Source organism: Rhineura floridana, chromosome 5 (genome assembly GCF_030035675.1).
Source record: "Rhineura floridana isolate rRhiFlo1 chromosome 5, rRhiFlo1.hap2, whole genome shotgun sequence".
NCBI lineage: Eukaryota > Metazoa > Chordata > Lepidosauria > Squamata > Rhineuridae > Rhineura > Rhineura floridana.
In genome coordinates this window covers 70,515,432-70,637,327 of record NC_084484.1, presented here as the reverse complement: position 1 = coordinate 70,637,327, position 121,896 = coordinate 70,515,432, and the positions used below count along the sequence as shown (strand labels likewise).

Sequence of the window (121,896 nt, the reverse complement as noted above, 5' to 3'; positions counted from 1 at the left end):
CAATTAAATGAAAATGTCAAAGGATGACTGTGTTTTGGCTCTCATATTATTTTGGAAAGTGCTAATTTGATAAATTTGGCTTTAAAATAAGAACTGAATCAAATTCTCATCCATCCCTAGTAAAAGCTGGCATGCTAACACATGCTAAGGTCAGCTATCCAAATATTCTCATGGATAAAAATGTTAAAGGCTGTCTATAACATTAGGCAGAGTCTCTAACATTAGGCAGATGCTGGGGTGGTGAGACAGCAGCAATTGCACCTAGATGTTCCTTCTAAGCACCTCATCTATTCCCCTCTGTTGCTACACAGATTGTCCTGGGCCCCCAAATCTGGCTTCTTGCCTCAGGTGTGGTTAAGGCTATCCTGTCACCAGTGTTGAAATAATATGCAGTTGCCAGTCAAGTCAGCTTATGTACATGGAATGGGAAAGGGACACTATCTTGTCCTTCACCCCAGGCAGCAAAATGTTTTGGACCAGTTCCGTCAATTACATGACAACATGAAAGTAATTTTTCACTCTGAATGATAGTACAAGAAACGTCTGCTACAGAATTAAATTAGCTTTGTCCCTGAATCACACACTCCCCAAATATTTGGCTATAACTAAGGATTTGTGAGAATGAGTGGTTTGGGAGGAAAATGAATATTTTTGACTTATTTTATCCAAATTTACCACCTAATCCAACAATCCCACAAATAAAAGGAAAGAATGTTTTAGTGCTGGACCAACATGTATGAATAAAAGACATGCCTAATTAAAAAAAAATTACTTGAAATATATTTCTTTTTGTTCTTTTTCTAGTGACCTGGACAGGTATTGCTCTGTTATATAAGAAGACAGAAAGTCTTAAATATCTGTGAAATTCCTATAGGTTAAAATGGGATTTTCCAAATTTTGACCTTGCTTATGCTAGGGCTTTTAAAAAATATATAATTCTTAGAATTTTTTAAAAGGACTTTTCTGTGCAAATTCTTTCAGGCATCATTTTGTACCTTATTGTTCACTTTGACATCACTTTAACATAGGAACATACAGTATTTCATGGTTCTGATGAATAGGGTTGATTTGCTGAACAAAGGTTTCCTGTAAACCTTGGCAGGTTTCTGCATTCTGCGGATGGTACTTTCCAGACCAATATTCTTTGTAGGTGGAAGGTGGGAGGCAAAAATCAAAACCACAGTCTTTCAAGATGGAGGGAAAAACCACATCCTGTTAATGCTATGAAGATGAATGGTAACCTAATGATCAGTAGAAATGCTTTAATCTTTTTGCATATAAGAATAGTAGCATAAACCACTTCCTGTACTAATAAAATGGTCTCTGTGTTGCTAGAGCCAATAGAAAGGAAAATTATTATGGAGCCAAAATATCTAAGGAAGCAGACTTAAAGGAGACAGCTAAAATCTAAGCTAGATTTAGTAAAATATAACACTATACTACAAGTTGAAATAATTATTTAGTTTATTCCATATGACTATCTGAAAGACTTTCTTAATTACCTGTGGCATTACAGGCTGATTGATATTCTAGAATCAAAAGTCTAAGAAGAGTAAAGTAAATTTCAGATTCATTCATACTCCAAAAAGTGTGATCATTATTAGTTCCCTGGCTTAATTTTTAAACCATATAAATAGTAAAGAGGTTGAACAGGCTCACATATTGCTCTTACAGCTTGGCTCCTATGCACCCATACTTTGTCTCAATCTTCCTTTGCTAGTTGGGGAACACTGAAGAAGAAGATAGCACTGAGTGCCCATTGAGTCCATGTTTTTCTTCCTTATATGCTTATATGGGTTGGAGAGAATGGTACACACAATTCATCGATACTAAATGTAGAGAAGGAAACTAGAGTAGGAGCCACGAGGCTTTGTGACAAGTGATAGATAGTTTCCGGTTTCTCTATGCCCGAATCCCATGCTAGATCATTCCAGAGAAGAGAACTAAAGAGTAGGGAATTTCCAAAGCATCTTCTCTGAACCTATGTGGACCAGCCCTGTAGTCAGCCTCCTTGTTAGGTGGGGCAGCCACCTTTCTAGTTTGGGCATTAGGGGGGAGAGATGCATAGTGCCAGCCAATCCCCCTCTCACTGGTGGAGATGACATCAGGTCCACGCCAGGAAAAGGGAAAGACTGTGACCCCCCACACACACTCACTGTTCCTCTATCCAGAGAGGGTGTTAACTTACATGAATAAGTTTCATCTGTTGAATTGTCTCATTCCTGAGATACCCAGGAATATCAAACTCAAATATTGACTTTGCCTATACATATAGTCCTCTTTCACATGTGGTCTGTCCCTGTGTTCTGATTTTTCATAAACTGAACTACTTTGATAATGACAGTGAGCTCCAGAACTCAGCTTTGATGCTACATTAGGTATACATTAGTTTTAGATTCCACCTGAAAAACTTGTCCATACTACAAGTTTAAGGAATGGCAGAGAGAAAAGAAATATGGTAGGGTATGTTTGTTAATGCCTCCTTCATAATCCCCCCTTCTAGTCTTGTTCCTGACCTTTAGCTTTTCCTTCCTGTTGGAAAATCAGAGGGAAGCTTTTTAACTGGCTGCTATATAAACAACTAACAAAGCAATTGGAGGATTTTTTTTAATTGGTTGGTGGGTTGATTGTTCTGTCCAGAAACTCTGAAAAGTCCTCATACTGAGCTGAACATATTGGGAAAATCAGAAATTAGGCCTGAGTTGTAGCCTAGGTGGCCAGCCAGCCAGCCAGCTAACTGTAGTGTACACTACAATATTTCTATTCCTCCAGGGCTGTTTTTATCCTATTCCATCAAGTACAGAAAAAGAAGAAAAATAGCCACTATGATTGTGTATATAGTGAGTGCTTGAAAACAGTAAAGGTTAACTTAGGGTAGCCATTTTTTCCCAGGTCACTTTAACTTATCTGTTTATTTCACCCTTTAACAATAAGCACCCAATTCTTCCCTTAATCATCTTCATAACTGCAGAATAAGCAAACTGTTACTCCTTACTGCAGGCAAACAAACATGCTTCTTCATTGATGCCTGGGTAGAGAACACAACTGAAATTAAAACTGAAAAGCAGAGCAAAGGAAAGGCAAAGGAGTGGAGTCTATCTCAAGCCTATAATACAAAGTTCTAATATTTAACTCTTGAAGGTTTATTTGTACTATACAGGCTGTTTTTTTCAGGGTCACTCAAGTAATTATAGGGTCATTGTGATCATGAAATATCCACCCTCAGTCAGGGAAAGTCTTGAGTGAGCAGACTTTTGGGGGCCCTTCCAGATGAGGTTTTTGTTGTGCATTTGCCCTGCCTTATTTCCTGAGTATGTCAGAAGGTCCTATTCTTAAATTCTTCCTGTACTTAAAACAAGCTAACATTTTTAAAAAAGATTATCATTGTCTGTCATGTCACAAAAAGAAGACAATTTCCCCAAAAATCCTGACAAGGGGTAAACCATAGCTCTGGGGGGGGTGCTTTTATTCCCCCCCCCCGCTACAGGGCTGTCCAGACCCTGCATTTTTCATCTGAGGTTCTTTTTCATATGCCCCCTCTGAGGGAGGTGCAGAGGCGGCAACATGAGATTGGGCCTTCTCAGTGGTGGCTCCTAACTGTGGAATGGTCTCTCCAGACAGATGCACCTAGTACCATTGCTATCAATTTTCAGTTGCCAAGTGACATCATTTTTATTCACCAGGGATTTTGCTCTTATTATTATTATTATTATCTTTATTTATACCCCGCCCTTTTTTCCAAACTGGAACTCAAGGCGGCTTCTAGATAAAAATAGCACATATCATTAAGAACCTATAAAAATATAAAACATATAAACATATAAAATCAGCATTAAAACAGGATTAAACTATTAAGATGTTAAAACCAGTTACTCTTAAAAAACTGCAGCCCAGTTTAGGAGCATACAAGTAAAACAATAACATACAGCATCCTCTTCAGTCACTACCCTTAAAACCTTCAGTTCCAAAGGCCTGCCGGAAGAAAAAAGTCTTTAGCTGTCGGCGGAAAGACTGCACAGAGGAGGCCATTCTTTCCTCCCTAGGGAGGGAGTTCCAGAGCCTAGGGGCAGCCACCAAAAAGGCCCTATCTCGTGTCCCCACCAGTCGCACTTGTGAAGGTGTTGGGATCATGAGAAGGGTCTCTGCTGAATATCTCAGGGCCCGGGCAGGTTCATATAGGGAGATACGGTCTGACAAATAGCCTGGACCTAAGCCGTATAGGGCTTTATAGGTCATAGCCAGCACTTTGAATTGTGTCTGGAAACAGACTGGCAGCCAGTGGAGCTGTTGCAGCAGGAGAGTTGTATGGTCCCTGTAACCAGCCCCAGTTAACATTCTGGCTGCAGCTCGTTGCACCAACTGAAGTTTCTGAACAGTCTTCAAAGGCAGCCCCACGTAGAGCGTGTTACAGTAGTCTGAGCGGGATGTAACTAAGGCATGTGTCACCATAGCCAAATCAACCGACTCCAGGAACGGGCACAGTTGGCGCAATAGTCTTAACTGTGCAAAAACATTCCTGGCCACCGCAGAAACCTGGGCCTCCAGGTTTAAGGCTGAGTCCAGGAGCACACCCAAACTGCGAACTTGCGTCTTCAGGGGGAGTGTAACCCCATCCAGCACAGGCTGAACCCCTATTCCCTGATCCGCCTTTTGACTGACTAGGAGCACTTCTGTCTTGTCTGGATTAAGCTTCAGCTTGTTCACCCTCATCCAGTCCACCACTGCTATCAGACACTGGTTTAGAACCGAGACAGTTTCCTTGGAATTAGGTGGAAAGGAGAAGTAGAGTTGGGTGTCATCTGCATACTGATGGCACCGAACCCCAAACCTCCGGACAACCTCTCCCAGCGGTTTCATGTAGATATTAAATAGCATGGGGGACAAAACTGAACCCTGAGGGACCCCACAGGCCAACGGCCAAGGAGTCGAACAGGAATCCCCCAGCACCACCTTCTGGGTTCGACCCTCCAGGAAGGAACGGAGCCATCTTAAAACGGTGCCCCCAAGTCCCATCCCGGTAAGGCAACCCAGAAGGATACCATGGTCGATGGTATCGAAAGCCGCTGAGAGGTCCAACAGAACCAACAGGGACACACTCCCCCTGTCCAGTTCTCTGCGTAGGTCATCTACCAAGGTGACCAAAGCTGTCTCCGTCCCATAGCCAGGCCCGAAACCAGACTGAAATGGATCCAGATAATCTGTTTCATCCAGGAATCCCTGTAGATGGGAGGCCACCACACACTCTATTACCTTGCCCAGGAATGGGATATTAGACACTGGCCGATATTTATCCATAATAGAGGGGTCAAGGGAGGGCTTTTTCAACAAAGGCCTTACAACTGCCTCCTTGGAACTCTGCCTTGTTGTAGGGAGGCATTGACCACTTCCTTCACCCATTCGGCTAGGCCCCCTCCGGCACTTTTAATAAGCCAGGAAGGGCAAGGGTCTAACAGACATGTGGTGGGCCTCACCTCTCCAAGGATCCTGTCCACATCCTCTGGTTTTACAAGTTGAAAAGAATCCATTATTATTGGACAAGCAGGAGCCAAAGTTACATCCACTGAGCCTGTATCAACCATAGCATCCAAGTCAGAACGAATCTGAACGATTTTGTCTGCGAAGTGTCGTGCAAATTCTTGACAGCGGGCTGATGAGTGGTCTAAATTACCCTCTCGGGGGCCAGAATGTAGGAGACCCCTGACCACTCGAAACAACTCTGCAGGTTGGCTTCCCGCAGACACAATGGTGGCTGAAAAGAATAATTTCTTTGCTGCCCGCACTGCTATGGAGTAGGCCTTCAGATAGGCTCTAGCCCCTGTTCGGTCAGACTCACTCCGAGTCTTCCGCCAACGTCGCTGTAGTCTCCGTCTCATTTGTTTCATCACCATCAGCTCCCTGGTAAACCAGGGGGCTGGTTTGGCTCCATTCCGTGAGAGGGGACGCTCAGGAGCGATCATGTCCACCTCCCTGGCCATTTCCCCATTCCAGAGGTCAGCCACAGCTTCGACAGAATCACCTGCCGACGTGACAGGAAAAACCCCAAGAGCTCTCAGGAAACCATCCGGATCCATCAGCCTCCTGGGGCGGACCATCCTAATCGGTCCCCCACCCCTGCAGAGGTTTTGAGTCCCGGTGAGTCTGAACCCAACCAGGTAGTGATCTGTTCATGACAACGGAACTACAGAGAGTTCCTCCACACCAAGATCACCATCATCTCATCCAGCACAGAACACAAGGTCCAGAGTGTGGCCAGCAGCATGAGTAGAACCAGATATTACTTGGGACTGACCCATGGTTGTCATGGAGGCCATGAAATCCTGAGCCACTCCCGCCAGAGCGGTCTCGGCATGGATGTTGAAGTCACCCAGTACAACAAACCTAGGTGATTCCAACACCAACCTCGAGACCACCCCGGCTAGCTCAGGAAGGGAGTTCATCTTTTAGTTGGGTGGGCATGTCCTTTTTGTGTTATTGCACAATGAACACTTTTAGTTAATAATGTTCTTTTATCTTTTGTTGTATTTTAAATTTGGTATTATTTGCTTTTTTTAAAAAAAAAATTGCTTTGAGACAAAAAATGTTGTAGTAAATGACAAATTAACAACAATAACAATGCAGGGGAAGGGATCTGTGGTTCTCCAGATATCGTTGGACTCCAATTCCCATCAGCTCCAGCCAGCATGACCAGAAGTCAGGGATGAGAGGAGTTGTAGTCCAGCAATATCTGGAGGACAATATGTTTACTACCCATGATATACTTCTGGAGTGGTTAACTTGTGACCCTCCAGAGGCTGCTAAATAACATTTTCCCTGACTAATGACCACGCTGGCTTGGGCTGATGGGTGATGGAGTCCAGCAACATCTGGAGGGTCAGAGGTAAGCTACCCTGATCTACTGAGTCCCTAGTACTTATCAGGCTAGCTCTTGAACGCTGGAAAGGAGCCATGGGCTCCTTCTGGGAGGAAAGGTGGGTTATAAATTTAAGAAAGAAAGAAAGAAAGAAAGAAAGAAAGAAAGAAAGAAAGCTAGGTAAAGGATATGGTTGTCACATGCTTCTGTCCCCATTGAAATGTTTTCTTAAAAGTCCACACTATGGGTGTTGTCATGTTTGATGACACTGGTATGAATGCACCCAGTGAGATGCACAGGCATTGGAAAAACTTAAAAGCATTGATATTTGAGTACTATTCATCAAACTGTTCTGCATCATTACACACATATATATTAAGGTGAAAAAACTGTGAATATGTCAGTCTTAATTTAATTTGAATATGTACTTGGTTTTGTACACATTATTTGCAGCTTTTATTAAAATTTGATTTTTTAATTTATTATTAATTCTAGAAATCCAACTAACTGTGCAATCCTAACCAAGTCCACTCAGAAGTAATTCCTATTATAGTCAATGGTGCTTAATCCCAGGTAGGGATATAAGGAGGCAGCACTTTCCATCCAGTCCTGTGTTCATTGCTATCAGTGCTGTTTCCATTCCACTACAGTTTGGTTTCCACTAAAATCTACATTGCTCATATTGCTATCCACTATGGCTGAAACTAATGTAATTAATTACATAATTAATTTCAAAGCATTTCAATGGAAGGGAAATGTAAAAAATATGCAAAAATGCAGAAAATAATGTAATGATTTACATAATGTTTGTGGACAAAAACCCCCAATAGTGAATATCATGTCTATTCAGTTGCATGATTTCCGTTCCTGACCTCCAATGAACATGAGAACCGTAGCAATTTCCGCTCTTGTTACCAATGCAATTCTCCAACATCCTTACTCCCAGATAAGTGGGGATAAGATTGCAAAGTAATCTAAACACCACCATATCAAAATTTGAGGTGTACCTATATATACCAACAAGATTGGGTCACTAAACCTACAGTCCTTATACAGGAATAAGCACCACTAATTCAATAGCTCTTCCTTCTGAGTAAATGTGTAGGATTGCACTGTCGCATTTCTTGCAGCGGCTGATCTACCACATTCAAGGCTAATACAAGTATTAATGATACGGCTGTATACTAGAGCCAGTATGGATTTTTTGTGTTCCACTATGTTAAATTGAAAATACCCTCCCACACCATTCTGCTCAAAGGCACATGTCACCAAATTCTTCTAAGCCACACGGTAAGTGTGACAGACCAAGCCAAATTGTGTTTGCATTTTTACAAATTTGTAGGGCAGTTCAATATCTCAGAGAGGAGGTCAGGTCTCCTGCTTCCCTGGTGCATTCACTATAGCTGCCCAATTTCCCTGCTTTTTAAATATATGCAGCTATAGGTACATTCTTAAACCTCAAGGTGTTTTGCCTATTAGTGAATATAATTAGGGACATAATCCTATATGAAGACCTGCCAGCTAGGGAATGGGATTCAGCAGAATCCTTGCCACTTTGATGAAACTCCAGATGCACTGCCGCCATGATAGAGACAATGGAACACCTTAGATACACTGGCAGAAGGGTCAGCCGGCAGATAAGTACAAAGCTGAGTCATGTGGGGGACATATGCAGCACAGGAGAGGAGCACACTTACATCATATCCTACACTGCTTCAATCCATACTCATGTTTCCAATGAAGGTGTAAATTTGCACCAACATCAGATTTCAATGGGAGAGAGAAATTTTTAAAAATGGTAACCCTTAACTCAAGGAAAAGCACCACATAGTAAGATTCAAATTAGATGACTACTGCATGGCTGAAGAATCTCAGGATGGCTGCAGGTAATCTGGATGAGGTAAACAGGATTCAAGCAGGAATATGAATACTGATTTTGTAATATGATTTCATCTGTCTGACATTTTTCCCCAAGCAGAAAAATGCCAAACAGTCTTGTTTTGAGGTGTGATTAATTATTTCATGGTGCTCCTTGGTAATACAAGAAATATTTTTGGGGTTCTCTTTAAGTTTATTCAAAACAGCTTTTCAACAAGAACATCAAGATTTGGCAAGCATGTGTCATGCAACACTTCACAATGAAAATTATTATAACAGCTCTAATTTAATTGAAATTTACTGACAAGCATGGGTTCATATCAGTGCAGTGCTTTGAGGAGCATAGAAAATGCTTTTTTGAAAAAGAGATGTCACACAATGTAAAAATGTGTTCATTATGTTCAGTTTCAGAGAACACGTGTCATAATGGAAAGCACATGTCCTGTTCATTTTGCTTATCAAAATGTCATAGTCAAGTCCACACTAGATAAACCATTAAGAAGTCCACCCACTGGGGATAAATTATGAGAAACATATCTGGGCCTCCTGCAACAGTGAAGTAGATTTATTTATGCTGTGATCCTAAAGTGCACTTGGAAGTAAGTACCATTGAAGCCATCCAAACAATTGTGAGGTTTGATGAAACAGTGGTAATTTGACAACATTAGCACTAGCAACAAATGATGTTCTCTGCTGAAAAATCATTTATGTCATATGCTGTGCTCAGGACCTAAGTACATGTGACTTCAATGACATTAACAATAAAATAATGTATTTTAAAAGACTAAATACTACTCTGTGAGCAAGTGAGATCAAGATCAAAACTCCAGCTGTAGCTTTTCCCCTAATGCTAGCTGTTGCTACAACAAGGGGATGGGAGGATTGTAGCTGGGGAAGGAAGGCTTAACCCTCCCCTAAACTGTGATCTTGATAACAATCCTCCCAATACTGAATTTTGAAACTTTATTTTTACCCCGCCCTTTTTCCAAACTGGAACTCATATCCCTGCTATTCACTTTAAAATGCATGATGTGTATGCTAATTACATTGTTAATGTAATATATAGTGAGACCCTCAGAAACAATGGATTCTTGGATAAGCTGAGGTTCCATAAACAATCTTTACATTCTTAAAGAGGTCCCTTTTGACTCTAATGTTTATTGTTCCAACTGTTGCTTCTGCAGGGATTGAAAGTTTAGGAAATATTTAAATGTGAGCTACTGTCAGTTGCCATTAGGAGTGGAAAGATCTGTCTGTTCTGCTCTCTGTTTCTCATTTTTCCAATGTTACATTCAGTTCTCTACATTTCTGCAGCAATCTGCAATTTTTTAAAAAATCCTCATGAAAATTCTCCACCATTTCAGTGTGAATTTCTCCAAATAAACACATTTTTGTAGGCAGTTTTGACAAAGGTACAGATTTTTGCAAGCCATTTCTCATCATTTCATGCCTTTTTGCATGTTATTTTCACTCATGCAATCATTTTTCTGCACACTTTCCCCTAACATATGCATTTTTGTAAATGTTGTTTAGTTGGCGAACTGCATCCCAAAATTCTAATAAATGTGAATTTCAAAGGATGGCTCTGTTTTGGTTCTCATATTGTTTTAGAAATTGCAAATTTGGTAAATTCAAAATTTGAAATTGAAATCTGAAATGCAAACTGAATCAAAATTCTCACCCATCCCTAATTGTCATAGGGCTTAAATGAAGAACATGCAGTGTGTGCACTGGTTCTTTTAACCACCAGGGCTGTTGGTTGGAGGACAAAAACATGCTGGGACACTATAACACAGGGTGGGGATGGGGAAACTGTGGCCCTCTAGCTGTTTTGTACTCTAGCTCCCATCAGCTCCAGCCAGCAGGGTCAATGGTCAGGCATTATGGAAGTTGTAGTCCAACAACAGTTGGAGAGCCACCGGCTCCCCACCTTTGTTCTAACAAGTTTGAATCCTAAGTTAGATCAGATGACACCAGAGGACAATCTGCTGCAACTGTCTGACGAAAAGATCCCAGAACTGCTACTTTCACTCACCAAGGCAGACCAGTAGGATCTCTCTCTCCCCCTGCCAGACAGCTGAGCTTTGGCTTGACCAAGCTATTTGCCCATCTTTACATCTAAATGCCTAAGTCCTTTGGAGTAAAAAAGCACTTGAGGCTTAGGCAGTTTTACAAATTAACAACAACAGCAATAATAATGATGATGATGTCACAAGTGTATAGCCTCCGGGGCTTTAATAATGCAGGAGTAGTACCTAGAACATGGGAATCTGTGGCCCTTCAGATGTCGTTGGACTACAACTTCCATCGTCCCTGACCTCTGGCCATGCTGTCTGAGAAGGATCAGAGCTGGAGAGCCAGAGATTTCCCACTTCTGATCTAGAGAGTACTATTAGTCAAGAAAGCAACATAGTTTAAAATACAACCAGCTGTGTTGTAAGTAGGGTGGTCAGGTAAAAAAGAAGATAGGGCTCCTGAGCTTTTAACAGTTGTGCTAAAGAGAGGATTTCAGGAGGTGTAGCTTGAAGCCAAAGCAAGTTCTTAATTTCCAGGTCCCCCTCCCCCGACACTAAGGTCAGGTTTGTGTACATTTGACATGGGCAATCTATCTATGTGACGTCACTTGCTATGTGGACTGACTGATTATAACCATACCAAGTCACACTCTCATTTTTGGAGGGGTATGTTTGTGATTGAAATCAGCCAAAATGTAAGGAGAACTAATGGATACAAATAGTTCCCACACATGGTGCATGAAATCCATGAAGGTGGCTGCTTGCTTGAACTGGGCTTCTCCAGATACTGCCAAAATCCTTCCCTTTTCTGGTTCCTATTCATTTGCCACCAAGAAAGAAAGCAACTCCTCCAACCTTTGCATGCCAGAAAATGACTATAGTTACACAACAAATAGGACATTTTCAAAGCAGAGTATTGAATTTCTGCATAGCTAATACACAACATGAAACAATAACCCTTTAATCAGACATTTGCCCATTCAGTGGAAGTATTGGATCATTGTTCTGTTTCAATGAGCAATCTGTACCTAAGGGTGTGGTGTGTTTGCACCAGCTGTTGTGCATCAGATTTCCCAGAACATACCTCAGGCAGCTGGATAAATCTGCAGCACCTCATTCTTTGTGCTGTTCCAGATGGGTGGCTCCTTTCTGGATTTTATTTCAAGTAAGTTAATACCACAATAAAGTGGTACTAATTTCCTGAAATGTTCTGCATATATTTGGAGACTAATCATATTTTGCTAGTTGGAACTGCATGCTGATGTGCTTACCCACAAGTAATTTTACTTGCAAATAGGCTTTCTAGCAGGTAATTTACTTATGAATGGACACTCTGACTTACATGAAGTTCCAGACCTGTTCATTTCAATGGAGTTTTATTCCCAAGTAAGTGTGTGTAGGATTGTAACTGGCTGTTCAAAGAGGCCCATTTGATACGTCTTTGACCAGTATCTTATGGTTTCCTTTCTGAATTTAGGACTTCCAAAGAGCAGTCCAGTGTATACAATGCAGTTGAAGAACAAGTGAAGGGTAAATCAAACCAGAACTTTTGTTTTGTTTAAATCATGAAAGAAAAATTAGATACCATAACATACATCATAGAGGAACTAGTCATCTGATTTCTTCTTGAGAATCAGTTGATTCTGAGATAAAAACATACACAAATTCCACTGGGGACAAAAAAAAGAATATGTTCTCTCCTGGTTTGGACAAGGAGCCAATGGAGCATGATGCAGCAATGCAGGTAAGTAGTTACAGCACCTAGAAGAGGTCCAAGTGGGCAGCTTGCTCCAATAACATCTTCCTCTGGAATTTAATGGCAAATCAGGGCCACAATAAAGTCTTAAAGTAGACTGAAGGCTCTTATGCTCCCAGGGTCAGATTTCTTATCTGGCTCCATCCCTTCCTACAGGAATGGAAGGCCTTAAAGGGACAGGCCTCAGGATTGAAGCCCAGTATTTCTCCTCCTTCCTGACAAGTCTTTCCAGATGTATTGCCTGTGATGACTGGGCAACCTGGGGATGTGGCTCTCTAGTATAGATAGGGTTGATTCCTCAAGGAGAGTAAAGATTCTGGAAGTTCTGACTTGGGAGTTTCAGGCTCCAGAGCCCCTGCTGCTGAGCTTGGGTTGTGACTCAAGCCTGGCCACGGCAATGGGGCCTGGGTGATCATCTGATGCTTTCAGCCTGATGGATTGAACAGACCTCTTGGAACTAGGGCCCAGCCGCTGTTCTGGATGGAGACTGCCAGCTGCCAGCAGTACCACTGGGCTGGTGGATCTAACCAGTTCCTTCTTCTCCGTGTCAGGGCCCAGGCTGTTGCTCTGGGCAGGGGTACTGACACAAAGTAATGGGCACCTGTCTTTGAGCTTCTGTTGATATTTACTCATATTGAAAACAAGGCTGCTAACTGAGAAGAACAAAAGGTCTGACCTTTCCTGTGACTGTCAACTGCATCTTAATGTGCAGAAATCAGCTGGTGATTGACATGATCTCGTGTCACCCTCTGCATGCGAAACTGCCATTAAAGACACAGAGACAATGGCTGATTGAAAATCCTAAGGTGAATCTAAACGTATGCTCAATTAAGTGAATAGGAGGAAAATCTCATTACATATAGAGAAAACTCTATGCATCCCAAGTTAAGCTGACTGGAATTACAGGAAGAAACAGGCCCTGTTAAGATTTGTGTGATTTTGAACTTCTATTTAGGCATAATCTTCCAGGACAGCAAAGGCTCCTGCTTAATATTATACTACTGGCATACTTTTTAAAAAATGTGTTGCTGCTGTCAAGGTATTATGGTAAACCTTTTTGCTTGTCCTAGTCAGGCAGGAAGGTTTAACACTCTGCAGTGACAGCATTTTTAAGTGTATTGAACTCTTCCCAACATTGTGGTCTTCAGATGCTTTTGGTAGAATTTACCCAGCTGCAGTATTTAATAAGGTAATTATAACCACTAATGATTACTCCTCTTTAACCACCCAAGAAGGGGGAAAGAACCTTTGATATGACCAGTATTGTCCACAGAGTGTAACCATTCCTTCACAGAAGAAGGAAACTGCCTAACAGCCATGCAAATCATTGCAGTGCTCTCTGTCACAAGCTATATCTATTTGATTGCTGTCTGTTCTTGTAAGGATGGAAACAGCTGTTTGGTAAATGAGGTGGTGGTGAAAAGAGGGCTAATTAATTGAGTGTATTTATTTACCAGGACTTTTTCACAGTTGTCATTGGATAACTTCAGGGCAACTTTGTAGCAGTTGTAATTTGCATAGATTCCTGTGAAGTTCACTCCAAAATTGACTCATCCCTCTGTATGTGTGTGTGCACGCATTATAGCAAAATCAACTATTTGATCTGATTGCCTGTCAATTGATCCTGGAAAATCTATTATTATTATTATTATTTATTTATTTATTTATTAAATTTAGTAGTCGCCCATCTGGCTGGTTTACCAGCCACTCTGGGCAATGTACAACATAAAAACATATAATTCACATTAAAACCTTAAAATTCCAACAAGTTACCATTGAGAGCCCACAGCAAGAACTTTCCATTACCTTTCAGTTGAGAATGTTTAGGAGGGTGTTACTATTTAAATAGGAAAGAGCAGTCTGCTGAATAAGAGGGTAGGATTTCTGCATCTTTAATAGCTGTGTGGAAGAGAGAAAGTCAGCAGGTGTAGCATGTATGACAAGCTACACCAGCTATTAAAGAAACAGAACGGTAAAACTGCATAAATTTTAGGGAAGGTGATTGAGAGGGTTGTGGTGCAGCAATTGCAAGTACTCTTGGATGAAACAGATTATCGTGACCCATTCCAGTCTGGGTTCAGGCTTGGTTATGGGGCTGAATTGGCCTTGGTTGCCCTGATGGATGACCTTTATCAGGAGAAGGACAGGGGGAGTACTGTTATTCTTACTTGATCTCTCAGCGGCTTTTGATGCCATTGACCATGGTATCCTTCTGGGCCGACTTGGTGAGCTGGGTATTGGAGGAACTGTTTTACAGTGGTTCCGATCCTATCTTCATGGTTGTTTTCAGATAATAGCTTTCGGTCCCCTGGCAGGTGTGCTGTGGGGTGCCGCAGGGTACCATATTGTCCCCCATGCTGTTTAATATCTATATAAAGCCCTTGGGAGCAGTCATCAGGAGATTTGGGGCAAGGTGTCAGCAGTATGCTGACGACACCCAGCTCTATTTCTCTGTAACATCTGAATCGGGAGAGGCCGTGCAAGCCCTGGACCGGTGCTTGGACTCGGTGGTGGGCTGGATGAGGGCCAATAAACTGAGTCTGAATGCTAGCAAGACGGAGGCACTGTGGGTTGGTGGTTCCCAAGTTCAGATAATTGGTCAGTTGCCTACTTTCGATGGGGTTGTACTCCCTCTGAAAGAGCAGGTCCATAGTCTGGGGGTGCTCCTGGATCTTCTTTGTCGCGAGAGGCCCAGGGGACCTATGTGGCTAGGAGTGCCTTTTACCAGCTTTGGCTGATAATAATAATATAATAATATAATAAAACTTTATTTATTAGTCGCCCATCTGTCTGACTTAACGGACACTCTGGGCGACGTACACAATATAAAATACAATATCAACATATTCATAAATCACAGTATTAATATCATATCATCTAAAAAACCATCCTACACTGATACAATATAAAGCCTAACCCACCCCAGAGATCCCATAGGCCTGCCTGAAAAGCCAGGTTTTTAAGGCGCAGTGAAAGGTCATCAGGGAGGGGGCATGCTGAAGGTCAAAGGGAAGCAAGTTCCAGAGGCTGCAGCCGTTTCTGGACTGGGATAGCCTGACCACTGTCGTCGATGCACTGGTAACCTCTAGGCTGGATTACTGTAATGCGCTTTATGTGGGGCTGCCCTTGAGGTTGGTCTGGAAGCTGCAGCTAGTGCAAAATGCAGTGGTGAGACTGCTCACTGGGGCAGGGTATCGCCAACATGTCACCCTGCTGCTGAAAGAATTGCACTGGCTGCCCATTTGCTACCAGGCCAAGTTCAAGGTTCTAGTTTTGGTGTACAAAGTCCTATACAGCTTGGGACCAGGATACCTGAAAGACCGTCTTACCCCTTACATACCCAGTCGATCACTGCGCTCTGCAAGTGAGGGCCTCCTGCAGATACCATCTTATCAGGAGGGTCGTTCTGTACAATATAGGAAATGGACCTTTAGTGTGGTGGCACCTACCCAGTGGAATTCCCTCCCCTTAAATATTAGGCAGGCACCATCTCTGCTATCTTTTCAGCGCCTTTTGAAGACTTTCCTCTTCCAGCAAAACTTTTAAGTTGAGACCTATCCCAGTCTGCGTCTGTCTTAGAATTGCTTTTAATATGTCTTTTAATATCTTTAACCCTTTTTTAAAAAAGATGTTTTTAAAGGTTTTTTTTAATGTTTTTAACATTGTTTTGTTTTAATGTATTTTAAGGTCTTTTTACCATGTTTTAAAGTGTTTTTAGTGTTTCTGTTTGCTGCCCTGGGCTCCTGCTGGAAGGAAGGGCGGGTTATAAATAAATAAATAAATAAATAAAATTGCTTACTCTCTCTAGACTTCTGTTGGGTACTCTGTATGTTGTCCTGGGCAGTGTAGTTCCTAGACTATAAACAAACAAATAAAAAAGATGTAGGGTCTGCTTGAAAAATAAAGATTTATTCAGGAATACTCAGAAATAAGTAGACCTTCCCTTGGGGAGGTGGGTATGGGATTGTAGCCTGAGAATTTAACTGGAAATAGATGAAGACTAGACATGCAATAAATCCACCACGTTGTTATGATTAATTGCTCTGTGGCATTTCCAACAGAAGACATAGTGTTTCTGATGTTATAGTATTTCAGACCCTTGAGGAAAAAAATGGTTCACAAGCATGCAAAATGCTGAAAGGTGATATATACATGCAATAAATATTATATGTGTGTGTGTGTGTGTGTGTGTGTGTGTGTATATATATATATATATATATATATATATATATATATATATATAATATTTATTGCATGTATATCTCACCTTTCTTCCAAGAAGCTTAAGGTGTCGTACATGCTTCTCCCTCTCCATTTTATCCTCACAACAAACCTGTGAGGTACGTTAAGCTGAAAGACTGTGACTGGCCTGAGGTCACTCAGACGTTTCATGGCTGAGTGGGAATTTGAACCCTGGTCTCCCAGGTCCAACACTTTAACTGCTATATCTACTGGCTGTCTATTCAGGTAGTAATGTACCCCTCCTATGAGCAGTGTTTCTCTCAGTTGGCAGGAAATGGTTCTATATTTCATCCTAACTTCTCTCTAGCAATCAACATTGTACTTGGGATGGGGTTTGGATTTATTTATTCATTAAATTTATATCCCACCCTTTCTCCCAAAAGGAGCCTAGGGTGGCAAACAAAAACACCAAAAGCACTTTAAAACATCCTAAAAATGAGAGTTTAAAACATATTAAAAAGAAGACATCTTTAAACGTATATTAAAATAAAACATCTTAAAAAAATCATTTAAAAAATAACAACTTAAAAAATATCTTTAAAAGCAATTCCTATACAGATGCAGACTGGGATAAGGTCTCTATTTAACAGATATGTTGAAAGGGGAAGGACTTCAGTAGGCATCGAACAGATAACAGGGATGGTGCCTGGTATCTGCAGGAGGCTCTCAACTGCAGAGCGTAGGGATCAACTGGGTATATAAGGGGTAAGACGGTCTTTCAGGTATCCTGGTCCCAAGCTGTATAGGGCTTTGTACACCAAAACTAGAACCTTGAACTTAGCATTGCCATGGCAATTGCAGAACCATCAGTTGATGTGGGGTAAACTCTTGGCCTCCTCAGGTCATTTGACCCTGCAGACACTTTGGGTATGGGCCAGCCCTGGCAAAATCTAGAGAGTATCCAGCTGTGGTAACAAAACAGGATACAAGCTTTAAATGCATACAAAAGAGAACTACATGCTGCTCCCTGTGATCTCCATTTGCCATTTAGATGGGGAAGGGATTAGTTAAAGGGATTTTGCCTATCTAGGAATGGAGGTATTCATACATTACATCCAGTTGCTCCAGAGCTCAAGCGAGACATATCTTTAGAATTGCTTTTAAATATTGGTGTAGGAGATGCATGTATATGGCTATGAAAATATGTAAACATATATAATATATTATATATCATATATAATATATATAAATATATGAGATTGCATAGGCTGCTGATGTGGGGATGATTTGTTTGTCTGATCATGGAGGGCCTTGATCTTCCTATTCCCTTTTCATTATTTAAAAACAACTACTCTTAGCTGACTAATAATTTGAAAATAAATAATTTAAAACCTTTAAACATCTTATGAAAGCGCAAATAATGTAAAGGAATCAAGTCTTAGCTGCTGTCAAACCACACCTTCTTAAGGGATTTTAAAAAACCTGAACAGCAAGTGACTATTTCCATACCAAATCTGTAGGAGCGATGGTTTTTTTTTAAAGAAATAATAAAGCTGGAACAGGTTCAAAAAGGGCCAGCTAACAGCACAATCCTTTATTTATCTGCTCAGATACCAGTCCCATTGTGTTCAGTGGGCTTCATCCCAAGTAAGTGCATATAGGGCTGCAACCTAAAATGATCAAACAGTTTGAATAAAAAGGTTCTTCTGTACCAGGAAAGGTTTGGAGAGGGGGCTTTTCAGCTAAGGCAGGGGTAGGCAACATAGTGCCCTCCAGATGTTGTTGGAATTCAGCTCCCATCATCCCTGACCATTGGCCTTATGGCTTGGTCTGATGAGAAGTTGGCACCACATTGGCTACTCATATACTAAGGCAATGGAGAATGAAATGTCTAAAGATAAAGATCAAGTATGGGGAAGTTGTTTGGCAGTAGGCTTAGGACAGACCAAAGAAAATAACTGGCAAATAAATTCTAGAATATACTGTATTATACTGATACATATTCCAGGAAACACAGCAAGCATTGCTTGCCTAACTCCGGTTAAAATATTCTAAAACTAGGGAATTTGATCCCCTGATAAAGTGCATATTGAAGTTTTGGAATAAGGGCATATTTATGGCTGTTTAATTTCTCCCCAAAGACTGAAAGGCTTCTCATCTAGCATTCTTGTTAATAGCCTTGGAAAAATCACAAAGCTAGAATAAATCTCCAAATGTTCTCGTACAGCCCTGTTTACCCATGCCAAAGCATTGTCAGAAATCAGAAATTCCACACAATGTTCATATCTAAATATCATGTGTTTGACAAATCCACCCCACAGTTGTAGAAATTTTAAAATTGCAGACTTCTTACTGCTTGTAGGATAATGTCCTAGCTAGCTACAAATGAAAACTGAATTTAAAATATGTTATGGGGGACTCTCTGGCATTCCCTTAGAAGACATCAACACATCAGTTAAGATGCACAGAGACAAAAGCAATGCTGTAGGATGGAACTGGGTGCTCTTCCTTTAACTTTCCACACCATTATTAAGAATTCCCTGTAAAAGAAGTCTCAGTAGAAGGTATTATAACCATTTTCATGTATAATGTAATAAACCTAAGTGTGTAAAAGTGATAAATGGTGATATCATGCAATACCTGTTATATATAGCTGGTGTCATGTTCTCAAGAGGCATACACATGCATTCCCTCCCTGCTACAATTTGCAACAAATCATTCAGAAGCACCTCAAAGTTATGAAACTGAAGCCATTTCAGGTGTTACACCTGCACTCATCCACATATTCAGTGAACTCAGATCCCAATTTGTGAGTGCTCATTGGATGCATGAACAGACCTTCTCCTTCCCCCAACTTTCTCCATGTAGTCAGGGACCCTGCCTTTTGAAGGTTGCCAGTTATGTGGACAGAACACATGTAGATCAGGAGTAGAGCATTCCATCACAGTTCTGCTCCCCCATGCATGTTAATTGAACACATGGATGAGTGGCTCTTAAATGGGCTTCTGTGACCAGTGGAGGCTCATTTCCATCAATAAAGGACATTGTCTCCTTGAACAGTTTCATCAGAATTCAGCTTCAGTTATGCTACTTAGCATGCAGCTATAGACAGGGAGAACTGCTAACTTCAATCAGCCAAAACTAATTTATCTTTTGTTATAAGTGCCAGTGAGTCTACAACAAAATGTAGTAGCAAAATGCTACTATTCATGATTCCAAACTCTCAATTTCACCCCCCCCCAATTCTCCATTCTCCCCAAGTCAGTCAGCATTCCATTTCCACTAAGCAAGCTCAGTCACCAAGGGGTGTGTGTGTGTGTGTGTTTTCTCTTTAGGGTTTTAGATATGTTTTACTTCTGCAAACCTTGGGATTCCCTCAAGCTTGCTGATATCTCTCTCTTGTGTGTGGATGATGCTATGTTGGCACTGGTGTTCGGAGTATTAAGATCTTTATTATTAGTATATATGATGCCAATCTTACAATGTGATTTCATGGAAAACACGAAAAAGCTGCCTCCATATATCCAATTTGCTGGATACATGTTACAAACAAGCAGTCACAGGGAAAGTGAGATTGACTTGCTGTGTAACGTATGAAACAGGAAGTCAACTTTCTCTTCAAAAAGAAATCATGTTCAAATGGGGGAGGAGGGAAAATCAACATGGTGGCAACTAGAAACACAGTAATTAATTAATTTGCAGGTTTGGAACTATTTTTTCCAATGTGGCTTACATAAAACAAACCATAAATAATAAACATGTATATATTTTTAAAAAACAAGTAAAGCACTAACAATACACAGCAGCTTAAATGGCAGAGGTAATAATAACATACCTTCCAGAATGGATGGATAGATAAAATGACATTTAAAAAATGGAAGGAACAGAGCTTGTCAAACCTCTTAAGGGAAAAAAATTCCACAAGTGTGGTTCCACTGGTAGAAATGTGAAGGTCCTGGAAAAAAAATGAAACAAATTTGAACCCCCCCCCCAAGGTTTTAACATTTTCCACCAATTTTCTGGAAAAAATGGACTCTGCCCATTTTTTCTAGTTTTTTTTCACATTTCTACTCCCTGGTACCTATTAATTGCATCTTTTCTAACAAATTGTGCAGAAAGCAAGCCCTCTTATCTCAAAGCCTGGACAAATTCATCTTGACAAATGCATTAAGGTTATACTTAAGATAATATGGTCTCAGGCAATGTTGCTTTTAAAGACTATGATCCAATTGGCACTTTATGTAGGATAAGTGTAAAATGATCCTCCTTCTAAGATCCAGGTGGATGCATTTTCCATCAATTGTAGTTTACTAAGACTAAACAGTTTATTAAAACTGTTCAATAAAGGCAGGTTTACATGAAAAGCATTGCACTAGTTTATTTATTTATTTATTAAATTTATTAGTCGCCCATCTGGCTGGCTGTCCAGCCACTCTGGGCGACGTACAAAATAAAAACATACATATAGTTGCATCCAGACTGGACTGGACCTTATAACCAACAGCCCCTCCATCATGTCTGGATTAAGTTTCAGCTTTGTTGCTTTCACCTTAACCAAAACAGACTCCAAACACTGGCTCAGAAATTCCACTACCTCCCTAAGACAAGATAGATAACTTTGGCACCCCAGGACCCAAAGGACATGGGATGGAACTAGAGTTTTCTTGGCATCACCTTCTGAGAATGCTCCTTCAGTAAAGATAAGATGGTGGAGAGTGTGGGCAATCATTTCAAATGTACTTGCCCATATCCATCTACTATTATACAGCCACAAGAGTGGCTGTATACTATAGCCAGCATGGATTTTTCACATTCCACAATGTTAAATTGAAAATACCCCCCATGCCATTCTGATGCTTCCTATAAGCTCATTTCAAAATAAAACCTTACCAAACTTATAGTCCTGAACTCAGAAACACTTGCTTAACAACCCTCTCAATTGTCATGGCGATACACAAAAGAGTTAGAGAGAAGAGTTCAAAGTCTAAAAAGAGAGAAAAAAACCGCAGAGCCCTTTTGGACCTTTTTCTCTGAGAGTTCTCATAATCTGTTGAAATTCATTAAAAATCAGCAATGGTCACAGAGTACCTGTAATCCTCATACCGACCTTGCCCCATATTCTGAGCTTCATCTTCTGCAGTTTAAAAGTTTAAAAAATGCCTGGCTGATTTTTAATTAATTTAAGAAATTTTGGCTTGAAGCCAACGATAACGCGGGGCATGCTCAGTAAGAACCAACTGTCAGAGTTATAAAAGCCTCACAGCTGCTGGGCTTGGCCACACCCACATCAGACTTGATTTCATATGAGACAGTCATGGCTTCCCTCAGAGAATCCTGTGAAGTGTAGTTTGTGAAGGGTGCTGAGAGGAGACTCCTATTCCCCTGAGGGAATGGTTTAACAGTCATCCGCTCTGATTAAAGGTCTGTGAGAGGAACAGGGCATCTCCTAGCAACTCTCAGCACCCTTCACAAACTACACTTCCCAGGATTCTTTGCGAGAAGCCATGATTGGCTTTGAGCCATGGCTTTGAGAGAAGCCACGATAAATGGTTTTAAATTGTTTTTAAAAGATGTGTTTTTAAATCTGTATATTTGTTCTAAATGTTTTTAGTTATTGTAAACCGCCCAGAGAGCTTTGATTATGAGGCGGTATGTATAGGTATGTATGTATGTATTTATGTATGAATGTATGTATAAATAAATAAATAAAGATTGTCCAAAGTGTAATAGAGGCATGGTGTGGATGTGGCCAGGGACAGCTTTGTTTTAAATTTGGGTGGGAGGTAGGGTTGCCAGGTTCATGGCCTGAGACTGATCCTGTATTTTTAGGAGAAGAGAAAGTCAGCCAAGTGCAGGTGTTCTTGCAACATTGTAATGGGAAAAAACACAAGATGGATTTCTCCCTTCCCCCTGCACAACTTTTAAAGATACAGAAGACCTCTTGGTTGCCAGGCCCAGCCTCCAAGAATAAAAAGGTGGGGGAAAGGCTGAAAAGCAATGATACTGTTCACAATTGTTGGACTACAACCTGGGATCCCAGGTTTCGAATCTCCACACATCCATGAAGCTCACTGGGTGACCTTGGGCCAGTCACTGCCTCTCAGCCTCAGAGGAAGGCAATGGTAAAATCACCTCTGAATACTGTTTACCATGAAAACCCTGTTCATAGGGTCGCCATAAGTCGGGATCGACTTGAAGGCAGTCCATTTCTATTTTCAAACATGATTGCACAGAAATAAATCCCATTGAACTCAAAAAGTATGCAAATAATCAAACCCACTCTCCCTTCTCCTCCCTCCTATCCTCTCCCTCTTGCCCTTTCCCTCCCCCTTCCTTTGCCCCTTCCCCCTCCCTCTCCTTCCCCCTCCCCTTCCAATCCCCTCCCTCCCCTTCCTCCTCCCCATGGTCAGTTTTACCTAAAATTCTTCTAAGCTACACAGGAAGTGGATTGGACTGTGAAAGACCAACCCAAATTGTGTTTGCATTTTGACCAATTTGTAAGGCAGTCCAATATCTCAGAGGGGAGGTCAGGTCTACTGCTCCCCTGGTGCATTCACTATAGCTGCCCAATTTCCCTGCTTTTTAAAGTTTGATAGAAATATCTGTTGGCTATAGGTACGTTCTTAAACTGCAAGGTTTTTTGCCTATTAGTGAATATGGATCACAGAGGAGAGGGCACCGGGTTCTGGTTTTCTCTATAGCAGGGGTGGGTACAGCTGCAAATGTTGTGGGCAATCATCAGGGATGATGAGAGGTATAGTGTAATATCTGGACCTCGACAAGTTTCCTATTTCTGCCCTCTGTTTATAAGGATTGTATGTGAATAGGGATGTTATTATTAACTTGTGACAGCTTGTCATAAATTAAAAGTTAGATCTTGAGTGCCTAGTGTAATGTGAATTGATTTTTGAAAGCTTTAAACAATAATTTCTACTTAGTAGTCCTTCATTAGTTGAGTGAAAAGCATTTAAATTTAATTCAGCAAAAGGTGTTATTTTAAATTTATTTATTTATTTATTATTAAATATCCCACCCTTCCTCCCAGTAGGAGCCCAGGGTGGCAAACAAAAACACTAGTTATCTAAAATGGTTATCTAAAAATAATAAGTGTTTGGTAATGAACTCAATTGGCATCACTCCTGAGTGGCAGGTCACAGAGGTTTCCAGCACTTGGAAGAAAAAATAGTAGTTCCAATTTGGCAGTTATTCAATACCTCCTGCTTTGCCTCAGGACTAAAAATGTATGAAGCACAAAATGTTCCACGGATGCCAGAAAGAGCTTAGCTTACACAAAGCTCACCACTGTGGGTGTGGACATTTCAAAATTGAGAAGAGATAATAATGTACAGATGCGCAGGCACAATGTTACCAAATGTGGAAGAGTCTGTTAGCTCATTGGGATTCAATCTATTTCAGGCTTGTGTCACGGAACAAATATAATAATACTTAACATTTGTATTAGTGCTTTCAAAGCACTTCACATGTATTATTTACTTGTAATCCTTTTAACAATCATGTAAGGCAGAGGTGGGGAACCTCCAGCCCATGAGCTAATCTTGGGCCATGAGGCTATTTTCCCCAAAACACACCCACCTGCTCCTCAGCTGATGTCACTGATGACATCAGCTGTTCGGCAGGAGGACAGAGTTAAACCCTGCATTGGCTTTGTGCACCTGTTCATAGCAGGAAATAGTCTTGTGCAGTCAAGGCAGCAGGATTTAATCCCTGTTTATCAGATGATGAGTGGGGTTTAATTCCTGCTAAATTCAAGCAGCTCAGTATTCTTGTCTGAGTCTCTGGTTTTCAGAGGTTCCAACAGGAGCAGAGGGCATCCTGAAAGCCTTCTGCAGAAGCACTTTCAAGCAGGCCACATTTCCCGTTTGAGCCTCTGGTTTTCAGAGGCTGAAACAGGAGTGGTATGTATGTGTGCTTTCAATAGGCCTGCTAAAAGGGACATTTTCCCCATCATTTTAGCAGGGGTTTCCAGGCAGACACCGTAAGATAAGTCAGTATTAGTATCCCCCATATTGTAGATGTGGGGACTGAGACTGAAATAGAATGGCTTGCCTCCAGCCATCTAGTGGGTTCATGGCAAAGGCAAGATTCAGCGCAAGAAGTTCCTGATTTGATGAGGACATATTAAGTCTAAAGACATCAAGTTGAAAGTTATTTCTGTCAAAATAATGTTCTCCAATGAAAACACTTAAAGCTAGTCTGTTGCTTGTTTGTTTTAACAAAAGGATGTTCTATCATGAACTCAGTCAAGCAAATGGATGGCAAGACAATTAAGCTGAGAAGAGAAGCAATTAGTTGACTGCTCATTTCTAAAAGGCTGTGCTGACTCAGATGTCTCAGCTGCTTTTATACCTGCAAGGCTCAGGCTGTGAAACTAAACTATCTCCTGCTTGGAAAACAAAAACATTATTATTAGATTGTTGAACTAGCAATGTCCTTCATTCAAGTGGCTTGCAAGAATTTGAGGTTGCTAGTGAGTTTATAGCCAGGAGGCAATCTTGTGGCTATATTTTGTTTGTCAAAACCCAGTTCCTTCATGTGGTGGCTGTGCCCTTGTCAATTTTTATTTATTTATTATTAAATTTATTAGTCGCCCATCTGGCTGGTTGTCCAGCCACTCTGGGCGACGTACAAGGTAAAAACAGTACATAAACAATTAAAAAATTTAAAAGACAGTAAAAACCTAACCCGCCCCAAAAGCCTGCCTGAAAAGCCAGGTCTTCAAGGTCCGGCAGAAGCTCATCATAGACGGGGCATGGCGTAGATCCTTTGGGAGAGAATTCCACAGGGTGGGGGCCACTATTGAGAAGGCCCTCTCTCTAGTCCTCACCAGTCTAGCTGTTTTAACTGATGGGATCAAGGGAAGGTCTTCTGAGGCTGATCTTGTTGAGCGGCATCCCTGCCGATGCTGGAGGCGCTCCTTCAGATAAACTGGGCCACAACCGTATAGGGTTTTAAAGGTTAAGACCAACACCTTGAATTGGGCTCAGTAAACAACAGGTAACCAGTGCAACTCCTTCAACACAGGAGTGATGTGATCTTGCCGGCGGCTGCCTTTAATCAGACAAGCCGCCGCATTCTGTACCAGTTGTAATTTCCGAACCGTTTTCAAGGGTAACCCCACGTAGAGCGCATTACAGTAGTCTAGGCGAGTGGTGACCAGGGCATGTACCACCGGTGGGAGCAGATGGTTGAGAAGGTAGGGGCATAGCCTCCATATCAGGTGAAGTTGATACAGAGCTGCCCGGCTCACCGCTGAAACTTGAGCCTCCATGGACAGCTGGGAGTCAAGAACGACCCCCAGGCTACGGACCTGGTCTTTCAGGGGCAAACGTACCCCGTTAAGCACCAGGTCTATATCCCCCAACCTTCCCTTGTCTCCCACAAACAGCACTTCGGTTTTGTCAGAATTCAGCTTCAGTTTATTCCTTCCCATCCAGCCACTCACCGACTCCAGACACTTGGACAGGCTTTCCACAGCCAACCTCGGTGAAGATTTAAATGAGAGATAGAGCTGCGTGTCATCCGCATACTGATGACATTGCAGCCCAAATCTCCTGATGATTGCCCCCAGTGGCTTTATATAGATGTTAAAGAGCATTGGAGAGAGGATAGAACCCTGTGGCACCCCACAAATGAGAGGCCAAGGATCTGAAACCTCCTCCTCCAGTGCTACTCTTTGGTATCTCCCAGACAGGAAGGAATGGAACCACTGCAATACAGTGCCCCCTATGCCTAACCTCTGCAGGCGGTCCAAGAGGATAGCGTGGTCAACGGTATCAAAAGCCGCTGAGAGATCAAGGAGGACAAGGAAGGTGCATTCGCCTCTATCCTACGCCCTCCTCATATCATCTACCAAGGCGACCAAGGCTGTTTCAGTCCCATGCCCCGGTCTGAAGCCCGACTGAAATGGATCCAGATAATCAATAAGTCAAGCGCTAGACAGGATCCTAAGTAGTTAGAGCACTGCCTGGTGGCACCACCAATGTGGGCAAAGGCACAAGTGGTATCCAAGCCTGGTCCGGGGTCAGGGTCCAGGTGAACAGGATTCTAAACAAGGGTCAGGTGAGAAGCAAGGTCAAGGCAGTCCAAGGTCATGATCACAGTGTTCAGCAGATCCAGTTAAAGTCAAGGCACAGAGCTGTACACTGTACATCTGTACACTCCAGCGTGGCACTGGGTTATTTGAGCTGGAACTGTTGGCACCACACGCTGACCTCAGCTGACTCCTATCATTTTGTCCAGAGGCCTCCTCAAGAGGAAGATCTTACTACTGAAGAGACCTTGACTCATTAGGAGTCCTTGCCTGCAGTCGGACACTTCTCCAGAAGGGATGGGTTTCTGTCTGATGTTTGAAGTGCTGTATCTCAGGTCTTGTTTGGCCTTGCTGTCTGAAGCTGAACTCCCCTATATTGCAGCTACTGGCTCCTCATCCCCAGATTGAGCATGATTCAAGGCTTGGTGTAATATTGGAGCCTACATGTCATCCTCTGATGAGGAATCCTCAGGCTCCTCATGATAGTCCTCTGGATTTGTGTGATCATCACAGCAGCTCAAAACAAGTGTTGCTCTGAGAGCACAAATCATGGTGGCCAAATGTACAGTTCCCTTTTGGTGATGCTGGTTCATATAAATGACACTGTTATGTGAGTGCTTCTTGGTCATGAGCTTCCAATTATTTTATGAGCATCCCAAGGTGCACTTCCTTGGCCAACAGCTCTGCCCATTGCTGCCAAGGTTTATCACTCACTGCCTTTGGAATTCCAGTGTGTTATATGTGCTCAAATCTATGGATGCTATTTACAAATGTTATCTGTATGTTGATTCTCCAGCTACTTATCATTTCATTTGAATAACTGCTTTTGGTTACTGAGAATGTACTCACTATACAGCTTCAGTCACACCAAGATGTTGTCTCTTCTTAACTCCCTTCACTCATTTTTATTTATTATTTATTTATTATTTAATTTGTATCCCGCTGTTCCTCCCAGCAGGAGCCCAGGGTGGCAAACAAAGCACTAAAACATTTTAAAACATCATAAAAACAGATCTTAAAATACATTAAAACAAAACAGTGTTACAAACATTAAAAAAACAACTTTAAAAAGGGTTAAAAACATTATTAAAAAACATATTAAGCAATTCTAACACAGACGCAGACTGTGTAGCCATTCTATGAGTGGATCTATAGAAAAAGAAAGTAGGGCAGCGCCACCAAACCAACCCCTGACATTGTACAGCTCCCAGATCTTAACATCCATTCATTGAGCATGGACATCTGAACAATGAAGTCTAGTGTAAAAACTGAAACCCCCCAATTATGCAGGGTTCCAGATTGTTCCAGATGGAGGCAGTATGCTTCCAAACACCAGTTGCTTGATACCGTAGGAGGGGAGAGTGCTCTTGCACTCAGGTCCTGTTTGTGGGCTTCCCATGGGTAATTGGTTGGCTACTGTGAGATACTGGATGGGTCATTATGTTTTTATATATGTGAACCAACTGGGTATAAGCTTGCCCTTTTCAGATGTTCATGTGCAATGTGTGCATATTGAAAGCAAGACAACACTGGGTTGGGCCCAGTGATGAAGCTTCTCTGCCTCTTCTATGCATGGACCCACTTCATATGAAGAGGACTCTTGAGTCCCAGCTAGTCTGCCTTTTGACTTTGTACATGGTATTGAGGCTATGCTTATAACTTAATCTTCACCAGATCAGTACAGCCCACTATTCGGTCATCACTCTTATTAGGTCTTTGGGTGCACCTCTGAAAACATTTATAATGAATATGCTAATTACATCTTTGCAGGTTTCCAACACCATGCAGAGAACTGTGTGCAGTGCATTTGAGCATTTATTGGTGTTCCTAGAGCGAAGAGCTGAAATGTGGTTGCTTGTCATTACTCGGAGATCTTTCACAGGCCTTTAATTTCCATCCTGTCCTTCCTCCTGTTCAATATGGGTGAGATTATATGGAGATTTGGCTCTGAGAACATAAGTGACACCTAGTTCAATTCCTATCTTTCCTTCTGTTACATAGCATACAACTCTGTGTACAAATGACATACAACACATATGTGCATTGTCATGTATGCAAATAGCACATGCTGGGTTTTTTACACATGCGTGCAGTGAAATAGGCCAAGTAATATAATCAGGTCTGGGTTCTTAGTTCTCATCTTAGTTCTTTTCTTTGGCCGTGTAGTCTTATGAAAGTAAAATAATTTAAATTGTTGGAGTGTTATTCGAGCTGGTATGGAGTGGAAGGGAGCTCAAGAGTATAACAGTTATTGCATACAACAGGATCCTTTTATTGTTCTAACAATTTTAGCCAGCTTAAACTCGTCATGATTCAAGCACCCCAAGTAAAACATGAAAGCTATATCAAAGCCAGGGGTAGATTCATTGAATTTCTCAGCCCTTATGCTTCTTCCATAGCACATGGACAAGAACATAATAGATAAAATGTTGTTTTTGGAACGCATTCTCATAGTTACAGCCCTTGTTTCCTGTAATAAGAAACTGGGGGGGGAATCAACAAAAGGCAATCCTTCATGAATGACTTGAATGGATTCTTTCTCCAGAAGCTTTTATTTAATGTTTCCTGAAATAACCAATATCATTTTCTTCATTATTTTTTTAAAGTCCATTGTGTATTTTGTATGTAAGAATTCTGAAGAATGGATATCTCTGTGACTGTAATGTAAAACAAACTGTGATGTTTGACATTTTCCAGACATTAATGGCAAAAGGGAGAATTTAGGTCTCAGCCAAATAATATATTGTTAAAAAAATACTACCACCAGGAACTATGGATTTGAAAGGGCTCTAGATCTGGTATTCTTTTAATAGTCCCTCATTTATAATGTTTTACATTACCAAAGCAATAACTCTTCAAGCTGATGAGCTATAGAGATGAACTAAATCTTACATGGGCCTTTTATTCATTTGGATTAACCTCACCATATGGCAATCACCTGAAATAAATGACAGATTGACAGGAATATGAAATTGTTCTTTAATGAACTCTTGAAACTTAGTTCAACTGAGACCTTTAGGCTACTGACATATACATCCCTTTTATGCTGTCTGAGCAATTACAGTGGATTTGTGACTGATAACTGACTGCTGTGGATTAAATTCCCAGCTAGTAATGTGGTCAGACTTCAAATTTACTCTTGCTGAATGCATTCCACATCACTTTCCTCTGCTGTTGTTTTTTTTCATTCCTTGAGTAGGGAGTTAAAGGCTAGATTTCTGAAAGAATCAGACATGCTTTAGATACCATTAATGCTGCAAAATGCATCAGCGTGACAATATCACTACCGCTCAGCTTACATTTGTTTCATTGACTCCTTTACGTTTGCCTAGTAAGGGTTGTTTGTGTCTACATGTTCTTGTTTGTTAGTGTGTGCAGGGAAGCCACTAAGCTTGTCTGCTATTGTGACTCTGTAATGTTGAAACAGATAGGTGCAGCTACAAGTTGTATGAACTGAGAAGAAAGTGTGGGAAGATTTGGGTATCATACTGATAGACTCTTTGAACCTTATAGCTTAAGTTTGTGGTCATTTTCTGTTAGCCTTACAATGCCTATTCACATGAGTAGGACAATACATTGACCAAAAGCTTAAGAAGAAATGGGAACTTGGTCAACGACCATATTTTCCTGGGTTATGTTTTGTAATATAAACATTATTTTAGATGTCTGATGAAAACTGTTTTGTTTTGGCAAGCCTATCCAGACATATACCTTTTTTATTAGCTTGTGTATTTTAGCTGTATTTTATTTGCAATTTTATATGTACACTGCTTGGACAAGTCTGTAATCAAGAGATTTATAAACCATCTTCATAAGTAAATAAATAAATAAATAACCAGCATTGGGGCTGAAAAGCCACAGAGCACAAGTTTCTGGCAATCTCTATCCACAATCCCCTGGACTCCACCCCAACTCCAGTCCTGATCAATCAGATCCTGTCCTGATTCTGCCCTGCCAGATACTGACAGGCTCCGTCTCTCCCTCACCAGGTTTTGCCCTTGGTTTACTTGTCCTGGTTCTGCTCCCTGTCCCAAACCAGCAGCCATAAATTAAAAAGAAAAAGAGCTGCACACGTCTACTGTATAGATGTCACTTGAAGAGTAGGTCCTCTGAGTTATGAGACATGGCTTCATGTATTATTTATTTTATTTATTGAAAAGATTTATGCCTGCCTTTTGCCCCTCCATCATCCACAATGTCGCTTGCAACACATTATAAAGAAAATTAAAATAAGAACATCATCACAAGTGAACAAGAAAGCACAGACCCAATAATCTGCAACCCACTCCCAGTTAAGTAATAGCCCACAAATCCCAGGGGATTCAGTACCATTAATCACTTTACTCTAAAGCCTTCAGAATGGGAATAGGACAGCTTTAACTTGCTATATTTTAAAATTGATTTATTACAAATACTTGTTATCTCACTCATAATGCTTAGGTGCCTATTGATGACATTTTATTCAAGAAGGCTTTCCCTGATGGGTGACCCGTTCACTTATAGACCATTGATAGGATATTTGTAGATACGATTTTATTGTACAATCTGTAAAATTCATTACAGTTGTTAAAGCAGCATATAGCCAGAATGCGGATCACCGTGGCCAGGCTATACAAAAACAAAGTAGGATGGGCTTCTCTGAAGGGAGTTTCTACAGCCTTAGTGCTGTTACTGGAAGTCTCTTTCCCATATAAAGAGCCACAGTTAGGGATCATAGAATAGAATCATAGAATAGTAGAGTTGGAAGGGGCCTATAAGGCCATCAAGTCCAACCTCTGCTCAATGCAAGAATCTATAGCAAAGCATTCCTGACAGATGGCTGTCCAGCTGCCTCTTGAATGGCTCCCATGTCGGAGAGCCCACTACGTCTCTAGGTAATTGGTTCCATTGTCATATGGCTCTAACAGTTAGGAAGTTTTTCCTGATGTTCAGTTGAAATCTGGCATCTTGTAACTTGAGCCCATTATTCCGTGTCCTGCACTCTGGGATGATCTAGAAGAGATCCCGGCCCTCCTCTGTGTGACAACCTTTCATGTACTTGAAGAGTGCTATCATATCTCCCCTCAGTCTTGTCTTTGCCAGGCTAAACATGCCCAGTTCTTTTTGTCTCTCCTCATAGGGCTTTGTTTCCAGTCCCCTGATCATCCTTGTTGCCCTCTTCTGAAACTGTGCCAGTTTGTCTGCATCCTTCTTGAAGTGTGGAGACCAGAACTGGACACAGTGCTCAAGATGAGGCCTAACCAGTGCTGAATACAGGAGAACTAATACTTCACATGATTTGGAAACTATATTTCTGTTAATGCAGCCTAAAATAGCATTTGCCTTTTTTGCAGCCACATCACACTGTTGGCTCATATTCATCTTGTGATCAATGACAATTCCAAGATCCTTCTCACATGTCGTATTGCTGAGTCTTACAACTGTGCATTTGGTTTCTTTTTCCTAAGTGTAGAACTTTGCATTTATCCCTGTTGAATTTCATTCTGTTCTTTTCAGCCCAATGCTCCAGCCTATCAAGGTCCCTTTAAATTTTGTTTCTGTCTCCCATGGTATTAGCTGTGACCCCCAATTTTGTATCATCTGCAAATTTGATAAGCATGCTCTGTACCTCCTCATCCAAGTCGTTAATAAAAATGTTGAAGAGCACTGGGCCCAGGACGGAGCCCTTTGGTACCCCACTCATTACTTTTACCCAGTTTGAGAAGGAACTATTGATAAGCACTCTTTGAGTACGATTCTGGAGCCAACTGTGGATCCACCTGATAGTTGTTGCCAGGTCTCATTTATTTGCCAGGAGACTCCAGATTTTGGGTCCTCTCTGGGACTCCAGGTGTGTCACCCCAATCTCTGGACTCTCAGCTTTCATTTTTTTTTTAAAAAAATAAGTTCCTAAGTGGTCTGGTTCAAAAGATATTCACCAAAACGTGAGCCCCCCAATTTCTGTTAAATGAGCTCACAGCTTGCTGCTCTAATCCCACCCTTTCAGGTTTGTAGCCAATAAGTGAAGTCAGGTTTGTGTTTGACAAGGGATTTGTTGACCTCCAAGCAGTAGATAGAATCCATTGCAAGCCCGGAAAACTGTTGCCTTTTTCTACTTGTCTGAAAATCTCATAAATTAAGTAAATTTGTAGCTTTCAGGAGTAGCAAAAGTCCCTTTCTCTCTGTGTGCAGGAGATCTAGAACAAAATATTATAGCAGAATCTTGGTATGCATGCTCAGTAAACAATTTCAGTTATGATTATGATAAAAGTGTACATGCAGGGTTTTTAAATTGCTTGCAGAAATAGCATATTATACATTTTATTTTTCAAATAATTCTTGAAGATAATTTTTTTTAAAGTGTACATGCAGCTTATGATGCCACTACAATGTATTGAACTTTTCTAATTATGAGGAGTCAAACAAGTTTAAATTTTCCTGGGCTGTTGAAGAGGGCAGTTTATGTATCATTCTAATTCATAGCCTGTTTTGAAAACCTTCCCAGTATGAAGCTTTAATCCTATACTCTCTTTTCTGGGAGTAAAGCTGCAATGTTAATCCCACATACTGGGAGTAAACCCCACTGAATTCAATAAGAATTACTTTTGAGTAGACATGGTTAGGGATTGTGCTGTAAATTAATGGGACTTTTGAGTGAACATAGGAAAGGATTGTATTTGTGTTGTAAATCTTTCTCTTCCCTTCCAATCCTATTTTGTAAAGCAATTGGGCAAGGCTTACTTATGTGTCACTGCTTTTATCTTATAGGAAATTAATACTGATTTTTTAAAAAAAATGTTCTGCAATGACCAGCCGGTTTTGATATAAACTATTATATGGGGTGTATGTCTTTCCAACAACCGTGTGAGGTTAGGTTGCAGATTAGAAACCAAGGCAGCTCACAACAAGAACTAAATTCATTTAAAATCCAATAACCATAAAACAAGTATAAAACAGTTGCAAAACAATTTAAAGTGGCATGATTCTGAATTTTGGGTTGGGTGAGTGAAGTTTAACACTTAAGGTTGCAATTGAATATATTGGGACTTGTTTCTGAGCAAACATGTATAGGATTGCATTCTACACATCTTTACAGGTTGTGTAAATAATAAACATATTTGACAGCCATGCTTATATACTGTAAATATTTCTTCATACTATGTCCTGATAAGTATCTGATTTCACACGATGGTTGTACATTATTATTTCCTCTACATTTTAAGTGTACCATTCTTTCTTGGGTTGGTCATGGTCCCCCTCTGTTGTTTTCACCCTGAGGGGCAGATTAGGCTAAAAGATGTTAGTAGCCCTTGATCACCCAGTAAACTTTGTAGCTGATATCCATTTTAAAAAATTAATTCAAATGATTTACATGCAGGCAAAGTTTATGAAGTAGATCAACATAATACATTTGAAGCACATCCAACTCACATTTAAAGCATGTGACTTCCCTTAAAGAATCCTGGGAAGTGTCATTTCCCCCTCACAGGTATAGTTCCCACCATCAACAAACTACAGTTCCCATGATTCTGTGGTCAGTTTCATGTGCTTCAAATGTGTGTTGAATATGATTTAAGTGAATGGTGTGGATCTGCCCTAGGTATACTGTGCATTCATTACTGAATTGAAAAGAACAATTTAAAAAGATACTTCTTAAACAGAGGAAGGGTTGTAGCTTAGTGGTAAAGCATATACTTTGCATGCAAAGGTCCAAAATTCAATCTCTGGAACAGACTATTGCCTGGAAGAATCCTGGAGTGTGAACTCTAGTCCATGTCATCAGTACTGACCTAGATGGTACCAACACTGACCTAGATAGTACCAAATGGCCTGAGCCTGTATAAGGCATATTCCTTTGTTCCTAAAAGAGGAAAGAGACCCAACAGCCATAGTAATTCCAAAATTTATTTATGTATTTTATTTACAACATTTATATACCACTTTATTATAAAAAACCTCAAAGCGGTTTATAGAAGGAATTAAAACAATAAAATTATTGGCAAAACCAGTTTAAGTCAGGTATTTAAAAACATTCAAAATAATAAAACCAACAATAAGTTAAAAAGATAAAAGATATAATAGCTTCTACATGCCTAGGTAGGCTAGCCTAAACAAAAATGATTTTAGTAGGTGCTGAAAAGAATACAGCAAAGGTGTCGGCCTAATGTCAATAGGCAAGGAATTCCAACCCGTAGGTGCTGCCACACTAAAGGATCAATTTCTTACAAGAGCAGTACGAGTACTATGTGGCACCTGTAAAAAAAGACACGCCTTGAACTTAGGCTGGTAGCAAATCAGCAACCAATACAGATTTCAGAGCAGAGGTATTATGTGCTGATAGAGGCTCACTCATGTCAGTAATTTTGCCATAGCATTCTGCATAGGGATATCTGTGACCTGAACTGACTGGCTGCCAGAATTTTTTCAGTTTTGATTTTTGGTTAGGAATCCCAACTGGTTGTGGGATACTGAGTTTTCTGCCTTACAGATAGGAATCTTGTTATGCTTGGTATGGTACTGCATTTAGGAAATCATCACTGTCTTTTCTTTTTCTTTTTCTATTTGAACTTCATTTGCCTCTAGCCTCACTCCCTTACATCCATAGAAGCAACAAGAGTGGTTCCATGGCCTCAGCTCAGCCCCCTTAAACCCACTGATGATGCACCTTGTTGGTAGCATGATGGTTTGTTTCTTGCCCAATAGTGGTAGAAGAGTATTCACATACTAGGAATGTGGCTGCAATTGCTGTTGCTCCCAAGCTGCTACCTGTGAAGGTAGACCAAACCATGTGTTTTTTCCCCCCACTCTGTCAGTGATTACTCACTGGAATTGGGTTGGCTGTGAAAGTGAGTTTATAGCAGCCCACAGGGTAGGCAGAAAAGGGTAGAGAATCTTCTTACTCTTACTCATTTCACAAACCTCTTTCTGAGGTGAAGGGGAAGTCTTTAAAGACATTTGGAGCGTATATGCTAAAAGGCAGGGGCAGGGCACTCCAGGCAGGGTTTTGCCAACCCTGCTTGGATATGGATATCTTTGCAGAGGATCCCTAGTCAAGCCTTACCAACAGCACAATCCTAACCATATCTGCTCAAGAAGTAAGTCCTATTGAGTTCTATGGGGTTTAATCCCTTAGTAAGTGTGTTTACTCCTGAGTGCTCCTATCTAGCATCTCCACAACACTAGGCTCTCTTCTTCGTACAATGGCCTTCTGGTGACTGGCCTGGCCTGAGGGCACTTAAACCCTTCTTTCCAGAAGCCAGTGGGCTAGATTAAATGTTCCCTACCCTGGCTCCTTAAGCAGGTGAGAAGGAATGATTCTGTTATTTCAACTGGACCTGGGAACACTATCTTTTAGCAAAGATTTCTATCTTAATTTCCAATCAAATATTTTTGTTTGAATGGTATGCTCCAAGCAACTGTGGTTGATTCTTAATGTATCATGCTTAATGACATCACTAGAGTCTGCCCCGTGATATCACTAGGGCCTTCCCTTTAACTCTCAGGGTTTGGGATGCTTCTGACCTGGCAATCCTAGCCACGGCACTTCAGACTCTGGTGACACTCATCCTGTAGTAGGTTCAAATAGAAGGTAGTCCTTGACATATCCTGGTCCAGATGGCTTAGAGAGTTAGAGATTAAAACAAAGAGACACACACACATGCACACACACAGACACTTACTTTGAATTCCTGACAGAAAGCTCATGGAATTGCCTTAACATTCTATACTGGAATTATGCTGCCCTTGTTAAATCCTGGGAGCCACATTCTGGATCAGCTGTAGTTCCCAAGCACTTCTTAAAGGTATCCCCATGTAGAGTATGTTAGCATTTACAATTATAAAGGGAAAACAATGAGATGGCTGGCTGCAGCTGTTTTACCTTAATGTAGAGCTCAAGGAACCACCTCCCAGACTTGGTTATTAAACCATCCAGTTAACCTCCATATCATCAAACACAACCCATCTACATTGTAAAATTCCTTATGGAAGAGACCTCATCCTGTAACCTAAATCCTCGGAAGATAATAAGATCTTCCTTTCTTTTCTCCCAGCCTCATATCATGACACCTAATCCTACTTCCTTTTGCAAAGCTTTGACATCCCGTCTCATCCCCTCTCCCCGCCCGTAAAAGATGTGGCACATGGAAAATATTTGTAATCTGCATAAACCCTAATGACCAAATGTTTTGCCAAATGTTCCACCGGAAAATGGCAGGGTAAACTTGATGCACCAATTGGCTTAAAGTTACTGTAAAACAATAAACTATTCTTAATATAGTTTGGAAAGCAGAAAACCTTGTGTATGGTCCCGCTTAAGTTTAACTCAAAGGGAAAATGCCATCTAGCAAATTCCCTTACAAAATAACAAATTATATGTTATTTTGCAAAAGTGTTATTTTGGCAAACTGGGATCTGTGGTTCAGTTGATAGTAACATAGCTAATGCTGGTGGAAAGCTATAATCTAGTTCAGCAATCACAACTGCACTCACCCTTCTCTAAATGCAGGTGCAGTTATGGGTTGTATGTGCAACAAAAGTGATGCTTATATGTTAATGAGGTGGGTTTGGGACAAATAGCCCTGTCACATCTAATTTAGTCCACATTTTAGAGGGTATTACCTTGGGGTAAATGTTTTTGTAAGGGATATGTCCTTTTACTTGTCTATGAGACCATTCTTTGCTAAGTTTAGAAGGATGTGGCGTTTCAAAGCTAGAAAATTATGTTTTTGGTGATTTGGCCAACACACTCCCTAACAGCTGCAACCTCTCAGCAGTATGGTGTAGACAGGGAAAAACCCTCCCCCTCCCCCTTTCAGACTTGATCATACAGATGAGTGCACTGTTCAGCTACACAGCAATAAATTCAACCTTATTAGTGTCAGTTTGGTCGTAGATATCCCAGGCCTCAGGGATTTATTTTATTGAGCAAATCTTTGACTGCATAAATCCTTAGTCAGAGTTTTAAACTAAAGTTCTCCCTTAAAGTTGTAATCATACAGATAGATTATTGATTGGCAAAAATGTTAAGTCTATAGAAAATACATTTGGGCCTTAGATTAGGGAAGGGTAGATGTTTGTAAATTAATGACCTCTTCCGCTTGTGGAAATCTATTTTTTTTAGTTTATCACCTGTGCCATAGCTTTTCATCAGGGAGCATCTCTCTATGTACCTTTGACGTAGTATGTTTTTGCATATTGTTTCAGATAATGAAAATAAAAACACAAATTAAGCAGGGGTTGGTTTACATGGCATATTTCCCCCCTCTGTGCAAGCAGTGCCACCTTATTTAGCCATGTATTGAAGTAGATAAATACCATAACTTATGAACTCTTCGGTCATAAATATGGAGTACCACCCACCCACCCAAACAGCCAGTTGTCATACTAACCACATTATGGCTTGTCTTGAGTCATTTATTCTATTTGACCATGCAGACTATCAGGGACTATTTCATGTGAAGAAAAAAATATATTATTTGAACCACCACCACCAAGGAATAGTTTTTATTAGTCTAGCTTTCCTTGATAACAAATTGCTATGGGTTTCAGGTATCATAGATTTCATTAGCTAGAATTGGAAGCAAAGTTTACTATCTATGTTTATCCAAAAGGTTTCTGAAGCCATCTTCTCTTTCTGAGATCATCAGCTGTGTTTCATGCACTTAAACAGCACAGTCTTATGTATCTTTATTCAGACAATCCAAGTCCAATAGTGGACAATGTAGTAGGATGGCAGCACTTACCTGACCTCCTGACAGCTAAGTTGCTGCCATTTACTGGGGGGGGGGTGAGATGGCAGGGAGGTCGGAGTGGTGTAAATGCACCAGTTAGAGCACCAGGTTGGCTCCACTGGTGTGTTTGTGCCGCACTGACCTCCCCACCACCTTGCTCCTCCCACTCTTCCTCTTGGTATGCAGCAGTGACTCAGCAGGTAGGAGATCAGTTAAATGCCACCAACCCACCACGCTGTACACTACAGTTCAAATCCCTGGTCACCAGTGGCGAGGCTAATGAAGCAGTGTAGCCACCACCACATTCACAGCTCCACTGCTCACAGGGTTGAAGGTGGGACCCTGGGAGGGGAAAAACATTTTCACTGCACCAGCTCTCAGGCTGGCACAACAAAGAGGTCCAGATCTGGCCTGTTGCTGTCACATGAGAGCTGCAGAGCCACCCAGCCTCTCCCCAAATGCCCTTTTCTGAGAGTTTTCACCAGTGATACAATTGTGGTTGCTTCCACCCATCTGCTATTTGGGTGGGTACGATGGGGCACTCCTTGTTAGGGAGATCTCCCATTGGTCCCCCACCAGCAGAGGCCAGTGGATCCAAACAGGGCTTATCGCCTACTCCACCACAACAGATTCAGGGGATTGAATAGCTTTGCCCACCTCATTGAGCTCAATAGAGCTTACTCCCTGGTAAGTGCATTTAGGACTGTAGCCTTAATTGAGACAAGGGAGCTTAACCTCCAAAAGGTATTTATTATAACTGTTTTGGCAATATGTTTTTATCCTAACTTGTGGGTGGCTATTTGTGCTTTAAAATGGATGTCTCATATATTTTATTCGAAAACACCAACACACCAAAAACACCTTTTAATTTTTTTTAAAGAATATCTTTAGAATGGATTGTGTTTTTAATTTCTCATGTCCCATAGAGATTTATTGCATTGTATATAGTTTCTTCAGACTTTCAGTAGAAAATATGCTTTTCAACAATCAAAACATGCTGCAAATTTGTTTGCATTTTGCTAAGTCACAAATAAAAACCTCCAAAGATGCACTCCAGGGATCTCAAATACCAAAGAATTACCATGGTTCCAATTATGTTAGACGGTCTTCTCTGTGTATAATATCCAGTGTATGCCACATTGATCCTCATCAGAAGTGCATTTTAGTGATCTGTGTTATTCTCTAAAATGAATGTTTTATATCATAGGGAATCCAAGAATTCTGACGGAGGAATTAGTGCTGCATGGATTAAGCAAAAATATGAAAGGTTCTCATACATAATTATAAGGCGGCATATTGCCGAGACACAGTTAAACACTGGAGAACTTTCACACAAGATCAGACAAGTTTGTTAAATCACAGTTTATTTTTCTGTGAACATAAATCATCCCTTGGGCTGTTCTGGCAGTAGTTAGTTTATTTTCACCCTTGAAGATTAAACCTTTCTATTTCTATGACATGTGAAAGTGGCTAAGGAAACTGAATAGATCATATTGCCAGAAAGAGAGTACTGAACTTCTTATAACAATTCAATCAAATAATAATAAAAAGCAGTGGTCCATCATGTGTCACTGTCTGTGTAAACAATAGACATGACTTTATGCTTGGCTGTTATTTGAAACTGGAAACTGGTCCCAGGCTATGATCTGAAGGCACATGAGGCCACCACCTTGCTAAAGCGGAGCAGGTCTGGGTCTGATCAGTGCCTGGATGGGAGAGCGCCTGGGAACCATGTATGCCGCTTTGGATTTCTATGATGAAAGACACTCAGGGTATAAATGTAATAAAAATAAATAAATAAATGTAATAATAAACAAATGAGGTAATGACATCTTGTGATGTAATCATTTTTTCCAGACACAAGCCTCCATTGTGGTGCTAGTCTTATGAACAATTTTCCTCATAAGTATCAGTCGGTAGGATTTTTTTTTAAAAAGAAAGTCTTTTTCATATAATTTCATAAAACAATGCTTGATTTGCTTTCCCAGTTACTTTGAACCATTTCCTGACATTGTTTGTTATAATTTGGTATGAGACAGATGGAAAGATGGAAAAACAACCACTTTATTCTAGGAAGACAGTTCCCAGACTTTTTCTGAAAACTATTCCGGTGACTTTGCTGAGGAAAACAGTCTGGGAATGGATATATTCAGCAACTTCTTTAGCGCTGCATCTTTACCGACAAGTACCTGACCAGACAGAAGACCAGGTTTAGACCTCTGAGATATTCTGTAAGAGCTTCCAGGGAGGAGGTAGGGTAATGGAAATTGGCAACTGGTTTTGATTAGGGAAATAAACTAATTTAAGTGAAAAGTAGCAATCCTAAGGGGGAGGGAGATGTAAACTTGGTGGTAACGACCGATGAAGGCTTGTGCACAGTAATGGGAACAGAGAGATCAGCTCTGATAGGGCCCGGTAACAGTCCTCAGAAAAATGTAGTAAGGAAACCAAGCCATAAATCACATGGTCTCTGATGTCTGTATACTAATGCGCAGAGCATGGGAAACAAGCAGCACAAACTTGAACTTTTAATACAGGAGGGCAATTACAACTTGGTAGATATAACTGAAACTTGGTGGGATGACTCCCATGACTGGAATACAGCAACTGAAGGATATAACTTGTTCAAAAAGAACAGAAGGAATAAAAAGGGAGGTGGAGTTGCATGATATGTTAAAAATATATATTCCTGCATAGAAATACAGGAAGATGAGCTTGGTAGCTCCATCAAGAGTATCTGGATTAAAATTAATGTGGCAAGTAACAAAAGGAATGTGGTGCTTTGAAAAGCAAATTGCCAATGTTTTGAGGAGGCATGATGTAGTAGTAATGGGGGAATTCAATTATCCCAATATCTGTTGGAGACAGATTCTGCCAAACACAGCCCCTCCAAGAAATTTCTCTTCAAATCTATCTTCAAAAAGGGCAAAAAGGAGGAACCAGGGAACTACAGACCAGTCAGCCGAACATCAATCCCTGGAAAAACTCTGAAGCAGTTTATAAAGCAGTCCATCTGTAAGCACCTTGAAAACAATGCAGTGATTACTAGGAGCCAACATGGATTTATGAAGAAGAAATCCTGCCAAACTAATCTTATATTGTTTTTTGATTGGGTAACCTCCCTTGTAGACAGTGGGAATGCTGCGGACATAATATATCTGAACTTCAGCAAAGCTTTTGACAAAGTGTCCCATGATATTCTGCTTAGCAAGCTAGCTAAATGTGGGCTGGATGGAACACCTATCAGGTGGATCCACGGCTCCAGAATCGTACTCAAAGAGTGCTTATCAATAGTTCCTTCTCAAACTAGGCAGAACTAATGAGTGGGGTACCAAAGGGCTCGGTCCCCTGGGCCCAGTGCTCTTCAACATCTTTATTAATGACTTAGATGAGAAGGTACAGAGCTTGCTTATCAAATTTGCATATGATACAAAGTTGGGGGGCACAGCTAATACCATGGAAGACAGAAACAAAATTCAAAGGGACCTTGATAGGCTGCAGCATTGGGCTGAAAACAACAGAATGAAATTCAACAGGAATCAATGCAAAGTTCTACACATAGGAAAAAGAAACCAAATGCACAGTTATAAGATGGGGGATACTTGGCTCAGCAATATGATGTGAGAAGGATCTTAGAATTGTCATTGATCACAAGCTGAATATGAGCCAACAGTGTGATGTGGCTGCAAAAAAGGCAAATGCTATTTTAGGCTGCATTAACAGAAGTATAGTTTCCAAATCATGTGAAGTATTAGTTCTCCTGTATTCAGCACTGGTTAGGCCTCCTCATGAGTACTGTGTCCAGTTCTGATCTCCGCACTTCAAGAAGGATGCAGACAAACTGGAACAGGTTCAGAGGAGGGCAACAAGGATGATCAGGGGACTGGAAACCGAACCCTATGAGGAGAGACTGAAAGAACTGGGCATGTTTAACCTGGACCCTCAGTCTTCTTTTCTCCAGGTTAGGATAGGATTGCACTCTTCAAGTACATGAAAGGTTGCCACACAGAGGATTGCTGGGATTTCTTCTCGATAATGGAATAATGGGCTCAAGTTGCAAGATGCCAGATTTCGACTGAACTTCAGGAAAAACTTCCTAACTGTTGGAGCCATACGACAATGGAACCAATTACCTAGAGAGGCATTCAAGAGGCAGCTGACAGCCATCTGTCAGGAATGCTTTGATTTGGATTCCTGCCTTGAGCAGGGGGTTGGACTCGATGGCCTTATAGGCCCCTTCCAACTCTACTATTCTATGATTCTATGATAAGTAACTACAATTTTATGCAAGAAACAAAAAACACATTTTAACCTTTAACCAGTTAAATAATATCTTATTATGGAACTATGTTTTAAACAAGTAATAGTTTTATCTTCAGAGTAAATCTTCTGGTTCTATACTTATAGCCTAAACTGGGGTAGAGAATCTTTTTCAGCCCAAAGGCCGAATTCAGAACTGGTCCACCCAGTTTTGGGGCACTCTGAAATGTATTAGCTTATATATAAAAAAAATCAAATATTTATTTGCAGTCAGCTGACCACAAATACAGAACATAATATTAGATGTTATGAAATAAAAGAGTACATAATAACACAAACTACAACCAACAGCATACTAGATTGTAAAAACAACTCAATTAGTTTAATTACCATTAACAATCATACAAGGTCTGGTCAAAATGGCCAAGTTCAAGAATTTTGCCACTTGCTCACTAATTTCCTTATTATTTCCTTAGCTTATTAATTGTAATTGAACGTCAAGTGCTATCTAATTTAACATCAACAATTTTTGAGAAAAATATTTTTTTGGGGGGGAATGATAAGAGAAAGGGTCATTTCCACACTACAAACAGTTATGAGTGTTGCATAGCTTTAGCTCAGCTGTGGTATTAGTAAAATTTGTTGAATGACAAAAGTATGTATCACTCACAAAACATTCAAATATAAAATATTCAACCAATATGTTGGTTCAATCTGTAGATGTGTTTACTGTGAAGTAAGTCCTTTCTGTGGGACTTACCCCCAGTTGTACATTGGATTGCAACTCTGGCTGAAAAAGAGGGAAACATATTTTACCTGGGCAAAGCATTTTTTTTCTGGATGATGGTGGTAGAATCAGTAGGAGAAGAATGAATGACTCTTCATTCATCTGTGGACCTTGTTCTTTTACTATATCACATGCCAGTGTAAGAATGTCACGTCAGCATATTCACAAGGCTGTGGTTCTCAGGGTATTAGTAAGAAAAGAGACAGAATTTATATGAGATTAATTTCTAGTTTCATCTTTTGGATCAATTATCAGTTATAAAGGATTTGCATATTGCTCATATGAGATTAGGGTTGTCATCCTTAAATTTTGTAGCACAAGAGAAGTCATGCTGGAAGACCCAACTCTGGAACTATGTTGTGTGAGTAGTAGTACACAAGCTTTGTTACCATATGTTTTTCAAGACTTGAACAGGCAGCTAAGCTCATGTTGTTTGTCACCCTGGTTGGAAATTGGCTTTGGTTTTAGCACATCAGCATGTATTCTTTATGACTTTAGTACATTCAGCACATTTTTAAACAAACAAAAATGTTAATAAAATGAGGGCACAGCTGGTTGTACTAATTCAATCAAATCTATTCCCAAAAGCTATAATGAATAATATTATTTAAAATTGCTTGCATCTTAAGAAAAAGATATTTGGAAATCATGTACGTGTGATTTACATGTGATTTGCAGCCCAGTGTTCTCTGAAGAAAACTCCACAAAATTCAATGCCCCTCACTTCCAAGTATCTTTAGGATGGCTGCCCTAATGTCCTTTGGATTTTTACTGAAATAGTTATGCTTGTACTGCTTACAACAGGACTTCAAAGTACAGCGGTGACCTAATTGGCCACAGAGATACAAAGTAGGCTGCCATGCTTCAGGCTGTGCCCTTCAATACATGGAAGGTGACAGGCATAGTGATGTGTGTGTGTGTGTGTGTGGGCAGAGTTTAGCATGTTTGTCCCCATTCACCCTGCTCGTGTCTAGACTTTACACATTTAGATTTAGAACAATGCAAAATTTGGAATTCTAAATCATGTCCGGAACTCCACAAGCAGAAGAGGCTCACTACAGGCTTCTACACCCACACAGGGCTATGGCCACAGAAGATTTGACTAGAGCTTTGTAGAATATCGGATACCTGTCTTATAGCATCTAGCTATAAGACTATCTAGCCCAGTATTGCCTAGCAGTTCTCCAGGGTCAAAAGGCAGACATATTTCCCATCACTTGCTACCTGATGCTTTAATTGAAGATGAAACTGAGACCTTCTGCATTTGTTTGCTAAACTGAGTATGCAGGTCCTCATTAAGCTCTGGGTTAGGGTCAGGGATGGAAAGATCTGTTTATTTTGGTTCTCGTGATTTCTCATTTGCCAGTCTTAAATTTGGTTCTCCACATTTCTGCAGCAATTTGTGTGTGTGTGTGTTTTAAATCTTAATGAGAATTCTCCAGCATTTTACTGCAAATTTTATTTATTTATTTAGACCATTTATATACCACTTATATTTAAATAAAACTGTAAGCGGTGTACAACAAGTCAAAGCATCAACTGCAAAAAAATCAATAAAATACAATTAACTGAACAAAACATCCTGTTTAGTATCAACATAATATAAACATTGTATATAAAATTAAGTACAAGAAAGACAAGAAAAAACCATGTTTTACATAATAAACTAAACAAAATATTCCCTAGGTTTCAAGGAAAAAAACCCAGTTAAAACAAGCTTATTTTTAAACATACTAGATTAAACAAATCAACTCATTTCTTAATCACAGTATAATAAAAAGCACAACAATTAAAACAGCCAGCCCCCTTTATAATAGAATTTTGTCTGATTACAGTTGAAAAAAAGATATTGTTTAGTTTACTGAAACATACCCATACAAGATGAGCACATTCATATTTAAACATATCAACATTCTAAACCAACACACTCAAGCTTACTCACATCGCACTCTACAAGCAGCTGCATAATTCAGCCTCACATCCTAAAAACAACATACTCACATGTACATACCATGAAAATCACCATGACAACTACTCAAATCTACATACAGCCAAATAATGCACACACATAATCTAAGTACAACGTTCATACCAAACACTCTCACTTGTTTCTCACTCAAGGGGGCAGAAACTTTGCCCACCAGGATCTTACCTTGGCGGTATAGAAAGCACTTTTCCCAACATGGCAATGACACTTCCCTCGCCTCTAAACTGAGGAACAAAAATCATTCAAGTCCCCAATATTCACTCTAAAGAAGGGGAGGCTTTCAATCACAACAGCTCGTTGGTTTGCCTTCTCTCTCCAGCACTTGCAGCAATGATTTTTCTTGGGAGGCCGTGGATTCCAGACTCCAAGATGACTCCAAGTGCAATGCTAAGTGCACACTTAGCATTGCACTTTGTGCATTGCCGAGGTGTGTACTGAGGTGCTACCTCAGGCAACCCCTCCCCTTTATGTACCTGGAGCAGGAGAAGAGAATATGACAAAGTTGTGGGCAAATGGCAACAGCTGCAGCAGCACACAGAGTCCTTCCAAAAAAGTTTACTGAACATTTGTGTAGGCAGTTTTGACTAATGTAGACATTTTTGCAAGCCATTTGTCATCATATGATGCATTTTTGCATGTTATTTTAATGGATACATTCATTTTTGTGCACACTTTCCCCTAATATATGCATTTTTGTAAACATTGGTTGCTAAACTACATTGAAAAATTCAAATAAGTGCGAATTTTGAAGGAAGGCTGTGTTTCAGTTCTTATATTGTTTTGGAAATTGTGAATTTGATCAATTCGGCTTGAAATGTGAACTGAATTGAAATTCTTGCCCCTCTCTAGTGCAGTTGGGAAGCCTTTAGGGAGCTTTCTCCAGTTGAGGAGCTTCTCACATGATTTAGCATGCCAGGTTTGCAGGGTTCTAAATCACCCAGGAAGGCTCCATGAGTGGAAGGGGCTTCCTGCTTCAGACTCCACCCTCCAACTCTTGGAGGGTGACGAGAACAGCAAGACAGGATTGGAGATTAGTGTTTCCATTAGCTATGCTTGCATGTAGCCTTTGTATGTGAACAACATGCCTTAATAAACCCATGCCAACAATCTTTTATGCATTGTCAATATGGCTGGAATAAAGAGCAAGTTGAGAAATGAAATTAACTCACTCTTCTTCACTCCCACAAGATGTGGTGATGGCCTCCAAGTTGGAAGGCTTTAAAAGAGAATCACACCACTTCATGGAGGATAAGGATGTCAATGGCTACCAGCCACAGATCTATGTTCTATCCACAGTTGGAGGCAGTGTGCTTCTGAATACCCATTGCCCACAGTAATTTGTAGCAACAGAATGTGATATGACATCACTGAAGTCTGAGCTTCCTCGTCCTTGGGTGGAGCACATGTCTTGTTAGGAAAGTTAACTTCCTTGTTCTTCTTTTGTCTGTACCTTTCTCAATATGCCCATGTCATTTTTGCCAAAGTATTAACTAGGAAACAGCCCTCAGATCAAAGTACTTCAGGCAGTGCTGGAGCTTGGACTTTTGCGGAAAGAATTTATATTAACAAAAGGCCCTAGGTACTATCTTGGCCAGATCCACTTTCTGTTTGCTTGTGCAAGAAGTTACCTTAGCTTTCATGTCAATGGCTGTTCATTTCTGGGATTACAGTTTTCACAGATAATACTTCCCATTTACTTCTGCCTGGATTCGTGCTGGTTTCAACAGCTTGACACCTGAGTTCTTGCTGATATCACCTTGGTGAGAGCCTCAGCTCCTTCAGAGTAGTTTTAAGTAAAACTGGGTTATCTGCCTTCCCCGAGCAAATATTGTTTTCTCTCTAAAAGAGAGGTGAATTGTTCAAATTCTGATTGTTCAGACTGTTCAAATGTGCACACACAATACTTTTCATAATAATGACTAATATGTAATATATTGTATAATATTCTTTAAACAACTAATAAAATAAATCTCAGGTTAACTTTAAGAAAGTAACAAAACGAAACCTTAATTATTTGAGTGAAGTTACAAGTAACCACAAGTCCAGATGTTATGATGTTTAATGCTTATGAAAAGACTTGGTTTTTGATGCAACTTTTCCAATGCCAGTTAGTTACTTTACACTCATTGCTTTTCTTAGTGTCAGTTAGTTCAGACTTTCTTATACGTACTCATACCTGGAAAAATCATAATAGTAGGAAGTAAAGTACTATACTTTAGAACAGGAGTCACCAATGTGGTGCCTATGGGTACAATGGTGACCTTGAGGGTTCCCCTGGTGCCTGCAACCCCATTCACTCTGAGCAACCCCATTCAGTCTCCCTTGGTCATGTGGTGGTGAGAGTGGTTTCATTTTTCTCTCTTGAGAAGGACATCAAGGTGAAGAAGGAAATGGAAAGAGTGATACTTTTTCCTACTTTCAGCTCTATATGCATTTCCAGGGTCAGATTAATTCTACTGGATCTGAAGTTTGCCCAGTTCCCTTGGAGAAGTGCAGTGTGTATGCACACACTCTTATTTTTGTCTCTTTGGGAATGGGTTTGTACTGATCTGAGGGGAGAAGGGACCACAGGGGATGGTGCTCACAGCACTTACCCAAACATCCCAAAGTGCCTGTGAGCCTACACAATGGATGACCCCCTCTATATATACCAACAGTTTTCCCAAACCATGCCCCTCCATTCATCTCTGCCACATCTCAGTCTGTTCCAGTGTGTTCAATTCCTTTCTTGTCTTACCCCACTCTCTTGCATAATTAATGCAAGTTAATTCCTTAAATCCAGAATTACCTGCTTGAACTGGAAACTTCCTTGTTTGTTTCTGTACTTAGAAAAGGTGAGGCACCTCATCCCAGTTTTGGGAACCACCAGCACTGAGAACATGTAAAAGAGGATATCTTGCTATTACCTCCTGTCCCCTATTTTGGGGCTTTGGAAGTGCTCACATGTTACCTGAGTGCTGTCATTCTGCCACCTCCCTAGTTACACCTATGCTACTACAGTCATGTATAAAGCTTCCATGCACATGATTATAATGAATTACATAGTTATGTACCATGCCCCTCATGCCCCTGAATGCATAGAACTAACTACACAGAGGGTGATAATCATGCTGCTCAGGTGATATCTCAACGAGGCCTAAATTCCATTTGTCAATGAGTCAATAAGGGACAGCCTAATTCTCGGAAGAAGCCATAAGTACAGTTTTCTTAATAATTTTTTTCTAGAATGTACAGCAATTCCAGATGGTTTCTTAGACCAGTCAATGCATGGCTTATTACACAAAGCCCTGATGACATTTTTTTGAGGCATCGTTTCTGTTACACAAAGGGCTATATTCCATGCAGTTTTCTACTGTACATTTGCAGCTGGTTAAAAAAAAAGTTATTTCTCTCTCGTAGTTAGCATATCCAGCAGTTGAGGTTAGAGAATCTCCAGGAATATTTGGTGGTGTCTTGAGAAAACAAGATTTGAAGTGCCTGATTTCCTCTGTTGCCCTCTAACACATTCCTGTGTAGTGTAGACACTGTGATGCTGCTAGTATCGCTACCTTTAAAAAAGAAACAAATCATGTTGGGTGCTGGGCACACTTCTGCTATGTTACTAAGTGGTTCTCTAAGTGGTTCTCTGGTTACTAATACTCCTCTGGTTCTAGATTAGGAGTGGGGAACCTTTTTCTGCCAAGGGCTGCATCCCCTTGTGTGGAACCTTCTAGGTTCATATGCCATATGCCAGTAGTGGGCGTGGGCAGAGGCATAAGTGGGCAGAACAGTGACTTTTAACTTTTGTACAGTAGGCTACATTCCAGCCATTCCAAAGTCAGAGGTTTCTATACACATGTGCCAATATCTCCCATCTGGGCTAGCAAGAGGCACTTTCACAGTTCAGTGTTACATTCTACCCATGGAAGCAGGGCACAGAGCAGGGCTGGTATAAACGCTTTGGCCTCAGAAGGAGCATAGCGTAGGAAGAATTCTGAGGATAGGATAGGTAGGCCAGGAGGGCCATATTTGTCTCAAGACCTGTGATTCTTCACCCCTGTTATAAGTTGTTGATGAGTACTGAGGGGAAAAACAGCAAAATTTCCTAATCCCACCCTCCCATCTTTAGCCTGATATTTCAGCTTTATGTAATATATACCATATGGAGTATTTTGCTTCTTGTCGTCATAAAATGCCAGAAATCACCAGAGGCAAACCTCCGGTATTCATGGTAGAAAAGACGGCCAGGCAGCAAGGCCACTTCGCCAGCAGCGCATCTCTCTCTCCCTCCCCCACAACATGGGTGTTCTACTAATCAAAACCTATTTGATTCATCTGATTCATCGTCCAAGGCTTTGACGAATTAGCCCTTTTCTGGCTTGAGGAAATTTGTTCAAGAAGTCATCAGTCAATTTGTTACTAGTGGAATTTTCCAAGAAGCTGTCTTCATATACGGAAATGAGGTGAAAGCTCACAAAAATATAGCCTCAGTGCATGATAAAACAATTCTTCTTTGGTTTAAAGTAGTCATATGATGATACATCTGTTAAATATCATGAAGATGGAGAGTATGGTTATTTCCAAGCTAATTTTCCATAAAAGCTGATTCATTTGTTTTTAGAGATGGCCTTCCTGTAAATAAAAGACGCTTTATAGATTTTGTTGTTGTTGCCTAAAACTACAAGGATTGAAAACTGTTTCTACGTATCTGCTGCTAGATATCAGACAAGAGGCTCTCTTTCTTAGGCTAATCCTAAGAAAGTTGGGGGAAAGAGTCAGTGGCAGAGGAACCACCAATCCATAAGCCCTACTGAGCTTGTTCCAGTCAGGACAGAATACGTTTTGGTGGGATTTTTTTCCTCTCCCCACCATCAACCTTTTTAAATTTTCTCCTCTTCCATTGGTTTAAATGGGAGGGAAAATATGCCAACTCCAGGGCTGTGTTGGAGGTATTTAAAGGAGGATTAGATCAATTCATGGAGGATAAGGCTATCAATGGCTACTAGCCACATTGGCCATGTTCTTTCTCCATGGTTAGAGGCAGTATAATTCCGAATACCAGTTGCTGGAAACAGCAGGAGAGCAGAGTGCTCTTGCACTCAGGTCCTGCTTGCACGCGTCCCACGGGCATCTAGTTGGCCACCATGAGAACAGGATGTTGGTTTATATGGGCCACTGGCCTGATCCAACAGACTCGTCTTATGTTTGTCTCTCTTGTTGGTGGAGGAATTAGGGAATAGGAGGGCTTTGGATTCAAAGCCTCCCCCGTGATCTGCCACTGAAACAGCCCTTTTCAGATTCTATTGCTGCCAGACACTGGCAGAGTGATGGTAGCAAAGCTTCTTGCTGCCACAAGAAGAAGGTCTCAGGTGGTGGACCTCCTCCTCTGACTGCAGTCCTAACCCTCTCTCCATGGAGAGGGAGATCCACATGATCCAGCAGCTCCTCAACCATTCCTGGGAGCACAGGAGAGTTTCCTAAGGGTTGATGATATGGACATCATAGTGTCTGTTCCAAAATATGGAATCTCTGGGGGCTCCTCCAGATCATCTATGTATTGAGCATTCAGCTTGATTTGCTTGCAGAAAGCTTATGTGGAGGTGAAATTTCTTCCAGTTTGTTTGTGCGGATTATACCACAATGAGTATTCATCCTGATTGGCTTGCAGGATGTTTATTCCACACTTTTCAATGCATTCCCTGTCACTTTCTTAACCACAACCACTTTCTTTTTCAAAGTGGATTTGTTATGTTAGGGCAACAGAACACTTTAATTGCACAAACCTAAATTTCCCAGTATGTGCTTGAATCCCTCCTATAAAATACTGACAGTCTGGAGGCACCCTAGCCTAATTTTAAAAAACTTCATTAAAATAATTTATCAGTCGCCTTTGCAGCACGTAAGCAGTCATGCACTGTGTTAAAACAGGTAAAATAAAACAAACTCTTTCTAGAAAACAAAAAAGTACCGATAAGAACAAGCAAAACCAGCTAGCTGAACTAGCAGCCATCGGGAAGGAAGGAATCTTGAATCTCCTTCAGAAGACCTGTAGAGAGGAGACTTGCAGAATTCAGAGGTGGGGAACGTTCATTAAATAGCTTAGGGACAATTGATGTAAAGGCCTGCTTCTCACTGTGAGACTCCTCCTTTCACATAGAGTTGGAACTTGGATGAGGGCACCGATAAAAGATCAGTACTGGTGTGGACAATAAGATAACAAAGGCACCTGCTCAGATAGAGGCAAATTTGATCCCAAATAAATAAAATCAAAAAGCTAATTTGAAGGTTTTGATTATACTTTCATAAAGGCTGGGCCAACATCTGGCCCAGCTGAATTTAAGAGGTTTTAAGAGAGTAGGAGTAGGAATTCCACCCAATTCGGATTTGGTACTGAATTTTCTGTTAATTCAATTATTTTGCTATAGTTGCGGATCAGATTTTATGTAGTGATTTTCCACAGCTATTTTCAGAAATTGATTTTTTTTTAATTTGCATCTAAAATATTGATATTATTGATATGCCTTCAATTTGTCCATATTTCCTTTAATTTCCTTTTTTTTCTGAGAGGAAAAAAGCCGGATAGGTAAAAACAGTGGCTAGTGGACAAAGAACTCACATCGATACCAGCCTGTTAGATCAACAGATTGCTTTCGAACTGACACTGGCCAACAGATCCCATCCCTATTGCTTACTTTTTATGAGATGGTGAGCATTCATCTTTCTTTTCTTTTCCTTTATTTAACAAACTTTATAAAATGCTTGATTGTAAATAAAATTTCTAAGTGGTTCACACAAAATAAAGCAAACATTAAAATGGTCAATAAAAGAAAAAGTTAAAAGCAGGTATTTTTAAAAGTTCAAAGTATAATTAAAATAAAGCTTTTCTTTTTAATGTAAAAGATTAAAGTGGGCAGCTGCAGAACAGTGCACCAAGCTGGCTAACTGGAGTGGTAGGCTTTCATTTGCTTTTACTTTTTACATATTTTAAAAAAGCATAAACAAAGGAGAACCCTCAACACTTTGTCAAATGCAAGTAACTCTCCCTGCCCCTCGGCAAGTCAAATGGCTTTGGTCTTCCAGAAATCCCTACCATCACTCCCCTTTGCTAGGGAAAGTATGGTCACACAAAGGTGAAGGAGAGCACTAATATTAGTTTCTTCATAAAAATAAAACAAGTGAAATCCAAAGGAAGACAGTCACAACAGGCTGGTAGTTATAGGCCACAGCTTTCTGTTTGGGTTTATTCTTTATTGATAAGTGAATAGGCATGCAGTGGACTGCCAAGTATACAGCAAATGTAATTGTTAATAGTAGAAATTTGTCCTGCTTCTCAGGCCAGCAGCTCAGGCTGAGACTGTTGTCCCCAGCCCCACCATGCAAAAATTGGTGTGTGTGCATGTAAAGAGATCTCAAAGCAGAATTATCCTCAAGGAAATGCAATGGCTACCACCCCCACGCTGTACCATTTAGGCTGCAATCTGTTGTGTTCAGAGGCCTGGGACTCTGAGAAATAAACCTGGAGACTCAGGCTATGCTTATTAGATGAACAGGTTTATTTTAGAGTTCCCTCTTTGTTACACACATACACACAGACTGGTGTTCTTTCTTCCAGAATACTCTTTTCTCTTTCTGCCTACTCTAAATCCGTGGATATAGTCTATGCCAGTGGTTCTCAACCTTTTTTGCTCCATTCCCCCCTTTCACCATTATTCAGAATATAATTCCCCCCTTCCCAAGATAGTCTCTCATAGCGTGTTGACGTTTCGCAAGTGACGGTGGGATTTCGAGTCCAACAACATTTGAGGGCACCTGGTTGGAGAAGGCTGCACCATAACATACACTGCCATCATATTTAACAAAGTTGAAGAGTTGAGGAAAGGCAAATTGAAGGACACAGAGCAACATGACACAACGTACATATGCAAGTTATGTCACCCCAGGACAAATTTGTTCCCAGCCCTGAAGCAAAATTACTGTGGCAAGCCAAGGCTCATGAGGCCACTTTTAAATGTGGGAGTGGTAGGAGCCTAGAAACTGATGCAGAGGAGGTGGAGAGGGAAGGCATAGAAGGCAGGGAAAAAAATTACATGTCCACTAAGCAACTGGTGGACAAAGAGAAGATTTCCCAGCTGGCCATTTGCGTGTCAGTGTGAGACTCAAATCTTGTGCCAAAACCTGATTAGTTTCCCTCCCAGCCCTCCTGAAGGGCTTGAATCTTTCAAAACCAGCCCTCCCACTTCACAGGCTAATGCAGTGGCAGTGGGGAGCACCTTTGGGGCCAAAAAGGCATTTGAATTTCCTTTAATGACTCTTCCTCCTTATGGGTCCAGTCATTAGTCTCCTACTTTTTAGCATACCACACTATACCATTGTCCTTTTCAATAATATTTTTTAACGCTCCTGGTTTCCACCTGGCTTTTGAAAATGGATGTGAATCACATAAGCTGGTCAAACTTGATTTGTACATTTGTATGGTATGAAGCCATACTTTCAGAGGCTGCCTTAAAACGGGTGTTAGGTTTAGCATTTTGGCTATATGTGAGGCACTAGATGCCATAAAGCATTACAGAAATCTTGCATCTAATAAAGAATGAACTTCTGGTTCACAAGCTAAGTGCACACACCTCACAAAAAGACTTGAGTTCTTGGCTGCTGTCTCTTGGGGAAGATCACTTTAAACCAGATGAGTGGATCTTTACCAGAATCAGAGAAATGAAACAGTTGTGTATATCAATTAGTATGTTGCACACAAATGTTTTAAAGTAGACTGGCTTATTGAAGTTTAACCCTTATAAGTATATGCATGAAAGAGAAGGAAGAAAACAAAACAGTTATTTATATTGTTGTGAGATTTGCACGCAAGAAGGTTGATGAAACCAGAAGGACTGCTGAAATGTCCTTAATAGCTGGTGGCAAACCTGGCAGGTGCATCATCTGTTAGGGAGATTTCAGGCTGAATGCTTTCAATTGCTGGATCTTCCTCCAGTCTTCTTAATGAGACAGAAAGGCATACCTTTCTCCTTTCTTGCTAAGGATGATATAATCTAGGTCTGAGTGTGAAAAGAATATGTTTTCAGTTGGGGTAAGTGGAGACTGGTTACTCCAATGTCAGTGGGGCAATGAATGTTCCAGGTTTTAATCTGAACTTTCAAGGGTTGTCCAGGGTGATGAACATATTTTGGGAATAGGTTTCAGAACCTTAGAAGCTCCTGGGAAGTTTGGACTAAAACCTGGAGCAGATTCACTGCCCCACTGACATCAGAACCATTGGTCTTCACTGGTTGGGGTATAAGACAAACTAAGAGCAGAAGTAGCTCAGCAGATGAGCGGAGCCACTATGATAGCTTCTTGGCAGGTGGGTTGCTGTTGCTTACTGGGAGGGTGAGGGGCAAGGCAGCAGGGAGCTTGGCATGGTGCAAACACACTGGTGGAGTCAACCCAGTGCTCCTGTCAGAGCATTTGGTCCTAGAAAGAATCATGAACACCTGAACAGCATGGAAGCCAAGGTGCAACAGCATAAGATGCATTTTGAAGCAAAGGTCTAGGCCAGGCATCAGGAAAGCCTCCATGTGAGAGTTCCACTCAGTAACAAAGAGTACAATTTCATTATAGTGAGCTCCTTTGAAAGACTGGCTATGCCAGCCCAATGAGCCAGTGGTTGAAGGCCAATGCAGTCATCAATATATCTTGATAATGTGACTTCTGTTGTTTGAATATCTTCATTTGGAATACACAATACTTAACTTCTATTAGTAAAATGAGATCAGTTTTGACTATCAGTTAAGATGAATGCAAGAGGGAACAGGATCACAATGGCAGCTCTCACACATAACCTACATGTGCTCATTTGAAGGATGAAATAGTGCTTATATGCATATAGGGGTGTCTGATGAGAAACTCGGAAAAAGAAGGGTTCCCAAATATGGAAAAAGCTTATGCACCTAGAGTTGTAAGCGTGTGGATTCTGTTCTGATTCTCAGATGAATGCATGTAAGTTAGGACGGGTCTTGCCACTATGTCTCACTACCTTCCTGTTCTGTCACAGGGTGACTGCCAATTCATTGGTTAGAAGCAGTTGTTCATTAATCCAGGTTAGTCAAGTAAGAGCACCAAAAGATAAACACCCATAGCATTTATTGAATATACACATATACACAATAGAATATACACATATAAGCAAGCATAACATATCTCACATTTCTTGGCAGCAGTGTTTGGGAGATTCCCTTGGGGACAACTGGTTTCCATTCTATCATTCACAGTCTAGATGGATTTTTAGCTGTGCCGGGTGATATTTCTTCCTTCCTCTCAGGCCTCCACCACTGACTTCTCCCTCCGTATATGTCTGCTGTTCCCCCACTCCCATCTGAGAGAGTGCCTTAATATAGTCTCATGATCTCTCCTCTATAGTAAACTGAGTCATGGATCATGAATCTAGAGATGTTTTCCTCTCAGCTAGCCTTGTGCCTATGACCTAATAGGAATACGATGCTGCCCTGCTTAGCAGCTTAATTCCATCCCATATTCAGAGTGGATGAACTTCAGTTATAATCCTTATTCAAGATCCCACAGACCCTAAATATGGCATTTAAGAGGTAATTTGTGGTGTCACCTACAAGTTCTTGTCTATACAATAATCTTGTGAAAATCTTACAATACGCTTCCTCACAATTGTTCATTCAGCCTGAACCTGTGCCCTCCAGATGTTGTTGGACTCTAACTCACATCAACCACAGCCAGTATGGCCAAGAGATAATGGGAGTAGCCCAACAACATCTTGAGGGTCATAGGTTCTGCATTTCTAACTTAAACAATTGCCTGGAAAAGACTATTCTTGGCCCCAGTAGTCTTGAATTATCAATATTCACTTCAATGGTTGGTTCAATAGCCGACAGTTCATATTTTATGCAGAATTTGAGGTATGCATGTTGGTTCCGCACATAGATCCAAACTGCAGTTCTGTAATTGTTGTTCATGGAATTTGAAACTGTGTATGCAGGAATCTACATAGTTAGGCCCTGTGTGGATATTGTCCCATGTAATTACATGGAGCATGCTGAGAGGGTGGAGTCAGCAGGAGGAACCATGATCTTCTCTCCACATGTAGACTGAATATCTGCAGTGTGCTTTCCTACAGATTACTCGGTTGGCTTCACCAATGGCTCACCTGATTGGACAATTGCAGGGGATAAAATTTTTATGTATTTGGCTCAGTCACTTTCCTGAGTCTTCAGGGCTCTTTTTTTTTTGACTTCCCAGTCCCTATTCCTATCTTGCTTCCCTCCATCTTTCTGCCACACCTTAGAGTTCTTTCTTCTTCTAACAGTCTCTCAGATTATCTCCTTGATTTCAGTTCTGGTCCTTGTTTGCCCTGTTTGCTATTATGAGATTTTCCTGTTTCTGAGCCATCAATGGGCTTTCCATTGGTTAGGCTCTTTTTTCATCTTGCTGCTTCTGCAGCTCTCCAAACACTCCTAGTCTGCAGACAGTGAATGTCCACTGCTTATCTTATGAAACCATATTGCAAGAGCTTAGACTTGATAGGAGACTACATTTTAAATGATTCAGTCTATAAGTATATATTTTCAGAATGAATATAGAGATAGATATAAGCTTCTTTCAGTCATTTTTTCTCATGAGATTCGAGATGTTCTCTATCATCCTGTCACTGTATCTTTGATTGATGTGCCTCCCCATGGAGCAGGAAGCCTGCTGTATATATGTAGTCTCCCCTTGTGATTTAGAAACCTGATCGTGCAGGGTTCTGAATTATATGGGGAACTAGCATGTGTGTAGCAGGCACCCTGTTTTAGATCTTTCCCCAACAAATGGATGGGAGTGGGACACAGGGCCAGCATGGACCCACCAGTGGGACCTTGATCTTCCTTTTCACACAATTGTAAGCTCCAAAAGGGCTACAGATAAAGAGAGAGAGAGAGAGCTCCATATCTATGGCTACATCATAAACTACAGGAAAGAGAATTATTTTGGATCCACACCTTAGATACAACAATGCCTAGGGACTTGAATGGACTATGTTACTGTAAAGTTTCCTTCTTCAGGGTAGTGATTACAATGGATCATTGGCAAATGTTTATTCTGAGCATCTAGTGGAGATGTTTCTAAATTGTGCAGGTTGGTTAACAATATTTTTGAAGAGTTTCTATGGGGGAGGGTGTATAAAGTAGAAGAAAGTAAGTTATACCAGGATCCAGGTAAAAGATATCTCTTTAAGAGTGACTAAGTAAAATTTCAAAAGAACTCTGCCACTTATATAACTCCAGAAGCCAGAGTGAGTAAGAAATCTTGGCTGATATATAAGAAATTTGACTTAACCTGAGAGGCTCATATTACAAAGGGTGAGTGATATAACATAAAGTATTCACAGAAGAAAAATGAAGATTCCTCTATGGGGTATTCTAACTGTATTTTTCTATAACTTACTCTAAATTTAAAACATCTGTTGACCAGTTCTAGACCAACAGTCTGACCAGGGTACATGCAGTACTTACATGTTATATTGTATAAGTGAATGGTTTTTTATGCAGATGTAGAGGAATTATACACATGTGTTTTGTGTATTTTATATATATGAAGATGCCAACTTCACAAGGGAGTCCTGTTAGTGTGTGTTCTTTTGCAAAGTCCTCACAACAGGACTCCCTTGTGAAGTTGGCATCTTCATATATATAAAATAGTGAGAAATCATGTTTGTTATGCAAGCTTTCCCTCTCTCTATATGTTTGTATTGATGACATTTTAATTGTATATTTTGGTTGTTTTAAATTATGTTAAATTGTGTTAAATTTATATTAAAAATATATTAATCATTTCAATAACTTAAGCTAGTATATTACTTAGCCCAATTCTGAAATTCAGCTTTGTTAAGGTTGGGTTCTCATGTTTTGAAGTTTTAGGCTGCAGGTGCACATACACCAGCAGAAGTCTTCCCTGATGCAGGCTGCTCAAGAAATTTAACCAGCGTCTCTTCCCACTGCTGAAATTAGATAATGCCAATTAGGTTGCAGTGTGTAGCCAATAGGAGAGGTTACAGTGTGTGCTCGGTTGCAGCATGTATATTATGCTCATAACAGTTTATCTGGTTTGCAAATGTGCCCTCAGCCCCTAAAAGGCTGGCAATTCCTGCTGTGGAGGACATGTCTTTAATTTTGAAGCCAATGAGCTGGACGGTGCCTACATATGTTGTTATAAAACTGTGAAATCTCTATTAACAGCCATATTCTGGCCCATATACATCCAACCTATGTAAAAAAAAATCTGTACATCTGGAGGTTTGGACTTTTCCAGTAATTTCATTGTGTCTCAGACTATTTGATGAATAGTCTTGTATTATAATAATCTAACTATCATCCGGTGCAGCCAAATAAAACAAGAAAATATTTATTTCTAAGGAAACATTTTCCTGTAAATATACACTCCATTTTTAAAGCAACCTAAACCTGATACGATTCTTGCAAGTTTCCTCTGAATACTGTATTATCCCCCTTCTAGGAAGTGATTCATAAGCCAAGGTGAATTGTAAGTCAGGTTCTGCAGAAACTGCAGATACCTTGCAGGGATTAATCCGAGGAAAGTAGATTCTCTAGTAGAAATATAAAATTAAAATAATATGACTATTCATTTATGCCTTGAAAGCAAAGGGCATAATGGTATTGTACAAGTCCTATAAAAATACCATATGGGAATAGTGCTTTGCAGAAATATAGTTCTTTTTGTAACATGAAGAGGAAAGAGTGCAAATGGTTAATCACATTATCATTCTCAAAGCGCTCTTGCATAAAAAGGGCTGTTAAGATTTTAGAAAACACTTTAAGAAGCCGCCCAAGAAATTTAACCAATGTCCTTATTAGTTCCATGTGTAACCATGAAGGAATCATTAATAAAATTGCAATCAGTTGATTTTATATGAGACTGTGAAATGTATGAGGTTTCTAGTTATTTTTTTGAAAGAATCTTTATATGATTAAATCTTGATTGCTTAATAAGCCACTAATTTTTCAGCTAACAAATGTAAGCAAGAACTATCTGAAAGAAAAACAGAGTTACAATGTTTTGGGATGGGAATCAGATACTAGTGAAGTTTCATAGCTTTGAAGCTTGTATTTAGCAAATTAGACTCCTAACCCGGGCTGTGTGGCTTTTAAATTTCAGTCATACCAAACAGTTTGATTTGATTTCAGAACTCAAGTATATTTCTACGTGAAAAACCAAAGCCATTTTAAAAGCTAAAAAAATTGTATATAGTAAAACCTAACATGCTTATGAAAGGTAGACAGTTATTATATGTCCAGGCCTGCCATGCAATGTATTGATTAATGAAATCTATGCATAGTCATTTTTGTACTTTCCCAAATCATTTAACAAAGTGGTTTTCTACAGACAGGATTTTTTTTTAAAGGAATGATTCAAACGTTTAGGCAGGACATATGGTATAGTTCTCATGCTGTCAGGCAAGAGATATGGTACAGTCCTACCAGTGGAGGCTGGTCCATTAGGGTCAGTGGGGCAGTGGCCCACTAATCTCAGTTTGCCCTCAGCCAGCCCCTTCCTGTCTTCCTTCTTACTTACATCCAGTCCAGAAATGGAACTGCCTGTCAGTTCCTTTCTTTGTCTCAGTGTTGTCCTTGTAGAACTTAGTAAGGAGGAGAATGGAGACAAAAGTAGAATTAGTTGGCTCCGCCTCTCATTGGCTCTGGCTCCACCTATTGTTGGTCTTCCTGATTTCCAATATGAACCAGCTGCCACTGAGCCCTACATCACAACAAAAACAAAGGTGAAAGTCCCCAGTTATGCAAAAGAAAATCGACAAGGTCGAAGAAACCCCAAACCCAATGAAAATTATATAAAAATGACTTATGAGTGGACATCCAAGACTATATGTGAAATACACACACACACGATGTCACCACACACACGAGTGATGGTCACTGTATGTGACACTACAACAATATAACCAAATTCCTCAGATAGTTGATCTCTAAATTCCTCACTTCCTCAAAATCCTGAATTGCATTCCATTTCATACTTTATCAAGAACACAAAGGGAGAATATAATGGATGATGGCTGTAGATCCCCTTATAGCTTCTTGTTAAACTGAAAGGCTGTAATGTAAAAGAATAGTTTGGTTATCATAAATCTTTCTGCTATAGCATAACATGTTTATAGCTATTTTTATGACATACAAATACACATCCATAACCAAATGATGAAATTTCCAAATATAATAAAGGAGTAACTCTGTGTTATTGCTCAAATGCTGCTGCTGCTGCTGCTCACAAAACATAATATGACTGGAGGTCTTATACAGGGTAATGGAAAGCACCTTTTAATTCCTATACCACCAATAGTTGTCATTGTAAAAAATGGCTATTACACTTAAGTAGGACAATTGCATATGAGTAAAACTATTTTAAAGGAAACTTATATTTACACCAACTATTCTTTAAGAGTCAGGAACATAGGGTTGAATTCAATCTAGCGCTAAGGCAATTGTTCCATCAACACAAGGATTTCTCCTTGCACAGCAGAACAATCTTCCCCTCTCCTCTTCCTCGTGACCCCTTAAATAATATTCTGGGGGTTCCCTCAACCTGCAGAACAGATTTGGCAATGGCAGAGGACATGCATGGGGGAAGGAGAGGGGGGAGCCCCATTGTGCTAATGCTAACTCTAATGCAGGGATGAGACTGTGCTGGGACCATCAAGGGGCAAGCATTTCCACCTGCCTTGCCCCACCCCTCTGCCTGGGCCTTATCAGGAGGAGCTGCAGGCTGAGTTGTGCTGCTGCAGAGATGAGACTGTGCTGGGACCATCAAGGGACAAGCATTTCCACCTGCCTTGCCCCACCCCTCTGCCTGGGCCTTATCAGGAGGAGCTGCAGGCTGAGTCATGCTGCTGCAGGGATGAGACTGTGCTGGGACCATCAAGGGGCAAGCATCTCCACCTGCCTGTTTTTTTAGCTTTTCCATTACTGTTAGTTTTTATTGTTAGTCTCTTAATGTTTTGATGTTTGCATGTTCTGCTTTGTACATCGCTTAGAGTGGCTGACAATTCAGCCAGATAAGCGACTAATAAGTCAAATAAATAAAATAAAATAGTGCTAGCACAAAAAAATAGCCGAATATCACTCATAAAAATATTTACATAAATAAGTCTCTTGTTCCATTAGCACAAGGATTTATGCTTGTGCAATAGAATTTCTGCCCCCCCCTCCACCCACGCTTCCCTTAAATCTGTTCTGTGGGTTTTCCCAATCCTCTGTACCAGATGTAGGGAGGGCGCATGGTGCACACGGTGGGAGAAGAGAGGAGAAAGTTCCATTGCACAAGTGTAAGTCCTTGCAGTAAAGGAACAAGTGCACTGGATTCCACCCATACCTTTTAAAAAAATGTTTTGGCATCTGTGAAATATTATCTGAGCCTCCAGAAGGTCTGCTCTTACCTTAGTAGATCATGGGGGGTCATGAAAATAGTACTCTGCCTTCTATTGAGTCAGACCTTTGGTCTATCTAGCTTAGTACTGTTGACATTGTTTGGCAGTGGCTGTTCAGAAGATTGAACCTGAGACTTCTGCATGGAAAGCATGTGCTATCACTGAGCTGTAGCCCTTCATTCACAATTGTGCCTTGATATGCTAGGCCTAGCGTAGGTGGCTCTGTACTTCCCATCTTATAGGAAATAGTAATGGAAACTGTTTTATTTAAAATAAAATAAAATAAAATGCATTCTAATTTGAAGAACCATGGAAAAAATGTTTGCTTCCTACTTTGCATTCCTTGAATACCAAATACAATAGTTGGTTTGGATACACAAGATAAGAGGCTTGCTTCGCCACAGCAAAGGGTTATAGGAAAGAGACACCAGTGGGTATCATTTCACTCAGCAGCCAGAAAGGAGGGTTCCAATGTAGACAAAAAAGACCATTAAGCAAAACTGTGGCTCAGTTACAAATGTCAGTATTCCGAAGTGATATTCATACTCTTTCCAGCTGCCATCTTGCCAAAGATGTACATTTTGTTGTGGAAGTGTGCTCTGAGCCTTTTTGAAACTGCTTTTCCTTTGACGGTACCAATGTCCCAGATAGTTGGTTGTTTGTTTATTAAATTTGTTAGTCACTTTTCTGAAGAAAAATCCAAAGCAACTTACAATCAATAAACTTGTTTTAACTTGTTTATTGATTGTAAGTCGCTAAGTTAAAATCAGTATAAAAACTTAAACAAAATAAAAAGTTAAAAACACACAAACATAACAATGGTAGAATAACCAGAGCTTGGAAAAGTTACTTTTTTGAACTACAACTCCCATCAGCCCCAGCCAGCATGGCGCTGGCTGGGGCTGATGGGAGTTGTAGTTCAAAAAAGTAACTTTTCCAAGCTCTGAACCCACCCCAAAAAGAGACTAAAACATCAAGACCCCTCCAAAATGTTGATGGTTGGCGGTTCTTGCGTGAAACAACACGTTACGTTGGATGTAAAATGGTAAAGAATCATCACAGAGGCTTGAGAAAGTTTAAGAGTCTTTACTTAGACATTAAGGCCAAAGGCTTAAGAGTAGATACAAGTAGAGTTTCTCCCCCCCCCTTCAAGGAGAAGCTCTCAGTTCAGAGACAACACCCAGACAACACAGCACAGAACAGAAGAGCAATAGAACTTTTTCCCAAGCTGTTATCACCCGTTACCATGGCAACGTGTCTGTTTCCCAGGCCAGTCTTAGCTGATAACGCTGCTCCTGCAGACACAAGCTTGTAACTCTTTCAGACCTGATGAAAACATCCTTAGGCAGTACGGCCTAATGCCAACACAAAAGCCCTCCAAAATTAGGAGCCAAATGCCTGGAAGAAGAGAAATGTTTTTGCCCGGAACCTAGAAATTTATAATGATGGTGCCAGGTATGCCTCCCTGGGAAAAGCATTCATAAGCAGGGGGCCACTCCGAGAAGGTCTACTCTTGCGTTGCCAACCTCTGTACCTCCCTCTGAGGGGACACATGAAGAAGGGCCTCAGATACCAAATGCAGGTTTGGTTGGTTCATATGGGAAGTGGAGGCTCTGGAGGTGGAGGCTCTGGAGGGGTCCTGAGCTGTACAAGGCATTATAGATCAAAACCAGCACATTGATTTGAACCTAGAAATTAACTGGTAGACAGTGCGGTTGTGCCATAATTGGTATAATGTGCTCAGATCATCTTGCCTGGTGAGCAATCTGGCTGCTGAATTCAGCACCAGCTGCAGTTTCTAAGCAGTCTTCAAGGCAGCCCCATGTCTAACACATTGCAGTAATCTAGCTTAGAGGTTGCCAGGGCATAGACAACAGATGTCAGGCTGTTCCTGACCAAATAGGGTCATAGCTGGGCCATCAGCCGAAGCAACTGATCCAGGAATACCCCCAAGCTATGCACCTGCTCCTTTAGAGGGAGTGTAACCCCATTAGGAGCAGGCCACATCCCCTCCAACTTGTCTAGGGAACCACCCAGTAACAGTGCCTCAGTCTTGTCTGAAGCAAATTGAGCTTAAGTTTATTGCCTCTCATCCAGTCCATTAGTAAGTTCCCAGATATTGCAAAAATCTTTCAGTGCCCTTATAAAAATGTACCCATGCTCAGAATATGGACTGTCAAATAATATTCATTAGTGCAAGGGGGATAAACTGAGTCTGAGAAAGGAACACTTTAAAATGCTATTTACTCAATTTCTTCTTCTTCTTGAAAAGTCTAGATTAATTAGAAAAAGCTGTGTTAAATATGAGTTTAAGACATTTTGTAGAACTCCTACATGTATGTAAATTGCCAATTTGACATGCTATCCCCACTTTCCTGATCAGTTGTTTGGCATTTGAACTTTAATATACACAATTCCTTATGTGAAACTGTTGTCAATATTGCTTTTTCTAACTTGTGGAATATTTGCAGAACTGGAAAACCCCTTCTTTCTACTTTTGCTTCTACACCACATGTTCAAGAGCTCAAGAGTATTTCTAAAAATGTAACTCAAGGCAAATCCTTCCTTGAAACACTGTTATCTCTGTAACTATAAAATATGACAGAAAGATTGCTCTCTCTTGGGATTGGGAGTGTTTGTGAAAGTGGTGCTCAGAAGAAATAGGACAGATACATACAAAAGTCAAAAACTGTACATTTCCTATTCACTTAAACGGAGGAGGGAACAGTAACAGAATAATGCTTCCACCATGCAAATCAGGAGGGGGAAATCCTGGAGGGCCAGAAGTTCCCCATCCCTGATATAAGCGATTGTGGTGTTTCTTGCTGGAAGAGCTCTGTATGAATAATGTAAGGTTGTCTCCAATTAGTCTTACTCAGAGGAGACCCATTAAAATTAATGAACCTAAAGGAGACATATCAATTAACGTCATTGAGTTTACTCTGAGTAGGACTAGCATTGAATACCACACGTGCAGGTAGAAAGTCCCTGGATCAGGCATTATGATTCAAAGGTCAGCAGTATTCTGATAGGTGCACATGAATTGTATATGGGTGAGCTCTCACCATTTCCCTAGGCATCTTGGTGTGCATTTTTTGGACAGTTGAGGCCACAGAGCCACTCAGAAGCTTAGGGAGTCCCTGATGCACCTTGTTAATGGCACCATCTAACTTGGAAACATGACAACCTTCCCAGAATCACTCTGATTCCCTTTGTAATTAAGAGTATACACAGTGTCAGTGCATACCCCTGGAATGTACATATCCCCACTGTGTGTGTTGTAGTTTTCTTGATGTTGTAAATCAGGGCAGGATGTGCTTGTGTCATCCTGTGTATGCATTATAATCCCCATGTATGACCTGAAGGTAAACGCCATCATATGAGTATGGTTAATAGAAGCTATTGTACTACAGAGCCCAGGACCCGCTCCAAAGGCTGACCAGGCTGGGCCCCGACTGAGGGCCCCTGAAGGGCCCAGTAGTGCTCCCATTCTGTGATCCATGGCAGCATCCACTTCCAACCCTGCCACGGATCTCAGAGAGGGAGCTCCCAGGCACCCCCCCCAATTCAGTCAGCGTGGGATTCAATAAGCCTGCCTTTGTGTCCCACCTATCCTTCCCATCCATGTGAATGATGTGTGCGCCGTGCACACATTCTTGCCATTAACCAAGAAGACTGGTGGAGGCTTCCCCAAGGGGCTGACACCCCTGCTGCCATCTTGTGATGGTAGGCATGCACACATAGCGCACACATGCCTGCCGTCAATCAAGATGGCAGTAGAGTCTTCCCTAAGTAGCTGATGCCCCTGCCGCCATCTTGTTTGATGATAGGCATGCACGCATAGTGCACATGTCATTCACAGGGACAGGAGAGGTAGGTGGGATGTGTGGGCAGGCTTATTAGCCCTGCACTGCATAGGCTATGGCCATGTATGAGGGGGGTTGGGCTATGGTGCCACCGGCCCAGTCATGCCTGGCGCCAGTCCTGACAGAGCCCCCAATTTTATTAACACACTATTATCATGCGTTATCTCAGTGTGGCAATTATGGGGTGTACTGATGGATTGTGAACCATCACAATAATAAATTCACATTACCATTGCTGAGTGATTGTGATCTAGATTTTGAGGAAGCTTTCCTATTTTCTATCACAGTTAAATCAATGTTTTTACTGAACAAAGTTGTTGGGACTAATGCAAAAGCATATAACAGATGGGAATTAATACTAATGATATCAAATCATTTGTTAATGAGTCAGTGAAAAAACTACACTAAAAAAATACAAGTTCATTCTTCATAATATTTTTTTTTAAAAGAAGAGCCCCATAAATCAAATAATTCAAAATGATTTCCAGGTGATATTCAGTTTGACACTTTAAGGAGGAGATGTTAGCCACATATAGGAACAGACTGTGAACTGCAATTCTGACTGGCATAGGTATGAAATTCTTTGAATTTAAAATGTATGCTATTTTTTAAAAAAATCAACTCACTAAAAGCATAATACTTCTACATTGATATAATTGCATATTAATTTATTTGAGCAGGCTCAATAAACTCATAAAAGGGATATTAAACTTTAAAACTGTTTTTAGAAACCTGTAATTAATGACCAATTCTGAGCTATTAGGAAGAAAATATGGTTTTGTGAACTAATTTGGATACCTGTTCCTGCAAGGACTTGCACAGTTTTATTCATTGCAGATCACGCTGTATTATTTCAAGTGCTTGACAAACAACAATAACAATGGTAGTAATATCAGACCAGCTCATGCTTATCAGAATAGTCCCTCCGTCATGGTGGTGAATGCAAATACTTGTATTAGAGGCAAGGATCACATTGATCATGTGTGTATGAAGTATGAACCATATCTCATGGTACATTGTAAACATGATGAGTGTGTGCAAATGTCCACACTCTCCTGCCATGGATATGGTGTTGGAAGTGATGGGATGCAACTCAGCTTGTTGGTGGGTTTGCATGAGGATAAAGTAGACAGAGAGAGGGGAACCGCCAAGCTTCTAGACTGCCTTTCCGACTTGATCTGTGCTGACCTTCTTTCAGGTGGGTAAACTGATACTCTTAGGGGTCACTGGCCTCATTTCCTGCTCCTCCCTCCTTCTTCATCCCACCTTGGGAGAAGAGACAGCTTTCCTTTGACTCTCTCTCTACTGAGATCAAAGGAGCAAGCATGGCTTCTTGCATCTCCAACTTAGTTAGAACTAGGACCTTTTCCCTATCCAAGTATGTATTTCTTATTATAAACTAAGGTTTGACAAAAGTGTGTATGTGATTGAAACCAAAGGGAAGTATGCTTATACAGCCACCTTCTAAGCTGTGTGCTAAGTAACTCTGCTAAATTAATCCAATCCATCTAGTACATGGATGAACTACCTAATGCTAGCCTCTAGGAGATTGGTATGATTTGAACCAAGGAGGAGGAACCTGAGGCCTCCAGATATTGTTGGATTCTGGCTCCCATCAGCCCCAACCAGCATGGCAAATTGTCAGGAATGATGAATGTTGTAGTCCAACAACATCTGGAGGGCCACAGGTTTCTCATTCCTGAAAAATGACAACAGATATATTTGATTTGTGTAATACAAGCTTGGAAACCCATCCTTTCCTTAGGGAACAAGATGGTTTACAGAGCTGACCTGCAACAGCTTTTGGAGATTCCCCTCCCCTCCTTTAGGGAGACAGATGTTGAGGTTCTAGCCTTCTTGGAAGCTACCAGTATTCCAGATGTGGGTGATACAGCATGAATGTTGTAACTCAGCAATGAGAATAAAGCATACAGGACATGTTCGAGGTAACTTTTTAATAAAAACTTTTTCTAAATGAGTACCTGGGCTCAAGTACCACAAAAAACAGAGGAAGTTATTCTGAAGCTATGAAATCAATTACTTCTGAGCCATGTCACTGACTTCAGCAGGATTACCTGTGAAATATATTATTTACAGCCTCAGTATTTAATTTGATGTATATTGGTTTTTAGTATTACACTATATGGGCCTTTGAGGAAAACACCATCAGTATCTATCAAAATCACCTAAGGTCAAGAGAAACAAGTTTCACTTTGTTTTACTTTTCATTTCCAAGGCTATTTGGAATTTGATTAGGCCAGGTGAATTAATGTAACGCACAGGAATAAGCAACAACAGATTGGATCCAATGATCCCTCTGAAGTATCAGACTTCCCCTCAGGTGCCTTTGACTCAAGTGTTTACAACTTGGGGGAAAGGATATGGATTTAAAATGAGATTTAAGTTAATCAGTTTCAAACTGAATGGTTGCATTATTTCCAAACCAATCTGGTGGGCTGAATACATTCCAAATCCACTTGATACAACATAATGCCTAATATTTCTCGTCATAGGAGATTTTTTTTAAAAACAAACTTCAGAAACAGATGCTAGTGCTATATCTATGCTAAAGTTTCCTGTGTTTCAGCCTCAGTTGTTAATGGAGATGGGGAAGACATTAATAAAAGACAAACGTATTGTAGTATAGAATAGATCCAATGAGCTCTAATGGGGTTCCGAGAAAGAATTCTTATCCTCCAGGACAGGATGGATTGGGGAGTTAGTAAAGAAGTTGGTCTTGATGCCAGGGCCACACATTAAGATAGCGCTATTTCCCAACTTTTAGGGTTCCCAGTTCACAATCTGGAGAGCATGATCCCATCTCTGTATGAGCAACTGCAACAGAGGATGGGTCTATGGAGGGAACCATAACGCAGTGGTACATCACATGTGTTCCACACAAAAAGTCTCATTTCAGTCCCTGGCATTTCCAGGTAGGGCTGGGAAAAGCTGCTGTCTGAAATCCCAGAGAGCCGCTACCGGTCATTATTGACAACAGTGAGGTGCATGGACCAGTTGTCTGACTCAGTATAAGGCAGCTTCCTATGTTAGCTGCTGCAGCAATGTCGCTCCATTTTATAATTAACATGTGGGCACTTTACCTCATGGTGGACTTCAAAGATTCCTGGGTGCTGCTGGGGTGTTTCCAGATGGAAGCTTAGTGTTGCAAATAGCGTCTAAGGCCCTCCTCCAGGTACCAACCCATCGGGAAGCCCGGAGGACAGTTACTCGATCTAGGGCCTTTTCTGTAGTGGCCCCCGAATTGTGGAATAGCCTCCCCGAAGAAATACGCCTGGCGCCGATGCTTCTATCTTTTCGGCACCAGGTTAAGACCTGGCTATGCTCCCAGGCATTTTAATGCGTTTAATGTTACAATTTTAAATCTCTTTGTTTCAGTTTATTTATTGTGATATTTTGTATTTCTGTACTTTTAATCTTTTGTACACCGCCCAGAGAGCTATTCGCTATGGGCGGTTTAAAAATGAAATAAAATAAAATAAATAAATAAATAAATGAGATATCACAAATGGAATGTTCACAGCAGAGTTGTTTTTTGTTATATTAAACTTATTAGATTTTTGCCAGAAAGGGAAAATCTGGTTTAAAGGAGAGGGGGATATGAACTGTCATTTTGACACCAATGACACTGTGCAGATTCTGTGAAAATATGCATACTTGAGGAGCATTGATCCTACAATAAACACGCATTTGGAAACATCCCAGAACTATTTTTCAGTATTGGTCAAAGGGAAAACATGAATTGACCTGATGCTGGGAGCTTTTTGCCTGATCTCATGCTTTGCAGCTGTGCAGCTTCATTCTATATTCATTTAGTTACTCTGAGAACCAAGGCTTTTAACTTAGTGGGACCAATAATTTGGAACACAGTCATCTTCTGAAAACATATTGGATTTTGTCAAGCATGTTACACTTCACAGTGGGGTGGTCCTGTGATGTTCCTCTATTAGTGTATATATGGTAAGTGCTGTTTGTATAGGAGATACATGGTAAGTGGAATGAAAGAGGAGGAGGGAGTGAATGGGCAGTAGAATGCTGGATGATTGGCTGAATGTTTAAAATGGCTGACAGTATAAATGGAAGGATGTCAGGTAAATCTGGGTGGATGTGAGGTGGAGTGTGGACGTGGTGGGTTGTTTTGGTGGGTTTTTGAGAGGAGATTGTGTGGAGAGTTGGTGGATGTGAGGAGAGGGTGGAGTTCGGATTAATACTAAGACCAGTACCTCAGGAATAGATGAAACCATATGCTTAAGTGCCTTTATAAAGAAATCTTGTTATCTCTGTTATTTAATAAATATTTTTGGTTTACCAAAGGCCTGATCCTTGGCTGGGGTTTCACAGACCAGAAGGGAGGGTAAGGTAACTACCAAGGCTGAAAAGTGACAAAAGGGAAGGGAAGAATAACACCACAAGTATTCAGAGCAAACCAGAATGATCTGCATTGATACAAAGGGAGTGGGACAGCTTAAGCACTCAGTCACAGAGGTAACCTGATAGAGAGACTCAGGCAGAGTCTCTGGGAATACTGGTTATAGGACGTGACTGGTGGTGCTGCCTAGCAGGGGGATCTGTTGAGATCTGTGCTAGAGCGGGGAGAGAAACCATAAAAAAGGACAGTCCAGACTGGTGGAGTCCCTGGTGGTGCCTAGTGACAGGCAGTAACCACGAGCAGATAGGAACCTGACAGGGAGAGCCAGGGAAGGGCGTCACAGGTCCGCCCTCTAACCTACCCTCCTTCAGGTTCTTCAGCATGCCGCCCACACTTGCTTCAGAACAGACTTACTGAGCCCTTTGTTCTCAGAACTCAGCAGCCTAGTTCATTGCAGGCCACTCCTATGGGCTTATACTACCTTCTTGTGTTCAGATTCCTTCCTTCTTCAAGGCTCTCCCTTGTACACAATTAGCACAGGTAGGATTACTGCTTCTTTCCTCAGCCCAGTAACCTTCCCTTTGGTTCGAGGGTTGCCAGGTCAGAAGCATCCCAAAACCTGAGATTTTAGGGGCGGGCCCGAGTGATGTCACAGGGCGGGCCCGAGTGATGTCACGGGGCGGGCCCGAGTGATGTCACAGGGTGGGCCCGAGTGATGTCATTAAGCATGATACATTAAGCATCAACCACAGTTGCTTGGAGCGTACAATTAAAAAAAAATCTGACTGGAAATTAAGCAAGACATCTTAGCTGAAAGATGGAAGGGAACATTTAATCTAGCCTACATGCTTTTGGCAAGAAGGGTTTAAGTGCCTTCAGGCCAGTCCAGTCACCAGAAGGCCACTGTAGGAAGAAAGGAGCCTAGTGTTGTGGAGATGTTAGATGGGAGCATTCGGGAGTAAAGATGGATGCCCCTGAAAGTTTCAATTCTAAACACACGTACTAAGGGACTAAGCCCCCATAGAACTCAACAGGACTTACTTCTGAGTAGATATAGTTTGGATTGTGCTGTTGGTAAAACTTGACTAGGAATCCTCTGCAAAGACATCCATATCCAAGCGGGTTTGGCAACCCCCTGCCTGGAATGCCCTGCCCTTATCTTTTAATGTGGCTGCTCCACACTTCTTTACAGATTTGACCCTTCACCTCAGAAAGAGGTCTGAGAAATGAGTAAGAGTAAGAAGATTCTCTACCCTTTCTGTCTGCATAGATGCCCTCATCCTTCCCCTGAGCCCAGCAGAAGCTCTAGGCCATGGGGGACACAGTGGCATCTCATAGAGGACACCCTCCCCTTTGCTGGGGTATATGATTTGTGCTGTCCCAGAGCAGATTTTGGGGTGCGTACGTATTTTTTTCTATGTGTTTTTGTCCATTTTGATTTTGCATTGATGCACCTGTACGTGCCCGGTGCCCAGCAGAAGCTCTGGGCTGGACGGGATGCACTGGCATCTTGTAGAGGACACACTCTCCTTTCCTGGGGTATATGATTTGTCCTGGCCCACAGCAGATTTTGGGGTGGGCACCCCCAGTTACTTATTTTTTCCTGTACGTTTTGGTCTGCTTTGATTTTGCATAGATGCCCTCCTCCATGCCCTGTGCCCAGCAGAAGCTCTGGGCCAGGAGGGATGCAGTGGCATCTTGTAGAGGACACCCTCCCCTTTCCTGGGGTATATGATTTGTCCTGTCCCAGAGCAGAGTTTGGGGTGGGCACCCCCAGTTACTTATTTTTTATGATTTTATGACATCATTATGTATTTATGATAATATCAGAAGCCTGATGATTTTGATTGCATAAATGTATTGTTATTCTTGACAGGGAGAGTCCCCCGATCACAGTGATACCCCAACATATATTCTGGGGTTCAGAGACATGTTAAGTTTGGTTTGAAGTTGCTGTAGTTGTCAATTCTCTTTAGTGTTTTGAACTTTCAAGCAAATAAGGAACTGGGAACTAGGAACCAACTTCAGTGTCATATCAGTTAAATAGATTAAAAAGTCACGGGGCGGCCAGCTGACATTTTGGTGTATATCTCTGGAACCAGACCACCTAGAAACTTAATTTTTTTAAAATTGAAGCTGAGAACCGGAGATTAAGGGGTGCTAGCTGGAGAGCCGGAGGGGCGCCCCAAAAACTGGAGACTCCGGCCAAAAAACGGAGACCTGGTAACTCTACTTGGTTCCCTAGAGATTGAGATTGCCACCCTCCTATCTAGTCTGTCAGCACCGGGCCATGTATAGCAGTAAGAGAGAGGGAGCTACCCTCTTCCCTACCTGCCTGTGTTCCTATTAGAAGCACCAAATGCTGTGGGGCTTTTCTTACAGCCATACCCATATCTCCATCTCTCTCCCCCAAGGTCACACCTAGTTCTCAGTGCTTCTGTTTTATCTCTGTACTTTTTCCTCCAGCCTGACCCTGGTCCTGCAAATACTCACGACAGCAAGTGCTGATGGCAGGTGTCTCCTCACAGTTTGGTTAATTTGTTCTGATTATTGTTTTTGTTGCTTCACCAGCAGGGCCCAGAGAGGGTTACAGCAGTTTAAAATTCAGTATTAAAAAAATTAAAAACAAATTTCAATCAACAGGGATAGGGTGGGTGCTGAAAACATACATCTCAAGTGCCAAAGACCAGCATATAACTAGCATTTGCCAAAAACTGTACAGCGAAAGTGATTTTATAGTTTTATGATGTTTTAATGATTGTATTGAATACTGCCTTGGTGGTTTATAAACATTCTTATACATTTATAAAAAAATAAACCTCAGAGCATAGGATCAGGATCTTAGGCTGCACTCCTGTACACATTTATCTGGGAGTGAGCTCCAGTGAAAACATTTGGATTTACATTTTGGTAGACATGTATAGAATTGCATGGTTAATATGGATTAGAATATGAGAGACTTGTCTAAGGGTACACAGTAAACCCACAACAAAACAGGAATTTAAATTCAGAAATGTGGATTCAACTCATTCTGCCCACTATGGTAGTTGTTATAGTAAATCTTAAGATATCAGTTGCATGAAAATGTTTGTCAAGGAGGTGCAACCTGTTCCTGTGAGTGTTTACTTAGAAATAAGTTCCACCTAAGTGGAAATTGCTTTCAAGTAGGGGCAGCTGCACATTGCAATCCTTAAATGGAAACTAATTGTGACTTCTAATTTTCAATTATGGCACATCTCTTAGAAGCGGAATTGTGGTTATTTTCATATTCCCAATGCCTGTGGAAACATGATCATTTCTTTTTTTAAAAAAATATCTATAGCTCTAAAGTTTATCCCTTCATCAACCACCAACATCATTTAATCAGGTTCCCAACTATTATCAAGCAGCATAAAGAACGGTTGAAAGAAAAGCAGTGTTTAAAGAAGAAGAAATCTTAACAAGTAATTTTCAATATGAATTCTTAGTTAGGAAAGATGTCTATATAGCAAGGGAAGAGATCATAACTATTATACTGGTTTTCTCTTCTTCCATATAAAGTTTAAGATTAATTATCTCTAAAACATCATCTGGATTATTAGTGAGAACAGAATAGCAAATCGACAGAAGAGAGAGTAAGATGACTTCAAGATGGCACGTACTAGCTCCCTTTGGGAGGAAAGTTGGGATATAAATTTAATAAATAATAGTAAAATATAGAAAATGTTTGGTAGTAGAAAACTTATCTAGGAAAATAAAAATAACACAAAGAAATAGAAGAAGAAAATAGAATAAACAGTAAAATAGGGCATGCCTTATCAAAGGGTTATATCCAACTCAAGGTCATGCCCATTGGTTTCAATGGGACTACTCTGAGTAGGACTTAGTGGGAAACAATGCAAAAAATATGGCCTTTAGCATAGGAGGGGTTCCTGATCCTTTTAAATTGAACCAGCATTACTTCACCATTTTGTGTCAACCCAGAGTCCAAGGTTTTTATCTATTTTTGGAGTAGGCCCTGTCATCAGTATGTGTCTTTCTCCTGTCCCTTATTATCCCCACCTTTACACTTTTTAATGGACTTTAGCCAATTTCTCAAGTTGTATACCTTTCCCTCACCACGCTATCTGTTAAGATTGTCATCTTGTATCACAAGGTCCTTTATATTTTCCATCAAAGGCAGCTGGAACTCTCTCCACACAAACACACACCCATGTGTATTTGCTTTGTGGTCCTCTCGTCCCCCCCTTCTCTCATTGACTATGCAGCATCTATCTGAAAGGTCATACATCTCTGCTCTCATTATGGTATCTGGTTTTCTCTCTCCCTTTTTATTTCCTGGTGTATGGATGCTTCCAGACTGTTGCTACTGTATTTCTAGGTAGGATGAAATCACATTCCTGCAAATTCAGGTTGTACAATTCTAGTTGATTGGGAGGTCTTGTGCAAAAAACCCTGCTTCCTCCCCAAAGACTGGGCTTTTTGAGAAAAGGAAAATAATGGGAAAATGCACTGGAAAGTGTGAGATAACACTTGCTTTGATGCAATGTCATGAGGCCTTCCTGCAAGCAAATCAGAATAGCCCATGTTGTCTAATCTCTCTGTGAACAAATCAGGATGAATGCTTAATAGACAGGTTCTCTAGAAGCACCTTCTTCTTTCTTCAGACTCTACACATGAAGGGATATTTGGGCTGGGAGGGTTTTTCCTTGATGGGAAGTATGATTGGCCCATGAAGCCATAGTTATGATGTAATATTGTCATAAAACCAATATGAATCTGAAAATGTATTTAAAAAAATATGCATGGAAAGAGAAAATGCTGGCTGATGAACCCATCCAAAAAACTTCTAGTCAATTCACACAGCTATTTTTGATGTGGCACACTTGATAGCAGTTGGCTTCTTCAGTGGATTTTGGATTGCTTGAACCAGACAAATGCTTCACCATTTGTCCAGATTGCAATAACAATTTACTGAATTTGTATGTCATAAATTGGTTGCTCTTCTAGATGCTTCTGTGTTGGGCCACTTTCATAGTCATTGAATGATATGCGAATGAGTGGCTTTATAGTTATAGGAAACTCTTGAAAAGGAAATCACAGTGAGTTACTTTGATAGATGGATCTACAAATTTCAGTAAAATGTATAATTGTCCTTGTTCTCTTTGGTACTTAACTGCAATAATTTCTTCCCGACTTTTTCTTCCTTCCCCCCACCTTGGAATGTGTTCATTGTGTTATTACTGCTATTTACATACCTACAAACTATTTTTAAAAACTGTATTATGGTAATACTGATGCATCTGGGAAAGGGTGGGGACAAAACACAAATTCTTTTTGCAATTATTCTGTGATGGTGCATGGTGTTTCTTTTCACTTTGATTGCATTGCTCACCCACATGTCTCTGGCTGTCTCATTTAAACATTGCTCTCTCTCTCTCTGCATTTTTGGACCCCAGCTGCTAGCCTAAGCTAAGGTTTGTTCAGTGTCAGGGGGTTCAGTTCTATGTGGTGTGGATCATGTTGCACTTTGAGGGATAAAGAAATATAAAAATTAGCAAGAAATCTGAAAGCACCTACTCAAAATGAAAAATATGTCTTGTATAGAAATATTTGCGGAGGCGATGTAACACAGGGAGTGTATTAAGATTCAAAGATATCAGAAATGCAGGGTTTTTTTTAATATAGTTTTAACATCATTTGCTTTTAATCTCCTATCAAGTATTTTGCCTGCATATTTTCATAGTGAGCAATGCTAACTTGAACTATGCTGTCTACATTGAACAAAAAGAACAGGCAAGGCCTGAGCAAGTAAAAAAACCCCACAAAACAAGGTAGAGGTATCTGTCTAGTGCTCAGCAGTGCTGGACAGCTAAATTTACTAGCATGCTAATATCAGTCTGAGTACTGTAGTCTGCCCACACAGAGCCTGTTGCCAGAATGCTCCCCACTCCAACCGTCTCAAAACCTCCACATTTCCTCTCCTCCCATTTTATGGCTGATTTTCTGTAGGGCTTCCTCCTGGTTTTGGCCAAATATCAAACTATACATTCAGATCATATAGCAGGCAATATGCCTGTTCTTGGAAGAAGGAAAGGAAAGACTGCAAAGTAACCATCTACATAATTGTCCAATCACCCTTGGATTCCCTTATCACTACTATGTTGCAACATGGTATAACTTGTAACATGTGGATAATAATTAAAACTACCCTTTACGAATCTCATTCTTTATTTTATGCTGCAATTCTCAAGTTCATTCCTCATGTCCTTTCATATCTTCAAATCGAGTTTATAACTTGATCTGGTGATGGTGGTTCTTCCTAATGAGGCAGATAATCTAATCACGTGCAATGTTGTGTGTGCTATCCTCTTTCATAACCAGCATCTATGGGAAAGCTTAGATTAATTCCAGTTTATGAGAAAGGCTGTGATGACAGGCAACACCAAATATTCTCACATGTTTCAATCCAGTTGTGTGCTATTGTTTGTCCTAGTTGTTGTTCCTGTTTGCCACTGCTGTACAATTGCTTAGGGCTTTTTTTCTTCTGTCTCCATTACTCACAGGATGGTCACAGCTGTGTGGGCATGCCACAATCTAAAGGCTTTACAAGACTGGATGTGATAAAAATGGAACTTGAACATTAAAAATGACTTTCACAGAAACTAGCTCAATACAGCTTACTGCCTTTCAGTATGTGAATTTATTGGAAACAAATAATTTATAACAGGAAGAAAATATTACATTGCACACCTTCGGACTTTGCTAATGACAGAAGAGTTCTGTAGTTTATTTATTTATTTATTTATTTTTATTTGTTACATTTATATACCGCCCCATAGCTGAAGCTCTCTGGGCGGTTGAATTCTAATGAATGATAAGTATCCTGGTTATAGTTATTATTACGGTGATTTAACAATATTACCAAACTATTAGGGAAAATGGAGGGAAATAGTAAATGACAGTTGAGAGGGTTAGATGGATTCTTTGAAATATTTAAGCTTTGAGATTTGGTGGGTGGTGGGTGGGGAAGGGCTAGGGATACACCTACCTGAGTGGACATCCTACATAATGGAGATAGTGGTCAATCTCCATTTGAAGCTTCTTCCTGGTAAGATGTCTCAAGGATGGGTCATTTATTTGTTACTTAGTGTTAAGTAACAGAGTGGCTGGACAACCAGCCAGATGGGCGACTAATAAATCTAATAAATAAAATAAAATAAATAAGTTAAGTAAATGCTTATAATTTTTTCTTATTTTACTTTTCATTTCTAATTTAATTACTCTGACTTTTATTTGTGAACCCTTTTTGGAGCAAGTTACTGAGATTATAATTGCTAAACATTGCTGGTATGGTTACAACTTACTACTTTTACAAAATATTTCTGATAGCTTGGATTTTCTAAATCATAACCAATGGCATGTTCTGAACTGACAGTTACAACATGGAATGTAAGAGATCTAGGAACAGTGATAAAAAGGAAAAAAGTATGGAAACATGCTAATAGTAAAGTCATCTTTCTTCAGGAGACACACCAGAAGAGAATAAGACACTACTGCATACTACCAACAGCGAATGGCCAATGGTATGAGGCTCCTGGATCCTCTAAATCAAGAGGAGTGGCTGTGTGGGTTAGTAATGATTTGGGCTTTATTTTGAAAGATACACTAAGAGATGACCAAGGCAGGTACCTTTTCCTTAAAGGCACTCTAGGACAGGGGGCCTTTGCTCTAACCTTGGGAACAACTTATGTTCCAAACACTAATCAAATTGGTTTCTTGTCACAAACTCTCGAGACACTTGATGGCTTTAAGGAAGGCTCAGTAGTACTAGGGGGAGATTTAGTTGCTAATCCAAATATAGACAAAACAGAGGAAAAAATCCAGGATATCCTTTATATCAGGCGAGAAGCTAAAAGATCTCTTCCTTAAGTACAGTTTTCTGGATGTCTGGCATCTAGATCATCCAGTTAGTATATACATGTTTCACGTGTAAAAATAGGTATTTTACTAGAATTGATTATATCCTAATTTCCTCTTCACTTTTCTCTCATTTGAAGTCCACCAATATTGGTCACATATTAATATCAGATCATGCACCTGTACATATAACGTTGGAACTGGCACCATCAAAACCTTGTGCATACACTTGGCGTTTAAATCCATTACTCTTGGAAAATAAGGAAATAAGACATGAAACATTGGAAACAATCAAAATGTTCTTTGAGATACATGATTCTACTCAATCACCACCTGCTCTGCTTTGGGATACCTTAAACAGTTCTCAGAGGACAATTCATTTCAGAAAATAGTAGATTCAGGAAAGCTAGGGAACACTCAAGGAAATTACTTCTTGATGAAATAATTTCTCTGGAAAATATGTACAAGAGGAACAGCAGCATGAGGGTATATCGTATTTTGATAAAGAAAAAGACAGAATATGATGTCTTAGTACAAGTACAGTACTAACTTCTTTGCAATATGTTAATCAGACTTTCTATGAATTTGATAATAAAAACTCAAGACTCTTGGCAAATAGGCTTAAAAAAAAGAAACAAATGAATGTTGTCTCCTCCATTCTACTAGAAGGGGGAATTAGAACTTTTGCAAGAGATAAAATTACACAGCGCTTTCAGGAATATTATGAATAATTATATTCATCGATGGATGTAAATGTTAATAAAGTAAATGAGTATTTACAGAGAGCAGGATTGAAAACTATTTCCAAGGCACACAAAGAGCGCTTAATGACTCTATCACGACTGAGGAAATAGATTGGGCAATTAAGAAATTAAAGTTGGGAAAGTCACCAGGAACTGATGGGTACATTGGACTTTTTACAGCGTATTTGGCACTGAACTAATGCAATTTTTGAAATTGCTCTTTAATAATATTTTGAGGGGAGGAACAATTCCAGAAACTTGGAAGCAGATATGTATCACGGTTATATTAAAGCCAGATAAAAATGGTGAAGTAGTAGAGTCATACCGCCCAATATCTTTAATTAATATTGATGCAAAAATATTCACCTCAATATTAGTGGACAGGTTGGCAAATGTGATCCCAATTTACCTGTACCAAGATCAAGTAGGTTTTGGAAGGGGTAGGACTATAGTGGACTCTTTATGCAGGTTATTTAATGCAGTATACTATAGTAACCGTACAAAGAGGCCATTGACAATCATTTTGCTTGATGCAACCAAGGCTTTTGATAAAGTTCTCTGGAAGTTCCTTTTCCAAGTTTTGTTTAAAATGAATCTTGGTGAGAAGTTTATAAGCATAATACGGAGTCTGTATGAGGGCTCAAGAGGGTGTGTTCAGGTAAATGGAACTGATTCTCAGATGTTTGAAATTGGAAGAGGTACAAAACAGGACTACCCACTATCACCTTTACTCTTTGCTTTGGCAATGGAGCCATTAGCTCAAATTTTGAGGGCTGAGAATGTTATTAAGAGATTATGGTTAAAGGGTAAATCACATCTGTTAAATCTCTTTGCAGATAATGTTGCTGTTCTGGTAACAAATCCTATCAGTGGTGTCACTAGGGTTGGTGTCACCCAGTGCGGTAACTCATGGTGTCACCCCCATGGACCTCCTCCCATACCAGACCATACAGAATCCTTAGTAATGTTTTTTGTACTAATGTTACACGTAAATTGTAATTCCCGTATATCCCTGAATGTAATGGCAATAGTAGTGACATAAACAACTAGCAAATACACATATGACAAGATTGTTAAGCATATAACTAATTTCAGGGCTTGAAAACTAATATTTCTGCTTCCAGTTTCTTCTTTTTGGTACATGGCAACATCCCGTTAATTTGGGGATGCTATGATGTACAAATGAAATACAGCAATTCAGGTCCACATATTCATATTCAGAAATACAAGAAAAATGGGAGGGGGTCACTTTTTATACAGTTACATTGCATCTTGCCCTCTGTAAAACAGGGATATCCTTAGTGTGCTCCACTGTTACAGTATTTCATCATAATTTTCCATACAGCATACTACTGGGAGACAGTAGGGGAAAAAACAACAGTTGACTTTATCACAATCATAAAATGAGGAATGGTTCACACATGTGCCCATCCTTAGATTTATGTTCTGCAAAGCTTTGAAGCACTAGAGGTAGAAAAACCTTGGCCCTCCAGATGATGTTGGATTCCATCTCGCATCTTTCCCAGCCTATATAGTAAATGGTCAGGAGTGATGGCAGTTGTAGCCCAACAGTATCTGGAGGGCCACAAGTTCCCCATCCTGCACTAGAGGCTAGAGTCAATCATACTAAATAGGAGACTAGGCCCTCCATCAATTATGGGGCAAATCCATAAGAATAATGCATTTTGAGACATTCCACATGGCAGCAACAGAGGAAGAAATAGGAAGCAGGGCCTACTCCATTGGCTCTTCTGAAAGACCAGCTCCAAGGAGCCAGTATGGTACAGTGGTTGGACTAGAGGCTGGGAGACCAGGGTTCATATTCCCCACTCAGCCATGAAGCTCACTGGGTGACCTTTGGCCAATCACTGTCTCTTAGCCTAACCTACCTCACAGGGCTGTTGAGGATAAAATAGAGAGGGAGTAAACCATGTACACCACCCTTGAGTTCCTTGGAGGAAAGATGGGATAGAGAGTAGATTTACTGTCCTCAAGTCGATTCGGACTTATGGCGACCCTATGAATAGGGTTTTCATGAGGCTGAGAGGCAGTGACTGGCTCAAAGTCACCCAGTGAGCCTCATGGCTATGTGGTGATTCAAACCCTGGTCTCCCAGGTCGTAGTCCAACACTTTAACCATGTAATAATAAATAAAATTACAATAACATTTGGATTCTTCTCCCCCCTTGCATTGTTTCAGTTCAAGCTGGCCAATATAACAACGTTAACAATCAGCTTGCTTGTTTTCTTTTTCCCTCCTCATTGTTTTTCCATATGTGTTGTGTTTTTTAGGTTGTAAGCCTGAGGGTAGGAACTGTCATGTTTGTTATTATCTTATGTAAGCCATTCTGGAAGCCTTTTCAGCTGAAGAGTGGGGTTAAAAAATTGGCATAAATAAAAAAAATGTATATATAGTTCTTCTACATGCTTCATATATATTATCTCAGTGAACGTTACACATAGATCAAGATTGGGGGCTAAATTTGGCTCACAGGAATTCCAGGTGCCCCTTTAGTTGCCAATACAGAGAAATGAAGCATGGGCATACAACAGGCGAATCCAAGATCAATCCTCTCTAGAATCAAGAAAGGATGCATTGATGAGGAAGAGCTCTGTTGAACTAAAATCTCACACCCTTCTGATCCCAAGAAGAAGCCCATTTATCCCAGTTTTCTAATTTGGCACTCCTTGTTGAGGATCTCCCCATCAATAACAGATGTGACCCCCTCCCTTTTCCTCCCCCAGGAAAGGAGCAGAAGCAGCTGTAGGAAGGATGCTGCTAAGCCAGGCTCTTTTGTCTCCCCTTTGAAAAGGGAGGAGTAATCATTAGGGGCAGACACAGAGCCCCCCCTCTGCTCCCTCCTTCCATCCCACTGGCTGAATCTATAGGTGGCTCTCAGGTTGCCTTGTCAATCACAGCCGCCCAGGAGCCGCAGGGTTGTGCCGTGCTCTCGCAGCCACCCAACAGGTTGGAAAGTCATTAATTACTTACTTGGCCATGCAGGTTTGCACTCAGGCAGCTCCTCTTGCCGTGCTAAGGTAAGGGGGCAGGTGGCTAACACAGAGACCGCGGGAAGCGTTAGTCATCACCGGCTTTTAGCGCTGATGCACTCTCACAATTTCTATGCCCTTGCTCTTGGGATTCCCTAACAGTGGTTTTGCAGTCTGCTTTGGCTTGTGTTGCCAGCTCACTCCCCGAGACTTGCAGGGCAAATGCATCCTGCCCTGCTTCCTGGTGCCTAGGGGTGGCTCTGGGTGTGACCCCCTCTGATGGTGTCACCCAGTGCGGTCCGCACCCCCTGCACCTCCATAGTGACGCCGCTGAATCCTATGCAGGCCATTCCTAGGCTAATTGAAATTATAAAGGAATATGGATTTCTGGCTGGCTTACAAATTAATTTTGATAAATCAGAAATGTTATGTTTTAATTTGGCTCCCAAACTACAAGCAATTCTACAACCGGATACTCAATTAAAACTTTGCGTTTCTACACTCAAATATCTTGGGGTTTTCATTTCTAAAAAAATAAATAAAACTGAATTACTTAATTATACTCCTTTGATAAAGAAGATAAGAAAATTGTTGCTGGATTGGAAACACTTGTCTCTTTCATGGATGGGCCGAGTTGCAGCAGTGAAAATGATGGTTCTCCCAAAGTTATTGTTTCTCTTTTTTCTCAATTGCCATCACCACCCAGAAATTAAGAAGTTGGCAAAATTTGTTACTGAGGTTCATTCATCAAGGGGAAAGGCCTAAACTTCGTTTATCTATTTTATATAAGAGGGCAGCACAGGGGGGTGTAGGAATACCCAATTTGAAACTGTATCATGATACTGCTCACTTGAAAAATTTGTTGCCGGTAATTCAGAAAGATATGAATCGTTTAAGGTTGTCTATGGAATGTCTAGCCTGCTGGAAATTGAAAATTAGAATTTTACCTTTTTTAGCATACAGGGAAAAAGACCTTCATTTCCTAGATAACCCCTTCTTATTAGCAGACTTGTCTGTCTGGAGGTTGTAGAGGAAGAGTTTGATATCTCAGCCAACTCCTATTATTCCATTTCTTCATCATCCATTATTTTACTATCAAAATAAGCTCTCAGACTTTGCTTGTTGAGAGGTGAAGGGGCTTTACACATTACATGACTTATTCATGAATGAAGTTCCATTTACTATTAAACAAATTCAGGACAAATTATATCCACATTAATGTACTTGGTATCAGTTACTTCAAGTTCAGCACTTCTTAACAATACCTTCCATGGAGGAACAGGGACAAAAATCATTGACTTTGAGAAGTATTTGGTGGGAACATCATTCACTAATAAGGGTTCTTTATCATCTTTATTTAAAATATTACTAGATATAACTACTGGGACTTTACATAGTCTACGACAACAATGGGAGGAAGATGTTGGTATGGAGATTGATTCTGTAAAATGGGAAAATTTATGGGATAAATTCCCATTTCATTCAATATCAGCAAAACTGCGAGAAAATTCATACAAAATTATTCATAGGTGGTATTTAACTCCATTAGTTTTGCATAGAATCAATAATACTGCTACACAGAGGTGTTGGAGGGGGTGTGGAGAGCTTGGAAGTTATTTTCATATGTGGTGGACAAGGGCTGCTGTTCAGGCATTTTGGAAAAAAAGTGTTTCATGAAATTGGGATGATTACAGGGCAGAACATCAAGTCTGATCCTCTAATGGCTCTCTTGTCAATTTTCCAAGGAGATAATCTATCACTGCACTCTAAGTATCTAATAGTAACCTTACTAGTGGCAGCAACAATTGTAATTGCTCATCATTGGAAAAAGATTGATTACAATTTATTAGAGTTATGGTACTCACAGGTATGGAACATAGCTTTAATGGAAAAATTAACACAACAAAGATTGGCGACGCAGGATCCAAATAAAAAAGACAACTTCCATATTAAATGGTTTATGTTTATAAGCTATGTTGCAGTGTGGGAGCATGATTTCTATAAGCCATCAACTCATGCCTCATTATGGAGGGATATCTTCTGGTAGCCTATGTAGTTTATTGCACTAAATCCATCTACAAAAAGGAAATTCCTAGATCTGTATGGCGTTCCATGTATAAAATGTTATGCTTTTTAAAGCTTGCATTAATCTCAGTAACTCTATTCTCCATTTCTTTTTTATTTATTGATTTCTTATTTTTATTATTATAATTTTAAAACTTTTTTATTTTAATTTTTTCTTCCTTTTAAAATTTATTGATGTATATGTTTTGATTGTATAAGCTATATGTCAGTACATTGTAACAGACATTTAAATTGTTACGAAGTTTTTGATTTATACACTTAAGAAGTTGATTTAAAAAAAAGAAAAAAGAAAGAATTTAAGAAATGTAGTAGAAAAAGTTTGAGCATCTTGGTCAAGAGTCTTATTGTATATGGGGTTATGTGAGTGTGTGTGTGTGTGTGTGTGTGTGTACATGGACCACTCTAAAATGACTATACAGGAAAACTCAAAGTGGAAAAGAGAACAATTATTAAACGAGGGCTATTAACACAAAAATGATTTTTTATATGCAGCAATGTGAATAATGCTCCTTTTTACCTTTCTTTGGTTGTGTGTTATGTATTGTATTATATTGTTCTGATATTTGTGTGGCAAAGAAGAAATAAAACATATTTAAAGAAAGGATGGTCATAGCTAATCAGAGAACATGTAGTGGCAATGATAACATGGCCAGACAGATTTGTCACTGAGGGTAAGCAAAGTCAACTTAGAGTGAAGGCAATTGATCTTCCATTACTCATATGGATGGTCCCAGTTAAGCAGGAATCAGGTGATGTCATGATGTTACATTGCCAATCAGATTTGGCTACCTGCTGGTATTACTAAGGAGAAAAAAGAGCGAGGGCAGCACTTTCTGTATGGATTGATAGTTTGCAGAAATTATGAATTTTTGCTCAAGTGTGTGTCTGAGTGGATATTTGGCCCTGACAAAAAGGTTAATGAAAAGCAGCATTGCAGCAAATATCAGTTCAGATGTAGTTGATCATCATCTTCATTTTTAAAAAACTGTTTTGACCATGATAAATATAAAATCTTCTGCACACCCATCAGGAGTGTTTTAAAACAAAATGACCATCATGTTGCTATCAGAGAAGAGGGTTTAAAATTTTCCCATATCTGACTGTAAGTAGAGATATTTGAAACATTTTCTCTGGCTTTTATTTCAAGATAGCTTTCTAAGCAGATGCTGAAAGCTTAAGGAAACAAAGATCAGAAAGGCATTTAGAAAATCAGTGTCCCACCATCTGGCTGGCAAATTCACCTACTGATCAGTTTATGTATGCTGATGATAAGCATAAGTAAACAATGTGTTCAAAAGGGTAGATTAAAAAATGCAGATATTTGGTGTGGGGAGAAATCTAAACCTGCTATTTTATCCCACCCTTAGTCTGACATCTCTTTCCCTCTCTCTGTCTCATTTTATGATAATGGTTATTGATGAACAGTGTTCCAAAGGATTTGCAGGAACTTGCTCCTTATAGAAATACCGGGTTGATTATATCTCCTTTGAAGCCTTTTAGTTTTCAATTGACTTTAATGACAAATGATTCATTCTTGGAGTCCCAGTGCATCACTCTTTCAGAGTTCTGGCTTGGGCATGATCCCTTTCTCTTCACTTGTAAGTAGAGCTGTGCACATATGACCTCTTGAAATTCTGCACCCTGTTTGTGGACAGAGAAACTGGGAGGGCCATTTCACTCAATTTCTCCAGGGAGAGAAGAAATTCTCAAACAGTTCCTCAAGGCTGGGCCTGACCCTTAGCAGTGACAGTAGGTTCTGTCTTTTTTCATTAGGTATTTATTTATTTATGCTGCCACTGCATGTGACAGAAGCAATGGTGTTGGCAGCCTGGCCATCCAGGAGTGGCTCTGCTCCACTGCCGACTGGGATAGGGATGGGGATGGGCAAGGCAGTGAGGTCAGGGCTGCATGGGCACCAGTAAGTAGCAGCAGCACTGCTGCTGGGAGGCTTTTCTTCAGCTCCACTCCACATTGTGGTGGTGGTGGGGAACAGTGGCTACCTCATAAAATGATAGAGGATATTTGAAGAAAATTCTGCAAACTGGCTTTTTTCTAGGAGGATGAGACTATGTAAAATATAATTTTTCTCAGAAAAAATGTCTTCTGCTCTATTCTACAGGTAAACATTATATGCTTTCAATTTTTAGAGATTCTGATCAACCTAGATGCCAAAACCTACATGGTGTGCTTTGTATTATGGACTGCCCTCAGTGAGTATAGTGAAAAAATGTTTGAGTGATTATTTGTCATGCCTGGCCAGTGGTGGAAAAACAATGTTAGAGATAATTAAGGCTGTTTAAGTAACGAGGTCAAGGCATTTAATAATTCCACTAAAGATAATGAAACACCTGTTAAATGACAATTACATTATCCTTGCCTTCTTCAGTATGGGGTTCCAGGCACCTTCCTGTACTAAGTGGTCTATCAATATGCTGGTGATGATGGGGCAGAACAGCTACAGTCTGCTGAATGCACTCAACTCTGCAACGCAGGAGACTTGGGTTACAGTCTCTTCTAACACTACTATCAACACATAGCTTCACTCAATGTATTTGGCACGGGTGAGTACGTTTCTTTACTGAAGAGAGACTTACTGAAGTCCTTGTATGACTGAGAGTCACAAGAATTGCACCGTGTGCCCCAATTGTCTCTGCCACCTCATCCTATCTTCCTTTCCCTTGCAGTTCCTCCCCTTGTTGTAGCTACTATACTATTGGTTGACTCACTTGGACCACAATCCTTCCTGCTTCTGCACATCTGGCTTACTTGATTCCATCTGTTTCTTTTCCTGCGTTGATCATTTGTTGCTCTCTTACATGCCTGTCTTTATAATTTCAGTATGATAAATGAGTCTGACCAATGGAACAGGTGGATCAGCACTGCCATTTTCCTATGAAGTATTTTTGTCTGATTCCTCTGTCTATTATATCTTCAGTATATTTAGTGCTTTCCATCGTATTTTTTTTTTAATGCAAGCAGGATATAGTAGCTGTACCACCCGCTCCCAATCCCAGGGTGTGTCTGAAAGATGTGAAATCTGGTATATAGAGAAAACGATGTATTAGTTTTTTTGTCTGTTTCAAAATGTTAAGGGAGCCAAGTCAAATTGCTCAGGAATGACCCCATTTCTGTTTAGGGGGCAGACATAATTCAAAGTGTTATATTTTCTGATACAAATCCAGAAAATTTCTATATAAAGAAATATCAATAACTTTCTACATGACCAGCCATTAAAGTTATTATTCAAGGCAGCAGTTTGGTACAAACAGAAAGCATATGCCATCATTTCAAACCTTGTAGGATCCATGCTTTTTTAATCATAAAAATGAAACAAGTGAAAGCCATGATAGAGTGAAGGGTAAGAGAGGTCTATGTGGGGAAATGGGTTCAATTGGCTATTCCTAAAAGCACTTCAAAATGGCAGGATCAAAAAGGGTTAGCTAAGCTATTAATCTCAGTTCAAAGAGCCATCAAGTAAACTCCCTACTGTGCTCAGAACTAGATTGAATCCTTATGAACACTATAACCAGTTGGCTCTGGACCTTGTAGAGCAAGCAAAAACAATGGGAAGGCAAGGGATTTTATTGTTCTTTTTGTCGAGCTTTGTGCCTGCTGGTTTTATGAGCCTCTCACTTATATTTAAAAACAGACCCAAGTTTATTTTGTTAAATTGTTGTTCTCCTCACTGTATAGGAAAATTGTCGCCAAGAAATGTGCTTAGTTGTTATTTCCTTGTGTATGTATTTTGAATACAGTAGACATTTTTACTTGCAAGGGCAGAAGAGTGACAATAATACATTTAGTGACTTTTTCATAAGTACTCAAAGTGCTTCAAGTAAGCATCTCAATAATTCTTAATACAAACTTGTATAATAGGCCAATATTATCCCCATACGAAGAACAGAGGCTGAAAGTTAATGGCTTGCCTAAGGCAGCCTGGTAATTGTGATTGAAACTGGGGACTTCCAGCTCATTCCCTTAACTATATTGGTATTTGCTGGAAATTGAAAATAAATATAGGTGGTGCAGGGAAAGAACTGAATATTATTTTGCTTCTGTGATAACTGATGATGAAAGAATGTGAAAAGATGAGAACTGGCCATTTTTCAATTCTGTGTAATGAATGGTGATGAGAGAATTCTCCTAATCTCAAATTGGGATGGCTTTGTTCTTTCTGAATTTTTCTGTGTTGTCTTCCATAAAGGGCCGACTCCAAAGGGTGGCCAGGTGGGGCCCTGGCTGAGGGCCCCTCTACTCCCCTTCCACAATTCACGGCAGGATCACTGCTCTGGATCGCAGAGTGGGAGCTTCGGAGCCCCTGCCATTCCCTCATTCAACCTACCTTTTTCAGCTGTGTTTTGAAGCTGCATGCATAGCATGTGCAGGGCTGTCCTTAACCAAGTTGGTGGCCAAGGGTTCCCTAAGAGGCTGAAGCCTCTGTTGTCATCTTTGTTGATGGCACGCATGCATGCTACGTGCGTGCATCCCTGCCATCAGCCAATATGGTGGCAGAGGCTTCAGCCCCTTAAGGAAACCTCAGCCACCATCTTGGTTAAGGGTAGCCTTGCACGCACAATGTGTGCAGCCACAAAACACAGGAAAGAAAGGTAGATTGAGCAAGGGAATGGCTGGGGCACCAAAGCTCCCGCTCTGTGATCCATGGCAGCGATCCTGCATGAATTGTGGAAGCGGAACACCAGGGCCTGGGCCAGGGTGGTGCCCAAGGGCCCCAGCATGCCTGGGGCTGGTCCTGCTTCCATATGACGTTCCAGACCAAATGTAGAGCTTTAGAACACACATTTTATTAATAAGCAAGCACAGATATATGTACAACATCCACTGTACTTAAACTTCTCTAAATGACCATGCTAACTGATATGCTTGCTTGTAATTTGGGATGGCTTTGTGGTTTCCAAACTTTTCCAGGCAATTCTTGGGAAATGAATGGGCTTTTTCTGAGAACTTTTTCTCCCTTGAAATTTTTCAGCCTTCTAGCTCATCCCAAATGCTTCCTTGCAGGCAGATTACCTTTCCTATTTTGTGAGCCCCTACCCCCTTCCCTATATGAAAAAAAGCTTACCTTCCAATGGCCAGGCTTTCTCAGAGGTCCAGGGAGGCTCAGACCACTTCTAGCTTTTGAGACGCCTGGCCATAATAAAATAAATAAATGATGGCACATGAAAATAAAATAATGCACCAAAAAGAGTAATTTGTTTATATAATCAGATCAGTCGATATTATTGGACCTAAGTTAGGCATGCTCATTAATTTCAGTGAAAGAAATTTCAGAGTAGAAAGCTGGCTCAGTATAGACTATACTGGTTGGCAGCTGCTTATTAGTTCCTACTTCAAAAAGCCAAGGCAAATTGTGGAGAGTGAGTAGTATGTAATTGCGGAAAAGACAATGAATCCTGATGATAGCATCCCGTCTACATCATCAAGCAGTGTGGTAGCAGCAGAAGATAAACGTGTAGAAGCTGAATTCAGTAAGTCATATAATATGTGTAACAGTGAGAAAGGACAGTCAAATGGTAGAGAAGGAGAAAGCGGTATTCAAGCCTAGCCAGATTATTCTATAATCTTAGAAGGTTGCATAATCTTTGAAGGGGTGTGGTTGTAAGGGAGTATTGCTTTGACTAGCATGAAGGGACCCTGCATTTCTGCATTTGCCATTATGCTACTGCCCATCACTGCAGCTAGGAGATATTTTTTTTCTTTTTTGGGGGGCGGGGAAGCCAAGAGAATAGTGTAGCATGGGGTAGCCTGAGTTCATTTATTAGCAGTTTAGTTCAAAGGCCTTTTGGCCCAGAAATTAATTAATTTGGAATTGCAGGGAAATTTTTTTGAATTCTCTCCCAGTTCTGAAAGGTGACACCATTATTACACTTATGATCACATAATCTTCTTTCAGAAATTGGTCCAGTGGAAAGCTTCATAGTGAATAGAATGGGTCAAATGCTTTTGATTCTGGTTTCCAAGCCAACTCTGATGGTTGTGACGCATATGACCAAACATTATCTCCAGCCATGCACTGAATTCAGTCCTGTAACAACTGATTTCATTCTGAAATGGTTGTCTCAAAGCTCCGCTGCAGAGCCAGACTGATTTTCACTCCATGAAAATGTGTTTAGAAATAGTTTTTAATTTCACCACACACTCAAATTTGATCAGGTCAATCTTTAGCCCTTTAAATTGGGTCTCAGCCTTTCCATATCACACAGAACATTTATGAAAGGTCATCTAAATACAAAAAAAAGATAATCGCATAGGAAATGCTGGAAAGAAACCCCTGTCATGTGGAGTACAAAAAAAAAAAGAGTTTAGCAATTATAATAAATAGTAAATTAAGGCTGCAATCATAGTATACACAATTACTTGGGAGCAAGTCCCACTGAACTCTTTGAAAGAGCAATAATCTTTGGAAATAATTTAAGTATCGTACAAATGGTTTATACAGAAAGTCAAAATAATTATTTTGCATACATATACATTTCATTGTGTTTTCAGAAACATTTTAGTTCTCAGTGCAGAAAAACATGTGCCCTAATTAGCTAAAAGTTAATCATAAACACATACACACTCAATACCAATAATTCCATCAGTAATTTTGAAAATGCACATGCAAGCAATGCATACCAGAAATTTGATCAGGATGAATTCAAAACCCTCTTATACATTTGCCAATAACTGAAACTAGAGAGAGAGAGATTGAAATTTTTTTAAAGTTTTTTTTAGCAATTTTTCAATTGCAAACAAAGCTAACATATGATGGTTCAATGGAAACAGAAATCACTGTTATTCAGTTCAATGATAGAGTTAACACATATGCTTAAATGTCTCCCACCATGGAATGGTAAAGACCTTAAGTTAGCTAGATCATGATCTTCATTTACTAGACTGGATTTCATGTATATGTGACTAAAATAATATAGATAACATGAGTACCCTCCCTAACCAAGCTGGCAGAGGTAATCTCGGATGTGTGTTGGAGAATCCTTTCATGCTGGTGTTGGCAGACTTCATTATCCATGCTGAGAATGCCTCAGATAGGCCAGCTTGGGACAACCATGGGGCTGTCTCAGTACATCAATGGCTCAACACATGTGGAAGGGCATACCCTCAATCTGATCTTTGTCACAGAGCAGATTGCTAATACTCGGTTGATTGGGGGACTCACTGTGAGTCCATTATCATGGACAGACTATTCCCTGGTAAGGTTTGGGCTGAATGTAACTACTCTGCAAGGATGGAGCCCATTGAGATAGTCTGCCCTTGGAGATTTATGTCATCTGATGGATTTTTGAATACTCTGGAGGATTTTCCAGCTGACATGGTGGGTGCTTCTGTCGAGGCTCTTGCCTTTCTGTGAAATGGTAAGATGCTTAGAGCCATGGTCATGATCGTTCCTGAGTGCCCTCACTTTGGAGCACGTAGGTCACCTTAGTGTTCCAGTAATCTGCATGTGATGTATGTGAGGGGGGTCAGCTGCTGGACCACAGGTGGTGTAGATCTCTGTCTGAACCTGACCAAACATGCCTACCATGTGGCAGTGGTGGTGGCAGCAAAGAAAGCTTGCTTCTCTGCCACTATTGCATCCACAAGTAGCTGTCCAGCAGAGCTTTTAAGAATAGTGAATGGGCTTTTGTCATCTGGCCAAGAGAGTGTTGTTCTGACACCCTAAGAGGCCTGCTGTAACAACTTTGCGAGACACTTTAGGGATGAAATCATTCAGATTTGGGCAGAGTTAGATGCCATGGTTGAAGCAAGTCCAAAGGAGGCATCCAGAGCACTTTCTGTTCCATCTCTACTGGATCAGTTTTGATTATTGCGGCCTGAGGATGTGGACAAGCTGCTTGAAGGTGAGCAGCTGGCCACTTGACCTTACCCATCTTGGCTTCTTAGAGCTAGCCTAGGAGGTTGACTGGATGCATCCAGGGAGTGATTAATGCTTCACTGGAAGATGGGGAAACACAATCTACCTTTACGGAGGTGGTGGTGCATCTCTAGACCCAGAAGTAATAAACAACCATCACCTAGTGACAAATATCCCCTTTCTGGGAAAGGTGCCTGAGAAGATGGTGGCGGTCTAGCTTCAAGCATGCTTGGAGGAAACTGATTACTTGGATCTATTCCAGTCTGGCTTCTGACCTGGCCACAACACTGAAATAATCTTGGTTGCCCTGGTTGGTGACATCTGTTGGGAGAGAGATAGGGGGAATGCAACCCTGCTTGTTCTCCTTGAACTGTCAGTGGTTTTCTATACTGTTGACTATGGTATCCTCTGGAACATCTCAGGTGGTGGGTTTGGGGGCACTGTGGTTCAGTGATTTTGCTCATATCTCCACAGCTGCTTCCAAAACCTAGTTATGGGAGGGTACTGTTTGGCACCATGGGGACTGTCCTGTGATGTTCCACAGGGTTCCATCTTGACCCCCATGCTATTTAACATCTATATGAAACCACTGGGAGCTGTCATCTGGACATTTGGAGTGAGATGCCATCAATATGCAGATAACACCCAGCTCTCTCTCTCTATTCCATCTAAATCTGGACAGACAGTTGAGATGTTGAACCAGTGCTTGGAGGCGGTGATGGACTGGATGTGGGCCAATAAATTGAGGCTGAATCATGAAAAGACAGAGGTCACATATCCAAGAGTTGGGGAGATGGCCTGTTCTGGATGGGGTTGCAGTTCCCTGGAAGAAACAGGTCCGTAGCTTGCGAGTACTCCTGGATCCAACATTGTCACTGGAGGGTCAGGTAGCCTCAATTGCTTGAAGTGCCTTTTCTAGCTACAGCTGGTTTGCCAGCTTTGGCCCCATTTGGACAGAGATGACTTGGCAACAGTACTCCATGATCTGGTAACGTCCAGGTTGGATTATTGCAATGTACTCTACACGGGGCTGCCCTTGAAGATTACTCAGAAACTTTAACTGGTTCCCTTTAGAACTCATTTAAACCTGTTTTGAAACAGCTGCATTGGTTGGTAATTCATTTCTGGGGCCAATTCAAGGTGCTCACATTAATGTTTAAAGCCTTAAATGACTTATATCCCAAATATCTGAAAGACTTCCTTCTTCCCTATAGACCCTCTTGGGTGTTGAGACAGCAGAGGGGGCCCTCCTGGTAGTTCTGCCACCCTTTGAAGCTTGGGGTGGTGATGGCCTGGGAGGGGGTATTCTCTGTGGCAGCCCCTAAGTTATGGAACTCCCTCCCCACCAAGGTGCATCTGGCAACTTCACTATACAGTTTTCGGTGAATGCTGAAGACACACCTCTTTACCTTGGCCTTTGACAACTAAGATATTTATTTTTAGGTCCCACCCTATTTTTGGTGATGTTTTAGGTTGTTTTTAACTGTTTTTAATTATGTTATTTTAAAACTGTTGTAACCCGCCCTTGGACCTTTGGGAGAATGGTGGGTAATAAATGTAAGCAATAATAATACCCAATTTTTATCAAAATCACATATACGATCATTTGTGGAATTCACTCTTCACATCAAAATTGGTAGATGGTCTGCAGGTTAATTTTATTGGGCTGGATCTGGACTATGTAAGCCATTGAAATAAATGTGAAAAGATAGTCAATGCTTAGTTCTCATTTATGTGAAGGGGAGGTAAGTGCAACTAACTTGGTCTGGATCCAATCCACTGCAGGGGAAGCCAGTGAGCAGGGGTGCCAACGTGTACCTGGCCTCCCACCTCCTGCCTCAGTCTGCTTACCCAGGAGGGGTGAGGAAGCAGGGCAGTCAGAGCAATGCAAGCACAGAGCAAATCCAATCCTGTACTCCCACGTCTGGTCCACAGTGAACCACCTTGCCCCTGCCCATCCTGGTAAGCATAATGATGAGCTTGATGCACAGCCAGGTGCATGGCACTGCTCCTTCTTGCCAGCTGCCCTGACCCTCTGGTCTCCCCCCATTACTAATTGCAACACAGTGTATCTGTAGGCCAGAGTACCAATTGTTGGCTACACTCCTGCATACAGGACTCTTTCGACTTTTTACTGTTGGCAGATTTCAGTCAGATTTAAACAGCCCATCTGTATATAGGACCAGAGGGTAGGACTAGGTCTAATGGTTTTAAGTTGCAGGAGCGTAGATTCAGATTGGACATTAGAAGGAACTTCTTGACAGTAAGGGTGGTTCGGCAATGGAACCGACTGCCTAGGGAGGTGGTGGGATCCCCTTCACTGGATGTCTTCAAGCAGAGGCTGGACAGCTATCTGCAGGAGATGCTCTAGCTGTGGATTTCCTGCTGTGAGCAGGGGGTTGGACTCGATGGCCTACAAGGCCCCTTCCAACTCTATGATTCTATGATTCTATGAATCCCCTGTCAAGTAGCATAAGTACCTGACAATTAACCAGATGCATTTTTTTATCTGCCAGTTTGTCATCCACATTGGAGTGTCTTTTTACTGCCGTAAAATATTTGTGACGACTCCAAAATAATTAGTAGGATTTTCTATAAGTGCTTATCAACAATGTTCGGGCGGGCTACACTGGGATCCTCATTTCTTAGAGCATTTTAAGAGGATTGTCTGGAACATCTGATGGTCACATAAAATCTTATCACATAGTGCTTCTGAGCTGGTGGTTGGTAGCCACCGGTCACAGGTTAAGGTGACTCTTGCTATCCTTCTTCAACCACCTGGACATCTAAAGAAGCAAGTCATTCTGCAGGGAAGGAGAAGTGGGCTAACTGTTACCACATTGCCACATGGTTACAGCTGTGATACATTTACAGAAGGAAGTAGTTATTCACACAGCACATAGCTAAAACTATGAAATTCACTACCACAAGATTTGGTAATGGCCACCAACTTGATGGCTTTAAAAGTAGATTATACAAATTCATGGAAGATAAAACAAAGAGGATTTAATTATGATGGATGGATGTTGCCTTCAAGATCGGAGACAGCAGGCCTCTTAATAACAGTCATTAGGAAACAACAGTTGGAGAAAGCTGTTGCTCTCATGTTCTGCTTGTGGGCTTCCTAGACGCATTGCTCAGGCCACTTTGGGAAACAGGATGCTGGATGACATAGGCCTCTGGTCTGATCCATTAGAGCTCTTCTTACCTTTGCAGATCCAACAATGACACAATAATGTTTCCCTATTAGTAGCTGCAAGATTTCTGACTTGCTGGTAGATTTTGTACTATTTATTCCCTTAAAAATTAAATCCAAGATGGACACTCAAAAAGAAGTGATGCGGGAACTTAAAATAGATTCCAGATCAGCACATTGTGTTGGTATATTGTAAACACATGTGGAAAGAAGTGCCAGAGAAAAGAGTGCCAGAAAAAAATATTGCAATTAAGCTTAAACACAAATGCCAATATTTGAAAACAAAAGTATACCCACCTCTTATTTTTTTTAAAAACCAGTTCCTTAATGATCTTTAGTACTAATTATAATTATGTCTCCATCTGCCAATATTGGGCATGGAAACTGGTACCCATCCCTGCAAATCTAGAAATGAAACACCTATCGCTGTTGTTTCCAAATTATATTAATGAGTTCCATCTGATTTGCTGCTTTTGGGGGGGGTGTCTAAATATACAGTGACGTTGGCAAACAGTTATGTTCTCCCATTCCACTGAGTGAAAAGAACACATTCTTAGATTAACTGAAAAATAAACCCAAGAAGGCAGTAGATATTTTTCCCTAATATTTTCCTTCACCAGATTGTTGCAATTTGATATTTTCCCAAAGCAAAAAGCAGTTCACAAAATAAAAATGTGGAGACTTAACCATCATTTTACATTCTCCTTGGCACTTGTCACTCTGCAGCTGAAGTGATGTAAAGCTTTTTCATTTCTTAGGTTTTCCTGGACATGTTTGTCACCATAGCAGCAAAACAGACCTTTATTTTCCTTAACAAGAGCAGATGCAAAGTCTGTAAATCCCTGGTCTCTTCAGACTTTTTAAAATGCTTTGAGGTGTATTCATATAACTATAAGCTTCCAGTTTAAAAAGAATGCAAATGAAATGCCTCTCTGATTTTTAGAGGTGAATTGCATTTCCCCCCTTGTATCTAAGCTTATATTTCCTTTGAGTGGTGGCAGATTACTGGTGGCTTTCTTTTTAATTTTTGTTTTCTGTTTCTAGGGCAGACAATGGAGGTTTGTTACAGTTAAGTGGCTGCCAGTGAGAGGGACTTGGTTTTCTGTGAAGCCTCACTATGTTGTAACGAGACCCAAGGACAATATTAGCAAGCATCAATATTTCAGTTCACTTTTAATTAACTATGTGCATACCCAGCTTGATTGTAAATAGGGAAGTCAAAAGATTAAGTATCATAGCAGGACATGATAGGACAGTGGCTTTCAAATTTCCCACTATCACTTCCATACAAATATTTGTCTGCTAAGGAACCCTGTGAGTTGCAGAGGCTGTTGGGGCATGTTGCAGAGCCTTACTATGAGACTTTTTCTTATAAGAAATAATATGAATTTCTGCCAACTTTACTCTCCTTTTAGTTTTAGTCAAAATTACTTTTATCTTTTTAAAGCTGAAGTTATAAAAGAATTAATGTATACTCATTTGGGTTCTAGGTCCATCCAATTCTGGCATGCAAACATTTCATACGTGTAGGCTAATACATATGGTAGAGGTACTCAGAAGACATCATACACACATGCACACACGCTCTCTCTCATACACACTCTCTCTCACACACACTTAATTACCAGTCTGGGGGCAGGGTTTTGTTTAGTGCCAATTGACCTATAATGCTTGAAGACCCTCTCCACTATCATCATCATCATCATCATCATCATCATTTGTTGGTTGCTTCATACCCAATGGTCTCTAGGCAACTTACAACAGATTTAAAAACACACAATATAAAAAAGATTTTAAAACATATAACACAAATTTTAAAACATACAATATAAACACTTAAAACTAAGATAGCACCCCTCAAGAGCCAAAGGCCTGAATGAAAGGAAGGTCTTTGCCTGGCGCCTAAAGATGGATAAACAACGTGCCAGGTGTGCCTCCCTTGAAAGAGCATTCCATAGCTGAGAAGCCACCACTGAAAAGGCCTGTTATTGTGTTGTCACCCTCCAAGCCTCCATTGGAAGGGGCACACAAGTGAACTGACTGTCACTCCCATTTTTTGTCCTTAGTCCACTGACACAGACAGCTGTTTCCCTCCAATAAGAATTTTCATCTGAACTGTGCCTTTTAAGGCTGCTTCAGATTCTAGAGGATAATTGATAGGGAAACCTTTTTTAGCCAGAAGGTCACATTTCCTTCTGGGCAACTTTCTGAGGGCCACATGCCAGTGATAGGAGGGGCCAGTGACAAAGTGGAAAGAGCAATAAATGTAAATTTTATCTTTGTACAGTAGGGTAGTTTATACACACACACTCACACACTCTTCTATCCTTCATCAAGCAAGCAAGAGGCATTATCAGAATTCAAGGTCACATTTCATTCAGGCAATAACACCTGGGGTGTGAAGGAATGCTAGTGAGTGATGCGGCTCGGTAATAGGAGGGTGTCTTGGAGAGTTCCAATGGCCAGTTAGAGAGGGCTGGAGGGCTGCATTCAGTTCCTGTTTTGTATTATACAAAATGCACACCACAACTGATTTCTCACTTGCATGATTCCATGCATGTTTTCTCAAAAGCATGGATTTCTTGCTTATCGAGCAGGAAGTTGGACGAGATGGATTACAGGACCCCCTACAGTTTTTTCTTCTAGGATTCTGTACCCTATTAATTTATTAGGGCTTTCTTTTATGTAAAGGATAGGGTTGCAAGCTTAATCAGCAAAACAAACAAACAAAAACCCAGTGGCTTTAACTAAGTACTGAAATTTTCAGTTTATGTTGTCACTTTTTCTAGGCTCAGAGATGCCCCTACAAGCAATGTCTAAGAGACTGCCCCATTCCTGCATCCTCTTCCTTATTGCACATTGATCTGGAACACAGAAAATTTAGTAATTTAGTTGCCATTGATTTTATGAAGTTTTAAGATGATTTGACTATGAGCAGAACACAAAGTAACTGAAGCTTCTTTTGAGGATCTTTCTTTCTGACTTTTCTACTTATAGTGTATGATTATAGTGTGTGTGTGAGTATGTATAATTCCTAAATTACATCACTATTATTTTTGTCCCAATGCATTGCTTCATTATTGCATCTAGTAATGACAGGAGGGGGAGATACCTGTTTATTGATCATTATGATAATTGTCTACCGGGAGAAGCACAGAACATTTGTTTGAGAGCTGCATAGCTTCCATATTGCTACTGCTTACCTAAATGTTAATTTCATACACTTTAAATGGTTACAAAGAAGTTAACTCCTTAATGGCAGGGTCAAATACATACCAGTAAAAGTTACCAAAGGGACCTATATATTACCTATATATTACTCAAGCTATTTCCATAGGAAAAGTACACACTAGTGAAGTTACTACATTTAGGAAACTAGACTGTCCTCTGCATATCAAGGGCAACTATGTGTGAAGGGTATCACTAACATCAAAAGCCCTCTCTGGAGTGAAAATGAAGCCCTCCCAATAGGTTTGACATCGATATCCATTCCAGACAAATGTAGCATTCCTTTCCAGTACTAGCGATGGGCTTGTCAAAAAGAATTCTCTGTTAGATAGATAAACAATTGGCTGTTTCTGCAGCTCCACGTATGCATTCTGGCTCCCCGCTAGTTAATGTGCTTCCACCACAAGATGATGCATGAGAAACCAGGCCATGAGAACAGCTTGGGTCAATATTGCACTATGCAGACTTTCAATTTGGAATGTAGAACATACATTGCTCTATACAAATTGTGCATATAATTCTAAATTGTAACACTGTAAATACCACAACAGGCTATGAAGTGTCACAAAACATTCTCAACCTTTGAATGCTGTGGTTTCAGAAATTTACCATTTAAAAATATACCCTTTTTTTTTAAAAAAAAGGGGAAGTTTTCATCTGTGTATTGCTTCTAATTTCTATTTTATTTTATTTAGGTGTTAAAAATATTTTTAACCACTCTTCATTAGAAGATTCCAGAGTGGTATACAACAGTGTAAATAAAACTATTAACACAACATAGGAGTGCAATATAAAAATCAATAAACACAAGATTAAGAAGCAGATTCAAAACATAAAACTAAGGAGCAGAGAAAGCAGTTCTGACTAAACTGCCATCTAAAATGCTTGGGCAAATAGGAAGGTCTTAACTTGGCTCAGAAAAGATCGTAATTAATATCAGTGCCAAACACTGAGAGTATTCCAAAGTCAAGGTACCACCATAGAAAAGGTCCTTTCTTTTGTAACTTCAGAGCGTACTGTGACGCCCTTCCCTGGCTCTCCCTGTCAGGTTCCTACCTGCTCGTGGTTACTGCCTGTCTCTAGGCACCACCAGGGACTCCACCAGTCCGGACTGTCCTTTTTTATGGTTTCCCTCTCCGCTCTAGCATAGATCTCAACAGATCCCCCTGCTAGGCAGCACCACCAGTCACATCCTATAACCAGTATTCCCAGAGACTCTGCCTGAGTCTCCCTCAATTAGGTTACCTCTGTGACTGCGTGCTTAAGCTGTCCCAATCCCTTTGATTTACTCAGACTGCTTATAATTCTGGTTTGCTCTGAATACTTGTGGTGTTATTCTTCCCTTCCCCGCTGCCACCATTTGTCACTGTTTCCCTTCAACCTTGGTTATTTACCTCACCCTCCCTTCTGGTCTGTGAAACCCCAGCCAAGGATCAGGCCTTTGGTAAACCAAATTAAGTATTTATTAAATAACACAGATAACAAGATTTCTTTAAAAGGCACATAAGCATATGGTTACATCTATTCCTGAGGTACTGGTCTTAGTATTAATCCGAACTCCACCCTCTCCTCACATCCACCAACTCTCCACACAATCTCCTCTCAAAACCCACCAAAACAACCCACTCAAGTCCACCAATGTCCACACAGATTTACCTGTCATTCTTCCTTTTATACTGTCAGCCATTTTAAACATTCAGCCAATCATCCAACATTCTACTGCCCATTCACTCCCCCTTCCTCTTTCATTCTACTTACCATGTATCTCCTATACAAACAGCACTTACCCTATTTACACTAATACAGGAACATCACACGTACCTCTGTTAAATAAGGTAACTGGAGCAGGGCATCTACAAAGGATCTTCATATATGGGCAGATTGGTATTGGATTTTAGATTTTTACATTTATTTCAACATTTTGCCCCTCCAAAAGTCTCTCTGAACTTGCCTTCAAACTCATGGAATACTCTTCTATGTTATAGGGAATCAACAAAAAGGTTCCAAGCGTCTTAACAGTTTTGCTTTGAAGAAGACAAATACAACACTCACAGCCCAACCAAATAAAAACTAAAATCATAAATTGGGTTTAAAGTTGTTGCTAATTGTTACTTATTTTCAAAAAGTAAATGTCGATGATTTTACAATTCATAATCAAACAACTGTCCCAAAAATGAATAAAAAGAAAAGACAAGCCAAAAGACCATTTTGGACTTTCATAGTGCAACTCTATACATGCCTACTCAGAAGTGTCATTGAGCTTAGTGTAACTTATTCGCTGGTAAGTGAGTATAGGTGGAAAAGGGGAAACAGAAAGCTTCAGATTTCCCATTTTCCCTTTAACATTGATTATTTATTAAAACTATTTCTTTACTGACTTTCATGTAAACATTACAATGTGATGTATAAGAATATATTCAAATTGCATTAAAAGTTACAGAATAAGTAAAATACCAACCCACGTAAGGCTAAAACAGTAGTTTCCAACTTTTTTCTCCACAGACCACTTGAAAATTGCTGAGGGTCTTGGTGGACCACTTAATGATTTTTCCCCCTGCCTGTTGTAGCAACTGGAATGCACTGTGCTGGATGCTGGATGAGTTTTCTTTGTATTTCATTGTGTGTTTTAGTTCTAATATTGTATTTTATTGCATTACAATTTGAATGCCATAGAGTCCAATAGAATTAAAATTGTCAGTGTTCTTCACAGACTCACCATGGACCACCTGAGTGATGCTCATGGACTACAGTTTGGGAACCCCTGGGCTAAAATAGTCATATTAAGCTATCATGGTTATCTGGTATGTCCAGCAAAGGCCTGAGAGAATAAATATGTTTTTGGCAGACAGCAAAATGCCATCAGTGCTGGTACCTGACTTGATTCAGAGGAGAGGAGATTTCACAGAGAAAGCACCACTACTGAAAAGGCCTTTCAGTGGACACAGTTGTAACAATTGAAATTGCCCTGCAGCCTTCTCATTCCCCAGTGAGACAATGTTTGGACCGCTCAGTTCACATCTTTAAAAGGTATGTCTCTGGGGTTCCACTGTAATTACCTTGTTAGTTTCAACTATGCACTTAAATCCTAGGATTTAAGCATCTATTAAAATGCTTTCCTTAACAGAGATGTTATCTTATGTCTGTTTGTTAACTAATTAGAGAAGGGATTCCATCTTTATTCCATCCAATTGTGCTTTCAGACAGAATGTATTACTCTCAGCATGTAAATTCTATACAGTTTTTGGTTTTTTCAAAGATGATATAAGAATTTAATTGCATGATATAAGCAGGTCAGCAATGAGGTTAATGGCTTCATTTCTCCCCTTGCATAAATGGGACAAATAAAGGAAAGCCAGATTATGCTGAAAAGCTTTTCCAAGTTTTTGGCGTGAGATAAACTATACGATAGAAATAGAAAAAGAGAGATAGATCTCAACTGGGATTTCTAAAATAAACCACCCTTACTAATAAAACACAGATAATTAGCCAAAATAATTATAAAATCCCAGCAGAGATATTTTCTCACATCCTTGTGGTTTTACTTGGCAACCTTCAAGAAGGGTGATGGCCACACTATTAACACATGCCCAATTGTGCTATGCAAACACAAAGTACATTAATCTACTGACCCCTGTTCTTAAAAGTTTCTAGTTCACTTAATTTATGAAAGTCTATCTGCAGAATCCTGCTGTTTTCTCTTTGACCAAGTACTGTACATATCAGTTGATCTCTATGTACGGTTTATTACATCTAAGGTATAGTAAAATCATCGATCATCTACGAACTGCTGGTCACCAGGCAGGTATTTTTGTTTTAGCTTTATGAGAAAGCATATAAAGAAAATGTTCTAAAAGAATAAAGGTATCTATTAAAATCTTCAAACTACCACCATCTGGTAAACCCATCACTAGTGTTTTATGGCTTGCATTTGCTTGAAGTTAAAGTTTATTGTATCCAATGTGTTGTAAAAGAATTGTGTCACTTCTCACCCAGTTGTTGTTGTACTATATGTACAGGGTGTGTTGCATCCATCATCACTGTGTCGACTACAAATATATGTCTGGGATTTGTGATTTGCCTGAAGGTACAAAGGTGCTGAAGAGTGAATGAAAATAGATACGCTCTAAAATGTTAATAGCTGGCTCTGCATGAGTTCAGAAACAGGGTGTTTGGCCCTGCCCCCATCTTCTTCCTGAGCTGCATATGACATAGGACTTGGCCACAAGACTAGGCAAGGTGAGGTAACTCACCCCAGGCACAAAATATTGGGATATCACATCACCTAACAAGGGTTATCACAACAGCTGGCTAGCACAGATAAGCACCCAGAATGAAACCTACAGTCAACAGTTCCTTGCTATCAATAGCATTTTGTGCTTGAAACCTTGGACCCATGATCTCAAGGTGACTATGTAGAGTTGGGGCCAGACTGAGTCATGCTTAGAGTACTTCCATTTAAATAAATGGAAGTTACATTTGAAGGCTCACCTTACCCCGCATGTGCCACTTGACTTGACCTGCGGAACTGGCACTTTTACAAGTCCCACATAATGTTGATTCTGCACTTGCAATGAAGTGTGGCAGTACCTATATGATGGAACTCCCTGCTCATTGATATTAGGCAGTCACCTTCAATGTGCTTTTGTGCCTGCTAAAAACATTTTTGTGTTTAGGCAAGCCTACCCAGGCATGCCTTTTTAACATTCAAATTTTTTGACATGCAATTTTTTTGTATTGTTTTAAAATTGCTGATATTATTTCTATTTTGATAAATTCTGTTGAGTTTAACTTGATTTAAGTTGTTCTACCCTGACTAGGGCTGGATTAAATCGGGATCCAATCCATAGTCCAGAATGAGGTCTTATAGAGCAATCCTGACCATGTCAATTGAGAAATAAATCCTATTGAATTCATAGAATCATAAAATTGTAGAGTTGGAAGGGGCCTATATGGCCATGGAGTCCAACCTCCCGGTCAATGCAGGAATCCAAATTAAAGCATATCTGACAGGAGGCTGTCTAGCTGCCTCCTGAAGTTATCCAGTGTTGGAGAGCCCACCACCTTCCCAGGTAATTGGTTCCATTTTGTACTGCTCTAACAGTTAGGAGTTTTTCCTGATGTTCAGTCATAATCTGGCTTCCTGCAACTTGAGCCCATTATTCTGTGTCCTGCACTCTGGGATGATTGAGAAGAGATCCTGGCCCTCCTCTGTGTGGCAATCTTTCAAGTACTTGAAGAGTGCTATCATATCTCCCCTCAGTCTTCTCTTCTCAAGGCTAAACATGTCCAGTTCTTTCAGTCTCTCTTCATAGGGCTTTGTTTCTAGTCCCCTGATCATCCTCGTTGCCCTCCTCTGAACCCGTTCCAGTTTGTCTGCATCCTTCTTAAAGTATGGTGTCTAGAACTGGACGCAGTACACAAGATGCCTAACCAGTGCCAAATAGAGGGGAACCAATACTTCATGCAATTTGGAAACTATACTTCTGTTAATGCAGTCTAAAAGAACATTTTCCTTTTTTGCAGTCACATGACACTGTTGGCTCATATTCAGCTTGTAATCAACAACAATTCCAAGATCACTTTTGCATGTAGTATTGCTGAGCCAAGTATCCCCTATCCTATAACTGTGCATTTGGTTTCTTTTTCCAAGGTGTAGATCTTTGCACTTATCCCTGTTAAATCTCATTCTTTTCAGCCCAATGCCCCAGCCTATCAAGATCACTTTGAATTTTGTTTCTATCTTCCAAGGTATTAGCTATCCCAATTCTGTATCATCTGCAAATTTGATAAGCATTCCCTGCACCTCCTCATCCAAGTCATTAATAAAAATGTTGAAGAGCACTGGGCCCTGGACTGAGCCCTGCAGTACCCCACTCGTTACTTCCCCCCAGTTTGAGAGGGAACCACTGATAAGCACTCTTTGAGTACGATTCTGTAGCCAACTGTGGATCCACCTGATAGTTCTTCCACCCAGTCCACATTTAGCTAGCTTTCTAATCAGAATATTATGGGGCACTTTGCTGAAGTCGAGATATATGTTGTCCACAGCATTCCCACAGCCTACCAGGGAGGTTACCCGATCAAAAAATGAGATAATGTAGTGTGGCAGGATTTGTTCTTGATAAATCCATGTTGGCCTTTAATAATCACCGCATTGTTTTCAAGGTGCTTACAGATGGACCACTTTATAATATGCTCCAGAATTTTCCCAGGGATCAGTGTCAGGCTGACTGGTCTGTAGTTTGCAGGTTCCTCTTTTTTTTTGGCCTTTTTGAAGACAGGGACAACATTAGCCCTCCTCCAGTCATCCAGCACTTCACCCATCCTCCACAATTTCACAAAGATAATAGACAGCAGTTCTGAGACTTCTTCAGCCAGTTCCTTCAAAAATCTAGGATGCAATTCATTGGGCCCTGGAGATTTGAAATCATTCAAAGTGATTAGGTATTCCTTGACCATTTGTCTATTAATCTCAAGCTGCAATCGTGCCCCTTCAATTTCATGCTTTTCAAGAGAGTCATAGACCTTCTTTTGGGAGAATACTGAGCCAAAGTAGGAATCAAGCACATCTGCCTTTTCTTTGTCATCTGTTACCATTTTGCCATCCTCACTGAGTAGCTGTACCACCATTTGTTTTCCGTCTTTTACTATGGATGTACCTGAAGAAAGTTTTTTTGTTGCTTTTGGAATCCCTCGCTAACCTCAGCTCATTCTCAGCTTTAGCCTTCCAGATGCCTTCCCTGGAATTCTGTGCTACCTTTCTGTACTCTTCCTTTGTGGTCTGACCTTCCTTCACTTTCTGTATGTGTCTTTTTTTTTGTTTTCACGTCATCTCTAAGCTTTCTGTGAAGCCACCTTGGCTTCTTCTGCTGTCTTCCCCCTTTTTTCCTTGACTGAATTATTTGCCATTGTGCCTTTAGAATTTCCTCTTTTAGAAACTCCAGCCCATCTTGGACTCCTTTTTTCATTAGGGTCACTTGCCATGGAATCTTACCATTGTTCTGAATTTACTAAAATTGGATTTCCTGTCCTGAGTACGCATATGGCTACTCTCAACTTTTGCTTCCTTTAAAATCAAGAACTCTAGTATAGCATGGTCACTTTCCCCCAGAGTTCTCTGTTGGTTAGAATCAAGTCAAGGATAGCTGATCCTCTAGTTGCTTCCTCCACTTTCTGTAGGAGAAAGTTATCTCCAACACAAGTCAGAAATTTATTGGACGGGCCGTGTTCGGCAGAATTTGGCTCCCAACTGATATTGGGTAATTGAAGTCTCCCATTACTAATACATCATGCCTCCTCAAAACATTGGTGATTTGCTCTGCAAAGGTTTCATCCCTGTCTTCTCTTTGATTCGGTGGTCGGTAGTAGACTCCAACCACCATGTTCCTTTTATTTCTTGCCGCATTAATTTTAATCCAGATACTCTCAGTGGAGCTACCAAGCTCAACCTCCTGTATTTCTGTGCAGGGATATATTATTTAACATATAGCATGACTCCACCTCCCTTTCTGTCCCTTCTGTGCTTTTTGAGCAAGTTATATCCTTCAATTGCTGTATTCTAGTCATGGGAGTCATCCCACCCAGTTTCAGTTATCAAGTTGTATTTACTCTCCTGTGTTAAGAGTTCAAGTTCATCCTGTTTGTTTCCCTTACTGTGGGCATTAGTATACAGACATCGAAGACTATGTGATTTGCGGCCTGGCTTCCTTCCTACATTTTTATGAAGACTATTACTGGGCCCCATTAGAGCTGTTCCCTCAGTTCCTCTTACTCTGCGCAAGCCTCTGTTAGTTGTTACCACCCAGTTTACGCCTCCCTCCCCCTTCGGATTCAGTTTAAAGCTCTCCTGATGAATATCTCCATGCTGTGGCCAAACACATTTGTCCCAGTCCTTGTGAGGTACAACCCATCACTTGCCAGCAGTCCATCGTTCAGGGAAGCATAGCCTGTTGTCCCAGAATCCAATCTCTCACATTGGCACCACCTTCGTAGCTTGTCATTCACCTGGAGTATTTTGCTTTCCCTTTCCACTCCTCTTCAATAGGGCTCACTTCCAGGATTGCAGCTTCATTTAGTTAGATGAAAAATCTGTAAATCCTTCCTAAATAATTTGGAAATGGTTGGTTTCATAGAAGGTACACAGACATAGTGATCTATGCAAATTACTTAAGACTGCTAGAATGAATGATTTGGGGGATTTTGGATTAGTATAACAAACAATTGACAAAAGAAAGCAGTTATCAGTATGTGGATTGCAGAAATGTGAGCACTGTGACCCTCAAACCCTCAACTGCAAATAAGCTTCTACCATGCACCAGTAAAGGTAATGGGGAGCAAAACCTACTAGGGCAGCAGCATTAATTAGAAAGAAACCAGCTGTGCCTCTATCAGGTCTGGACAGAGTACATAAAAGATAATCAGAATCCTTCCCACAGGACAGTTGGTGGTAGATGGCCTTGTATAGAGAGGGAGGGGCAGTTCAGCTGGAGCAGGCCCTGAGGTGGTATTTGCCTGCCTCTCTCCCTTTCCTGGAATCCTTCCCAAAGGACAGTTGAAGGTAAATCAGTACATAAAAAGTAATCAGCATCCCACAGACAGTTGATGTTAATGGTAAATAGCCATCTGGAGGGCAGAAGGGGAAAGTCCAAATGAAGCAGGCAGGTTCTAAGGTGGTCTTTGCCTGGCTCACTGTCTCGCCTGGATCCTTCTCACAGGACAGTTGATGGAAGATGGCCTTGTTGAGGAGTAGAAAAGTCCAGCTGCAGCAGATTCTGAGATGACATTCACCGGCCTCCCACTGTCAAGATCCTTCCCACAGGGCAGTTGGTGGTAGAGATACATGATCCTATGAATGGTACCATCAACTTGCATGTACCACTTTCAAGTGACCAAGGCAGCAGAGAGAGATAAACACACCCACGGATAATAAATTTCTGAATTGAAGCACTTACTTCCAAACATTGGCATGTTTTACCCCTAGAATTACTATTACACTTTTAAGACATTGTAGTGCCCCACCTTTAATTCATTTACTTAGGAGAAAATGCTATGTTAATGCTTAAAATTAACTATGCTTGGGATCATTACTGAAGTGCTATTTTATGAAATAGTGCTGGGATTAGAATTGTCCTATTGGTCAATGAACATCATTACTAATGCAAGCACAAAAGTGCTTTCCCTGTGTGGCTGTAAGGTCCAGCATGTGGAAACATTTACGGTTTCCCCGGTGATTTTGGAAATCATCTGGCATCACATCAGTTCCACTTTGGTTTTATGATTGCAGTGTGTCCCACAGTGTGAAAAACATGTTACTTATGACAATGCAGTGTGAAGGCATGCCATTTAAAATAATATCCTCATTAGAATGCAGATGCTTGCTTCCTGCTTTCTGTTGAAAAATGTTAACAAAATGTGGACCACTGCCCCTTTCCCGTTGTAATATCCTGCTTTACCTGCCTTTAATCTGAAGCTGTTTTTAGTTTAGGAGTGGGAGGTTTGGGGTTATTTTAAATGAGGGAAGGAATCTCATTATACTGCCAGAGAAAAAGACTATTACTGAAAATTAATGATAATGAACCAAAGGCATTAAGCTATCAGCTGTCTGAACAGCTAAGATACTGACACATTTTAACATCAAAGCTGAGACTAAATTATCCCTATTATTGCTAGGTAATAAAGTAATATATTCTGTGCATCTGTCTTAGCTGAGGAATTATGCACCTCCCCAACTTTATCTGTTCTCCCCATGCCAGTGGGATATGCTAGCTAGAACAATCTGACTAGTTTAAAATTCACATAACTCTTTTCTTGCTAAATATATTAAATTTGTAAGCAATGTATATTTATAAAATTCTTTTGCAGAAGTAATTATCCAGATTAATATATTTTTGTCCACAGTGACAGTGAAAGGCGTCCAGACCTTTATGTGGCTGTACTTGGAAACCACTGAGGTTGGCAGTGAGCCTCAAACCCTGGGATACCGTAACACACACACACAAAAAGCCCCTCGTCCCATTATTTTTTATTTGATCTATATATTCTAGGCATTTATATGCCTATAAACAAGTTCTCTGGGCAGCAAACATGGATGAAAGAAAATCAAAATTCATGCCATAAAGTAGTCCAATAATAAAATGTATAAAAGCAGAATAAACTGGTAATGATAAAGCTGATGAGATCTAAAGCAGATTAAAAGGCGGGGGAAATTAAAATAAGATATTTTCCTGGTGCCAAATTAACATCAAGGTGGGCACTACCAGGTGAGCCTCTCTAGGAAGGGTATTCCAGAGCCGGGATTCCAGAAGGCCCTTTCCCTAGTAGCCACCTATGACACCTCATCCAGAGGGGCACCCAAGGAAGGGTATCATAAGAATATATCAAGGTATGAATAGGTACATATGGAGATAGCAGCCCATTCAGTACACCCTGAATGTCCTCATTCAGTGCACCAGAGAAGGACGTCTCCAATGATGGTGTTCCTGCTCAGCATGCTTCTCATGTGCCCTTTGTTCAGAGGAACATCTCATATCTAGATTCATTTTGTTGAGAGCAGAGGCCAGACATTATGCCTGTTGTGCACAATGCAAATGATGTCAAAAATGACAAATTGTTTCCTGCCCTGTAACATTTAGGAAACCTCACAACCTGATTCAGGATCATAGTGTCAGTTTTCTCACTCATGATTGCACAGCACTGACATGAAATGAGGTTGGGAAATGTTATAAAGTGTTGGTGGTGGGTCTTGGGTTAGGCATTTTCTATTTTTAAAATTATTATTACTTATTTATTTTTATTTAAATTTGTCATAATTGTATACTGAATACACCATAAATTCTGAAACAAAACAAAACAAAGCATATTACAATAAATCCAGAAATGCAAAAGGCTGTACATTTTCTTGAACTTTGTTACTCCAGTACATCACAAACATACTCCAATTTTTGGTAGAGATTCTTTGCCTACCCTCTCTGATCCTTACTATATTAGTTAATTTAACCATATATGCTATTTCCCATAGTTTCACATCTAAATATTGTGTAAATGGGAAGGAACTTGACATGGAGATCCTGTTTTGGTGCTATTCCCATTGTGAACATAACATTTCATCCTTCCGTTATTCTTCTTAACTCATACTACTAAACTACTTCAATTGCTTTACACATAGAAGCCACACAATATTACCCAAAGAAGAATGTCCTTAACAATGGGTATATGTAGAAGATATGCCATCTAGACACTGTAAGCCAAACATGGAGTTTCAACAGAATTTTTGTGTGAGGCCATAAAAGCATAACTATAAATATGATCTCCTTGTTGGTTGTTTATGTCTCAGCAACCCAGGTTTCAAATCATCTGACCCTAGACTGGCAGAATTTTCTGACATTTAGAAGTGATTGAGGGAATGAAACTGCTTCTCACTTCTGGAAGATCAGCAAACTCTTCTTATACCATCTGCATGATATTAGGAGTGAAAGAACTTGACCATTTACAAAGTGATAAATTGTATAAAGTGACAATATTCATATAGTCAGAAGGATAGCTGGTCATTTGTCGCATCTCGTCATATTGGGTATCCTAATTCAAAATATAGAGAAAGGGGGCATGATGAAATTCTCTATAAATGGCTACATCTTTGTATGATTGTATGTCCACCTCAGCAAGTTATCAGTTAGTAAACTGGCAGCTGTATCCTTGTTTTGTAGATGGGCTGTACTAGTTAGATCCATTCAAAGTGGGATCAGGCGTCAAACAGGGATGCGTCATTGCTCCGACCTTATTTGCTATTTTCATTGCCATGATTCTACACCTTGTTGAGGGGAAACTTCCCACTGGCGTGGAAATCACATATCGAACAGATGGAAAGCTTTTTAATCTCAGTAGGCTAAAAGCAAAAACTAAGGTAATTACAACCTCCATCGTAGAACTTCAATATGCCGAAGATAATGTAGTCTCCGCACATTCAGAGGAAGATCTTCAAACTCTCCTAAATGTCTTTGCAGAAGCATATGAAAAGCTTGGCCTCTCGCTTAACATTAAAAAAACCAAAGTGCTTCATCAGCAAGTGCAAACCAATCCCTCTGTAGCATCATCAATCCAGCTCAATGGTGCGACACTGGAGAATGTCGATCACCAAAATGCTTATTTACAAAGCCATTGTACTACCGACCTTACTGTATGCTTGTGAAACATGGGCCATTTATAAATGCCACTCCCAACTTCTTGAAAGATTCCACCAACGCTACCTCCGGAAAATTCTGCAAATTACTTGGGAAGATAGGCGGACTAATGTTAGCGTATTGGAAGAAGCAAAGACCATCAGTGTTGAAACAATGATCCTCCAACATCAACTTCACTGGACCGGCCATGTTGTTCGAATGCCTGATCACTGTCTTCCAAAGCAGCTACTTTACTCCCAACTTAGGGATGGAAAATGGAATATCGGTGGACAGCAAAAGAGGTTTAAAGATGTTCTCAAAGCTAATCTAAAAAAAATGGAACATAAGCATCGAGAACTGGGAAGCCTTGGCCCATGCGCATCCCAGTTGGAGGTCGGCCATTATCAAAGGTGCTATGGACTTTGAAGAAGCACGAGTACAGGGCAAAAGGGACAAACGAGCAAAGCAGAAGGCACGTCAAGCAAATCCTCATCATGACCATCTTCCATCTGGAAACCTATGTTGTCACTGTGGGAGGCTGTGTGGATCCAGAATTGGCCTCCACAGTCACTTACGGACCCACTGTTAACCTTACCCTGGAAGACAATCTTACTCGGCCATGAGTGATCGCCAATGAGTTAGAACAAAAAGCATCTGCCCCATCACCAATATACCTTAGTAGTTATGGTCAAAAACTCTCTGCAGTTTTTGATACCACAAAATAGCATAATTAGGATTAGGGTTGCCAGGTGTCCGGTTTTTGCATGTGTTGGGGGGTCCTCTCTGGGTCTCCAGTGAGCCACCTGAATCTTGACTCTTTGCTTTCTTGCTTTCTTTTAAAAAAATTAAGTTTCTAGGTGGTCTGGTTCAAAAGATATAAACCAAAACATCACCCCCCCTGCCGCAACTTCTGTTAGCACCAGCTGCTCTAATCCCTGCCCTTTCAGGTTTTTAGCCAATAAGTGAAGTCAGGGTTGTGATTGACAATATTTGTTGACCCTCCCAGGCAATACCTAAACCCCATTTCAAGTTCTGAGAACACTTTCCTTTTCCTGCTTGTTCACATCAGGAATTCAGCAAATTTATAGCTTTCAGCAGCATAAACAGTGCTTTCTCTGTACAGGATTGGGACTTGTTTCTGAGTAAACATGCATAGGATTGCACTACAACAAAAGAGCACAGCAGGATCTTGGTGGGCATACACAGTAAACAATTTTAGTTATAATAAAAGTGTGCATGCAGTTTTTTAATTACTTGCAAAAATGGCACATTATATATTTTATCTTTCAAATAATTTCTGAACAGAAGTTTTTAAAACTCCACATGCTGCAGTGTTATACTTTTCTAATTAAGGAATCAAACAAGTTTAAATTTTACTAGATTGTTGAAGAGGGCAGTTTATCTGTCTTATTCATAACCTGTTTTGAAAACCTTCCCAGTATGAAGCTTTTCTAGGAGTAAAGCTGAAATGCTAATTCCACATACCTGAGAGCTAACCCCATTGCACTTAGTAGGACTTACTTTTGAGTAGACACACCTTAACATGGTGAGGGGGGTTGAGAGTGTTGAAGAAGCTGAGAGCAATGCCGTCAGGAGTCTAGACCAAGAGGCTAGACTTCTAGCAGGGGCACCCAAGGCGGAATGGTCAAAGCTAAGACACCGGACTAAGATGCATACAGACTCACAGGAAGGCAATGGTATACCACCTCTGAATACCTCTTACCATGAAAACCCTATGAACAGAGTATCCAAAATGCAACATGAGATAGTGCTGGAAGATGAGACCCTCAGGTCAGAAGGCACTCACCGAGCTACTGGGGAAGAACAAAGGACAAGTACTAGTAGCGCTGTGACTAATGATGCAGCTGGGTCAAAGCGGAAAGGAAGACCAGAGGCTGATGCGCATAGATGCGAAAGGAGAGTCCGGAGTTGTATGATGCACACAATAGGAAGTAGAAAAAGAGGAAGGCCAAACAGGAGAGGGATTGATTCCATAAAGGAAACCACAGACATGAACTTACAAGATCTGAACAGGGTGGTTCATGACAGATGGTCTTGGAGGTCACTGATTCATAGGGTTGCCATAAGTCGTAATAGACTTGAAGACACATAACAACAAGAAAACATGGTTAGATTTTGTGCTGAAAATCAATGCAACTTTTGAGTGAACATAGAAAAGGATTGTGCTGTAAATCTTTCTCTCCCACTCCGATCCTTTTTTTTTAAGCAGTTAGGCAGGGCTTACTTTGGTGTCAGTGCTTTTATTTGGCAAGAAACTAATACTTTAAAAAAAATGTTCTGCAATGGCCAACTGGTTTTGCAATAAACTGTTCTATGGGGTGTATGTATTTTTACATCTCCAGTGTGTGTATCTATGGAATAGTTTCAACAAACCTGTGAGGTAGGGTTGGAAACCAAGGCAGAGGATCTTCTTAACTCTTACTCATTTCTCAAACCTCTGCAGTGAAGGGTTAAGTCTGTAAATAAGTTTGGAGCAGACACATTAAAAGGCAGGCAGGGCATTCCAGGTAGGGGGTTGCCAACTCTGCTTTGATATGGATATTTTTGCAGAGGATCCCTAGTCAAGCTTCACAAACAGCACAATCCTAACAATAACTACTCAGAACTACATCCTGTTTTGTTCTATGGGGCTTACTCCCATAGTAGTCCCTGTGTTTGGAATTGCAGCCTTCAGGGCATCCATCTTTTCTCCTGAGTGCTCACATCTAACATCTCCACAACACTAGGCTTTCTTCCTACAGTGGCCTTCTGTTGAGTGGCCTGGTCTGAGGGCACTTGAACCCCTCTTGCCAGAAGCAAGTAGGCTAGGTTAAATGTTCCTTACCCAGGCTGTCTAAGCAGGCGAGAAGGAATGATCCTGTCACTTCAGCTGGACCTGGAAACACCCTCATTTAGCGAAGATTACTATTTAATTTCCAATAAGAAATTTCTTTTTGTTTGAGTGGTATACTCCAAGCAACTGTGGTTGATGCATAATGTATCATGTTTAATGACATCACTAGGGCATGCCCCGTAACATCACTAGGGGCTGCCCCTGACATCTCAGGGTTTGGGATGTTTCTGACCTGGCAACCCTAATTAGGATCCATCCTCAGACTTTGAGAATTGCCCTGCATCCCCAAGTTCAGCAATATTCCCTCATGTAAGTGACATTGAACTTGTTCCAGAAAATAGTTACCTGTGAGCATGGGAGTGTTTATTTTTAACCGTTTGGAAAAGATAGATGAAGTTCCAGACTTTTATGGGCAAGAAAAAACATCTGTATGAAACAGTGTATGAAAGAGACAGATCTAGGTTACACTCAGAATCTCCAGCATTGGTGACAATGTTCTTATTTTGTATTCATACACATCTCTTTCCTGACTTCCCGATGAATTCCCTTAGTGCTGGACATCCAATTTCAAATGAAGCCTTAAAAGTACTATTTCTCAGGTGAGCCAATGGATACCAATGGAGTCACAAGGAAACTGTTATGAGCCTTTTTAACAAGAAAGAGGCATACCTACTCATGCATTAAAAGTACCTGACATCTTCTTCTACCACATCTTCTTAATATACATAGGGGATCCCTTGATATATACAACTTGTGACTCCAACTAAATAAGCTGTTCAGTTTTCTTCCTGGACATAATTTATACTAAAATCTGTCTCTTTTTTTTGTTTCATTGTGTTTAGGGAGAAAGTCAAATAATCTGTAAACGTAGCTTCATGGCTTTCCTCAGTGCCCTTCAGGACCGAAAACTGAGACACTGCTTAGTTTGCATTTTTATTAATATATTTTGAAAGCTCTGCAAAAGGGGTGCTGTGGATACTAGTGATTTGCCCTCTAATAGGCTAGTGCCTATAAAAGACAAATCCAACTATTACAAGTCTTACCAGCAGGAGATGGTGTCAAATATTTGGGCTGGAGTAGGGATGTTGGAGAATTCTGGTGAAAGCAGAAAAGGAAGCAGAAATTGTTGCAGTTTGTCTGCAAATGATACAAAATTAATGGCTTTTTTTAACATGATGCTTCCTTTACATTGAAATGAATGTAAGTTACTTAAGTTAGCTAAATAGTTATGTAAAGGAAGCCACAGACCTGAACTTACAAGATCTGAACAGGGTGGTTCATGACAGATGCTCTTGGAGGTCATTAATTCATAGGGTTGCCATAAGTTGTAGTCAACTTGAAGGCACATAACAACAACAACAACAGTGTCTCTTATTATTTTGCACAGAGAAACTCAAGCAATAATAATATATCTTACAAGATGTCTTTGTCTAATTCTGTTAGTATAGATAAAAAAAAATACTGGCTCCAATCTAATCAATGAAATTGTCCCTAATACTTTTTATTTTTAAAGCAGTCATGAGCTATGACCTCTGAAGCTGTGGAATACAGACAGCTGTACAGTCTCCATCACATCAGCTCAATACAAAATGTCCATGTGTGTATTAATCAACACAAGAAAGAAACAATTTTCTTGTGATTCCTGTGGGAGATACTGTGTACTGCCTTTTCCCTGAAAGATGGTTGCAGGATTACACCTGGTATATTTCATTAAAAGCATACAGGAAGTACAAAAAATCTCATTTTTGAGTATCATCCACAAATGACCTATTTATATTTGAAAGATAACGCCAGTCAGATGAAAAGAATGTTTGGTTAAAGAACATTAACTTGGAGGTAGACCTAAATCCAAATTATTTCACTGTATATTTAGCTAGCAACCTCACTGTTTTCATTAGCGCAATATGTGTGAAATTGCTAGTCTGCTTTTTTTAAAAAAATCAAATGATGGAGGACCCCCTCCCCCAGTTCTAACTGACTATTTGAAGAAATGGCAAATTGCCACTTTAGTATATCACTTCTTAGCTGGTGTCAAAGGTCATGACCCTCACTACCTTTCACAAAGTGATTCTCATAGATGGTAATTTGTACAAGGCTAAAAGAGATAACTGGTTAGTTACATACTGAAGAAATATATATAATGAAAACTTATTAAAGAACCAAAATGCACCTGGGTAACATTGGTTTAATTTCACATTCTTTCACTTTTAGTGCAAAAATTGGATGTTCTCAGACCACGTTCATGCTACATACTCAGTGGTTCATGCTAAATACTCAGTGGTTGGGAGTGAAGGGAGAATGGCGTTTGCCACCCCCCACTCTTTGGGAGGATTTGGGAATATTCCCGAAGGTTTTGTGTGGGGTCAGGTGGGGTTGGTCAATCGAAAGGAAGAAGGGAGGAGACGGGTTTAAAAGCCCGCTCCTCCCTTAGCACTTGCCTCTTTCACCTTGCGGCACCCTCCCTCCCTCCCTTGTCAGTATGGGCTTTGCTAGTTGACATTTGGGGCTGAGTAGGATTTTTTTGGGGGGGGATCTGATTTCAGAGTCCCTTTTGTTTTGCCTACTCCATACTGTTTGGATTGATTCAATTGGCCTTTGGGGGGGGTTGAGGTCGTCTAGCTTTGGCTGGCATGGAATTCGGGCAGGTGAGGAAGGAGGGGGTAAAAACAGGAGACAGGCATTTTGGTAAAGGGCACTCGCTAGAGAACCATCAGTGTTGACGGTCTGGTGGGGATCTGGTGAGTGTCCTTGTGGGACCAACTTGCGCAGTGGGGTGAACTCCTGTATGACGGGGCCACGCTGTGGAGGTTGGAACCACATACCTGGCTCTACTAGCAAGGAGGGACTGGTTCTCCCACATCCTTGACTGGAGGGTTACAGTCCACAGTGACTGATGTGCACAGAGGACTGGAGGGAATACAGTTAGGTTTGTTCTCACCTGCCTGAAGCAGTTTGAATCTGGTTATTTGGATTAAATGGGCTAAGATTTCATTATTTGTTATATTTTAATAAATATAAAATTATTCCATCTCTGTGTCACGAGTCTTCCTTGGTGTGGTGGCAATGCCTGGTGATAAGAGGGGGACACATGCCCCCCATAACTCTACAGACTTTTGCCCTTGCATGCTCAAGCTGAGTGGATAAAGGGGGCCTCACTGCCATCTAGATCTTGTACTCGCTCACATATGGATTCATTTGTACTGTATAAAAGTGTATATATTTACTATCCATAGAGGTGTGTGATGCTAAAAAAGATCTTCCAAATCTAGGCCTAATGGTTGTAAAATACCATCTGAAGCTGCACCAATCCGGGCATTGAAATTCCTACAAATAAAATTAAACGTATTTGGAAACTTCTCCATTATCTGTTCCATGAGAAGTGTTGAATCTTCCCATACTTTGTCAACCACCAATAAGCAATTGGCAGGGCGAAATAGGTGTTTATGCAGAAAAGAGTTTTTCCTTCATCAGTTTTAATTTATACTGGTAGAAGGCAATTGTTTCGTAATCCAAAATCTACCATCTGGGATTCCCCTGCCAATTCTATTGAAATGAAGGATGCCGAGCCTCCACTGCCTTGGCCTTTCTTACATTTCTTTATAGCTGACTGACTGAATGATTTATAACCCTGAAGATATGGCGGATTATGTTCATGGGACCAAGTCTTTTGTAAACAAACTATATTGTATTGTTGGAGCATTCAAGAGAATTCTTTGTCCGCCAATTTGTTTCCCCAACTCGACAGATTCCAGGAAACTATACCCAGCCCTTTCTGGTTGGTACCTAGTTAATTATGTCTTGAGAAAGTTTTGTAGAGCTTTTTATTTATTTATTATTTATTTTATATCTTACCCTTCCTCCCAGCAGGAGCAGGGCTTTGAGTTGTTAAAGTTGGTCCTTTTTTTATTGCCCCTATATATAAAACTATCCTGAACTGAACTGGCCAGTTCGAACACCATGATGTACATTGTTTATGAAATGGGGCTTTTGATCCTTCAACCTGTCAAGGTATATCCCATTTCCTGCTTTGAGGTCAGGATGTTTGTTCTTCTTTTCATTTCTGTGGCAATGTATCTGAATGTTGTTTGGGTAAGTAACAAATGGGGGAATCTTATATCTCAGGTTCTTCCAGCTCCTTAAGTCCCATTACCATTTTTGAGCTGTGTTTCTCTTTCTTGTAAAGGAAGTGAGGAATTAACATGCAGTTGGCATGACTTGTTTTGAGATCCTTGTAACTCAAACAACAGCTCTCTATCAGTGAATTTGTAGAGTAAAGCCCAAAATGTACACCATACCTCTGAATCCTGGAAAGTTAATTCAATACTGCTTATTTGTCCATACTGGGACAGGCACTTGCAGTGACCTCTGCTTCCTAAATTCAAGGACGCCTCCGAGATGGACTAAATTCCTGCTAAGTGCTCTTGCTCAGCTCTCATTGCCCTACATAGTTTCTTCACTGGCCAACTGCACATAACAACCTGCAATTCATCTGGAGGTTTTTCCCAAGGGGAGCCATTTTTCAAAATAGATCTTACCCCCTTGTTCTCTGTGGCCAATGCTCTTTACCCTTTTCCTCTGTCTGTGTTGTATGGAGTGGGTAGAAAACAGTCTTGAAATCTCAGAGGATTCATCAAGGTTTAATGAAGTGAAATTTAACAAATTACTGTTGTCTTTCACTTGAGCAATAGGTGAGGCAGTATCAGAATACTCATCAATTATCAACAATCTTGGGCCAGACGGTGAGATTAAAAATGGAAGAGGAGTTGCCAGTACTAACTTCATGCTCATTATGGTTAGAGTGAGGGGAAATTTCTGAGTTAGCTTTCCAGTCTTGAAATATATGATTGAGTTGTTTAATTGCTGAATCTGTAAAGCGCTTATCAACCTCTGACTTATCCTTAACTTGGTGATCAGCCAGGGTATCCCTGTCCATCGTTTCTTGGGCACGCAAATCTATCTGGGGAGCCACTGTCAGAGTCCCAAGCTCTACTAGCTCAGCCAATGTTCCAATAGTGGCTTTCAAGCCAGAAATGTCCTGTTGCAGCACATCCGTTTTATAAAAAATTCTCTTTGCTGTTTGCTTCGATAGAAAACATTGATCTCTTAAGAGATCACGCAATGTAGTGGTTTCAGTTTCTGTAACTACTGAATTGCCTTTATCCAAATTCTTTCTGAGTGTGTTTAATGTTTCTTTAAAAGAAGAGATTTGTATTTGTAGGGGTGATGGGGAATCTACTCCTCCCTCTGACAGAGCTGGATCAATTGACCAGTTAGCTGGATGTTCATTAAAAGAATATATGGTAGGATCACCTTCCAGAAAGTGAACATCTCCTACATCATCCACTGTGCACACACAATTTAGTGAACCAAGACTGTCATTTGAGGGCAAATCTACAGTTTCTTGATATCCAGTGCTCATTTTCTTCCATCTCAATTTCTCTAGGTACAGAATCACAATTGTCTAATATGGATTTCTAACCTAAGTTGGGTAATGATTTTTTAGTTGAAGCCTGGAGATGCTGGGCATGAGTGATAACCATGATCAATAATAATATAATATAAAATATTATAGAACACTAATAAAAAGTAAGATATAATGTATAACATAGGCCCAAGGAAGCAGAATATCAATTGATATAAGCCTGTAAGTAAACTCACTTAAAAATTAGCTAAAATTAAATAATAATTTTCAAAATAGAATAGAATTAATAAATACTAAACGTTCAGAAAACCATATATCCACCTTAACAAGGAGGCACACCCAACCAGATGGTATGCAGACGGTTTCCTAGTTCTGTTGAGAGATGGTATCAGGTCGGTGGTTGTCTCTAGTGAGCAGTCTTTTTGTGCAGATAGACAGCTATTAAAAGCAGGCTAGGTCAGGAAGGTAACCATCTGGTAAAGCTAAAGCAGTGCCACAGGCTCCAGTCGCCAGGCAAGACAGAAGGCTCATGCCTCTGCTAAGGTGCAGCCTTTCCTAGTTTTACCTGGGATGGGAGGAGCAAAAGCAAACACTGGAGCCACAGGTGGGCACAATTCTTCCCCTCAGACACACAAACTGATAGGCAGCAGCTTCTCCCCTGAAAGTGTATACTGATTTGGAATTTGAGTATTTACTTCTGTATCCTATTAATAAGTATTGAAATTGAAGTTGTTATTGTATATATAAATGTTATAAACTTGATATTTTTAATGAAATTGCGGTATGTATTTTTATATAAAGAAGACAATGGTAGTTTAAATGTATTAGCAATGAACTAATCTGCATTGATTGATATTCTGAAAATGCCTTCTCTGTTTCCTCTCCCTCTCAATTTCTGGCACCATGATCTCAAACATTTTCATAAATAGATTTGCTTGCACCACCTATCCTGTTTGGACACCACAGGAAGTATTAGGGCCAGTTCACAGAACTAAATTGATGTGCTGAGAAGTTCACAGGGCTAAATTGACGTGCTGAGTGGATTTGAGCACATTTTGCATGAGGTGAAGCAGTCATCTGTAATAGGTCCAGCATGCACCCTAATTAGTTGTGAACTAAATACAGCTTGAGTTTTCACACTGCATAAGTGTTAAAGGATACCCCACATTCTCACCACCATCGTTTTAGTTAAATGGGTCTTTCAGCACATTTTACCCTACATTAGACTAATGAATTACAAACTCATTGATATTGCTGAAGAGAGCCCAGTGAAGACAATGGAAGACATGCACGCACAAGATGTATGGAGGTTATAGCATTATCTTGTTCATTTTTTAAAAGGTAGAATATCATATGCTCCTAAAGAGCTGACAATGTTATACAGAGTATCTTCGCATGTATATAAGAATCTCCTCTTTCAATGATATAAAATTTAATTATGTGCTGCCATCTTATAATTATCTATGTGTGTCTCTGTGTAATAAATTGTTATTCACCAAATTTATGCTACAACAACAGCCAGGTTTGAAACAACTCTGCACATGTACATCTGCATTGCATTCAAAATATTAGCATTCCCTTTCCTTTTCCATCATGAGTCTTGTGGTAACTTAAAAATGAACATATATATTATGGCAAAAGCTTTCAACAATTAGATGCAAGAGTGAAATAATGTCCTTTTCATTCTGTGTATCATTTGCATTGCTTCAGTTTGCTTTAGATTCCTGAATGTTTAAGTCTTGAGTGGATTAGTTTCCTTGGATGAACTGGCAGAGGTGTATGGACATTTTTACTTTAGTATAATACCTACCAGAAGATATTACTGTGTATTTTTAAAGTTAATACTTCACTGAACATCAGAAGAAATTTGTTATTCCGTTTGTTTATTTTGGATGCATCAGTATTAAAGATAACAGTCCACAAGTGCAGTAGAAGATTGCGTGGTGAGGAGCCAGCACTCACCAGACACCCCCCCCCCAATCATTGCTACCATTCTGGGAATAGGGAGGGAGTTGCAAGGTGATGAGGAGGTTGGTGTGGTGCAAATGCACCAACAGGAGCACCCAACTGGATCCACTGGTGCATTTGCACCGCACCAACCTCACTTACCCTTCTCCCTCCAACTCAACCAACCAGAATTGAGTGGTGATGCTGTACCATGCCATCCAATATTACACAAGTGGTGTTGGTGCTAGTGGTGGTCAGTGTTGTGGTTTGCTAGGTACAATCACCAGTGGCTGTTATGTGATGATTGAGGGGGTGAGGGGAATTCTGACCCTTTCCTTCAGGTGGAGAAAGACGCACTGCTGCAATACAGGCAAACACATGGTTGATACCCCCTTTGAATGTCAGCAGCCCATGCTCATAGAGCAACATCAATCATATCAAAGAAAAGCACCATAGGCTACCTATTAACTTTATGCTTGCACATATAGTATCTACTTAAGTGGTTGAGAGTATCCATTCCAGTTTTTGTTGTGTTGTAATGTCTGATGATATCTGGTTTATGCTCTTCACCAAACATTACCATGTCATGATGCATGGTTGACAGCAGAAGTACTGATTTCTCTTGTTGGGGGACATATGATACAAGTGTATGTTCACCATCAAAGCAAAAGATTGAAGAGTGAACTTGCCTTTCAAAATCTGGCAGCAGTTCCACTGGTATACAGAGTTTATTTCTCCTAATGATGCCAACATAAGTAAGATCTTTCTGTAGCAAATCTTGAGCCTACTCAGTGCTGGTGCTGGTGCTGGTGAAGGCATTTTCTCCAACTACATTCCTACCACTATTGTAGCACAGTTCCATGGTTAACAACATTGTCACCAAGATGGGTTTCCCTTGTCCCTCCAGGCTGCTTGCCAAGGTAAATATTACCTTTTGAAGGGAATGCCCTGGACATTTCAGAGGACATCCACCCATGAGAGATGCTTGGAACCAGCTCTGGATGGATGCAGTTTAGTTACTTCCCTTCCTGTCTCAGCTTCTCCCAGAAAATGGGGGTGAGATGGGGATAGCCTGAGCAAAGCCTGAGCACCAAGATTCTTGCCCTTTGTGCATTGAACCCAATAATTCATGTGGATGAATTTCAGATAATCTGCTTTGTTTTGTTTTAATTCAGTTCCTATTTCATCCAGTTCATGGAATATCTGGGAACATGTTTCATGGGGAACAACTTTCAGTGGGGATCTTTTATTTTTATTTATTTATTTAATTAGATTTATATCCCCCCTTTCCTCCCAGTAGGAGCCCAGGGCGGCAAACAAAAACACTAAAAACACTCTAAA

The 121,896-nt window shown here is 40.5% G+C and overlaps 1 long non-coding RNA gene across 3 annotated transcripts; it reads left to right on the top strand.

Annotated features, from left to right (window-relative positions):
* The first annotated feature begins 11,822 nt into the window (after positions 1 to 11,822).
* Positions 11,823 to 109,054, top strand: LOC133384996 (uncharacterized). Of its 3 annotated transcripts, XR_009762750.1 has the most exons (6): positions 57,733 to 57,815; positions 76,708 to 76,834; positions 86,000 to 86,090; positions 86,267 to 86,441; positions 101,023 to 101,204; positions 106,892 to 109,054. It is a non-coding gene; the product is annotated as an uncharacterized LOC133384996 (long non-coding RNA). The 3 variants fall into 3 exon arrangements; XR_009762751.1 differs by lacking the exons at positions 57,733 to 57,815; positions 76,708 to 76,834 and adding an exon at positions 11,823 to 11,908; XR_009762749.1 differs by lacking the exon at positions 76,708 to 76,834 and having other exon boundaries at positions 57,719 to 57,815.
* The last annotated feature ends 12,842 nt before the right edge of the window (positions 109,055 to 121,896 follow it).